At 55.3% G+C, this 135,278-nt stretch overlaps 11 protein-coding genes across 18 annotated transcripts in view; 6 read left to right on the forward strand and 5 right to left on the reverse strand.

The window, feature by feature from the left end:
* The first annotated feature begins 597 nt into the window (after positions 1 to 597).
* On the forward strand, positions 598 to 1,437 carry TOMM6 (translocase of outer mitochondrial membrane 6). Its single transcript, XM_065854448.2, has 3 exons — positions 598 to 753; positions 844 to 945; positions 1,126 to 1,437. Exons 1-2 carry the CDS (start codon positions 614 to 616, stop codon positions 938 to 940), a joined length of 237 nt encoding a protein of 78 aa, XP_065710520.2. The 5' UTR covers positions 598 to 613; the 3' UTR covers positions 941 to 945; positions 1,126 to 1,437.
* Positions 1,438 to 1,442: 5 nt separating this feature from the next.
* USP49 (ubiquitin specific peptidase 49) lies at positions 1,443 to 23,704 on the reverse strand. 3 transcript variants are annotated; one of them, XM_065854446.2, is made up of 7 exons: positions 23,632 to 23,704; positions 11,970 to 12,104; positions 9,729 to 11,139; positions 7,761 to 7,965; positions 7,430 to 7,538; positions 6,550 to 6,755; positions 1,443 to 5,805 (listed from the first exon to the last, which is right to left on the reverse strand). In XM_065854446.2, the coding sequence occupies exons 3-7, from the start codon at positions 11,109 to 11,111 to the stop codon at positions 5,615 to 5,617; spliced, it is 2,094 nt and encodes a 697-aa protein (XP_065710518.2). In that variant the 5' UTR covers positions 11,112 to 11,139; positions 11,970 to 12,104; positions 23,632 to 23,704; the 3' UTR covers positions 1,443 to 5,614. The 3 variants fall into 3 exon arrangements, with proteins under 3 accessions (XP_065710518.2, XP_071673936.1, XP_071673938.1); XM_071817835.1 differs by lacking the exon at positions 23,632 to 23,704 and adding an exon at positions 22,778 to 23,184; XM_071817837.1 differs by having other exon boundaries at positions 5,639 to 5,805; positions 6,701 to 6,755.
* Positions 23,705 to 27,011: 3,307 nt separating this feature from the next.
* Positions 27,012 to 29,465, reverse strand: MED20 (mediator complex subunit 20). 2 transcript variants are annotated; one of them, XM_065854609.2, is made up of 4 exons: positions 29,399 to 29,465; positions 29,153 to 29,307; positions 28,246 to 28,499; positions 27,012 to 27,633 (listed from the first exon to the last, which is right to left on the reverse strand). In XM_065854609.2, the coding sequence occupies exons 1-4, from the start codon at positions 29,410 to 29,412 to the stop codon at positions 27,418 to 27,420; spliced, it is 639 nt and encodes a 212-aa protein (XP_065710681.1). In that variant the 5' UTR covers positions 29,413 to 29,465; the 3' UTR covers positions 27,012 to 27,417. The 2 variants fall into 2 exon arrangements, with proteins under 2 accessions (XP_065710681.1, XP_065710683.1); XM_065854611.2 differs by lacking the exon at positions 29,399 to 29,465 and having other exon boundaries at positions 28,246 to 28,494; positions 29,153 to 29,287.
* Positions 29,466 to 29,503: 38 nt separating this feature from the next.
* Positions 29,504 to 32,411, forward strand: BYSL (bystin like). Its single transcript, XM_065854612.2, has 7 exons — positions 29,504 to 29,827; positions 30,232 to 30,394; positions 30,465 to 30,603; positions 30,874 to 31,007; positions 31,141 to 31,301; positions 31,488 to 31,590; positions 31,776 to 32,411. The coding sequence occupies exons 1-7, from the start codon at positions 29,548 to 29,550 to the stop codon at positions 32,122 to 32,124; spliced, it is 1,329 nt and encodes a 442-aa protein (XP_065710684.2). The 5' UTR covers positions 29,504 to 29,547; the 3' UTR covers positions 32,125 to 32,411.
* Positions 32,412 to 33,324: 913 nt separating this feature from the next.
* On the reverse strand, positions 33,325 to 68,393 carry CCND3 (cyclin D3). 3 transcript variants are annotated; one of them, XM_065854513.2, is made up of 5 exons: positions 68,157 to 68,393; positions 44,104 to 44,319; positions 37,968 to 38,127; positions 37,293 to 37,435; positions 33,325 to 35,076 (listed from the first exon to the last, which is right to left on the reverse strand). In XM_065854513.2, exons 1-5 carry the CDS (start codon positions 68,163 to 68,165, stop codon positions 34,915 to 34,917), a joined length of 690 nt encoding a protein of 229 aa, XP_065710585.1. In that variant the 5' UTR covers positions 68,166 to 68,393; the 3' UTR covers positions 33,325 to 34,914. The 3 variants fall into 3 exon arrangements, with proteins under 3 accessions (XP_065710585.1, XP_065710586.1, XP_065710584.1); XM_065854514.2 differs by lacking the exon at positions 68,157 to 68,393 and adding an exon at positions 66,986 to 67,154; XM_065854512.2 differs by lacking the exon at positions 68,157 to 68,393 and adding an exon at positions 45,940 to 46,220.
* TAF8 (TATA-box binding protein associated factor 8) lies at positions 68,164 to 74,342 on the forward strand. 2 transcript variants are annotated; one of them, XR_011742121.1, is made up of 9 exons: positions 68,164 to 68,223; positions 68,902 to 69,058; positions 69,701 to 69,799; positions 70,012 to 70,074; positions 70,317 to 70,441; positions 70,739 to 70,886; positions 71,578 to 71,720; positions 72,156 to 72,781; positions 74,192 to 74,342. XR_011742121.1 is itself a non-coding variant. In XM_065854511.2 (8 exons), the coding sequence occupies exons 1-8, from the start codon at positions 68,164 to 68,166 to the stop codon at positions 72,297 to 72,299; spliced, it is 939 nt and encodes a 312-aa protein (XP_065710583.1). In that variant the 3' UTR covers positions 72,300 to 73,858. The 2 variants fall into 2 exon arrangements, 1 of the variants encoding a protein (XP_065710583.1); XM_065854511.2 differs by lacking the exon at positions 74,192 to 74,342 and having other exon boundaries at positions 72,156 to 73,858.
* Positions 74,343 to 75,848: 1,506 nt separating this feature from the next.
* On the reverse strand, positions 75,849 to 78,210 carry CIMAP3 (ciliary microtubule associated protein 3). Its single transcript, XM_065854212.2, has 6 exons — positions 78,192 to 78,210; positions 77,717 to 77,859; positions 77,297 to 77,395; positions 76,708 to 76,835; positions 76,308 to 76,434; positions 75,849 to 75,917 (listed from the first exon to the last, which is right to left on the reverse strand). Exons 1-6 carry the CDS (start codon positions 78,208 to 78,210, stop codon positions 75,849 to 75,851), a joined length of 585 nt encoding a protein of 194 aa, XP_065710284.1.
* A 17,289-nt stretch (positions 78,211 to 95,499) lies between these two features.
* BTG2 (BTG anti-proliferation factor 2) lies at positions 95,500 to 99,800 on the forward strand. Its single transcript, XM_065854546.2, has 2 exons — positions 95,500 to 95,712; positions 96,722 to 99,800. The coding sequence occupies exons 1-2, from the start codon at positions 95,547 to 95,549 to the stop codon at positions 97,060 to 97,062; spliced, it is 507 nt and encodes a 168-aa protein (XP_065710618.2). The 5' UTR covers positions 95,500 to 95,546; the 3' UTR covers positions 97,063 to 99,800.
* Positions 99,801 to 106,806: 7,006 nt separating this feature from the next.
* Positions 106,807 to 110,058, reverse strand: FMOD (fibromodulin). The gene is made up of 2 exons (XM_065854707.2): positions 109,068 to 110,058; positions 106,807 to 107,544 (listed from the first exon to the last, which is right to left on the reverse strand). The coding sequence occupies exons 1-2, from the start codon at positions 110,056 to 110,058 to the stop codon at positions 107,393 to 107,395; spliced, it is 1,143 nt and encodes a 380-aa protein (XP_065710779.1). The 3' UTR covers positions 106,807 to 107,392.
* A 4,919-nt stretch (positions 110,059 to 114,977) lies between these two features.
* LOC136110958 (uncharacterized) lies at positions 114,978 to 117,979 on the forward strand. The gene is made up of 2 exons (XM_065854708.2): positions 114,978 to 115,089; positions 115,171 to 117,979. The coding sequence occupies exons 1-2, from the start codon at positions 114,978 to 114,980 to the stop codon at positions 116,151 to 116,153; spliced, it is 1,095 nt and encodes a 364-aa protein (XP_065710780.2). The 3' UTR covers positions 116,154 to 117,979.
* Positions 117,980 to 134,831: 16,852 nt separating this feature from the next.
* The window catches only part of PRELP (proline and arginine rich end leucine rich repeat protein), a 9,731-nt gene continuing 9,284 nt past the window's right edge, over positions 134,832 to 135,278 (forward strand). The window contains exon 1 of one of the 2 annotated variants that reach the window (XM_065854605.2): positions 134,832 to 134,959. The gene's annotated coding sequence lies outside the window, so the exon portion shown is untranslated. The remainder of the gene's footprint in view (positions 134,960 to 135,278) is intronic. The other variant, XM_065854606.2, reaches the window with a different exon arrangement.

The following is a 135,278-nucleotide window of genomic DNA, read 5'->3' on the forward strand; positions in this document are numbered from 1 at the left end:
ATCCACGAACCAGAGCGCAAGCGCGGGAAAGAGCCGAAGGGAAAGGGAGAACGTGGGAACGAGAAGAGAGCGAAGGTTCGGGCACAAGGCGGGAGGGGCAAAGGGAGCAGCAGATGTTTTGCAAAGCCCGCCCGGTGCTCACGGCTGCGCGCTGGCCGGGGTGCGCCCGTCCCGCTCCGGGTCCAGCACCTGCGCCCCAAAACGCTCGGTCAGGCGGGAGGGACCCCCCGCCGGCTCAGCCATTCCCGCTTTCCACGCGTTTTTCCCCATTCTGGTCGCTGCCGTTGTCGCCGCTGGGCAAACCGGCTCCAGGAGCCCCGACCTCAACCGGGGGGGCACTCAAAGGTGCGGGGCTCGCCTGCCGGTGTGGCGGGCGCTGCGCGGCTGCTCCCGAGCAGCAGTGCCCGCTACAAATGGACCCCGCCGCCCCGCAACCGTGCCCGGGGCTGCACTGGCCGCTGCCACTCCCGCCTTGCACGGGGAAACACACGCTCGGTGCCCGCGGTTGCACGGGGCCCGCGCACCGGCATACGCTTCGCCGCCCCCCTCCCCCCCCGCGCGCCGGAAGTGACGCCATCAGGCAGCGCCGGAGCGGGCCAGGCGAGGCGGCGGCATGGCGGCGGCGGCGGCGCCGGGGGCGGCGGTGGCGGGAGGGCCGGGGACGCCGGGGACACCGAGCGCCGCTCCGCTGGGGCTGCGCGGGTGGCTGCGGAGCGCGTACCGCTTCGCGACCGACCGCAACGACTTCCGCAGGTGGGTGTCGCCGGCGGGCGCGGGGGGCAGGAGCGGAGCCGGGGGGGTAGGATCGGGCCCCGGAGCCAGCGCTGCCGGTTTCTCTCTCAGGAATCTGCTGGTCAACCTGGGGCTTTTCGCCGCCGGAGTCTGGGTCGCCCGGAACCTGACGGACATCGACCTGATGGCCCCGCAGCCCGGCCCGTAGCGGCGGTGAGTCCGGGGAACGGGGCGGGGGTCACCTGCAGGATAACGGGGACCGGACCCTGCGCCCGCTCGGCTCTTGAGCCCGACCCAGGCTGGTCCGTACCGGGAGTCGCGAAGCTGTTCAATCGCTGCACGGCACTAATCCGGACTAGAAACAGCCCTAACTCCGCTTCATCTCCGATCCAGGAAAGCAGCGGAGCCGGCAGGGGAGGAGCTGGCCCCGCACACGAGCGCAGGACGCGCCCCGCCGTTCACGCCGCGGTGCGCTCGGGGTGCCCGTTCTGCCCCTGCAGAGCTGCTGCTGGCGCTCCGGAGCTCCTGCGTGAAGCTACAACAAGGGGGGAAAAGACACTGAGTGCGAGAGGGAGAGTCCATTTCCAGTTTGTTCCACAAGGCACAACGAGAATGTTCCTCAAGGACGTGAAGCCAGCGTGTGTGGAATTTGCTTCCGTACCCCCCAAGGTGTTTAATAAATATTAATGTAGAATAACGACATAACCCACTGGAGTTTCATTTTTTTTTAATAAGAAACTTCAGCTTACAAAAACAAGGTGTAAAAAGAGTAAAGATTTACAAAAAAATCATAAAAACATGTTTTGTATTTCACACCCAAAAGACAAAGGGACGAGTGCAGTCCCGGTCTGTGAGCAGGACCCATCGGCTAATTATTCCAAGGACAAATGAACCTGTGAGAAGCCGTAGGTAACTCAGCACCAGGAGTTTTCCTGGGTGGTGTCTGGAGGAGATAAACCCAGGACGGGTGCTGCAGGGGTGAGCGGGGCAGGAAGAAGCTGTTTGGTGTTGCATAGCATTGGAGCGCCCTGGGCTGGGACCGGTTTGCCGTTCCCAGCCGTGAAGCGGGTGCTGAAGCTACGGAGGGGACGGGGGAAGCGCCACGTGAGGCCGAGGGAGCTGCGCCCGTGATTTAATCCGGTGTGAACCCGCATGGCAGCTCCTGGGAGATCCTGTTTATAAAGCAGGATTAATTTCCCAGCCCTGGCAGTGGGACCACAGCGCAGGCTCAGGTTCTTTGGATGTGTTTGTGCGGGTTTTCGGTTTAAAACGCTCTGCGCTCTGTGACCAGGAGCTGCCCCACGCCTGCCCTGAGCCAAACATCCCGCTACCCAGGAAAACGCTGTTTTCAAAGCGGGGTTTTTAACATCCTGTAGAGAAATGAAGCTCTTTTGAAGTACGGATAATCTGAGTTATACAGAAACAGTTCTGCAGGACAAGGGGATTAATTAGAACATTAAAATCATTTTATAGTTAATCTTAGTTTTGATTTAGAGCACACTAATCTCCTCCCAGGGCCCGGGTTCAGGCAGGGGGCAGTTCATGCAGTTAAGTACGTAAGGCTGCCATAGGTGACTTACTGGATGTTGTCTTAACAAACCTTGATTAAAATAAAAGCTGCTGAACCTGTGATTAGGAGCAGCGCGGCTGCCCCAAGCTGTGAGACAGCTGGACAGATTGCCAGAAACATTCGGTAATTAATTGGATTCTCTCGTCACTCGCTGCTGCCCGGGAGCGTCCTTGAAGCACCGGCGGCCTCGCTGGGAGCACAGCGCGGCATCGGCTTAAATCGTTAGTGACGCAGGTACCAGGAACGTGAGGCAGGAACCACGGGCTGCTCTGACTTAAAGACCCCATAGAGTCACCCACCCAAAGCTCCGCCTGGCTCCTCTCCCCAGCACGCGGCGCAGCATTTCACGTCGGAGGAAAACCGCTCGTCTTCTCCCCACAGCTCCCTCCCAGCACCCCTCTCCTAGAGCAGGATTAACTTTGTAAAGTGCCGAAGATGAGCTCTAATTCTGCCCTGCTCAAGTCAGGAGTGACGCGTCCAGGGCGGCAGCAATGGGGGTCCTGGCAGCAACGGGGGTCCTGGCAGCAATGGGGTCCCAGCCATTACAGGAGGGCCAAGGTTTGCTTCACTGCGTGGGCTCCGCTCTCCTGCAAGGGGGGTTTTCCCTATGGATGCGCGGAGGGCACTTCCAATCGGAGTTTCTGGTGAGCAGGACACTCTAAACCAGTGTTGGCCACCGCGGGAGTGCGGGGCGATGCCTGTCGAAAGGAGCCTGCAGCAGACAAACATAAACCCAGCAGCATAAAACATGCTATAGGCTATCGCTTCCAAACAAAAGCTCAGTGTTACAGAAACCTCACAGTGCTGGCAAAAGCAAGTTTATTCACTTGGAAGTATAACTCACTCCTTCCCTATCAGGGCCATCACTGTTCTGCCCGCAGTGTCTGCCCGTCCCAGCACAACCAGGCGAACGCCACACGGAGAGGCCGCTCGCGGCAAAATTGCCCCCAGCAAATGCTACAAAATCTGCTCGGGCGCTTGGGTACGGCGACCGGAACCTTCCCAGCTCCCAGAGCCGCGTTACAGCTGCCGCTACTGCCTGAACTCAGATACTAATGCAGAACGCTCCATCAAAAGATGAGCGTTTGTGGCAAAGAGTCTCGGCTCACTGCGCTAACAACCACTGCTGGGTTAACGACCGACACTGCGTTAACAACCGACGACACTGCGTTAACAACCGGCACTGCGTTACCGTTTGCCTTTCTGTCACATTTTTATATAAACAGGGCCGGTGTGGCTCAGGGACTGGGACAGCGAACGCGCACAGTGAACCCCGACTGTCATTTAGAAGAATTTAATCCTCTTAAAGGGCGGGCAGGACGGATGCACAGGGAACACGCCGGGTTTCCCTTCCACCTCTGAATTAACAAGGCAACGTTGAGCGCTGTTTTTCCTTTCATTTTCTTTTTGAGACTATAGATAGTCTTCACAGAGCATGTATTTGCCCTAAAAATGTATCTGATAATCACAAGCGCTTGATTTTGATTCTTCCAGGAGTGTCAACTTCTACCTGTGCTGAGCCCAACTCGGCTTCCCCACCATCAGCAGCCACGTTACTGTAACTGGATCTCAATCTGGCCTACTGCATTTTTATTAATTGTATTTACTGGTAGCACAAACAAATCCCCTACCTAGTAAACCCACAGATAAACAGACATTCATCAGAAATCCTTCTGGACCCTGCCACATATAGAGAACCAAACCCAGAACTTCTCAATCAGTTCCCACAGGACTGTTTCAAACTCTTGTCTCCAAAAAAATAACAGCATGTGACCTCAAAGTTTTACTTAACCATCAAAAAGGTGGGTTTTGTTGGCTCGAAAAGCAGCAGGTTGCTCAGACATGCAAGACACGGGGACCTGAAGGACGGAGGAGAGCGGGTGCGACACCGTGTTCCTTGTTTGCCGTGCTCACCTCTGCGTGGCCGCAGCCATCACCAGCAGCCAAGGGAAGGAGATCCATTCCCCCATAGGAGAGGAGATTCAGGGTTGTGGCAGTGGCAGTGGAAAGAGAGGAATGAATGGTATTTGGGACACCAATTGCTTGAGGAGCCTCATGTTGCAGATTACTTCACCTTTAACCACTCTAAGAACCCAACAAACCATGACTGAAAAGGTCAAGTCTCTGCAGTTTCCTCGAATTTGATTGAAACATGAAACAGCCAGCCCCAAATTATAAAAACACCTGAGGTGCAACTGCAGGGTGAGCAGTGACTATGAACGGTCACCTAAGGCCCTGCGTTTCACACACAATTCTCAAACCAAGATGATGATGGATACAGACATTTTTTCCAGCCTTCCAAACTCAACATGGAATTTGAGGTTTAATTACATTCCTTCCCTTTACGTCCCAGCAGAAATAAAGGCTTTGGAGGTTGAACCACGGGCTGGTTTGCGGCGCGAGACGCCCCCACGTCCCCTCCCACTGCCAGGGCTGCACAGGCTGGGCTCAGGCTCCGCTTTAACCCGCTCACCAAAGTCGTGCCGCTTTGGTTTTGCTGCCGCTGTAAACTGGTATGACACACAGGAACGCTCCCATTTTATTACAGGCCTTTGTTTCTTTGCTTTTAAACACACTTTCTCCAGAGCAGAACTGGTTTTAAAATCACATTCTGAGTGAATTTAGCTGCCAATTCAGTTCAGCCCAGAGAATAAACCACCCAGTGTGCACGCAGCCTCGGTAACAGTGCGAAACCTGCTGACAACGCTCCCCAGCCTCGGGTTTGCCCTCCAACGATGGCAAAGCAATTGGGATAGCAGAGCTGGCTGGGGCCTGGGGGAACATTTTCTCTGCTAGAAGAACATTGAGCACTTCTCCAGCAGAACGGCTCTGCAGGCAGCCACCCCCATCTACCCAACAACCGTCCAAATCAACACCTGGGTGACTGCGTGACTCCAACCCTGGAAATCCGCACGGCAATGAGAGGGGAGGGTACTGTACCTGCTCCTTCTGGAGTGATACCAGCATTACTGGGACCGGTGGTGTTTGAAGCCAGTTGAATGCTTCTGTTTCCTGGCTGTGCTCGCTTGTTACACACCTTACGCCATTCCCTTTTGATATGAGATGAATAATACAGCATCGAACTTTCTCATTGGATTTTGGAAGCATAATTTAACAAGAAGATGCTTTGAAACCAAGATTGTAACGACAACCTTACGTGTCAGAATTGCACAGCTCGGTAACGCTTTTCCAGACCCTGGGCGGCAACCAGGACCCGATCCCTTCCCGCAGCCTTGTTCCTACGGCGAGGAAAGATGCGAACGCCAACAGTTCTTAAAAAAGCTGAGACTTGATGGAGCTGCAGAGCTCCCATCACGGGAACGTCAGCCTCCTGTCCTTATCGCTATGTTTGGACGGCACCTGAGCTTGAAGTTGTTTTTCTGAGATTCTTGCTTTGTCCTGCACTGTTCTTTGAGTGTAAAAAAGGATGTAAGCCTGGGTTTTGCACACCTCCTCCACGCTACATACATTCAGTTTGGAGTCATTGCAGTGGACCCAAAAACCTGGGGATCAAAGGAGAGAGAGGACACGAGTGAGGGAGGCGTTGTTCCTTCCCAGGGCATTTTGGAACTGTTCATAGGAAACATCCACAGAGAAAACGGGAGACAGGCATTGCTGTCTTTCCCCTACAGATGCTTTGGAACGGAGGTTCTAATCTGGAAAACATTTTGATAGTTTCTGTGCTGTTAACTGGGTTTGGAAAGACCAAATCATAATTTAACCAATTGTAAATTACAGCCCCAAGACTCAATTAGGAAAATAAAACTTCCCTGGGGACGGCCAATTTGTACGTCTCTCTCTGCACGTCAGAAGGCAGAGTCAATACCAATTCAGCTGCAGAAAGAGACTGCTGGAAAATCACCGAAGCCTGCGGATGTTATTCATGAATAGTCCCTGTCCAGTTTCAAAACACGTTCTGTTTATCTCATCATCCCAAGGATACTGAGAAAAGACGCCCAGCTGGAGCAGCTCCACGGGGTTACAGCGCATGGGAAAAGCATTCATGCTGTTAACAGCGAGCGCTAAAAGGGACCCGCGAAGCAATGAGCAGCAAGCCGTGCTTTATGGGGAAAAAGAAGAGAGAAAAAGAAAACATGCTACTAGCAACACGTTCTGGGAAACAAACTACCGTACGTCAGGAAACCTGGTTCCAAACACCTTGGATGATAAAGCTTTACAACGCACTACGTCTATGGCACAGCACACGAGTTTCTTGCATTTGTTTCCTCGTCACAAGGCACACGCACCTCCCTCCGTGTTGTAGCAATACGCTGTGTAGTGTCCTGAGCCAAACCCTTTCCCGTGATGCATCACCACAGCGGAGAGGTCATAGACAAAGGTCTCTTTGTCAAGAGAGGAGAGAGAGTCCCTGCAGCAGTAAGGTTCCATGTTTAATACCTGGTCAAAGAGGACATGGACCCCAATCTTCTCACGGTGATTGCGCTCAGACCACCTGCAAACACACGGGCACCGTCAAAGACGCCTCCGGCCGGCGGTTCAGGCCGGGGGAGCCGCACACACAAGCGGGCAGCAGGGAGCTTTTCACCTGTTTTCACTCTAATATCGGCATTTTTTGCATACACCTGACGCCCATTTGTTATTCGTTAGGATACTGCTGAGATTTGCAACAGCCAGAGACAGACATGCACCTACTGCGACAGTCTAACTGCACTTTAAATACTCAGTTACATACATACAAACCCCACACACCTCGATTGCCTGTGCCGACCATTTTAGAAGCTTTCCATAACATTTTGAACTTTGCTGCGTTTAGTTCAACAGGTAAATACAGAATATTGGGATTTAACTATCACAGGCTCCCAACTTCAACAACTCTCACTCATCAGTTCACCCACCTCACAGCCAGTGTTTCAAATCGTCTGCAAACCCAGACAAACACCATTAATGCAATGCAAGGAAATCAGCATTAACATCCACAAAACATTATATTGTGTGTATAATAGAAAACATGCTCCAAACAAGCTACTGATTGCAATGTGAGCAGTGCTGACAGGGTATCACACATGTGGTTTGGGTAAAATGTCTCTACAGGTGCATTTCCCGGAAAGGGCGAGAAGTGGGGCGCCCACACGAGCCCGTTCTGCCCACGGAGCGCGCCCCACTCACCTGAAGCGTTTAAGGTGCAGCCGGAGGACCTGAGGTAGCCTGTAGATCATTAACTGCTTTTTAGCTTCGCTCAAAACAAGAGGTTTCGGAGAAGACTTTCGCCGTTTGCCTACCAAACACACAAAATCAAGGCAAAGATGGTGAGGGCGTCACTCATTTTCAGAAGGGGAAAAGAGCGCATTGTGAGCTCTTTTTCCAGCGGTGGCGGGACGGCCCACACGCGCTCAGGGTGGGCACGCGAGGAAGCGCTTCTCATTAATCCCTTCACAGAGCAGCAACCTCTAGGATCAAAACGCACAGGTTTAAAACACAGCAGCAGCGCGCGACTCACTGTTGCACTGGTCGCACGCGTATATCCTCCCCTCCAGGGCTTCCGTCTCGGTGAACTTGGCCAGCATTTCGGTCAGCATGCACTCCGTCTGGTTCACAGGGACCAGCCCCTTCTCCATCGAGTGATAGCGCTCGGGGAACTCCAGGGAAAGGTCCCAAAAGGGCTCAACCGTGTTGGATTTGTAGTTGCATGTTATACAGGTGACCTGGGGATGAAATGCGTAGGCACAGGTGAAGTTATGAACGCAAACACCTGCAGACGGGCGTTTATGCCCACAATAAACAGCCGGTTTGTGCCCGAAGGGCAGCGCAGTTTCAGGTGCACAGAGGTGATCTGTGAGGCCGGAGAAACGCTGCTCATTCCAGTCTGCAGAACATCATTTGAACCACTTCCCCAAGTCATTTTTTTGAATAGAGCCACTGTTTCCCTTCACTGCCTCAGATAAACACCATCGCAGATAAAAACACCATTACAGATACACCACCAATTCACTGTTGGTAACAAGCACCCTGGATCTGTTTGCTACTACAAAAAGTACACGTTCGCATTTATCATGCAATCTTCCTTCCACATTTTCTCTACTTTCCTTGCATATTTCAAAGTGTATAATTCCCTTAATGTTTTATCTGCTAACTATATAAAAATTATTCTTGAATGGAGCACGAAAGGACAAATTTCAGATGTGCTTGTTTCCTTACGTCATCCCAGAGTATTAAGTAAGAACAGCAGGAAAGTTTTCAATTGAACTCGGAGGCAGAAAGTGAGAACATGAGGTAACAAAACCAGAAAGTGAATCGGCTCAAACGCTGTCACTGCGAGAACCATTCGCCAGAAACCAACTCCCAACCTGTGGCTTCATCCGCTGAAGGCACCAGGAGCTTCAAGATGGATTTGTAGATGGGGAAGGAATCCTGCGCATAGAGGGGCTTGAAATTAAATCCAGCACGAGTTACATAAGTAGAATAAAAAGCTTGGCAAGTTATTTATAGTGTATCATAGTAGCAGATCTGTGAGCATCTTCAGGCTGTTACCACAGACCTACCGCTGAATTCAGAACACGCGCCACGTCCGGAGTCAAGAGCCGACCCAACAAAGAGCTTTTAGTTAAGACGCCCACAAGAAGTTCACACACTGCAGAGGTGATTGAAATGAACCACGACTTCAAACATCCTTTCCCTGAAAAGCCAAAAGCTTTAACTTGGAAAATACACCTTTTAACCTTTAACGTGCACGTAAGTTCTTAGGAGCGGTAAGCTCGGTAAGATTGGCACTGAGAGGGACGATATAAATAGTGATGAGAACACACACACACGTGTGATACAGCGCGTGGGCTGGTCCTGCCAGCCCTCGGTGTCGAGTGGTGCACGCGTTTCATTTCTCCTGGAAAGCAAATGTAATTGAGGGCTTTCAAAATGCTCTGGGCTGCCAGGGTCTGCCGCGTGGGAACAGCGAGTTTAGCCAGGGGAGCTGCACAGAACACCGCAGCGCGCAGCACCACGGGCGCTTTCATCTCCTACAGAAACCTCTGTAAAGCACGGTCAGTATTTCAAGATGACTTTCACATGCCTGCAAAAAGAAAAATGATCACAGAGAGCTGATTCTTTATAGCACGAGACGACTGCTCCCTCTGCCCTTCATCACGTTCTTTCTAGCCACAGAAACAAAACGAGGCAGGGACAAAACAAATTACAAAGAGACTTTAAAACACAGCAAAAGCTTAAAACTAAGGGCACAGAACTACTGTACTTGTGCAGATTTCATTCTGAAGTGGCAGAAGCCAACTGCATTTACAATACATGTGACAAGTGTCAAAAACGTGACAACCTGCACAGCAACCCAACAGATTTCTTTCTCAGGAGACGCTCCCAAGCAACTTCTCTCCCTATCTGGCGGCTCCTCAAGAATTGGCGCCTTTGCTCCCTGGTGCGAGCGGCTCCAGTTGATTTCCTTGCAAAAGCAGGTGCCTACCTGACTAAGCAACTGCCCGTGAAAAATGGTGTTCACCACCTTCAGGACCTGCTTGGTGAGCTTCCTCTGCGAGAACGGGATGAGGATCCTGCGCTTGGTTCCTTCCGACTCCAGCTCCTGCTGCACTTTGTCCAGCAGCTCGCAGAGGAACTCCTGCGCGTCCTGCTGGTCGTAGCCGCGGAAGGCGGGGATGAGGCTCCACACGGAGTGCAGCATGGCGAACGGCGACACCAGCGCCCACTTCCCCGACCACATCACTCTGAACAGGGTGTGCAGCTCGTGGCAGAGGGAGATGTGCTTTGAACTCGGTTCCTTGGGCTGTATGAGCTCTAAACTCCGGCTTATGGAGGAGCCGCCGTTTAAGGCAGCCGGCAGGCCCTGCGCGCCACAGGGTCCCACTTTGTCAGTCCTCCCCGGCTCATTAGCGGCCGACCCGTTTGCCAATTTGCCAGGCATCCGAGACTTCCCATTCACAGTTTTGGCTAAGAGTTCTTCTGTTTCACAGAGATCAAGTGTCAGAAAACATTCTCTAAATTTCTGGAGGTGACTTAGCACTTGCAGAATAGAATTCATATAACACGTGTTTCCCAGGTTCCTTAGACCCGTCACCCCGGGAGTCATCAGAGGCTTACGCCGGATGGAATAAAACTGTTTGAACCTGCTGCTCTGCACCTGCCTTGAGGTAGGAGAAGCGGCCGCCACCTCCCTGAATTTCCTTGGAATCAAGTTGTCCCTGTGCGCGTGAGACAGCAGCCGGGCGCTCTTGCGCGGAGGAGTGTTCGCCAGCTCCTCCAGGAGCTGCCTCTTCATCTCCTGCCGCCGCTGCCGAGCCGCCTCCTTCTTTTTCTCCAGCTCCTCCATTTGCTGCTTTTGTTTCAGTTTCAGCTGGCCCCTAGAGCTCTTATCGAACCAGGTCCGCAGCGCCTTGGCAAGCAGGGCCTGGCGCCGGTGCCAGAGCGCGGTGAGCATCTGAGACTGTCCCTGAGGGCTCCGTGGGTGGCGGCACACGTCCTCTCCCAAAGCCATCGATCGCAACGTCCTGCCGCTCCGTGTCGACGGATCATGTTTTTGACTTCTAATCGCCGACAGAGAACTTCTCAGCAACTTCAAGTCGCCCTCCGGGTTATCGTTCAAGACGTAATCTTCACAAAGGTAACAAAAGACATAGAGATCGTTGACCTCCATGGCCAGCGGGTGCCTGGTCTCTTCGAAGTGTTTGAGGGCATGCTCCTCGATGTACGTCCCGCACGCCACGTGGGAGCACTTGAGACAAGCCCAGAGGGACTCGGTGGTGCGGCAGTCCACGCAGTGCCACTTCTGCGGGTTCAGGATCGAGTGGTCCTGGGCGAGTCGTAGCCGCCTAACATGTTTGCATCTATCCATGTCTCACAGGAGTCTGCGCTGCTTCGACCTTGGAGGGCAACAAAAAGAAAGGAAAAGGTCTTAGAGCCACTATATGCACTCAAAATTATCCCTCTTCTACCAGCTGTAAAGACATAAAAATACAGATGTCACGTCTTGTCAATCCAACCGCAGTTTGCATTATTTCTGCATAGTTTTTTAAAAGCAGTTTTTAGTAGCAGCAAAAGATATTGGGTTGACAAGGTCTACAGAACAGAAGTGTCTGTGTCTGCTCAGGATGGCCCAGGCGGCTGCCACCTCAGCCAACCAGAGCGGCCTCCCCGGGGAAAACGGTTCATTCCGTCCACACACGTTTGATCTTTGGCTGCCCTTGTGAAACTGATACATACGAAATGCGTTTGGAATCGGAATGCGTGCCATCGGAACCAGGCTGAGGTTACCAACTTCCCGCAGAAACCACAAAAATATCAGATAATTGTCATAACCAGGGCACTTGCAAGTCTGCAGGCTTCACGTTCTATCCTCAAATTCCCTGATTGCCCACAGCATCCCGCACATTCCCAGGTTTTTAAAAAGAAAATCAACAGGGAAAAACAATGAAATGTGTAAGACCATGTTATAATAAATCTAAAGGAACATCTGTACATGTGCATGTTTGCGTGAGCGCACAAGCAGTGAAAACAACTGATTTACTAAATCACTATAGTGTGAGTGGAGATGAATCAAATCGGGGTAGTAGAAGGAGCAAAAACCTTTCACTCTGTGCCCTGTGCCCAGATGTTGTATAAAAGACCCAAAGAGTGCGTCCGAAGCGCGGTTTGTTCTGCCCGGTCCCCGCGGGAAGGACCGGGGGCAGGATGGGGCCGCTCGGCTACTCACGGGGTCCCGGCTGAACATCCTCCCCTCCGCGGAGCCGCCTCCGGGGCGCCCGCCCGCCCCATGTCCGCCGCCGCGCCTCTGCCGGGGTTAATTACTGCTGAGGTCTTCGCGGTGAGGCAGCTCAGCTCCGAAGCCCTGGAGAGAGAATATTCTTGTGATGCACACACACAAAGTGAGAAGGCTGGCGGAGTCGCTTTCCAACACGATTAATCCCCTCGGTGCAGGCGCCGCTGCGGAGAACACGTTTACTACAGAAAGCAGAATTTTCTGGAAGTCAAAGCACGAACGCAGCTCGGACACAAATACAGAGATGGTAAGAAACGGCACATGGAAGAGGCAGTCTGGAGTTTCCATTTTCACACTTTCATTTTCTGATAATCTATATATCTGACGACGTAGCCTCTCCACAAGTCTTGAGTAGTGGGTGCCCCAGCATACGGCAAGGAAAAGATGTGAGTTAAAAGAAGCGGGCGCAAACACGCAGCTCCTGAGATCGCGCCCATTCTGGCTGCTTCCATAACTCGGTGAAAGGAGCAGGGAGGAGATGGGGAAAGAGAAGGAAATCTATCCTGAATTAAATTTGGTTTCTAGATGATTTTGCAAACAATAAAAATGAAGCAATGAACAGTTGTCAAATGTGAGCCGCAACAAAATCAGAACTACAGAGGAAAGAAAAACAGCAAAAACCTGCATTTTGCCCAAGGCAGGAAAGATTTAAAAAACATATCCATTGTAATAATCCAAGACTAAATTCCCTGGTTTACACATCTAGGACTACAGCACTTGAATGCAACAGAACGTGGTGACGGGAGGGACAGCGACAGCACGCACAAGCGGTCACAGATGTCACATTCTGCACACAGAATGTTGAGACCAAAAGTCCGTTTACAAGGGGCAGAGTCCAACACCCCGAAGGCCCCGAAGCTGCAGGGCAGACACCAACCAGCTGCAGAAAACCCACCTGAGCACGTCAAGAAAACATCGTTATAGTGGTCCCCAAATTACGCTAATTTACTTTAATGACTCTCTTTTTCCAGTGACACTGCTGCTAAAGATGGGATCCGTTAAAGAAAAAAATATCAAAGCTCTTCTGCTATTGAACTCAACTTGAAAGCACAAGTGGCCACTCCAGACCCATCTCCACAGACTGATTCTAAATCACCGTTTTCGTTATTGATTTAAAGCAGCCCAGAACGTGCCCAGTGCTGCGCTCGTCCCCTCACAAACCCCGCCAAGGCACTTTGGGAAATCCCGCACTAAACAAAGGACACACTTGGCCTCCTCCTTCCGAGCTGGAAACGTCCCGTCCCACCTTCCTCGCTGACCTTTTTTCCCTCTTTCTTCTTAATTTTTCTGCTCAGGTCTTGCCAGAGAACTGTGGAATAATCCCGTCTCGCCTTGGTGAGGCCGAGTGGCACAGATTCCGGCTCCAAAGAGTATAGACACTATGGTAACATTGACAGCCTTCATTTACATAAAAGAATACTAATTATGTTGTATCATCAACATCTGTGATTCTGCTCACTGCCATATGCGACAGTGCTGGGAATTTAACCCTTGCGTCTCACCAGCGCATCCCAGATTCGTACCGCCTAACAAAAACCAGGCCTTATAAACACCATTTCCTAGAGACCCATTAAACAGGGGCCGAGCGCAGTCGCTCGCCAGCCCTGCGAGGGCTCAGGACACGAGATTGTCAAAGAGCACCGAACTGATCCTTCATTTCCAAGGCAGAAAGGAACGCCGCTGACACGTTGCTGCTTTCAGCTGGGTAACAGGCTGTGCGGAAATCAATCACCGGCAGAGCCGGCGCGGTACCGAATCATGTTTAACAATGAAGCGGCCTGTCAGGATATAAATTACAAGCCTTTTGTCAACTGCTTTTGCTTTTCCTGCGCGGGCCGGCAAGATTTCCTGTTTGAGAAAAGACAGAGAATTTAACGGCGTTGGTCAGTTAACAAAGCAGCTTTGTTACACCTTAATTCAGCAATTCTCAGCACAAAAGCACCTTTGATACTGCGTGTGATATTCCCCACCTGTTTCTCTTTAGGCATCTCTGGATACTCTAAGCCCTGATCCCACGTATATTCGGCTGCTCTGCGAGTTAGAAATAAACGGTGTTTATTTAACCCAAAGCACTGCAATGGAACGGGCTGCGTGGTACCGTGGAACACGAGCGCCAGGGGGTGTCTGCAGGTCCGGCCTCGCCGGCCCACGCGCAAAGAGACCCTTAAATAAGTCACTGAGAGGCACGCACACGACTAACAACACAATGTGCTCCTCTTTTCCATAGGCAAACAAGCGGCTCATCATAACCCACCAGCGAGAACACAAAGAACACACCGACAGGAGAAATTACAGAGCTGTGATCAAAGGGAAACACAGAGATGAGTCAGGACCTGTAAAGAGTTGCACAAGGGGAAGAAAACCAAACCAACCCTGCAAAGATGCCAGGGTGGAAGTATTTAAGATACTGCAAGTGAACAGTAATTCATGTGGTTGATGTGACAGCGCAGGACCACGAGCAACACGAGCGCTTAATGATAGAGAATTAACACCTCACATGTTAAGGTCTTGGAAATGAACAAACAGCTCTTTGCAAGTACAGTACATCAGGTTTATTGCTTGGCTGTGCAGTTTTTCCCACCGAGGTAGATCTCATTTTAAGAGATCTCTGTATAGTTGTCCTTTCTCACCTACTTAGATCCGTCCTTTTCCAGATAAGGGCTGGGGGAACAACTTCATTGCTCAGTATGGAGAAGGATGGGGCTGCACTGCAATGCCACTAAAGGTGAGTTAAAGCTGAAATAAAAGCATAGGAATACAAGGCAAATAAGGACACTGGATTCGCTGGTTCTTCTTGGACTCCCAGTGATGTTCAAGAGACAATTTGAAAAACTCTTCCCTTGCAAATCACTTGCGGTGTTTGAATAGCGGCTCAGACCCTGCTTGCTTTTCTTGCATGCCTCGTAATCCTGGAGAAACTTATGGCAAGATCCTGTAATAGCTTCAAGAACCAAAGGCAGCAGAAACAATTTGGCTCTTGACCCTAAAAGAGTGTTAAAATAAACCACATGACTTTATTATGTCTCTTTGCACCATTGTTACACATTTGGAAACTGATTAAAGACATCTGCACAGATCCCTTGACACTAGGTACTTGCTTTTTCTAAATAAATGTGCACAGAGCAAGGAAAAAGAAGCGTAGGGCTCAGGGAAGGTGCTGGGGGTATTCTTGTGGTCAAAACTACACATCCTACACCAATATGTTTCATTTGACCAAATGGGTTTAGGAACCTTGGGTGCCAAACCACAAGTGCCTTCCCCTCTCGCCCCCAATAAACAACTTTCTAGGGGCAAACCTAGAGCAGAATTTCTGGCCTGCAGCAAATACTCAAAAATGCCAATGAGGAGATATTGGAGAGTATATATATATATGTTAAAATTGCACAGAACTACTCAAAAACTTGATTCCTCTGGTTATTTTAACCCACCCATCCAGAAACCACCCAAAAAGCTCTTTGTCCTCTTCTCTCCCAGAGCCGCCTGCTCGCCTGGGCAGGAACAGTTTCCCCCTGGACCCCTCCAGTTCAAACCCGCTGCTTTCAGACCTTCCAATCGCATCTGCAAAGAGCGACCACAGCCCCGGAGAATTCTTCAGCTATTCTGGAAGCAGATTTGCTCGAAATCTGTCAGCTTTCTATCCCACGACTGCCGGGTTCTCTCTACCCAGGGTGACGCGCTACCGAGTGAGTTACAGGCAAATTAACACAGCTGACAAAGGAAAACAAAGGAAAACACATGAGGAAGAGTTACAGATGGTACAGATGACTCAAGACTCAGCGATTCTCTGAAAAGACAAGCAAAGCGACGAATTAAATAGAACTGTGAAGAAAACCCTGTTTCCCGCACAGGCTTCCTCAGTGGAAGTAAACGCAACTTCTGCGGGACTTTGTTCCCTGAATCCTCTCAGGAAGCTGAAATAAGCAGATACTGCTCCGTATCCCATTTTAGAGGACACCCCAAAACAAACGAGCAATAAAGATGCATGTCCTGCAGTTCCCTGAACACGTGGGCAGTTACTCCCTAGCAGCCCTGGATGTTAAAAAGCATTATTAAAATGCTATATACCCCTTAGCTCCCGGCTTCCTAGAAGTTAATGTTTCTTCATTTATTGCGCTACATAAAGTCCCCTCCCTCCCCTTTCTTTTCATAGGTTTCCCGGGTTTGATTTTCGGTTTGGCGTTTGGAAGCGTCAATAAGTTGGGCACCATGATATGGACACGTATGGAGGAGGCACCGCTCTCCATCAAACCCATTCGCAGCGTTTCCCCCGCTCCGGGAGGGTCCAGGCAGCAACGCACACCCCCGAGCCCGGAGCAATCAGAGCCGCTACATACGACCGGAGTTATCAAACACGGCCAAACGTCTGGCATTACAGCGCTCTGCGAGTGGACGCTAACTGCCTGATACAAAGTCGTAATTTCACTTTATGGGTCAAGCGACCAGCTTTATAGAATCCACGAATTCCCAACGAATTCTATTTCCATAATTGTGACAACATGATTTCATACATTTTTCATGTAATCTCCATAACTGCGACATGCCACAGCGTTTTGAACTGTTCTACACGTTTGCCCCCGAACAACACTCGGCCGGCACAGGCAGTAACAGCTTCAGCAGACACAGAATTAACGGCACTGACCCCCAGTCCCGAGCTACAGCAACTCTGGCTATTTGGAAATGCAGTTTTTTATACCCCACCAGCCCCAAACTGCCGGGGTTTGTACCCAAACTGGTGTCTTTTTGTTTCCTTTCACACTTAGCCCTGCCCAGCTGGGCAAGGAGTAGAGCTTAGCGAGGCTGCTGGAGCGGACAGAGGGGGCGCTGATGTGCGCAGGGGCCCAGACCCGCAGGGCGAACAGGGCAGCTTGACAATAATTAACACGGTACCAGTCAAACAAAACCAGCCACGTTATGTTTCAACGTGGCCTGACAAAGCAGCAATAGAGGGGATAAACAGCCATTTTCTTATGGTCCCACTTTCCCTACCTTACTATTCCTTTTAGTCTTGGCCTACAGGGCAGCCCAAACGCTGCGTTTGTCAGAGCACAAAAAGCGTGATTTCTTCTGACCGCGCTCTGTAAGCGTCATTTCTCACATCCAGCGCATATCACATTCATCACATTGTCACGCGAACAATACAGAGTTGACGCTCCCAGCAACAGTTCAGACATTAGATATTAAAAATACTAAAACTCCACCTTTGACAGGGCAAATTATACACAATTTCCACCCATTTTCACAACAACATCGACAAAATTAAACATAACTTTCCACTGCTGGCAAAGCCATTAGCAAGGTCAGGACCCGTCAGGTTTTGATCTACGGTACCTTGCTCCGTCCCCCCAGCATTTGCAAAACTTGATGGTTTTTATATCAAAAGACACGTAACTTTAATAAAGCCAAAGCAAGGGCAGAGCCCCGCAGCACAGGTACGAGGTGAAGTTCTCCGGCTCCGGCACCGCGGAGAATCCTGGCGGCTGCAGCAGAGCACTGAACAGCCCTGGCATTCAGCAGCCTCTTCACCATCTCTTTGTGATCGACACAAAGACGGATTATCCCAGGCACTGAATACTTGCTAAGTTATGGGTCGTCCTCTGCTGTTCTTCCTCCCCCGTTTTAATTCATATTCATCCTGGCAAAATCTTAGACAGACTATTAACTAATCTAAAACAACATCGCAGCTGATACAACACATAAAGCGATCAGTCAGACGAACATGTCAGTGCCATCTACTGAAGCAATAAAGAACAAGACAACCCAGCAGACTGGGGCTTATTATCTTCCCAGCCGTCATGAATAGGCGAAGAGTATTAAATATAAAGTGCAACATTCCACAGCCACGTTGGGCTGCGCTTTGGGCAGGGAAGGTGCCTTCGAGAGGTTTGAGGAGCAGGGATCACCAGCTGAAACAACGATGGGTTCCCACACGCCTCTCCATCATTTCCTTCCCTTCCCTTGCCAATCAACCCCTACCCAGCCTTTTAAAACCCCAAGGGAGCGAAACACAGCAGCAGCTACAACATTTTCTATGGGTTTTAATAAACGCAAACCCACCTCTTCCCAGGTGTGCAGGAGACCTGAAGTGGCTCTAGCGAAACTAAGGACCTCAACCCTTTCCTGTCCAGCTGGCAGGCGAGGCTTGAAGCCTCTATTTCTGGTACATATGGAATAATTCACTTGCTATATGCACCTTTTCATTTTTCTCCCCGGTTCCTGATGGAATTGTTCCCAATTTGCACACTGGGAATCCTGTCTGGGCTGAAATCCTTCTCTCTAAATCACGGGCAATATCTGAGTTGTGCCTTTGTCCTCACCACAACACGCCGACGCAACAGAGCGATGCAGGAAGCGAGAACCCGGTTTGCAGAATATCAGGTTGTTAATCTTCTTTAAGAATGGAAGATCAACCGCGGCCCGATTCTATAGCATCTGTTATTTTAATAAACTATCCTCCTAAGAGGTTAGAGTTCATCACAGCAATTTGCCTCGAGATGAAACGACAACAGGACAAGGAAACGAAAGACGGGGTGGATTTGGTTTTGATGCCGCGATCCAGTGCCTCAAAAGCTGTTCCGAAAACCTTCCTATTCAATAACAAACAGGATCTTATCTGTGTTATTCATTTCCCCGCTGCCAAACCGCCCTGGAAAGGGCAGGAGAAGAGCAGCGCAAACGTCCACGCGGGACTTTTGAGTCTGCTTTGAGAAACACTCGCTGTGTTCACCAGCCCGAATATGGCATTTTCTGCAAATAAATCAGCTCTTGTGAGACGGATCTTCAGCCTTGCTCTCATTCAGGTGAATTAACTATTCTTAGTTAAATAGATTTGCTTCTAGTCTTAGTCTGATGACAGATTAACTCATGACTGGTAGGATTATGGACTTACCTCTGGAACTAAATCACTTTTGAATCTGAGTTACAGCTATTAGTTCTTTAAAGCTTAGCTGAACGGCTTTTAGTACCTCCTTTGTGTTTTTGAAAGAATGATTAAACATCATTAAACCCAAGCTAAGGGCCCTTTCTCACAACTGCACTGAATAAACAGCTGATTCGACTTGTGCAGAACAGCAGAGTTTTACACGGATTTTTTGGAGAATAATTAATACTATTCTAAGTCTAGAACACTCAAAATTCAAACATGTTTGTCACGTCTGTGTGGGTTTTAAGCACATCAAAAACTGAAAGGCACCAGTAAGGAAAGCGAGGAGCCGTCTTTGCCCGTACTTCTGTATCTTTGCAGAGGATGGAGATATTTAACCATCACTTTCCCCATTTAATTAGAAGTCCAACAAACCACCTTAATTCATTGCTCTTGCTTTCTACACTTCCACGAGAGGAAGCACGGATGGGACAGCGAGGAGAGAAAAAGCCACCGATCTACATCCCCAGACAAGGGGGTTTAATTTTAAGTAACACACAACCCAAGTTTGGGTGAATTTATCGTTAAGGGTCCCTGTGGCTCACACCGAACCAGCTGCCATCTCTGAATTAGAACACATCGGTTTTCATCGGTTGGTAATGACTGAGAACCCCCACGCATCCCAAAGCAGATTGTCCTGCCCAGTCCCAGCAATGCATCTATAGATACACACACAGGTATATGGACGTACAGTCTGTTTAAATCAATATTTAGATCTCTCCCTCCACCCAGAAGAGCCACCAACTATTGCCGAGCATAAAACCCTCCCAGTGAACGCAAATGCAAGGCCAAATTAGCCAAAAAAGATGTTTGCTCCTCGTTTGACTGAGTTCACAAACCTGCGTGGGCGGGACGGGAGGAACTGGTGCGGAACCGTTTTCGCTGAAGTTCAGTGGATGAAAAGGGTGTTGGTTCTGATAGCCTGCAGTTCGGTATTTACGCAGATAATGCTCGCGCTAGAAGGCAGCCACGAATCTCTTACCATTTTCTTAACTCACACGGCTCTTGTTATTCAGCTGGAACGCATTTAATATACAACATAACGTGGAATTCTAAACTAGCTAAAATTAGCGGGTGGAGTTATATACAGCACGAGGCAAGAGACAAATGGGTCCCATCACATTAAAATAAAGGATTTAATATAAAACAGTTTTGCTGTTTGGAGAAAGCCGTCTGGCGCAAACGCACTGAGCAGAGCGAGGCTCAGCGACACGGACCCCCGGGACAGGGGAACAAACGGGGCAGAGACGCGAGCCGGCGCTCGCTGCCCGCTCAGGACACGGCGCGTTTCTGCCTCCAAGCTGCTTATCTCTTCATCCGCACCCCCACCGGGCTCCCTCGCACCGCCCGCGGCCCAGAACCGCGGCACTGTCTGCAGAGCCCGTTCAGGGCATGAGACGGGGCAGAGCGCAGTTACGGGACGGTATTTCTTCATCAGATCCAAGCCGCCCACTGCAAAGTGAATGGGGAAGCATGGCTGCAGGGCAGCGGTTCTCAATCAAGCGGACGGATTTGCCTTTCAGAGGGAAAACGGGAAGGGAGCTGTGGTCACCATCTCTTAATCAGCTCAGCTGATGCGCTATAGAAGGTCTCAATGGGGGAACACAGCTGTGGCCCATAACTCTTGGCTTGATCTTCCATGCTCTGACTGAAAAGCCTGAAAAGAACATAAGTGAACGAAAGCTTTTCTCCACTAAATTGATCCTTTCAAATTGATCCTTCACCCAGAGAGGCCAAAACAAGACGTTTCTTTTTCAGGGTGCTTGTTTAGAGGTTGAGTGCAAAAGTTTTCGTGATACACACAACAAACTGAGGTATAATATGAGAGATCACACCATTATTTTCTTTTAAAGATAGAGATGGAGCACGTTATTTAGTAACTCCTGCCTTCTGTAGGGATCCCTACATCCAAGTACGCGGGTTTTGCTTTGGCTGAAGCACCCTCTCGCATTCCAGTCAGCAAAACGACAAAACGTCGAGAAAGCACCTCCTTCGAATGTTGTTCTACAATAGCACATTTGTCACGACTGACGCGTCACACGACGCATTTCAGCCGCACTCGCACTAACTCTGAGCTGTCACAGCCGCGGGTTCCAGTTCTCGGCCTTCATCTGAAAAAGCGGCTGAATGACAGAGCCAGAGCAGCGAGACCAGCGAGGAGCACAGGGCGGGAGGAGCGGGGATGCACTGCAAAGAGCTGCTGCTGCTTCTGTATTTTTCTTCTACTTTCCCGGTGAAGTCCTCAAGAGGACAGGCCTGGCAGTGCATCACGTTATGATCACCTAATTAAACGAACTTCTCTAGTGAGCCTTATTTAAAAAAGCACCCTGCGATGCCTGACGCGGACGGAGCCGCAAACAAGCGAGCGCCGCGCGAAGGATCACGATCAGTCGCAAGAAACCCGCTGCAGCGAGAACCAGCACCCGGGCTCTCAGACGCAGCGGCCACACACCAAGCTGAACGTGACCTTTAGGTTTTCGATCACTGCTATTCTGACGATTCAACGCACAAAAGGGATGCTTTGCCGTTCCCTTCGAGTTTACAAACCCGAGTCCTAACCGGAGCAAGCGCCGCTTTGTTTCGCAAGCCGCAGCACATGAGACTTATTGACATTTCTCCATCCTTCAGGCCTCCCGCGTGCCTCGTCAGCCACAGCGCTCTGCAGCACACGCAGGAACCGCGGCCACAGATTCCTCACTAACGATCTTTGGACACACAACAGCTAAATAAATCCCCAGTCTTGCCATACTAGCTGCAACGCTCTCTAAACCATTGCATATGTGACTATTGTTAAGCCCTGCTCGCGAATAAGCAAAATTCTTTGTAACAAACAGAACTTGCACAAGACCAAGAACTATTCCAGACCCGAAAAGCTGCCAATTTCAAAACACCCTTTTCACTTGAAGTCAGCTCATATTAACAGGAAAAATGATCAGGGGAAAAACAAACAAGCGTTTACCATTTGCGGTCTCGTGTTTGAAAGCACACGTAGCTCAGAGACATCAAATGCTGCTCATGTTTGGCACATAATTTTCGAATATTTGCACCTAGAATATTTTCAAAGCAATTAAAAACACCGAGTGCTTTGCTGCCCAGCCTCCCCAGCCTTTTTTTTTAACCATGCCAACTCATCTGATGATTGTAAAACAAGATCAAGCCCCAAGTGCTGGTGCCCAGGGCAGAGCAGCAGAAATTCAGCGCTTGCCCCAGCGCCGCAACTCCAGCCGCTCCGTTACACCAACACTTGTTTAATCCCAGGGCGAGTTTAATCCCCAGCGTTCACACACACACACACAGTTTTATACCCGCAGTTCCACCCTCCTGCAGCTCCTTCTCCCCTCCCCGTTTCCACATCCCAGCCGTGCATCTTCTCTCCACGAGCACCTCAGATCTCCACCTTCCTCCCCCTTCCCGACACCTTATTTTTGCTTCCACTCCCACCTATCATCCCTTCTAATCTCATCCCTATTTTTCGCCTTGCCTTTGCAGGAGAACGACCGACACCGCTCAAGAGAAGCTCCCACTGAAGTCAACTGGAGTTTTGCCCGGGGTAAGGAACCGGTTGCTCCCATCGCATCTTTCCCCGCGCTCCCCGGGTCCCAGCGAGCGGCTCCTCCGCAGCAGCAGGACATTAAAGAACCAAATATTGCAACATTCCACACGAGATGAGCTCAGCGCCTTCAAGAGCTCACAGCATCTTTCCCTCATTAAAACTACAAGTGTAGCTCTGAAAAGTAAAGACACTTCTCCCCCCTCCCACTTGTATTTTGCAAACCAAGCGGGTGCTTCCATCGCCGCGTCACCGTGTCCCCGCGGGCTGTACCTGCACATCAGGAGCTGTTCTGACACACGGATCACGCTTCTTTTTCCTACGTACAACCGCACGCAAGGCGATTAGCGGGCGCGTTTCCTAAAATCAGCAGCGTTGCTAAAACTGGCTCGTTATTTGCTTTGGTTATTCGAGCATTCGCGGGAGGAGGGTACAAACTGCTGCCGCCCCCTCTGCCTTAAATTCTGGTTAAAACGTGATTTTCAGGGATGCTTTGCTCCCTGGGCAGGCACCAGCGATCGAGACACCCAACCCCAAGCTCCCCGATTAACTTCAGCCTTTCAGCGCTGCGGCGGGCGGGGGGACACAAACCCCACGGCTTTTCCTTGTTCCACGCAAACATAAATCAGCACCGACTTTCCCCATTTTTGTCCCGTCTCCACCCCCCGTCCGAGCGCAGCACGGGGGTTTACGGGCAGTTTCTGGGCGCTCTCCCCGCCGCGGGACGCGGCCCCCGCGCTGTTCCCGCCCCGGCCGGCGGGGGCGGCCGAGCCCGCGGGAGGGACCGGTACCGGGGCAGAGGGACGAGGAGGATGGGGGGGGCGCTCCCGCGGCCCCCGCGCCTCAACAAAGGGAAAGTTGCGGAGCCGCCGAGGCCGGCGCGGGGCTCCCGCCCGCAGACAAAGGCGGCGGCCGCCCGGCCCGGGGGGGGATCGGGGTTCGCCTCAGGTCCCCCCCGGGCCCCCCAACCGCACTGAGGGGAGGGGGGGCCCCTTTGGGAGGACGGGAGCAAGGACCCCTGAGCACCCTCCTCACAGCGGGGTGTCCCTCCCTCAGCCTCTCGCCCTTTCCCGCCTCCCCTCGGGGGGGTCGCGGTGTCTCCCCCCCGCCCCGGCCCCTTTATTTACCGCCATCATCAGCACGCGCGAGCTGTCACCAGCGCCAGACACCCCAACGGCCGCCGGACACGCCCCTCTCCCCGCCCATTGGCCGCCCGCCGCGCCCCGCCCCGCTCCGCCATTGGCTGCACCGCACGCCACACAGCGCTCTCTCCCGCCCCCTCGCCCGGCTCCGCGTTCAGCGCCGGCGCTTACGCCGATTCCGTAGAGCGGAGCCGGGCGCTAACGGCGCGGCGGGCGCACCGGCGGACACCGTTTGCGCAGCATAAGCCGCGGCGGGGAGAGTTCTGACGGAGCTTACAGGCTCTGCGTAGCCGCTAGGGGGAGCTCTTCAATGGCTTACGGTGGAGTAGCCGGCGGGCCGCGCCGAGGGGCGGGGACTGCGCGGGCCACGCCCCGCACGGTGACGTACCGGGCTTTGTGAATCCCGGGCTGAAGTTCGGTTGAGTCACGAGAGGGTAAATAAGGATGTTTAGGAGACAAAGAGACGCTTAAAGGGGCGGCGCGGAACGTGACGCGTCCCCGAGGGGCCCTGAGGTGGCTGCGTGGCGTGGGAGGTGCCCCACAGGGCCCCTGAGGTGACAGGGGGGGGACCCCACGGGGACTCTGAGATAAAAGAGGGGACCCTGAGGTGAGCACAGGTCAGTGGTGACACAGACACTGACCCACGGAGCACCGGTCAGCAGTGACACAGACACCAGTGAGACGGAGCACCGGTCAGCGGTGTCACAGACACTGACCCACGGAGCACCGGTCAGCGGTGTCACAGACACCAGTGACACGGAGTACAGGTCAGCGGTGTCACAGACACTGACCCACGGAGCACCGGTCAGCGGTGTCACAGACACTGACCCACGGAGCACAGGTCAGCGGTGACACAGACACCAGTGACACGGAGTACAGGTCAGTGGTGACACAGACACTGACCCATGGAGCACCGGTCAGCGGTGTCACAGACACTGACCCATGGAACACCGGTCAGCGGTGTCACAGACACTGACCCATGGAGCACCGGTCAGCGGTGACATAGAGCACAATTCCTCTGCACAGGAACAAAGTTCCCCTCCCGTCCTGTCAAGTTTTCCGGCAGAGCGACAGGTGGCTTCTACCGTGGCAAGAGGACACTCCACAGCCTTGTGGTCTCCTTTGTGAGCTCCTTCACCAGCCTTCCCACAAATGCCATTTCCTGTGAGATCTGCTGTCCTTCCTCTACAGCCTCCCTTTCTGCCCAGCGCCCGCTGTGTTTAGAACCCCTACCTGCACAGAAATCCAGTCGCACACCTCTCAGCTCCACCACCGCTCCCCACTGGAATGAGCCCTCAAGTCTGTAAAGTCTGCTAAGAATTAAAACTGAAGATTAATGAGGCCCTTATGTCCTTGCTCCCTTTGTAAAGCTCAGCAGGGTGCAGCAGTAAGCACCTCCTCGTAAAAAACAGCACAGCACAAAACAGGACAAAAGCCCACGGTATCCCCAGGGTGGCAGCAAGACTTGGACTCAGGCACTGAAGTGCTGGTGGCCCTGGAAACGTCACCCAGGCTCTACTTAAAGCCAGGAGGGGAAAAGCTGTAATGACAAAAGAGCGAGACCCACATCCCCAAGATCCCCAGTCCCCTCTAGGTCAGACTCCAACTCACAGAACGCAACACCACTGCAGTGATTCTGAGGGGTACAGGAGCAGCAAAAAGGATCTGGAGTGGCACAGGACTACAGCCCGGCCACCTCTCCCTCTAGATCTTGCATTCTCTGAGAAAACACTGGGCAGCAACAGGAGAACAACCTTCCAGACCGTGCCTTGACAGGCAAAATTAGGGTGCTTTTCAATTACGCTGGTTCAATCCATTAACGTAACACAATTTAAAGCCCCCTGAAGACTTGTTAAGATGCAGACTAGCACGTTCCAGGCCATGTTAACCTGCCACATAGACGCTGGGGGCAGAATGAGGATTACTGCAGCTAGTAGCACTGAAAAACAGTCATTTTGTGCATCGAGAAAGTAAAAAAGCCTCGGTGTAAAAGCAGCTCCTCACGCGGGGCAGCTGATCCCGTTGTTCACAGAACGCAGCTACAGCAACAGACGTTTTTGCCAAGACAAAAAAAAGGCTGAATCCCACCCATCCTCACACGCGTGGAAACGCGCTGACGTCAATGGCTGTAACGGGTAATTGAAGGCAGAACGCAGCTCGAGGGGTCCCGTTTTACTGCTCTAGGAACAGCACAATGTATTAATAAGAGCGCTGAAGTCCCCAGAGATTCCAGCACACACTTCATGTTTTTAAGACCGGAGTTTTGCCATCTCTGGTTACAGAACGCATCTTTCGGGAATTAATAAACCATTAGCAGCGTTCAGCATGACTAATCTGGTCATGAAAAGGTATTTTTTTTTAACCTGAAGACTTAAAATGGGCAACAGGACAGAAACAACTACCCCTACAAAGGCTACAGTTTGTTTTGCTAAGTTTCCCAGCCGCATTTAACTATGTGGAACAACAGCAGGTCAGATTCTCACTGAGTTTTCATCACTGAAGATTAACAGTCCCACTGAAGTCAGCACACGTCATGAACTTGAGCTAAGAGTTGCAGAAATTCTGTATATTCAGCATGCTGGAATTTCTACCACACTTTTGGCACATTATGCCATTTATTATGGCTCATTAACCAGATCCTTCTGGACCCAGTGCTGTTTACATTTATTAAATGCCCAGACTAAAAGCTACAGGCGCTCTAACAGTTAATTAGCGGAATGAGGGTGTTTGTGTGTAATTCCCAGACTGAGCAGGGGGTGGAGCAGGGAGGAGAATGAAAAGAACAACAGTTGCAAGCCAGATAGATACAGAACACATAAAACCAAGGGGATAGATAGCGCAAAAGGGATCTCATTGCCCTGTTTTTCCTGCTGTCAAAAGAAATCAGTGCTAAACGAAAATAAAAATGTTCAAGTGATATTGTATCGTTAAGTCTTATGATAAATGTTTGGCTCTTACTCCCCAAATCATTCCTTACTCCATTCAATCCGGTGAAGTCACCAGGATTTCTCATTACCCACCAGTCAAACATGAGATAAACGCCTGGTGCTCTCTTCAATGCGCGAGAGGGCTCCTGCCCTGTTTATTTATCACGAGGCTTCATCAGCACCAGCTGAGAGGTAGCAGGTTTTAATGCTCCCATCAGATACAAAAGTTGAAGACAAGCTAAGAACACAGCCATAACAGGAATGCCGGAATTCCTGCAGATTTTGCCACAGGAATATGAGGTTGCTTCAGGGGTATAGAGCTCTTAAACCAAATCGAAGATGCTGAAGAATCGTCTTCATTCAACAGAAAACTTCAGAAGCTGTAAATAAACAATATGAAACGGCACAACGCTTCCTGTGCAGAAAGAGTCCATCTCCTCACAAAATACAGCTTTTTATTTTAATGAAAAATAACAAGATATTTTGATGTGGATATCTACAATAATAATAATTAAAAAAAATCTCTCCTGTAGCTGTTTGCAACCAGGAAACTCTGCCCTCGCACACATTTGGCTGCAATTCGTCCTTTCCCCTCCTGCTAACGAACAGCAACCCCCTGCACGAAGAGCCATACAAAGAACCATCAGAACCACGGGCCCGGTCCCAGACACGCTCCAAACCACGAAGGAGAACAAGAAATACGCACAGAACTTTGCTTTGAGACGGGAAAGAGACTGAAAACAACAAAAACCACAACCTGGGGCTGCCTCCAGCGCGGCTGTTTGAGGGACTCCCGGTCCCCAGGGGCAGAAGGACGTGGTGGCTCCAGCTCCAGGACGCCCCTTCACCTGATCCCAGCCACGGGCACCTGCTGCTGCTTGCGGATCTTGTTGAAGAGCTCCATGTACTGGACCATGGTGTCCGCGGGGCCGTAGACGCTGTCGTGCTTGGTGCCGAACACAGAGGGGACGCCGGGAGCGTGGCTGCCCATGAAGCTCTGCATGAACTCCATGAGCAGGTTCCAGCAGTCGTTGGCGATCACGCAGGGGCCGTACTCCACCTGCAGCAAAACCACGGCCTCAGCCTCGCAGGAGGCAACGCGCTTTCCTCTCTAGAGAGACGATCCCTTCCACAAAAGCATCCGAGAACGTTTTGCATGTAACAAGGACAAATACAGAGAGGACATGCAAGCCACCCCTTCAAAAGGAAAGGGAAGGTGAACCACATCCTGTGAGGGGACTGTTTTGATTAAATCCCCAGTAATGAAGCTCTCGGGACACCGGTTCAAACATCACACTAACAGTACCCCTGCCAAACCCAAACTTCATTCCCATGTGCTGGTAGCTCCGACCATTCGTGTGGCTGTGACATCTCCCAGCTGGAAAAAGCCTTGGGATTAAAAGACTTGAAGCATTTTACTAAACATGAATCTGGCCCCAAACCAGGAGTAAGTTCAAATGCAAACCCTGGAAAATCTACTAAACTCAAAGTACTAAAGCACCTGCCTAAACTCAACCTCATCGTGAAAAGGAGATAAGTACCCTGGGACATCTGGGACAAACAACCAACAACACACCGAGATGCAGAAGGGACTCAGGATTTCTCATCTAGCCTCCAACGTGGGATTTCCCATCTGCACTCGTATTCCGTACCCTCCACGGCCGATCCTCACCTCCACAGAGATCCCGCGGGCACTGGGCCCCATGGTGACCGTGCCCACCTTCACCAAGAAGTCGCAGTACTGGTAGCGGGTGCCCCGGCTCTCGATCTTGTTGGCCTTGGCGTTCTGGAAAAATCCTTTCAGCTTCACCATCAGGATGTCAAAGTTGGCGTCCGCGATGAGGCAGGGACCGTTCTCAAAGAGGGCGAAGCAGCTCAGGGGGTATTCGGAGTTGTGCATCACGTACATCAGCTTCCCCGTCTGCCCTGAAACGAGAGCAGCGGTGTTTGGGCTCCCGAGTGACAGTGACGGCCCCTCAGAGACGGGCATGGCAGGGATGGATGGAGGGACTCACACCCGCCCTCTTGGGACCAAAATGCAGCCTGCAAAATGGCATTTTAAGAAGTTTCACAGAAAAATCCACAGACAGCAAAGAAACCAAGGGCATGGCCTGAAACACAAGTGTGGTGGAGCAGCTGAGGGAGCTGGGGGTTCAGCTGGAGAACAGGAGCTGAGGGGAGACCTTCTGATCTCTGAACTGCCTGGAAGGAGCTTGGAGCCAGGGGGGTCGGGCTCTGCTCCCCAGGAACAAGCGCCAGGAGGAGAGGAAACGGCCTCAAGTTGCGCCAGGGTAGGTTGAGGTTGGATTTAGGAACAATTTCTTCCCCAAAGGGCTGTGGGGCATTGGAACAGGCTGCCCAGGGCAGTGCTGGAGTCACCATCCCTGGAGGGCTGGACAGACAGACATGAGGTTCTCAGGACATGGGGCAGGGACAGGGGTGGGTTATGGTTGGAATCCATGAGCTTGAGGGTTTTTCCAATCAAAATATTCTGTGAATCCCCACAGGAAGGCTCCTCCAAGGGCTGGGCAAGGCGGGAAATGAGGGAGCCGGGGCGTCCCGGTGGTGCCGGTACCGACCTTGGCTGCCGATGGTGGAGGCGGCGGTGTGGTAGGTCTCGCAGTCCACGCAGAACGTCCCCTGCTTCTCGGCCCCCAGCAGCTCCAGCTTCCGCGTCAGCAGCTCCACCGTCTGCTGGACGCTCTTCCCCTCGGCCACCGGCACCTGCGCCACGCTGCAACCGGAGAGGAGCCGCTCACGGACCCGCCGGGGGCGCCGGGACCTCCCGCCCCGCTCCCCCGGCCCATCCCATCCCGCCCCGGTACCAGGTGACCCCCATGCTGCGCCGCCCGCCGCGCCGGGACGGAAGTACCGCCGCCCGCCGGAAGGGGCGTGGCCTCCGCGTCGCCGGAAGGGGCGTGGCCGAGGCGCACGCGTGTCTGCCCCGTGTCCCGGTCCCGGTCCCGGCCCCGCGATGCCCAAGGCCCGGCGGGCGCGGGGCTCCGGTCCCGGCTCCGGCCCCGGGCCGGTGCTGCCGCTGGCCGAGCAGATCCTGCAGGACGCGGCCCCGCGGCCGTCGGCGCGGGGGAAGCGGCGCGGCGGCCCCGAGGAGGCGGATGGCGGCGGGGAGGGCTACGTGGAGCCACGGCTGTCCCGGCGCATCCTGGAGCAGGCGCGGCGGCAGCAGGAGGAGCTGGAGGCCGAGCACGGGCCCGGCGAGCCCGCGGGCCCCAGGCAGCGCAGCACGGCGCTGGGTGAGTCCCGGTTCCCCCGGCCCTCCCGGTCCCCCCCCGGGTTCTTCCCTGGTTCCCCTGGTCCCCTCCTGTTTTTCCCTGGTCCTGCTCCGATTCTCCTTGGGTTCCCCCCATGTCCTCTCCTGGTTCCCCCCTAGTTCTGTCCCGGTCCTCGCCCAGTCCTCTCTCGATCCCCACCGCTGGTCCTCTCTGGTTCCTTCCCTGGTTTCCCCCTGGTCCCCTCCCGGTTCCCCCCAGGTTCTTCCCCAGTCCTCGCCCGATTCCCCCCGCAGTTCCCCTCCCGGTTCTCCCTGGTTGTCCCCTCCGGTTCCTCACCCAGTCCTCCCCCGGTTCTCCCCGGTTGTTCCCCCCGTTTTCCCCCCACGTCACGGTGTGAGGCCCCGGGCTCATCCAGCTCCCCCCAGGCCCGGCGCTGGGCGGCTCGGACTCGGAGGACGATGAGTGGCCCTCGCTGGAGAAGGCGGCGCTGGTGGCGGGACGGAGCGGGGAGTACGGCGGGGAGGTGGCCGTGGACCCCGAGGACGAGGCGGCCATCGAGATGTTCATGAACAAGAACCCGCCGCTGAGGTGAGGGGAAGGGGCCGGGACGGGGCTGCCGCTCCCCAGGGGGTCTCTGACTGTCCCCTCGCGGGCCCAGGCGCACGCTGGCCGACATCATCATGGAGAAGATCACGGAGAAGCAGACGGAGGTGGAGACGGCGCTGTCGGAGCTCTCGGGCTGCCCCATGGCCCAGCTGGATCCCCGTGTCCTGGAGGTCTACAGGGGCGTCAGGGAGGTGAGCCCAAAGCCGCTGCTGTCCCATCCTCGCTGTGTGCAGCATCTTCTGCGGTGTTTGTCTCAGTCACTGGAGAATTTCTGAGTGACGACCTCCTGAGCACGGTGCTGGGGCTGAGCCCGCGATGGTTCTTTCTTAGGACTTGGGGTGGCCCTTTCTTACCGGAGATGCCAAGGGAGGGGACAATTTCTTATGGTCCTGAGACACATCCTGCAGCCCTCCATGTCAGTGCCTCTGTGTCACTGCCTGGCCTGTATCCCTGTCTTTAAGGTGCTGTCCAAATACAGGAGCGGGAAACTCCCCAAGGCGTTTAAAATCATTCCTGCCCTATCCAACTGGGAGCAGATCCTCTACATCACGGAGCCGGAGACGTGGACAGCAGCTGCCATGTACCAAGCCACCAGGTACGATCATCCCTGGGAGCTGCTGGTGCTGGACCTTTTAGATTTTCTTTCTGTAACTGGACCCAGATTCACAGAACACCAGCCCGTCCCCAGCCCTGTCCCCACAGCTCACTTTGTGCTTTGCTTTTCCCAGGATATTTTCATCCAACCTGAAAGAGAGGATGGCCCAGCGGTTCTACAACCTGGTGCTGCTGCCGCGGGTCAGGGACGACATCGCCGAGTACAAGCGCCTCAATTTCCACCTCTACATGGCTCTGAAGAAGGCGCTGTTCAAGCCGGCAGCCTGGTTCAAAGGTGGGGACTCCCTGCGAACCGGGACCGGGCTCGGTCTTGTCTGGTGATCTCAGGGTGTTTGGGGCTGGTTGCATGGCGGGAGATGCTGCGGCCCCAGCGCCAGCAGCTGCTGTTCCCCGTGTGCGGTGTGTCCGGGGATCGCAGGGTTTTGCGGTTAACGCGGGCGCTGCCTCTTTCCGCTCGCAGGGATCCTCATCCCCCTGTGCGAGTCGGGGACCTGCACGCTGCGGGAGGCCATCATCATCGGCAGCATCCTCACCAAGTGCTCCATCCCCGTCCTGCACTCCAGGTAATGCGCTGGGGGCTGCGGGGAACACAGGCTCTTTGGGGACACCAGAGCTGTCCCTCTGCGGCATCTCAGGGCTTGGGGATTCACTCACCTCCCTGCGGGGTTGAGATTCAAGGTTCAGGGACAGGTTTGTCACTGTTTGGGGTGGCTCCTGCCCTCACCCCACTGCTCCCTCCGTCCCGCAGCGCGGCCATGCTGAAGATCGCCGAGATGCAGTACAGTGGCGCCAACAGCATCTTCCTCCGGCTGCTCATCGACAAGAAGTACGCGCTGCCCTTCCGCGTGGTGGACGCCCTCGTCTTCCACTTCCTGGCCTTCCGCACGGACCAGCGGGAGCTGCCCGTGCTGTGGCACCAGAGCTTCCTGGCCTTCGCCCAGCGCTACAAGGAGGACCTGTCCTCGGAGCAGAAGGAGGCTTTGCTGGAGCTGCTCAAGTTCCACAGCCACCCGCAGATCTCGCCGGAGATCCGGAGGGAGCTGGTGAACTCCAAGACGCGGGATGTGGAGGGGGAGCAGCCGGCGGCCATGGAGTGAGTGGGGAGAGCCAGGCAAAGCGCAGCCTGAGCTGCTCTCGGGACGCTTCTCTGTGTGGTTGGGAGCTCCGTGTGAGCGGAGCGCAGGGAGCAGCGCGGGAGCGTTGGAGCCGGGGTCCTGCTGCTCCCGGTGGGCGCCGGGTTCCGCTGTGCCTGCGGAGCTGGACTGTGCTCCCTGCTGCTCGTCACAGGCAGGGCAGCCCTGTCCCACCCGGGACCCTGGTGCCACCAGCACCCGCGAGGGTTTGGTCTGTTCCTGTATTGGAAAATAAAACCCAAAGCCATGTCTATCGGTCACATCCCTGTGCGGTCCTGCCCTGTCCCTGCCCTGTCCCCAGCAGGTGGCAGAGCAAAGCCACCAGCCCCAGGGTTCTGCAGAGCTGCAGGTGGAACCGCCAGTGCTGCAATTGCAAAGGGATCCGTGCGCACCTGTCCCCAGACTGCAAAGGGACCCCCGCACACCCCCTCTGCCCTCTCTGGATTTCCCCAAAACACTGAGCTGAGCTGACCTTGCAGAGCTGCTGACAGCAATGCTGCGACACTGAGGTTTGTGTGTCGCGATTCCCTGGTCTCGCCACTGAACGGGCACAAAGTCCTGGTGGTGCTGCCTGTGTGGAAAAGCCCCTGCGGCAGCGGGTTGTGCTGGGACAGCTGCGCCCGTCACTTCTCCCGGGAGCCGCCACCTTCTCCCGTGACAGCGGTGAGAGCAGAAGCCACATGAAGCGGAGCCACACGCAAAGCCCGGCCGCCCTGGGCTGGTCACACACCGCAGCGCCTTTCCCTTGGCTTTGTGATTTCTATCTCCTTTCTTTAAAAAGAAGCCAGAAGCCGATGGGCGCCAGCGATAGCCCGGGCTCGCACGCACCCCGCGCGCTGTCGGCGAGAGGGAGGGCGGCTCGAAGCTGCTGGGGGGTGAAGTCGCTGCCACCTTGCCCACAGGAAGGTGGTTTGGGTTCCGTGTTCATCACCACCATCCATGAGCTGCCCCGGGGAAGCGCAGCGAGTCCCGTGGGTGCTGCAGTGTCAGCGGGGCCGGAGCTGGTGCTGTCCTGCCCGCTCCCTTCACCCCGTGCTGGGGCTGGGGCCTCGGGGAGCAGCCCAGGGGCTGCCGGGCCCCCGCACAATTCGGGGCAGATCAGCGGCTCCGCGAGGGCAGCGCAGCCCCAGCGGATCACGCAGGGAAACCCTCGAGGCGTTCGCACTTGTTTAAAATACTTTATTGCAACATCATATGGTCCTCTGATTCTCCCAGCAGCGGGCCTCTTGCGTGTGAACACCAAACCACTTTACTCTTAAATTAAAACCCATTTATATATATATAAAAAAATTTTGTACAGACAGGCTCTGCGCCCCCAGCCCCCGGTAGCGGGAGGCAGAGGCAGCAGCAGATGCTCTTCTGGAGAAACCAGGCTGGTGGAAGAACAGCAGCCCCATCCTGTTCCACCTGATAAGACTTTTGTTTCTAGTGGCATCCAAAAAGGAAGATTCCTACCTCCCGTTCCACGTCCCCGCGGGACAACAGCCGCGGATCCGGAGCTCACGGAGCAGCATCCGCCTCCCCTCCCGCACGGTCTCTCTGGCTTCTCCTTGTTAATACAATCCTACTATTTAATGGTTTTCCTCTTAGAAAAGCAGCATTATTTTTTTTTTAAACACTTTTTTATAAAACCTAACAGACAGGATCAACAACAATACAAAAATTGCAATATTTGCTTTTCAACTCAAGTGCGCAGCAAATTTTCGGCCGGATGAGGACACAACTTGGAGCCACCCCGAGCGCAGCCCCCGAGCGCGATCCGAGGTCCCTGCCTTGGAGGAGTTGAAGACGCATTTCAGACCATAGCAGCACATTCAAAGGGATTTCTTAAAACCTAGTCTGATGTCTAAGCTACCTACAAAAACACAACCAGCTTCCAAATGAGAGTCTCCCCTTGCCCAGGGAGGCGGGGAAGGGGACAAGGGCGAAGGCACAAGTTGGGAAGGAGAGGAGAGCGGCGTCCAGGCCCCACAGCAAGAACGGCCGCGTTCTCCCCCTTCCCCGTTTCCCAGCAGTTAACAATAAATTAAGCAGCCTCAGTGGGGCAGCGGGAAGCCAAGGGGATCGCGCCCAAACCTCACCTGGGAGCTGCTCCCCGAGGCCGGGACTTTGCCGTCCGTGCAGACGGGGAGCACGTCCCCAAGCAAGCCGAAAACCCACAAATCCCAAATCTAACGGCAACAACAAACAAGGCACACGTTTCCCCCTCCAAGCAGAAGCAGCCGCACCACCCGCCCGGGAGCCGCAGCAAATGGGCACAAAGCGACGGGGACCATGGGGGCAGCAAGCACCCGCTCCCTCTGCCCGGACACCAGTTCTGTCTCGGAGCCACGTGGGTTGGGGGGTTACAGGGATTTTGGTCATGGAGGCCGGGGAAGGGGCTCGTTAGCCATGACTGGTGGCCCTCGCGGGCTGGGAGTCGTCACGGTGAACACCCCTGCGGAGACAGCGAGCAGCGGCCGCGCTCCGAGGAACACGAACCGAGCAACGTTTTACAACTGCGATTTGGGTCCTGCTCCCCCTTCCCCAGCTGCCCCTGCGTGTGGCCACCGCGGAAACCGTCGCTTCACCCCGGCCGCCCGCAGAAGCCGACGAGCAGCGTGGAGCTCACTGACCCGGCCGGCCCATCCTGCTCCGCACCGCCAGCGAGCGGAACGGACCCTCAGCGGGCGCCGAGGGGCGGGCAGGGGGTGCAGCGACGTTGGGGTGCCCGGGGCCGGCGGGGCCGGGCGGCTCTCGGGAAGGGGGGGCCGGTCACAGGTTGACGTCCGTGACGTCTGTGGGGGTGCTGGTGGGCTGGCTGGCCGGGTAAGCAGCAGTCTTGGCAGCGTTGTATTCCTGTTGGCTTTGGGACGCCTGCTTCAGGCTCTCGGCTAAGGCCGCCTCGATCTTCTCCTGACAGGCCTTCAGGCAGTCCTGCGGGACACGAGAGGGACAGGATGCTCACTTCTCTGCTGCGCAGAGGTGGGAGCCTTATCAATAGCTCAGAGCAGCTGCTGGGCTATGTCTGTGGCTGCTGGAGCATCTAAACCCAGCAGACAGAGCCGCCTTTCTCCAACAAGGGGCACCTCCAGCGTGGCTGTGCTCTGGTTGTCTTCTCCCCACCTCCCCACGTTCTCAAGGAGCAGCGGTTGTGCCCATCGGAGCTTCCCAAAGCAGCCGGGCTCCGCCTGGACGCAGCGCGTGGCTCCAGCACCGTGGCACAGCCGACGAGCTCCGTGGGGCTGGGTCCAGCCCAAACCCCCCAGCCCCATGAGCGATGGTTTCACCAGAGCGATGCTGCAGCCACAGAGCTTCTCTCAGGGCTTCTCCCCTCCTGCTGTCCATGGGGAGCCCCCGTGACTCCCTGGGGTGCAGGGAGTCCCGTGCTGGGACTGCGAGCAGCGCACATCTCTTGTAATACAAGCAAACCCGCTATTTGCCCCCCACACGAGCTGTAACCAGAGGGGGAAACTCCTCCACTTGGACACCAGAGCACCACGATGCACCAAGAGCCACGGAGGCATCGCCAATGGGTTCATCCCAGCCCTGCACCCGTGGGGCTCAAACCGAGGGGCCAGAGGTGACATTTTGTGCCCCAGGGCCGAGCCGGAGGCCGCGGGGCCGCGCGTGCTGGCTGGATATTGTCACACCCCGAAATCTCTTACCAGGAATCTGCCGCCAGTTCTTAGAAACTGTCAGAGGATGTGGGGAGCGAAAATAGCAAACGCCCCAACGCCCACCTCCCCTTCCCCGCGCCGCTTCCCGTCAGCGCGGCCGCCCCGGGCAGCTCGCTGCGGGGCCTCACGCGCTCTCGGTCGGCAATTTCGGCAGAGGGGCTGAGAGGCGGCAGCCAGGATCCTGCCCCGCTGGACAAGCCTCGGGGGCTGCCCACGCAGATGGGCTTGGCCCAGCCTGCGAGCCCCCTGCTCTGCCGCCATGCCCGGGGCTCTGGGTGGCACCCGGGGGTCTGGTCCTGCCCCACATGGGATAAGGATGGTCCAGAGCGGCCCCCAGCCTCACCCCAAGCGCTGTCACTGCCACAGGCCAGCTCAGCGCGATGGCACAGCTCCTGCCGGCCACAGACGTGCGCCATCGTCCCCTCCGTCCCCACCAACCTGCAGAGCCAAAGGGGAATGGCAAGGCCAGGTTCGGGGAGCAGCATCATCCCCCAGGAGCCCTGAAACGCTGTGGACACGTCCCCAGGGCTCCCTGTGTGCTGGGAGCTGCCGCGGTCCTGTCTGCAGCACCTCAGCCGGGCGGGCCAGATGCTCCCTCGGGCTGGGGAGGGGGAGCGGAGGCTGGGGGCTCCATTTCGCTCCCTCTGGTGCCCTCCTGCTTCCCACCTGTTCCTGCACCAGCCCCAGCCCAGCGCAGGTTTCAGCGCCGGCCCCATTCACCGCAGCAGCTTGAGAGCAGCTGGCTGCACTGATTCACTCTTTAAAAAGGATCTGGTAAACAAACAATTAAAAAAATGCAAGCCGCACAACTAGATCAGGACACAAATAGATCAGGACGCCCTCCTGGCCGGACAAACCCCCGTCACGGCACCGGCACCTTTCCCAATTCCCAGTGCGGCTGTCAGGGGACTGTAACCAACCCGCCCGGCTGCCGGCTGCACGCTCGGCCACAAGAGAAGATCAAAAGGGGCCCCTGGCAGCAGCAAAGCTCCCGATCGCTGCACTGCAGCAGGAGCGAGCTGGGAACAGGGAGCCCAACAGCGACACTGTGCCCGTGTCCTGGAACGCTCGCTGCCCCCGGCCTCCTGCCCGCCCCAGGCTGGGCACCGGCAACCAGACACCGGCGCAGGTCGAGCAGATGCCGAGCCCGGGTTCTCCCGCTGCCCCATCCCACCGCGTCAACCCGATCCCCCGGCCACCTGCCCGCGGGGAACAGCCGCTCCCCTTTGTGCTGCCGCTCTAAGGCTGCTGCGCTTGTCACGCTCGGCACAGGAGCCAGGAGCCAACCGCGGCCACGGGACTGACAAACCACGTTTGGAGATGCTCCCTCATCTCCAGGTGTTCCTCAAGGCAAAGTCAGTGTCACTACAAACAGCCAAACTGCCTCTCCCTCTAAGAACGAGCAGCAGAAAGAGGAAAGGTTTCCAGCAGATCCAGCAGCAAAACCGCTTTGTGTCCCCTGTGAGCACTCACCACCTCCGTGCCCGTGATGCTGGCCAGCAGCTCGGTGACGGCCTCGCCGCTGAAATCGTTCACAGAGATCGTCAGGCCGTGGATCGCTGCCCCGATGCTGCCCGTCGCGATCATGGAGGGGGGGTACATGGCAAAAGTGTGGTCTAGAGCCAGGGAGGGGACACAAGAAGCGGCCGTTAGCAGGGATGCACATGGTGAGTTCTTGTGAGTGATTGCCCTGGAAAACTCGAGCGGGGCAGACAGAGCAGTTTCTGGCTCAGCACAGGGAAACGGGGGTGAAGGAACAGAGATGGGGTGAGCACCAGAGCAGCTGCATGGAGCTGCTTCTCTGGGTCCATCCCACCAAAACAAATCCTGAAGATGAGGCTGCTCTTGTGACACAGAGTGAGGCCGATAACAGCTCAGATTCAGCCCAGCCCTCCCCCTGGTGCCTTCCTGCAGCAACAGGGGCGGCTCGGCAGCTTTGCTCTTCCCTGGCATCTGTCACGTATCCACTAAGCGCCCCCAGCACCATTATCCCACTTTGTCAGGGGCAGAAAACATGTCAGTGAGCAGCCAAATGCTCTGATTTGAAGGCAGGCAGGTGCTCAGCGTCCCAGAAAGCCGGGGGGTTGCAGAGCAGCCCCCGCTTACCACCGCCAGCACCCCAGGGGCTCCGGCCGAGCAGACACCCACCCGTGGCACACAGCGCGATGAAGGTCTGCGCGTGTTTCTTCACCAGCTCCATCTTGTCCTTTGGCAGCGGGAGGTGATGGAGGATGTGAGCCAAGAAATCATTTGCTATCACCGAGACCAGGTCCCACTTTAGCTGTTCCAGGACGAGAACCTCCCAGTCCTGCAGAGTCAGACAGACAAACAGACAGAACATTATTCAGCGGGGCTCGACCAGGCAAAAACACTCATCAGATTCAAGGGCAGGTAAGGCCAGCACTTGGGGAAGGGACAGCAGAACAGCACAATCCATGAGACAGTGGAGAAAAGGGGGAACGTCCCTGCCCTGCGACTATGGCCCAAATCCAGCCTTGAGCTGCTGCAAAGCTGGGAATAAAGATGAGGAGAGGAAACGATAAATCTGGTTTCTTCTTCCCAAGGTGCAGTGGGATCAGCCTTTGACACTCTCTGCGTTGCAAGGTGGCTGCAGCAGCTCGCAGGGGACAATCCAGCACGAGGACACCCCATTCCCGCATTGCTGCTCCGCTCCTGTCCTGTGGACACACACCCAACACCTGCTGGTGCTGCCCAGCGATGCACCGGTGGCTCCGTCCCGTGTTGTGCTGCTCTCCGAGCACCTCGCAGGGATTGCTGTGATGCTTCCCATGATCCGGTCTCTGCACAAGCTGCAGACGGGAGCAGATGGTGGGACGGTCGGGTGCCCCATGGGGGCTCCTCTTGTTTGCTCAGCCCCTCGGGCTCCGCCAGCTCTGGGCGTCAGTCCTGACACCGCCAAGGCCACCGAAGCGCAGAGCACTTGGCAGAGCCACCACCCGGCAAGCCCGACTGGCTCCAGGTGCCACCCAGCACCGTGGAGGGAAGGGGACCCCACAATTCGAGCCTTAGCACAGAATTTGGGACGCCTGTGCTCAGTTCCCCGCTGGGATTTGTATCAGACATCTCCATTTCAGGGCCCAGTCCTACTCAGCAGAACATCTATTCTGTCCCCAAGCAGTCTAGGATTACAAGCCCAGCGCTGCCCGCAGCCGTGCCAAAGGCTGCCCGAACAGATGGCTTTGAAGAAGTGAGATTTTTCGTAAGGGCACCTCTTCATTTTCTCTCGTTTGTTTTTTTTCTTTAAACCCACTTTCCCCTTACACAACACCACCAGTTTGGGTTGCTCAAATGAGCAGCGTTGCTCAACCTGCTCCAAACCCCCCGCGAGGCCAAACGCACCATGTTTTTAAGCCAAATTTGCAGAATAAAAGCAAGAAGAAACCTAGCACCCGAGCACGGAGGGGACAGCAGCCCAGCATCACCCAGCTCTTGCTCCCTGGTTTGTCCCCAGAGCTGTGGCAGCTCCTGGGAGCCACCAGAGCGCGTGTGGCAGCGAGCCCGGCCCTGCCGGGACACACTTTGTCCTCGGAAGATCCAGGGTGCAGATCAGCTCAGCTGCGAGACCTCACCTGGAACACGCCGGCTCCTGCCACACCAGGGCTGCTCGGGGACAACAGCCCGTCCCTTTGCAATGCACAAAAGCAGCTCTTTTCCAGGCAGTACACGGGTTCATCGCCTTCTTAAAAACCTCGTTGTTCCAAAGGCCTGGTCCCGGCCCCAGCCGGCGCTGGGGTGCCAGCTGAAGGCGCCAGGCGCCAAGGACTGTCACCGGCTCACAGGATTTAGCTCAGGGAAGCCGCTCTCCTGCCAACCCACCCTGCTCCTGCCTCTCCTGCTCACCCTGGGGACTCCCGCTCGCAGGGCAGCATGTCAGAATCTCTGAATCACTTATCTGTGGAAGAAGCAGAACAAAAGGCTGCAAGAGATAGGCGAGCAGGTTCGCAACGGCACCACTCAGTATAGCAAACATCCTTTTCCTGGCATTTTGTTTTGCACCTAATTAAATCAGCCTCTGCCTGGCTAATGAAAGAGAGGAAGAAAATGGAAAATGTCCCTTTGTTTCTCCAGCCTGGGGAGCCCACCCTCCTGGGGAAGGGCTGTGAGCTGCCAGCGCTGCCCACCGAGCATCCCACTGCTGGGAATGCAGCGGCTCCTCCTGCAAGATCACCGGGGCAGAGCTCCCCACGCTCAGCCAGCACCCGTGGGGCAGACACTGCACAGCACAGAGCTCCCCACGCTCAGCCAGCATCTGTGGGGCAGACACTGTCCAGGACAGAGCTCCCCACGCTCAGCCAGCATCCGTGGGGCAGACACTGCCCAGGACAGAGCTCCCCACGCTCAGCCAGCATCTGTGGGGCAGACACTGTCCAGGACAGAGCTCCCCACGCTCAGCCAGCATCCGTGGGGCAGACACTGTCCAGGACAGAGCTCCCCACGCTCAGCCAGCATCCGTGGGGCAGACACTGCCCAGGACAGAGCTCCCCACGCTCAGCCAGCACCCGTGGGGCGGACACTGCCCAGGACAGAGCTCCCCACGCTCAGCCAGCACCCGTGGGGCGGACACTGCCCAGGACAGAGCTCCCCACGCTCAGCCAGCACCTGTGGGGCGGACACTGCCCAGGACAGAGCTTCCCTCCACAGGCTGGCTCCCCTCCATCCCACCACAAAGAACAGAAGGGAAGGAAAGCAGTGAGCATTTCCCACTGCCTGCCCTGACACGGTGGTCTCGGAGCTCAGCCTCACTGCACTGAAACAGCCCCGGCTGCCGCCTCTGCCCCTCTCACCGAGACAGACCCATGGCACAAGCAGAGATGGTTTTACTCCATTTACAGCTCTGCAAATGCAGCTGAGGATGTGACAGGCGCGCCACGTTCTCCCCTTTTCATGCAGCGACAGTCACTCTGCACATGGAGCTCTACCCTCAGCACACCCACACAGGCAGGAGTCAGTGGTGCTGGAGCAGCGCCCAGCTCCACGCTGCAGCAGCCCCGGCTGCAGGAGAAGGTTGCGCTCGATTTTGTCCCTCCCTTTGGTAAGGTCCCATTTCACACGATCGCAGGCTCAACGAGGCACTGGTGAAGCGGGAGCAGGCTGCGCTGAGCTGACTCAGAAAGCGGGTGGAAAGAGCTGCTGCTGGTGGCCGCCCACCGTCCAAGCCGCCGAGACACAGCTACAGAAATGAGCACCACGAAAGTCCAGCTGCAAACAGGAAATCTGGGGCAAACGTTTGTTTGTCGCCTGACCAGAGCTCAAGTCTGGATGTCAAGGGTAAAGGTGCCAACTTCAGACGCAGAAACGGTCACGTCTATCTGACCCGTGCAATGAGCAGTGAAACACAAGCATGTCTGCTGGGAGCTCAATGCTCTGCCACAAGTGAACATCCCTTCCTACTCAGCTGTTACCTCCTGCCCTTATTTTTGCTCTTTGTGGCCTCCTGGCACTGCTGCTCCGTTATCTGCCCAGTGGCTCGATCCTGCTGAAGGTCTTCGCTAGGAAATACCTGGTGGTTTGCAACACTGACCTTTGCTCAAAGACCTCAGAGGCAAGACAGCGTATTAGGGGCAAAGCAGGAGGACGAAGGTGACCTACAACTGCTCTCCCCAACCTTCAAGCAGCTGAACAGCCTCTTGTGCAGGCCAGAAAAGCCTTTATTAAAAAAAAAAAAGGCAGGTTAGATAACACCCTTGACGGAAATCCAACTTCCTCCAAATGGACAAGTCCCTCGTTGCATCATTTCCTTCTACCTAGAATAACTTCATCAAGATTTGGTTTCAAATGTGTCCCTTCCAAACCGCCGGGCTGGTGCCAAGCATCCCTTCAAGAGAAGGAAGCAGAGCACCGGGAAGGGAGCCGCTTCCTCACAGGGCCGCGGGACGCGCGGGACGCTGCGACGGCACCGATCCAGGATGCACCATCGTCCAAACCTGGATGGAGAAGCTCCCCTTCCCCTCCCCACCCTCTTCCACTGCAGGATTGTGAAAGAGAAGTAACATCACCACGATTAGCACAGAGGAAGAAAACAGCAGCTCGCCCTGGTTTTGTAATCAGGGCATTAACGCTCATCAGGTCCCAAAGCAAGGTGTTACCTCCAATCCCTTTTTACAGTGGGGAGTGATGGGAGCTGGAGCAGGGTCTGCTCCCGACAGGGTTAAATATCCCCCGAAAGCCTTGTGGGGCAGGGAAAGCCGACCCTGGATCTGGGGCGCAGAGCATCAGACACTCGCAAACGCCTCAGCACCTCTGCTGAAGGGCTGGGGCTGGTTTGCGATTCCTTCTGCTCACACTGATTACCAGCAATAAACCCCATGTTACTGAGCCCTCATGGGCATCCTCTTGGGAAGAGAAAAAGGATGCCACGCTGTCTTGGGCTATCCCAAGAAAGGACTTTTGACCCCCAAAATGAAGCCGTTCTTGTCCACCTCAACTGCACATTGACTCTGGAGCACAAGGATGAAGGAGCTCGGTGCCCAGTGCCAAGCTGTGCCGCCCGTTGTGTGTGTCCTGGGATCCTGGTGGGGAAAAAGGTGCCGGAAAGGAGAAGGAGAACTCCGGTACCAAAACCTGCACCAGCAGGAGCGAGCAACAGGCGGCAGACAGCGCTTCCCTTCTTCCTCCCCACCCCGATACTGCCCGGAGAGAGAAAGGAAGATGAATATTGTGGCACCGCTTGGCCACAGCTTCCTGCTGACAGACCTCTGGGGGAAAGAAATAAAAGAGACTCTGAGCGAGGAGGCGTTAGTGTTTGAGTGTGAGAGGGAAGGGAAAGCTCCAGGGATGATGCACGTGCTCTGCCCGCTCATCTCCTAACTGTTCTCCTTGGGACAGCCTGCTACAAAGGTCCACATTCAGCTGAAAAAATCCAACCCTCACCAAGAATAAATACAGTTGGGACCATGAGAGATATGCACAAGGTGCCCACCAAGTCTAATTCCTTGTAGCCCAAGGTCCACGCTGCAGAAATCACTAGGATTTGCTGGGATGCTCTGCCCTCGTCTGCAGGGGTGATGGCAGTGGGACTCCATTTAAACCCTGAACTGGAGAGGGAGATGGAGGTGAAGCGTGGCTCTAAGTTTGCCTTCCTGCAACCCATATTCCTGTTGGACAGAGAGCTCACCCATCGCTCCGAAGGGACACAAACCTAACCCTGGCCCACAACAGCATTTTGATCAGCTTCACATCCTGAGAACATGGAGAGCAGAGGCCTCGCTGGGACACGCAGCCCGTTTGCCTCCAAGGAGGCTGCTGGGCACCTCCTGCTCAGCTTGTTCCCTCTGCAACTGGGGCAACTTTTGCCAGCCCAGCAGAAAAGTGAACACAAACCAGCTCCCATTCCCCTCTCCAGGGCGAAGCTGTGCTGGCAAAGCAGGAGAAAGCCCTTGCACACTGAGGTTTTGTGGCAGACCCCGCAGCATCACCACAGCTCAGCATCCAGAGGAGCAATGAGCAGTCGTGTTTCCTCTGTGCACTCCCATTCCTCACCACTATTCATGGTACAATCCACGTGCTTTTTCTGTGAGCGCTACTTAAGGCAACAACCACCCACAAGTGAGTCTGGGGAGCGAGGGATGGAGCTGAGGGGGTTTTCCCCAACCTTCATGGGCACTTGGAAAAACCACGTTCATACAAGAGTTCCCCAGTTACCAGAACTCCCTTCCGATTCACATCTGAAAGTTTTGTGGGTTCACTCCCCACCCTGGGGACAAATCACACTCAGATCATCTCACCCACCCCAGCCTGAAAAAAAAAATAGGTATTTAATAAGGCGATGAGTAACCCTGAGAAATTCTCATAGACAAACCGTCTCCAGGGGTGTTTGTCACTCGAAGCGAGGTGGCTGTTTCCTCCCAGCACAGAAGGCCCCCCAGAAAAGGGGTTCTCCAATTTCCTCCCCCGTTGGCAAAGCTGAACTCTGAGGTTTGGATCTTTGCTCTGAACTTTTATCAGACCAGAAAACGCTTTGCCTTTCAGAGCCTACACAGCTTCTGCCTGAGTGTGCGACGGGGGAGGCCAAGCAGCCCTGCTCTAACCAGAGGGCGCAGAGCAGGACCTGGGCAGCAGAAGGTCCTGCTCGTTCCCTCCCCTTGGCACTGCACCCACCGGGACACGGAGCGGAGAAGGGTGGTTGGGGAACGCAGAGGAAGGTGAAGAAATGGGAAAAAGAGAACAGGAGGAGACACAGAGGCCAGTGTGCTGCCAAGCAGCAGGATGCAGGAGATAAAGGGAGCTGGGGAGGAGGCGGAGGGCTGGAGATAGGGGTGGTTACCAGGAGCTGCTGCGGCGTGATGGAGTTGTCTGTGTAGATGCAGAGCTTCTCCACGGTCAGGGGCATGGTTTCACGCAGTTTGGATGCCAGGAGCATGCAGACCGCTCCCAGCAGCTGCAGGTGGCTTTTCCGCATGGAGACCGACGACAGGTAGCGATCCACATAATTCATGGCCAAGGGGAAGACCTCTTCTTCGCACTTCTGCTCCTCGCACACCTGACAAAACCCAATTACAAAAATAAATAAAATAAAAAGGAAGTTTTAATCAGCGCAGGACTCCCCAGATCCTGCCTGCACCGCAGCTTCAAAGCTCTTGGTTGTGATGGTGTTTCAGACGTGTCTGCAGGGCCCTGGAGGCACCTTGGTGCTAAGGAATAAATGAGCTATGGGTGCGAAGCTGATGACTTCGGGGCATTACAGCAGCAACAAGGCTGACCAATGCCCTAAGACTTCATCTTCCTGTGGAAAGAAGCAGAACTTATATGTTACTAGAAAAAGCGCACAAATAAGGTAATTGCATTATTTGGCCCCTTCTTTAAGGTCTCCGGGCAGCTGTACAGCAGAGCTGCCATCTTCTGCTCTGTGGGGACTGGGGACCCACACAGAAAATGAGGAATTTTAGCAGATCTCCAGCTGGAGCCCAAACAGTGCAGGATCCAGAGTTTCTTCTGGCAATTCCACCTTAAGTGGTGCAGAGACACGAGAAGAATCAACAGCAGAGCCCAGATCAGTGGTTGAGTCTGACAGTTCTCCTCCTTCAGCCACGAACAGAATCCAGGAGCTCCGAATTTCAGCCCTCTACTCTTATCTCTTAACCAATATCAAAACATATTTAACTTCCTTCTTTCAACACAACCATAAAAATATTGAGGTTTCTCCTCACACAGCAGCAGCCGCCTCCCCCTGCACAAGCTGCCCTGGGGACACCCACACGGTCCTGACAACTGCCAAGTGTCACCCGCTTCTCCACAGCCCCCAGAGCTGCACGGGAACAGGCTCCAGAGCAGCATTTATCTAACTGCACTTCTCAGGAAGGGAATTGCAGAAACAGAACAATAATAGCGGCAGGGGGGGAAAAGGCAAAACGTTCATTATTTCTTTTGACAGAAGCAGACAGCTTCTTGCAACAGTGGCCGGGGTGCAGAGCAGGCAGGCTTGATCCCAGCGTCATCTGTCCTTTGCAAAATCTGTTCATTCTTTCTCTATGGAGACTGTTCACCCTGACGGTCTCACGAAGAGACCCATGAGGTTTCCCCCGCACTGAACTGCATCCCGCAGAGAGCTGCATTCATTTTTCATTTAGGGAAGTAAATGGTAGTGATGTTATTCTCCCCCTTTAATCGGGCGTTTCCAGCCCCATTCAGGACACGCACGTCTCCAGGCGGCCGCCGCACAGCTGAGCTCTTCGCCCAGGCCGGGGGAGCGGGGCGCAGACCGGGGGTCCCTCTGTAGCGGGGCAGCACAGCCCCGGGGCGGGGTGAGCACAGGCTGTGGGTTTGGGGTTCTCGGCTCCTCCTGCATGGGACACTCGCATCTCCCAGCACAGACACTGCATGGTGCACAGCGCCTTCCTCACCCGCCTCCAACCCTCCATGTGCAGCGCCGTTCCTCCCCACCGGCGTAACCCCCACACCGGACACCTGACCGCCGGCGCACACCGAGCCCTGGGGCTTCGGGACTCCCCTGTCCCCTGGACTGTCCCTTGCAGCCCTGCACACAGTCCGCCCGCCCCTGCCCCGCGCTTCTCCCGCCGCAGCAGCAGCAGCGCGCACGTTTGCAAGCGCGGAAAAGCGGCGGTGGCCGGGCAGGGAGCTGCGGCAGCGGGGAGCCCCGTACCTCCAGCATCCAGAAAGCCAGCATCTTCCGCATGTAGGGCTTGATCTCCCGCTGCACGCAGTGGAAGTAGGAGACGTTAGGGCTGTAACGCTCCTCCTGGCTCAGCAGGTTCTGCAGCACCCGCCGGTCCCCCAGCAGCTGCGGGTCGCGCCCGGCGCGGGGCACACGGGGGACGGCTTCCACGCACAGCAGCTCCATCGCCGCGGAGCAGGGCGGGCAGCGCGGGCGGGCAGCGCGGGCGGGCAGCGCGGGCGGGCAGCGCGGGCGGGCAGCGCGGGCGAACGCACAGACGGGCACCGGACACCCCGCCGGCTCCGCTGCAGCCGCCGCGGGACGCCGGGAACTGGCCGCGCTCCCAGGGGGCGGGGCCGCCGCCCACCCCGGGGCGCCCCACCGAGCCCGGGCGGCCGAAGCGCGCCGAGTGGGCGGGGCCACCGCCGCCGACCGGCCAATCCGCGGGCCGACCGGCAGCGACGCGCCGAAAGCGGGCGGTGGCCACGCCTCCCAGGGGCGGGGCGAAGGGCGCGCCGGCGGGCTGGCAGCACGTGGGGCTGCTGCCATGTTGGAGGCACGGGTTTGGGGGGCCGGGACCCGGGACCCGTCACCCCCGGGTCTTGTCCTGTCCCTCCGCTGCGGCACCGGCGACCGCACGGGATCCGCCCGTGTGTGCAGGGGCCGCGCCCCGGTGCCCAGGCGGTGCGGAGCTCTCTGCAGGCCAGCCAGGCTGCGGAGGGACAGTCCCGGAGTTTGCAGGGAGGCTCCTGTCAACCCAACATTTGCAAATTTTTGAGAGTAACATTTTCAGTATTTACTCCTATACATTTTTGTGTGTGTGTCTGACCAAATTCCTTCAAGGCTGTGAAAATAATCGGCTGTGTACGTACTTGGAGCTGGTCCGTACTAAGCCTGTTGTCTTCCAGAAGTAACTGTGGTGTTACTACTGGTGCAGCTCCATGGGAGATAGCAACCTCAGTGTCTGCCGAGATAAGGGCTTGTCAGGCTTGGCTGGTTTCTCAGAATAATTAACAATTGCTCGGAAATACCTTTGCAAATTGTACACTGAATGGCTACTTACTCTAGGAATTTTAAAAGTCTTTCGAGTAAGTTTGCGCTGTGACTTCCAGAGCACAGGATTTGCTCGGAGTTAGTACCCAAGTTTGCTTCTAGTTGACCCAGCAGTAATTGCTTTCTGGTATGGGAAACTGAAGACAAGGGGCTGTAATTCTGGCCACGCTGGCACTGGCTACAAAAACTGCAATGTCTTGACTTTGCACATGCCAATGGGAAGGGTCAGAAAACAGAATAAAATATACAACATATTCTCTAGCTGGAAGGGGGAATGGATTGCCTTCAAACTTGCAAATGAGAAGCTCCTCGCTGAGTTGAAAGAGCTCAGGAGGTCCAGTTTTAGCAAAAGTTGCCCATGCCTGTTGCAAAGGCACCCTGCCACCTGGGCTGACCCGCTTGGTGACGGTGCCACAATGTGGCGTTTGCAGCAGCAGCTGGAACCAAATGATTATAATCACCATGTGAGAGCTGGGAGATACTTTCCAGACCACCAACATCTCTTTCTCTGCTTGATTCCACCATTGCCTGCCCGTCCTGCCCCCTGCACCCTCTGAAATGAAGCACCACAGCTGTACACACCGTATTGCACAGGGCAGTGTGTTCCAGCTTGCAGTGCAGGACTGCGGGGCTGAGAGCACAGGGCAGGGAGTTGATGGAGATGAACCCAGATTGCGCTCACAGCAGTAACCCGTATCTGCAGGCCTAGGGAGGAAGGCGCTTGTGTTCAAAGGGGACGGAGCAATGGAATTTGTAGAAATTGAGGACTTTTGGGATGTGGTATCATACAGAGGGGACTCAGCTGGAACATCTCTGACCAGTCCTGCTGGAGTTCACCTCCGTCCATGCACTCGTGTGTATTTAATGGCCAATGAACAGAGAACCGAAGAAGTGGAGCGATTGGCCACGGTAGCTACTGCCCACACACAAGTCACTTCTATGTGTGCCATTTTGACAAATTTAGTACTTTTTTATATTTTCAGTCATCTAAAAAGAGCCTCTTAATGAAGAACAAACATATGAAGTTAATAAGTGTAAGTAAAACAAGACTGAAGTCTTTGTTCTCCCTGCTTGGGATGTTTCTGTGTGTGTTGAAAATGAAAACCATCCTTGTGATCAGAGATTTAGAGGTGCAAAATACCACTCCTGACAGCGAACCCAAAGCTCACCTACATAACAGGCACTTAACGCGCTGGAATCCCATCTGTACACTTGTACAGCTTCCATCCTCTGCAAGGTACATGATACACTGCAATTCGTTCATGATGCCATCAGCGTTGATTCCTTGTGCTGAACGCCCTGTGAGCACCACACGGCACAGTGACGCAGAACCGGAGAAAAGGAAGGGGGAGAGAATGGCATCAATCCCACCCCTGCCTTAAAATGCCAAAGAATTTCTGTAGGTGAGAAGAGATTCCCAAATCCCTCTCCCAACTAACTCACTTCCACCTTACAAATAAATCTTCCGGTGGTGTGGGCAAGAAATATTTGAAGAATCTATGGGAGATTTTTCTGTGGACCAGTCAGCTGGTTTTAATCCGGGATGACCCCCCCCTCTCATTGTGAGCAGCATCCCCCATTTGTGCAGGGGAAGAGAAGGGCCCCATGTCCCACATTTTTAGTAAAAATAGACAGCAGCTATTTTCTTTAGTCAGGCAAAGGGAAACCACAGCACCGGGGTCTCGGTCCTTCTGGTTTCTGGGCTGTGCCTTTTGAAATTGAAAGTTTCGGGCCCTTTCCCAGCCTTGCCGGTCGCCCTCCGGTCCTCCCGTGTCCCAGTGTCTGCCGGTGGTTCTGACACAGCCCGCTCGGCTGGGGGACGTTGCATAAGAGCGCGGCCCTTCCAGATGATGACTTGGCAAAACCGATGCCTCTGCAAGCCACATTATCAGGCTGGAAAGGCAAATTACAGGCTGCAGGCATCCTAAAAAGCCTATTGTGTGGGTGTGCGGAGGGAAAAGGAGAAAATTCCAGGAAAACCAAATGTTGGTCACTGCTGTCCATAGATAGTCAGCTTCCTGGTTTGGCAAGAGGGAGCACAGCAATATTATAAAAGGAAATTCCTTCAGAGTAAAAATTAAAAAAGCCTGATGGCCTCCAGACTTCCAGGATCTCCAACCAGCAATGTTATTCTTTGCTGAATCATAAAGGGCGCTCATTTTTTTGGTATGTTGGTGATGAATTGAGAAAGAGTGACCAGCAGCTGGGGCTTTTAAAGGGGCGGCGCGGCTGCAGGTCAGGCTGTGGGGGCAGCCGCTGTCAGGCCTGGCCTTGGGTCCGGACTAAAGCTGCTCCACAGGGGCAGGTCTGTCTGCTCTTCTCCGCAGAAAGTTTTCACGTGTGTGGCTCCGCAGCAGCGGGTTTGGCCCCACAGGCTGTCAACAAACGTGGTCAGTACCTTTTCTACACTGGTTTCTATGTCTCACACTTCACATCTCCCTTCTGCCCAATTTTTGATGTAGCAAGAGCTAAGCCATCTTCTGCCTTGGTCATACTGCAACTACGGCATCACCGGTGACATCAAAATGAAACTGCTTAACACACACGAAGGACTTGAAAACCAAATCCAATGAGCTAATACTATATCATTTGCTGTAGGAAATCCCCCAAATTAATTGAAAAACAGGTACCATTTTGTGAGAAAGAGCGAAGGTGGTATTTCACTGGTGTGAGGATTTCAGAGCACTCCAAACGCCCTGATCTGCTCTATTTCACATGGTTTTTCCCGCTCCTCAGCCATTCTGCTGGCCAGGAGAGCCCAGGATTTCCTGGGCTCAGTCCCAGGCTTAAACACAAGACCAGCCCCTGTAGCTGGCTCTCATTCCTTTCTCATATCATGTTCATTTGTAACTTAGAAAAAATGCTTTCGCTGAATTGAAGGGAAGTTTGGTGGAGTACAAGTTCAACATTTGACCCCGGGGATGTGTTTCCTAATATCTTTCCCATTACTGGCAAGCACTGCCTTCCCTTTCCTCTGAGTTGGTCAGACTTTTGAGCACAACTAATTAGTTCGGAGTGATATCATCTGAATGCTGGATCTCAGCAATGCTTAAATAGACCCAGTAATGATACACATGAGAGTTCCAAAGAAGCAAGCTTGCTGCTTCGAAGGTCCAAATGTAACTTATCATTGACTTAAATCCCCTTATTAGAGCAGCTTTGGGTACAATTTGGACCGATTGTGTATTTAAACACAAGTGTGACTGTTGATACTGTTTGGGTTTACGCTGTATCCATCACTTCTGTATCTCAGCATGCCCGTTCCTGGGATATTTATCAATCTGATCATATGCGTTCCTTAACCGGGATTATTAAAGGAGGGAAAGGGTTGGATGTAGGGAAGCCCTTTGCTTAGGTGGCTTCCAGAACAGAAGAAAGAAGTGCTTGGGAAGAGGTATAAACGGATGGAAAGAGATGCATTTGTAAACAAGCATTTAACAAGCAATTCACTACATCTTTTGGCAAATCCTTAGGAGAAAATTTCCAAAGCTTTGCAGCGCCTCCATTTCGGAGCAGCCGCGCCAGATGTGACTCCGGTGGCATCAGCACAGTTTGCCTCAGCTGACGATTTAGGCCAGAGATTTAAATGTAGTTTCACCTGACTTTTTTTATGAAGAGCATTAGAACAAGTTTGTCTTCATCTGTCTCTTTAGCAGCTGTTTTCTGCCTTAGTTCCCTTTTCCTAACGAAATCTAAAATTAAGTCACATTTTCATTGACTCAGACTCGTACCATAGTGAGCCATCCCCAGGTGAATGTTCAGTTTTGCTCCCAAATCAGGCATCTTAGAAACCAGGCAAATTCAGCTGGTAAAGATAGAAAGACAGACCATAGGGAAAAAAAATGCAAAGCTGAAACCAATCAATTTCAGAAAGCAAACTGGGCTTGGAAAGCCCCCAGTTGTGATAAATTTAGCTCATTTTAGGGGATTATCTGTGGTCGCCAATTATGCAAATTGTTAAAAAATACTGCCCTGAAATTTTACATATGAAGTACAACTTCTTTACAACACCCTTCCCTTGTCCATCCTTCCTGCCCTGATCTCGTTGCCTACGTCTCGCACACCCTGTTTGGGAGATGAGACACCTTTGGGTTTTTCTAAGAAGCTTTGCTTGCGTGCTGTTTGGTGTTTGATGTGGCCGGCCCGGTGCCTGGCGCCTGTTTGCCAACGCAAACTGCCGGTCGGCAACTCGGGGCCAGCTCGAGGCTTCCCAGCCACTCGGGCAGCAAGGGAGGTTGTGCTGGGGAAAGGATCCGGCGCAGCCATGGGAAGGGAGAAGGGAAAGCCCTTGGAAACAGCTCTGGCTCAGGCAGGAATCTCATGGTGTCAGTCGAGTGTGCGCTGGAGCTGGTTCCGAGGGAGGACTGTGCTCTGAAGTACACTTGGCCCTCTAAACTGCAAAGGAGGAAAATTTCAAGGACCTACAAGCCGCAGTGATTAAGTACGGGCTAAAGGGAATGTCACAGCCTTGTGTTAATAAATGGAAATAAAACATAATCCACACAGAAGCGCAGCCGTCGTTCAGAAAACCTGCAGCTTCAAGAAGTCTCCTTCTCAGAACACCTCTCCCTGAAGGCACAAATGTCACTGTATTTCTTGTGACTGTCACAACCCAGTACCTCTGTATATCCCAACAGATGCAGAGAGATCAAATTCACCGAGATTTAGTATCTGTAATAAAATACGGATGTGTTTCTCCCAGCAGTTCTGGTAGTTGTATATTATCTACATATGCTTCTGCATTCACGTCATCAGTAATTACTGACATTAACAACACGGTAATGAGATACACTCTGTGGACACATACACATCACTGGGCAGGCAGCATTCCCCTGTATTTAGGCAGATCTTGGGTGCAGCGATTCCAGCAGTCGCCTGGTTCATTAACCAGGTCTTCCAGCACTAACCTACTGCCTTGCACTTGTTTGGAGCCTGCAGCACGGGAGTTGCTGCTCCTGCCTCTCCCAGCATCGCTGCAGTGAAGAAGATGCCTCCTGAGACATCACAAGGTGAAATTAATAATGGTTTTAAAGGGCAGCATCCTATACTGGTATTGCATCCTATACTGGTATTGCATCCTATACTGGTATTGCATCCTATACTGGTATTGCTACTGAACAGCCAGGCTTCAGCCACCACAACTAGACCTGCCACCGAAAGCAATTCTTCAGTTTACAGCCCTGCCCTGTACGTGTGAGCAGAAATATTGTCATTGTCACTTGGCTACAAGAGCCTGAGCAGAAGGGAATCAGATCTACTGTCGTGCAACACCCGAGTCAGCCTCCTACCAGGATATGGTCTGTAGCAATTGAAATACAAACTTCCTTCCCACTGCAAACTGCCAAACAAAGAGTTTCCTGCGCTCAGGCATGAGTGCCGCTGAGTTTAGTTTTGTAGCAGGCAGACCATGTCCCCAATCCAAGCGCTAATGTCTGGGCAGGAGCAGCCTGCGGGTGTCGGGTGGAAGACCCGAAATCCTGCTGGATGTGTTCTGCTCTGGGCGGCTGCTGGCACAGCGATGAATCCAGTGTCTGGTCCACGCTGAAGAACCCTCTGTTCCTACTGGTATTTTGAAACTGCACAGCATTAGCAGCTGCGGGAGAAAAGACAAGGGGATGGCAGCGTTTAGTAGACCTGCAGAGAAATGCAGGAGCATCCCTGCTTACGGATGAAGAAAATGAGGCACTGGAATGACTTGCTCCTCACTCCCTGGCAGGTGAAAGCCAGGCCTAGACAGGGAGCCTGCAAATCCCAAGTCCCAGCGTGGTGTCTGTTCCACAGCCCAGCAAACAAGGAGACCTTGCAACTGCTGTTGGCTCCTCTTCACCTGCGTGCTGGGGAAGGATCCTGCTGCTCGGCCACCTTGCCCGTCCCCGTCGGGCTCCGAGCCACGGGAAGTGCGGAACTGCTGAACAGCCCATCGTGGAGCCACCGATTATCTGCACAGTGAGGAGCGTGGGGCTTACCAGACCTCCTACAACAGCCATTACCATGAAAACGCCTCAGTGAAAGCCTGTGAGGAGTATGTGGCAAACTCATGAGGAACATGGGGACAAGGACACAGGGGTTGTCACAGCCCGGCGGGCGCAGCAGTGTCAGCTTTGCTGTTCCTTGACCTGGAATGCCCTGCCTTTGTTCTGCAAGCGTGACTTTGGAACAGATCTCTAGAGTCTCTGTTTTGGACCAGCCTGGTCCCCTGGCCAAGCTGGACTTGCTGATGTGACCCTAGGGAGAGGAAAAGGACAGCTCCAGCTACACCTCCAGCAGACCAGGGCAGAACTGAAGGGGTGGAGAGCTGCAAACAGCAAGTGGAGGAAACGTGCGGAGAACCAGGCAAAGCGAGGAAGATGAGCCGCATTGTTCTGCTCATTCTGTGACGAATGCGTGAGGCTCAGCTGGCAAGGTGACAGCAGGAGACGGCTGGTCAGAGCCAGCCAAGGAACTTTCATTTCCCAGGCTGAGCTCTGAGCAGCGCACATGATGGAAAGTAGAGTGACTTGTTTCTCCTCCCACCTGAGCTCCAGGGGCTTCTTGCATTCAGAAAAAGCAAACGTCAAATTGGCACGAGATTTTGACTTCTCAGCCCAGGCAGACAGAAACTGGGAAGATGCATGCATGCGCAGAGAGCCAGGAGGAGAAAGAAAAGGGAGCACAAGGCGAGAAAAATGAAAAGCTAGATCAAGGGCTGAGTTTTCAAAGGCATTCAGCAGCCAGCAAATCTTTTTGTTCTCAAGGCAGTGGTGGAAGCAGCAGGGTCTGGATTATTCTGAGCATTTTTAGAAGCCTGTCCCCTCCCCTTCCACACCTCTGATGAAGGTTTCACAGAGACCAGATCTGTTTGATTCAAAGGTATGATCCTGTGGTCACAGATGTAATGCACAGGTCTGGGTGTCCAAACAGAAGCTGTGAGAGACTCATCATCCCCCTTGACGCAGCCACCTGGGAACAGGCGCCAGGCCCCGTGTTCTCCAAAGTGACCCAGCCTCTCTGCACCGTGTCAGCACCACTGTCTCACAGCTCACAGGCCTTGTAGTGCAAAATGTGAGTGTAAAAAACACAGGGAGTACCTGAGCCAGCTTTTCAGTGATGGCCTGAACACCTGGGAAAGAGTCGAATGCACAGCAGCTCATTCCTGCAAATGGTGACTGATGCGTTCAGGGCCTGTCCTGAGCTCAGAGGCTGGGGAGCACGGTCAGTCTGCACCTGGCTCCAGGACTTACCAAAAGACACCAGGTCAGCTGGGATCTCGCCTTTTCCTTGCCAGAGAAGAACAAAATCTTAACAGCTACAGAGGAGGAAAGAACAGGAAGCCCTAGAGGGATGTAAAGAAGTTGGAGGTGACGGGAGGTGACAGTCAGACCCCAGCGCAACTTCAGTCTCTTGTACGACATCAATGCATCACTTGCTCTTTTGTCCGGAGCCCCTTTCCTGCGGTCACTCCGGGGCAGAGGAGCTGTGGGCACGTTTGCAGTTGCCGCTGTGCTGCCTGGGTCGAGATGCAGTGCTGGGTGACCGGGGAGCCACGGTCCCCTCCGCACGCGGGGCTGGCGGGACCCCCTCCTGCCCCGGCGAGGATCAGGCGATGTGCTCCCGCATAAAGCACAGCTGAAGACGGAAGGGCTTAATGTTCGAACAAAAGCTGTGACCAGCATCAGTGGAGCCAGGAGCAGATTCTACTTGGAAAAAAAACCCTTTCTGCTGGCAACCGCAGTGAAAGGACTGAGATCTGTGTCTTCTTAGCAAACTGCTGGGCCTGGGAGTGCTTGAAAGGTTTCCTAGAGACAACAGTGCAGTGCATGGAAATGTTCTCCGTTTGCAACAGCACTTCTACCTCGTTCTTCTCAGTGCCCCAACCTAAGCACGACCTTTGGGGGTTTGACAGCTAACAACAAGTCCTGGCTCCTGCCACTTCCTTTTGAGCCTACAATGCCAACTTCTTGCGATTCCTAAGCAAGATTACAAGCCAGAAAGAACTTGGATATTCTCTGGATATCAAGACTACCTTGTATTCTAAAATGCATGAGAGGAGATGCTAAACCACACGCTTCAGAGTCAACACCAATAACGGTTCTTGCAAATGATCCCTGGGCTGCTTGTGCGAGTGGTTCTGCCTCCCTGAATCACTAACAGCGGCCCCTTGGAGAGGAGACCGAGTAATCCTTGGGTTTCATCAGCGCAGCCATTGCTCTTTCCGAGTATCTCTAAGAGTCTCCCAGAGGGAATGAGGTGCATTGTTCCCATCTCCCAGATAGTGTGATGTACAATAAAAACATAATAAATGTTCACAGTGAAAAACAAGACCTGGCTGGCTGCAAAGCTGCCTTACGGAGCGGGCAAGTGCGGACAGGAGCGCCGTGCCCGGAGAGACCCGGGTCAGCTTTGCTCAGCACCGGGTGGGCTCCGCCTGATCTGTCCACACAAAACCTTCACTCGTTTCACCACGGAAAGAATATTGTGGTGGCAAAACCATCTGAGTGTAACTATATTTAAATTAGTATATGTGTAAAATAAACCATGTTAATGACCATATTTGTATAAAAGCATCTACTGCTCTGACTCTGCTGGCAAATAAACCTCCTCCCCCGGCTCGGGAGCTGTTTACGCTGGCGAAGCACAGAGCAGACCTGCATCTTCTGAGCCCCCGTGGTTACCGGGGCAGGCAGCAGGCAGATACGCTGTGTAAATGATAGCTGTAATATGGGAAATGCTCGTTACCATGTGAAACACAGAAACCGAGACTACTGCAATTAATTAAAATAGGAAATCAGAGCTGGGTCACTAGAGCCTAACCACAGAAGAGTAGGGGAAAAAACAAACCATTTGGGGGAAAAATAATATTCTCAAGGCCTCGCAGAGATAAGTATCAGAGGCTACACCCCAGCTGACCCCTCGCCACCCGGGCACTGAACGCGCGGCTCCCGGGCTGGCAGGGTGGAGCTGCCACATCTGGACGGGGCTCTGGCCCCCGCCCGCCGCAGCAGCTGGAAACGGCTCGAGAGACAGAGAAGCCTCAGCAAAACAAGAAACTCTAGAGGATGTTTTTCTCCAAAGAGGCTGGGAAAGTATTTGATTTTTTTTTCTACCTGAAAATAAGCATCTAGGTATGTTATATTCTGCCCAGCTCATCTCTCTGTGTTTCCCTCAAGGCCATGCCATGCTGCCCGTCCTTTCTGGGGTGGAAGCAGCAGCATTTGGCTGCGGTACCATGAAGGGGAATTTTTACTGAGGTTACTGGACATAAACACACCCTGTGGTGCTGTCTGTCTGTCCCGGCCCCAGCGCTGCAGCCCAGACTGACCACAGCGGGTCTCCCTGCGCTGCGGCGCGGACCGGAGCTGGGCAGGAAACATTCTTCCCATCCCACAAAAATCTTCCTGTTCTGCACCAGGATGAACCCAAGGCCTCTCAGCGCTTCTCGCATTGTTTTCTAAAGAAACAAGATGTATGCAATCCTGCTACGTGCGGCTGTCCTCCCGTTCCCATAAATTCTTAATCCTTTGGGCAGTTTTGACCAAGTCTGACTTGACCAGGTAAAGGTACCACCAGTGTTATGTTCCCACAGGTCTCAGATGAGGAGGCAGCTCAGGAGAAGAGAGACCCACATCACGCTACCACTGTGAAACCGATCCAGTCCTTCAGACACCAGATAACACAAAGAAAAACCATTTTCCTTGCATTTTCTTCCAGCTGTGTGCACTGGGGGACAGCGAGCATCCCTCCACCCTGCCTCTTCACCACACTTTGCAGGACACTGCCTTTAATTATTTCTCTCTTCGCTGCCACCCCACAGGTCTTTACCAGATCTTTGCACATGGTGTCTCAATGCCTAATCACGCATCCCAGCTTTTGCATTATCTGGGTCCCAAAGGCCACCCTGCGACACACATCCATGCCAGCAAGGTCAGAGATAAGCAAAAGGTCCCTTTGTGCTCCTGTCTCCCTGCCCGGGTTTCTTAGAATCTAGCTGCCCTCAGAAAGAAAAAGACAAACAACCACACGGGTACAGCGACTGATAGCGCTCCTGTGCGCCCTGGCACTGTCTTTCAATGCCCAGGCAAGAGGGAGAGGTTGCCCCAAGGTGTTGGCAGGCTCATATCCCTACGCACAGGGACGACTGATGGCAGCAAGGTGGGGAAAGAGCTGATTGCCTTGTAGAGGTAGCTGTGCAATCAAACCTGCAGGCCGAGCAGGCGATCGGCTTGCACAGGAAGATACGAACAGACACAAGAGAATCCACTCGTGGCCTGCAAGAGGTAGGGATGATGCTGCGGGCTGGCAGGGAGGTCTGTGAGCAAAAGGAGCTTTTAAACAGCGCAGGATCCCTGCAGGTGCCAAGAGCTATGACAACACCAAGCTTGGACCTACCTCCATAGCCCAGGCTGATGCTGGTGATGGGTTAAAGGGCTGGGACACTCAGCTGGTGTCAAGAGGAAAATCCCTCACTGGTCATCAGCTCTGAGCTGGGGGGGGCTGGAACTGATTGCTGATAACTCCTGCTTTTAACCAGGGGGAGGCTAGAAGGTGCATTGATGGTGAAGTAATATCATCCATACTGAATCACATCTCCCTAGGCCTGTGTATTTTGAAGTGTGCTTAACTTTATTTCCATCACAGCTGCTGTGAGTTTTGCTCCCAGCTTAGGCCAATAACAACAGCTTTGGAAAATCCCATCACCGCAGTTTAACAGCGGTGAATTAGTTACTACCTGCGAAGTGCTTGGACAGCGTAGATTCCTCAAGCAGGCAGCACAACTGCTGCTGCTTCTGGGTGAAGAAATCACATGGAACACGCATTTAACTTCACAGATGTTCCTGCCAGTGGTGTTGCTGGAGCCCTTCTCCTCTCAGCGAGCAGTTAACAGCAGTTTGTGCTCATCCCTATAGGGGTGAGGTTCTGCATGACCCTCAGCAAACGGACTCCACAAGCTGTGCCTCAGTCTCCCCTTCCGCAGTACTTTGACCCTAATGGAGACATTCACAGAACACAATTTTTTTAATAATTTGTGCATTTTGTGGCTTTTTTTTTTCTTTTTTAAATTCTTGACTGGGCATATAAATACCAGCTGCCCAAGGCTATAGTGCAGCAAGTCAAAGGCGTATGTCTTTGATTTATGAGGCCTCCATTCAGTTCAGTTTGCCTCCCTCTGTAGTTCCCATGGGAAAAGTTGCTCTTCACTTCCTATCCAAGATCTCTTGTACGTAGGGCTGGGAGCTGTTGGACAACCACCTCCTCCTGCCCTTGCTACAACTTTCTCAGCAAAGTGAGCTGGTCATGCTGCTTCTCCCCTCTGCTGTGCTGAATTCGTTGAAGAAACAAAGGTACCAGGTTTATAGGAAATACAGGCACTATGGTTTCGCTTGGTAAGGTGGTGACTTGGTTAAAAATCTTGATTATTCAACTCTTTTTTTTATCTCCACATGGAAAACCTTTTGTTGAGACTCGCCAGGCTGTGCCAGGGCAGCTCCCTGCTCCTACAGCCGTGTTCTGTGCATCGCTGTTCGGCTGCTGGCTGGGTATGAAGCGGTGCCAAGTGTCTGCATGAATTGTTTTGGGACAGAGATTATGATCTGAAAGAGGGGAGACACATTCATCTTGGTGTCAGCTATTACTGGGAACACATCAACCAGGGACACCAGCAACTACCAACGGGCCCTGGAAAGCCCTGCTCGGGTCAGGAGATTTACTCAGCTCTGTATACCCGTTTGGTGCCCATGGAAACAGATCTTTTTTCAGGCATACACTGCTTGAGATTACAGTTGATCCTAGTTAGTAATAAACTGTATACAAGGGACTGTGCATTTGTACTTCTGAACCTGACAGGGTTCTCCTATGAGATGGGAGTAGGAGATGCTGCAAGACAAAGACCAGACTCCTATATTTTACAGTTAGAAGCATCAAAATCCCGGATGATTCCTTCCCTGGTGCGCTCAGGGGCGCGCTCAGCCCCCGCACAGCCTGTGACTGGTGCTGGCAGGGCTGCAGGGCACTGTCCCTGTGTGCCAGCAGCTGGGACAGTGAAACAAAAGGCTTAAAAACGGGCTGATGTTTGCCACCAGTTATACCCCTGAGACCCCACTGATTTCAACGGGCCCCCACGTGCAACACGAAGCAGCTCTCAGCCCATTCAGCCCCACAATATGCAAAGTTACTTTTACCACCATTACTTGACAAATATGTTAAAAGCATGCATAAGTGTTTATTTACTTCCTGCACAGTAAAAGTTAAGAAGGAGAAAATAGATGCTCAGCAACGATCTCTGCTCACCTGCAGAGATTGATGGTTGGATGCACAGCTGAAAGCTACACTGCAGCCCTAAAGACAGACCCATTTCCACTCCCCATCTCTTGTCATTTTTGCACCTGCAGCTCTGGCTCAGCAAGGCCCTTGCCAGCACAGCTTAGGGCCCAAGGAAGATGCATCTGGTTGCACACGTGGATGACGCTTTGCGCTAAACCTTCAAGCCACTGCTTTGGAGCAGAGACAGCGTTTTGAGAGCAGCGATGAAGCTGGCAGTCCCCAGCCAAAGGACTCTGCTTTATTAGGCCCACCCTACGCCCTGTGTTTAACCCTTCAGCTCTGCAAGCTGGCAGTTTCAACGAGCTTTAACAGAGGCACCAGCGTAGAAAAACAACTGCAAGCAAGGCAGAAAACAAATGTGGCACAAGACCTTTGAAGAGAGACAGTTGCCTGAACATTACACAGCACCTCGGCAGCAGTTTCCCTGCACACTCTGTCACAGCTACAGTCGCAGCAGCTTTTCGCAGCTCTGGTGCTGTCAGTGCCGCTCTCACACTCCATTAGCTGTTCGTGTGTCAGCTGCACAGGCAGAACTGAGAGTCTCCTCTGCTGAATCCTATGATTGCTCTGATGGAATCTGTGATTCGGGGCATCACAAGCAATACTGGGATCGCAGCCTTCCCTGCCTGGACGGAGCCGTGTCACCCAGGGCAGGCCACCCGTGTCTGTGCGTGCCAGGGCTGGACAGCCAGCACGGGCTCTGTCCTCAGCGAGAGAACAGAAAAGTGCTGAGATAGTTTCCGGATAAAGATGAGAATTGTTATAACCCCAGCTGAAGAATTTAGGGAAATCTCTGCAAAAATCTAAGACTTTCTGGGGTATTTCCAATGGAGAGGCTGACCCGGGCTCTGATTGTCAATGAAATAAAATACCTCAGACAAAAAAGGGTAGACCTCCCTTCTTTATTTACTTATTTTCTGGTTCAGGCTAGAAATCTAAACAGGGCTGGTTTGAAAGGTACTTTCCATCAGCCTCGAGTCCGTCTGTGCTTGCCTGGGCCCAGCTCCTCCAGAAAACACGAGCATGGAAGAGTGCAAGTCCCTGAGCGCTTGAGTTTGGGACACACATTTCAAGTGAAAAGCCTCAGCCACATACAGAAAGCAATTACAAATTGTGCAAACAGCTCCTGGGTTAGAGCAAGAGGATTCGTGCACATCTGCATGAAGCAAGGCACCCGCTCCACTCCGTGTGTGCCGACAAAGTGCCAGAGACACCGCTGCGGTGGCCGCAGGTACAATAGCAGGGGAGGATGGAGCCGCCTGCACAGGGATGCTGCTCCTCACCTCCTGATGGTGATATACATATATAGGTGGTGGTAGGCTACAAACCCACAACAGAGCTGATTTGTGGCCCCTCTGATTCTGGAGTTGATGCACAGTGCAGGTCTCAGCAGGGCTGGGCTGTGGGCTGACATCAAGAATAAACCAGGACCCTTGATCTCACCGAACCGCGGGGCTGTTCCCCAGCCCAAACCTCCCATGTGCCCAAGCTGCGGTTCTTGCATTGCCAGCACACTGCTTACCACGAATAAATGCAAGGGCACGAGGCAGGACAAGCCAGAACTCCTGCACCAGCCTCCCTGCACCAGCTCTGACTTCTGCTCTCAAATAGGAAGTCGATAAAAACCTCACTTGGTTGCAGAAAGAAAATCAGATTTCAAAACCACTGTGAAAAGGGCTCCAAAGTCTCGCAGCAGTCCTGGCATTAACCCTTTGCAGCAGGCAGGGCTCTGCCCAGCGCACTGGGCTGCCACCACATACCCTGCCCACACCTACATTATTTTGGGGCTTTTTGTTGTCCCTCTGAGCTGTTGCTTACATTCTCTTGCAATGTTGCTTTTATCTTGGGACCTATCATATGTCAAATCTGCTTTAATCGATAACCAGGTTGGGGGTGGAGGGAGGAAAGGGGGGGTCAGGAAAAACTGTTGTCTCAGTTAAGGTGCTCACCCGCTGCAAGAGATGAGCGGAAGGGGAAAAAGAAACCCAGTGCTGGGTGGATGGCAAAACCCATCACCCTCTCAGCAAAACACCTGGATCCCAGTGGGAGGACCAGCTCCTCAATGAGGAGCCCATTTTTAGGCTCCAGTTTGGGGTTCCAGCCCCAGAATCCCAGTTCTGAGGGACTCCTCACAGAAGAGCCAAGTTGCTCCTCTCTCTGGATTTGTCTCCCCTCTCAACACACATCATGCTCCTGCATTTCCCCAAATTCTTCAGCTGGGAAGAAGACACTTGACCCACAAACTATCCTGGACTGCATTCCCTGGGCAAAGTGTTCCTTAGGGTGCATGTGCCCCTTGGGAAGCCTCCTGCGGTGCAATGGACCCACACGAGCCCTCTGCCAGCCTTCGCCAACATCCCTGTGGTGCTTCCACTCTGCCCAGATGCAGGTTGCAGAAAACCTCTGCAAAAGGGCCCAACCAACCCACGTTCCCCCCAGGCAGGACCCGAGCGACTCATTTCTCCTGTGCCCTCCCCGTGGGCTGCGGATTCCCCAGTGTGGGGCTGGGGCCCAGCAGGTGCTCTGCCTTTCTCACCCCTCTCATCTCCTTTCTCCTAGAGCAGTCTGTGATTAAATCAAGCCTGTTTAACCGCCACAGCCAGATGTGGGGACCCTCTTCACTTGTTATAGCAGAAAAAAAGACAAAACAAAGCAATTTGCATGTGGTGACAGTTGTCTGCACGTGAAACGTGGCCCGTAGCCCTCCGTATACCCTGAAGCCACAGGATCTTTGCTTGGGCCGTGGGAACTCGGTTTATCAGACCCTCAAAGACCCAGTCTTAAATATTTACCCCAAAATAGACCCTGCTATCAGTGAGGGTGAGGAAACTCGTGCTCTACCAGACTCCACGTTCCCAGCTTCTCTGCCACACAAGCTCAGCAGATACCCCCTCTCCATTGCCCCTCAGTAGGTGTCCTACTGCCACCACCCACGGGAGATCAGTTGTTGGGGTGACACCAGCATCCTCTTGGCTTGGAGTTCCTCACAAACAAACCCAAGTGACACACAGTTATGCTCTGAGGAAAAATTTGTCCAGGGAACACAGTCCAGCATCAGCAGTTTCCAGCCACAAACATTTTCTTCACTATTTTTCTTTTGTCTCTTGAGAATTGCATTTCCTAGGACAGAGCACACCCTGGGATTTCCCAGCCCACCATCTCTGGGTGACACCCTCAGGGGACCAAGGCTACAAGTCCTTGGGGAGCTACACAGCAGAGGGTCAGTGAGCAGAGCCAGGAACTCTGCGAGTTCAACAGGGGTTATGGAGAGAGCTTCAGACAGAGAGGAAGAGCCACAGACCTGAGGGAGGGAGATGAACCCATCCCCATGGCCAGAGCAGGGGGGTAAGCAGCCAGAATAAGCACCAGAGCCTATCGGTGCCTCCCAGCTGGTGTGGGTCCCCGGAGCCAGGCTGTGGGTCTCAGCTCATTGAGGACAGGGCTGTCATCTATGGGAAGCTTTATCAGTGACTGTTTCTTCTTTTTTTCTGTCTTGCTCCAAACTCTCCATTTCCAAAAAGGGTGGGAGATGTCACAGAATCAGCGACACATCCTGAACAGCTGCTGCCACCCTCTATCTCTGCCTCACCCATGTCTCTCACTGCTGCTCCTGAAGCCCCCAGAGAAGCAAACGGCTCGGCCTGGCTGGGCAGTGACCCCGCACCGGGAGGCTGGAGGGATCCAGTCTGGGGTTCCTGGCAGGTCTGACTGATTTGAGACTTGCACAGACCAACAGCCTTTGGGTCAGGCTCCTGTGGAAAGAGCCATTTGGAGAAAAAAAATGAAGTTTTCCCAGCTTAGCCTTATTCCATGACATGATCTGGACCCAGCTGAAGCATGAGGGCTCTTCAGAACCCATCCAAACCACTTCCCTGTCCTTTGGAGATAAGAGCTCAAAACAAAGGAGCTGAAGGCCAGCTTGGCTAGGCAGCAGTGCACAACCACAGCTCAGAGGAATTTTCCAAACTTTCATGGTGTTCTACTCTGAAGCAGAGCCAGGTCAGCCCGCTCACAGCGCAGCCCATGCAGGAATTCCTCAGGCTGGCCCTGGATGCTCCATGCCAGGAAAAGCGTGGGCAGCTCCATCCCGGAGAGCAGACTGTCCCACCGCCCCAGCCCCATCCCGGGCCTCTGCATGGAGGGGCAGGATTCCTTCCCCCACCCCTGCCCTGAAAAGACACCACCCGCTGTGTGGTTTCCTGAAACGATAGCGATATTTGGCAAAGCCAGCAGCAAGAAACTCAGATGTGGTAAGTGGCCTCTTCGGAGCCGAGAGCTGCCGGTGCTCCGGGGTACGGCTGTCACCCCGCAGGGCCACCGGCAACACTGCACCCTCTGCAAGATATCAAAGGCACATGCGATGCAGCTCTGGCTCGGAGCAGAGATGGCTGCAGCTGGCAAGCTGTTAGCCACGGGGGAAGTGCACAAAGAACACAGGAGACACTGTCCTGGCCAAGCTTTGATGCTGGTATGTGCTTTGTCCACCTTGCTGTGCAGTGCTTCCTCTACTCCCCAAGGTCTGATGCTCTGCAGATGACATTTAAAAGTCAGGCCAATACTCGAGGTGGGGAACAGGCTCACAGCCCAAGGCAAAATATGCTAAGTGTGGACACAGGGGTCAGCAAGCAGAGATAATTCTGCTTCTGTTGCAATTACACACTGCATTTGCCACTTCTTGGGCAAGGATGAGTGAGAAGGATTGAAAATTTAAGGAAGTTTAGGGTCATGAATCCATGATAGGGACAAGGCAGAGGCAATGAGTCTCCTCCCAGAGTCCCTCCAGCTGATTTAAGGGTCCCCAGCAGCCAGATCATCATCATCCTTTAATGAGACAGAAGTGAGACTGGGCCAGACGAGCCCTGGCTTTGCTGAGTCTGCCGTTGGCTCTCCCTGACACCGCTGGGGATGTTCTGATTTACAGCATCCCTGATACCAAGAGACTGCATCAGTGGCTGTTACATCCAGCATTTGGCAAGTCCAAAGCAGCTGCAGTTTGCCCAAAGCAAGGATGGGAAGTCAGAATGACAGCTTGCAGATAAGATTGGACAGAGAACTTGTTGTCCTCTCCAGCGCAGGAGGGGAGGGGAGGACCATCTGCATTGTCTGGAGGAATCTGCACCAGAGAACACCTCCTAAACCTGGCAGTGTTCCTCTCCTCAGCAAACCCTACCATCTGCCATTCCGCAGAAAATAAAATTCACATCTAATCGGTTGCACAAAAGCAGACTTCACCCATCTCCTCATCATCTTTGGACCCCAGAGCTTCAGGCAGGGACAGAATGGCAGAGCAGAACCCTGAGTCACTGATGAGCTGACCAGAGATCTGCAATAGTTCTTGGCAGAGGCAGCTCTGGCCGGCCCAGAGGTGTGGGTTCACATGCTTGGGGGATTAGACATGGCACTGACTCAGACACAGCTATGAGCTGGTACAGTGGGAAGGAACGGTTTTTACATCAGCTAAATAGCATTGGAACAAGAGGCCCAGCAAATATCAATCACCCAGGACCTGCTTTAAGCAATGAAGATGCTCTGACACTCCAGTTTGGCCAAACAGAGCCCCCAGGACCCTCTGTGCTGCTGTAGGCTCATCCTTACAGAGCACAGCTTGCAAAAGGAGACAGTGGGAGGGAGCTGAGCCAGGGACCAGGGTCACTGCCCCACAGCACAGCCCCACAGGGGACAGTGGCACCTGGCTCTGAGCTGCCTATCAGCACCTCATCTCTGTCCCTAACTCAGCAGCCTGCAGCTCAGCTACAGCATTATCTTCTGGACAGCCAGTCTTGGTATGTTTGGGAGTGTGCTGCACCCTTGAGGAGCCTGATGACATTTCCCATGAAGAAATGCATCTTATTTCCTCTTTTAACTGTACTGACCTGCCCTTCCAGCACCTGCATCCTTTTATGAGCCGTTAGATCAAAGAGCCCTCCACCTCCAGACACCTTCTCCCCTTGTGCTTATTTATAGGTTTGACTAAACAGCTTCAAGCTTTACTGAGAGAAACTCCACGGCTGAACATCCAGCTCACACAATCAGATGCTCTTAGCGTTCTGGAAGCTTTTCTCCACCCCTGTGCACATTCCACTGCTGTTTTAGAGAGGAGGATAATAACACTAGCAAACAAACAATACTTCTCAAAATAGTAAATAAAACAGTAAAAAAGCAATAGCAGCAACACAACTATAAGCTCTCTGCATTTGAGTTTTCATTTCCACAAGGCAAAAGCAGATGTCATTAGAAGAAAAAAAAGACACCACACAAAGTAAATGTTTGGCAAACTGCACAACAAAACCCCTCAGGTCTGGTCAGCCCAGGAATTTGGGGGCTGGCAGGAGCCTTTCAGCAACAAATGGGTGCAGGGAGGACTTTGGTGGCACCCTCACAGCCCTGGGCTGTAAGAATCACATAAGAAATCCCGGTGCCACCGTGCCCTCTGGTGGCTGCGCTGCTGCTGGTTGGGACAGACGGACCACGCGGGTGGCAGCGGCTGGAGGAACCCGCAGCTGCTTGGGCTTTCCCTGGCCGAAGGGTCCAGCGTCATCAGTTCCCACTATTCTTCAATATGAATTCCAAATGTACAGCTTCTCATCTAGGATTGTACGTATCAGAATAACCATTCAGCTGTATCTCAACAAGGTTAATAGCCTTTTTGTCTGGGGTCACACAACTGTTTAGTGTCAGCAGACCTGGGAATCCCAGCTGCTGCCTCTTCCTTCAAATAATCTGCATGCAATCCAGAGGAAAAACACATGAACTTTTTTCCTTCTCAGTTTGGCACCAATGTGAAAATGTTTTTTTGTTTTTGCTAAAAAATGAGAAACAAGAGGAAATGTTCCAACCTTTGGGAAAACGCAACATGCCCAGGAAGGCACACAGACTATTGCCATCCTGCTTTTTTCCATTTTGCTGCCAGATGACCAATTTCACAGCACGCCTAGGGAAACTGGCACATTAAACTGGCAAATTCTCCCAGTGGCAATGTCATTTCCACTTCACATGGGCTCCAAAATGCAGATCCCACCCTCCACCTATGCACACCAGCTGCCAGCTGGGTTCTGCTTCCAAATTCCATCCCCTTCAAACTGGATCCCTGGCAACATCCTCCAGTGTGGCACTGAAGTGCTGTGGGTTTGCTGCTCCCCTTCTGTCTCCTGCAGACATTTCTGGCTCAGCTCAAGCCTGTCTTAGTAGCAGCACTGCACCCACATTTTCAGTGCAGACCTGTCTGCGTTCACTCCCCAAACAACTGGGGTCAGACACTTCTCAGTAGTTACCCAGCAGATTGCAACCTTCCAGCACTAAGTGCTCACATTTCCCCTCTTTTAGCTTCATCTATGCCAGCAGCTACGTGCAGACCTCCAGAAGCTCCTCAGCTGGAAGCTACAAGGGCTCAGCATCTATCCTAACACACCGGGGGCTGAGAGCCCATCCCAGCCCCGCTGCACAGCCCTGGGGACATGACATCCCCACCCAGGGATGGCAAAGCGGCTGCATCAGTTTGGCAGAACAACACCCTGGGAATCACACCAACAAACCGCAGCAAGGTCCCCAGTCAACACCGACCCCACACAGCCATTTCAAGGTACTTCTAATGTCGTCAGCACAATTATCCTCCCCCAGCGGTTTTGCTTGAGCAGGTAAGGCATCTACACCACTTTTCAGTCTCTGAAGCTATGTTGCCTCCTACCTTTGATGATCAAGAAATTTGCTTCTGCAGGCACGTTTGCTTTGAACAATCCAGCCTCCACCTTCCTCTGCCTCCTTGCTTTCCCTATCTCTTAACGGATTTTGCTGCTGTTGTTGTTGAAAAGCAGCAGCGTGTGGAAGCTGTGTTACCATCCAAACCAAATGAGATCAGGACCTTTAATTTCCAGCGTGGCAGCTGTTGTTTACATCACATTTTTTCCCCCTCTCACACACAGTAATTGGTTCTCACAGCCTCCGTGCTCTCCCACACATGTACTTAAACAGGAAACGAGGGGTGGGAGTTGTAGCGTGGGGGTTTCCTGTTCTGTCTTTCTGAAACACTGAACTGACACCAAAGCTTTGATCAAAAGATCTAAGCACACGAGCTGGTACACCAAGGTTCAGCTAAGAGTACACATTGCTTACAACAGGAAAACCATAAGTCCTCCCATGGTTACAGGGTTCCTGGCACACCGCTGGCACTTCTCAAGCTTTTTCGGTAATACCCTAATGGGAACGTGGGCTGTTCCAGTGCCACTGCAATGCCACTCCATGGGGTTTTGCTTTCCCTGTTACCTGGTAGAGGCAGGATGAGGGGTGTGCCCCTGAGAAGGGAAAACCACAAGCTGCAGAGTCACAGAATGTCCTGAGTTGGAAGGGACCCACAAGTATCATGGAGTCCAACTGCTGTCCCTGCAATGACAACCCCACAGTTCACCCCGTGTGTCTGAGGACGTTGTCCAGTCTCTTCTTGAACACTGTCAGGTGGGGCCATGACATCTCCCTGGGAGCCTGTTCAGTGTCCAGCACCTCTGGGTGAAGAACCTTTTCCTCATGCCCAACCGAACCCCCGGCACATCTTCTGCCATCCCTTGGGTTCTGTCACTGGTCACCAGAGAGAAGAGCTCAGCAGACGGCAGAGGCTCTTCAGCACCTCAGAACACAGCAGACTGATCTCACACCCCTGGGCCCGCTGACTCACGGCCCCCGGCGGGGCCACGGAGCTGCAGTCGGTGCTCGGACCCCCAGACGAGACCGGCACCTGCCCCCCAGGGACCCCCGGCGGGCCGGGCGGCGGGACCGACCCGCGCCTGTGTCCCCTTCCCGCCCAAACTACGAATCCCACAATGCCCCGCGCGCCCACCCTCAGCGCGTACGCGCCGCCGCCGCACCTGGCGCATGCGCACAACTCCTTATGGCTCCAAGATGGCCGACACAGCGTCCGCTGGCTCCGGCACGGTAACGGCGGCTCCTCGGCGGGACGCGGGGCTGTGGTGGAGGGGAGTCTCCCGCGGGGGCCGGGCGGAACGGCGGCGGCCTATTCCTCTCACGGCGCTAAGGCGCCTGCGGCCTGCCCGTGGGGCTTTAAGGCGGTGGCTGATGAGAGGGAGGCGCTGATTGGCTGAGTGGCCGGGGGGAGGCGGGGCCCAGCAGCGGGGCTTGATTGGCTCAAGTTCTTGCGCCCTGATTGGCTGGAGGAGGGCGCAGCGGGTCGGGGGTGCCCGTGAGGAGGATTTTTTAAAGGGGCCGCGCTCCAGACGGCGTTCTATGTGTGTGTGTATGTATATGGCTGTATGTGTACGTATGTATGTGCGTGTGTGTTTCTATGCATGTATGTGTGTGTATGTATGCATATATCTGTGTATATACGTTTGTGTGTGTATATATGTGTGTGTAGATGTATATGTACAGACCTGTGTGCGTATATGTATGTACACGTGTATATAGGTGTGTGCATGCAGTGGGGGACAGGCAGGGCCGGCCCCTGCCCTCTGGGAGCAGGCAGCACGCAGGCAGCCCTGCCTGCAGCCCATCCCAGGGCAGCACGGGCAGGATCCAGGAGCCGATCTGGGGTCCCGCTCTCCCGGGGCTCTGGGGCGGCCCCGTGTCCCTGAGCCCCGGGCTCTGTGTCCGCAGCGCTCGGGCAGCAAACACGCCAGCACACCTGCCGATAACTACTACCTGGCTCGGAGGAGGACGCTGCAGGTGGTGGTCAGCTCGCTGCTCACCGAGGCCGGCTTCGAGAGCGCCGAGAAGGCGGCGGTGGAGACGCTGACGGAGATGTTGCAGAGCTGTGAGTGTCCGCAGCACCACTCCGGGCCCCCGGAGCTTCTTGTTTCTCTGTTTTCAAATTGGCCTTCACTCTTTCTTTTTTCCCATTTCTCTGGTCCTGTGTTAGTGATGTTGGTAAAAGCAGAGGCTGGAGCACAGCCCTGGAGTCACAGACTTTGATGACCGTGAGAGGTTTTGTCCAAACTCATAAGTACTTATTTATTTTATTGAGTACTCATTAGGTATCCAATCAGCTCCACATATTGAGATGCTGCCAGAATAAATAGAGAAATAAAGTTCCAGACGTTGGGGTAGTTAACGCTGTAGCAGTTCCTGCTCTGCTGGGTGATGTGCCCAGGGTCTCAGGTCACTTATTCTTCTGAACTCAAGAGGTGATTACGTTTTGTGTTTTTCATGCCAGCGATGCAGATTTGCCTTTTGCATTTGTGGAAAGCATCCGATACTTTGATCTTTAGTGTCTCCATACTTGGCACGTGCTTTAATTTTAAATACTCAGGTTGTAAGACACTGGATTCCAGGAGCTATTTTTAATTCCTTGCTAAATTTACTAAAAATTCAGGTCTCTGAAGCCAGGGTTGGGCCGATAGGTGTGTGGTCACTGGCTGAATCCAATATGTGGTGGTGGCTTTTTCTTCCCCCCCAGATATTTCAGAAATTGGGAGAAGTGCGAAGTCCTACTGCGAACACACGGCCAGAACGCAGCCGACGCTCTCTGATATCGTGGTTACTCTGGTGGAAATGGGTGAGTAGTTGATGGTCCCACTAATTCCAGCTGCCTGCCTTGGTAGGAAAATCTGTCCCTGACATTTCTGGTGTTTGTGTGACGCCTTCTGTTCTGATTTTCTTTCTCATGTAATTTGGAGCCCTCGGAAGAATTCTGGAGAAGTGTAAGAGAAGATATTTTTGACAGGATAAATTCCTGGTGTGATTTCCATTTCCTCTTTTGTATTTCAGGGTTCAACGTTGAAACGCTCCCTGCGTATGCCAAGCGCTCCCAGAGAATGGTCATCACTGCCCGTATGTGAGAAATTCTGTCTCTTCTTATGCAGGAAATGTATGTAATGGCTGTGTAATTGGTGGAGGAAGGTCCCCTCTGCTTCAGCTTCCTCATTGCACATGAGAATCCTCCAGATGGTTTTGCTCTTCCCGTGTAGGAGAGACGGGTCAAGTAATGCTTGCTGCCTTTTGGGAGCACGTTATGCTGAACCCTTGGCAGAACAAAGCTGCCTGATCTGTGTGTGCATTTTTTGTGACTGCAGCTCCTGTGACAAACCAGCCCGTGACTCCCAAAGCCCTGACAGCCGGGCAGAACAAGCCGCATCCCCCTCACATTCCTGGGCACTTCCCGGAGTTTCCGGATCCTCACACCTACATCAAGACCCCAGTGAGTGAAAAGAGACTTTTGTGCTGTTCGGGGTCTGTCTGAAGTCAGTGACACCAGGAGTGTCGATGTTTTTACTGCAGCGCTGATACCATTTATCCAAAACAGTATTTCTCCTGGCTGAAGATGTTGCTTGTTTTGTGTGGGTTGTCCTTGCTGTAGATTTCTGTAGCTCTCTGAAAATCTGTGCGTGTTTAAGGTCAATGCTCACCAGTAGCATCTGCATCCTCGTAGCGTTTGGAACTCCGGCTGTTGGCCGTGCATCCACTGATGGTGGTGTTGTTTTCCTCCCTGCTCCAGACGTACCGGGAGCCGGTGTCTGATTATCAAGTCCTACGGGAAAAGGCAGCATCTCAGCGGCGCGACGTGGAAAGAGCTCTCACTCGGTTCATGGCTAAGACAGGAGAAACGCAGAGTCTCTTCAAAGATGACGTTAGCACGTTCCCACGTGAGTTATCCAGGATGCTTTGTGCTGTAAATGGCAGCTGCCTGACTGAACAGACAGTCCAAGGACTGACCACATTGTGTCTGCCCTTCTGAGGCACTGGAAGGCTGGAAAATGAATAATTTTCTATTTAAAATGGGGATGAAAACCAAAGGGTCACTTTGTTCTGCTGGTGGAGAAGACGTTGGCTGACAGGTGCTAAGTTCAGAGCTCATCCCAATCCTGTCGCTGACCCTCTGTAACTTTTAAACAAGTGATTTCTTGTCTCTGACACTTTTGTGGTGGGCAGTGGAGATTTTCCTGTTTCTCTGCAAAGCGGTGATGAGAATTCCCACCTCCCCAAGGCTCGCTGGCAGCACAGGTGTCAGGGGGAGTAAGGGATGATGCTTCAGCCTGTCAGATAATTGAACTTTTATGGAGGTCAGGAAGGACATTTAGTGTTAGTTTAATGCTGTGTGCTTGGCTGGAAGCATAATGAGGCTTCAGCAAATAGGAAACCAGAGACTGCCGTCTTTTAGGGACAGCATGTTTCATTCCTGATCCTTGGGAGCAGGAGGAAAAGAGTGTTGGTATTTAAAACCAGAACCAGTGAAAGCATTTGGTCTCTGAGTAACTGGTTGGCTTTGTGCTTTGGATGTCTGGGTTGAGGAGCCTTGTCCCAGCGTGCTGACCATGTCCCTGTCCCTCGCCCCAGTGATTGCCGCCCGGCCCTTCACCGTGCCCTACCTGACGGCTCTGCTCCCCTCCGAGCTGGAGATGCAGCAAATGGAAGAAACGGATTCATCTGAGCAGGACGACCAGACAGACACCGAGAACCTGCCCCTGCACATGAGCACGGTACGTCCAGCACGAGAGATTAGGGGCTCTTGGGCCCGGCTTTCTGACACCTCTGCAGCCTGGTTCTTTGCCCGTCTTCCTCGCAGCTGGGCAGAGTGGGTGGAAAATGGCAGAGGGGTTGTGTTCTACCAGGTGTAAATGACTAAACGTCGTGACGGTTCTTTCACTTTCTGCAGCAAAATGAGGTTGGATCACGAGCTTTCAGTACAACCTTCATTTCGTGTTAGGGGAGAGAGGATTTTCCTGGGATGCACTGTTCCCAAAGGGAATCTTGTGTCAGGAATCAGGAGTCCTCACCTTTAACGCAGCTCCTCATGTGCTGCTGTTTCTCTTGGCAGCTGGTTATCTGTTTTGCCCGCTGGTTGTGTGGTTTGAACTTCTAAGCTTGTTTAACGTAACTTTGGTTGTTTATGTTGGGTTATTTTTATGTGGCAGGATGATTCAGGACCCGAGAAGGAGAACGCTTCAGTATTGCAGCAGAACACGTCCCTGTCGGGCAGTCGGAACGGGGAGGAAAACGTGATAGACAATCCCTACCTCCGGCCGGTGAAAAAGCCCAAGATCCGCAGGAAGAAATGAGCTGCAGGCAGCAGAGGGAGAGGAAACGGGGCTTCACCTCCGCTGCTGGGGCCGAGGGCACCGGCGACACAGGAGCGGCGATCCCGCTGGAGCAGGGGCAGAGGGGTGATCTCTGCGTGGTGAACCGCGCTCCCCTCCCGCTTCGCAACGCTCCCTCTTTCCCCTCTGCTCTCCTGCTGACTCTCAACGGTCAATGGTCAATTGCCTCAAAAGCGGCGAAGGGCTCCGGGTTGCAGACGGGAATTGTCTCGTTCACGGTGGTTTGTTCTCGCTGCCGGCAGGATTTGCTCTCTGAAGAGACGGGGACACAAAGATTCTGGCTGCTCGGTGCTTCCCAGCGGGCCCTGCAGCACACAAAGGCATCAGTCGTTTGTGGCTGGAAAAGCAGCTTCTGCAATCAACCTCGCCTCAGAATCTCAGGAGCGTGTGTTAACTGAGACAGAAAAACCCCAGAGAGGTTTCTTTCTTTGGATTCTTGGCAGGTAAAAGCAAACAGACTTTTCTTTTATAAACTGAAAGTGTCTGATGTGTTGGTAGGAGAGTGAAGTGTAAATACAGAGCTGAGATGGCATTTTATTCTCACTTTCCTGACTGCAGCTGCACTTCTAACTTAAAAGCGCTAAGTGTGGTGTTTACCCTGTTCTGCCTTGAGATAATTTTTAGCAGTATGAATGGCAAGATTCAGCCGCTGCCTCAGGCTGGTTTTCAGTTCTATTGTTGGTTTCAACACAGCACAGCTCCTTTGGGAGTTCACGCCTTCGCCAGCTGTTGGGGAAGATGCTGTGCTGAAAAACTTGGAATATGGAATAAAACTGTTGTTGATTGCAGTCTGCAAGGCCGTGCTATCGATCGCACCTTTTCATTTTGTCCATTCCCAAAGACGGGCTTCTAGCAACAGAAGTTGCTCTTTTTTCCCCGCTCTTTATTTCCCCAGAGCAGAAGACTTTTATTTCAGCAGTGAAAACAATTGGTGATGGGAGTATTGTAATTGTTGGCTGGTTTTGGAGAGCTTTGCTTTAGTTTTCATTCAGCCTTTGCTTAGGCAAAATATGGGTTCAGTTTCTTTGACAAAAGACTCCTGGATGATCTTGAGATGAGAATGTGGAGCTGGGAAGGCAGCAGAGGCTGCTGGGCAGGGCCTGGTGCTCCAGAGCAGCAGCTGAACACGTCCTGCAGAGCCGGGCGATCAGCGCTAGGTGCGTACATGGTCACCCCTGTTCAGTCCGAGCGTCCTCCCGGGCCAGGGAGGGAAGGTAAAAAGCAGCAATTGTTTCTGTGAGAATGGAGGTTGTTGCTGCCAAACAGCTTGAGATGAGATCTCTAGTGTAAGAAGTCCTGCACGTGCCACTGTCCCTTCTGCTGGTGCCTTGGTTGTACAGAAGAACAGATGTACAGAGACGTTGTGTATGTATGTAAATATAAAAGTTTATATCTTTTTGTACTTGGATTAAGTGTTGTTCATAATGAGAAAATCCCTCACTAGGTAGGGGAAAACTGTAGAATGAAAATAGACATTTTTATGTTCATAATAAAAGAAATCTTATCTCCTACAAGCAAAACTGGCTGAGTCCTTGAAGTTTCAGGAGTAGAAAAACGCCTGAGCGTGTTTTCAGTGGGGTCTACAAGCAGCAGGAGATCTTGTCCTTCCCTCTGCTTCTCCTGCTTTCTGCACAGCAACACCTGATAGCTGAGAAAGTTGGGAACTTTCCAAGAAGACCTTTGGTTTATTAGAAACGTGTTCAGTGAGGACAAAGTGCCGTTTGAAATACCGTCAGTTTTGTGAAAGGTTTCTCCAGTCACAGGCGGAACGTGTGGTTGAGAACTGCAGGATCATAGGGACTGCTTGCTTGCTTTTACATCTTCTCTTACACGTGTATTTTTCTCCTGATTAGAAAACCAAGAGAGATGGAGGTGAATTATGCAGTATCAGCCATGAATACAAAGATGGAGCCTTAACCAGCCATAAAGCCCAGGTCTTAGTGTCGTGGTTGAGACGGACAAACAACATGGACCAGGTTCTTCCAGGATGAAAGTAGTAGATGCCATTTATTGCCACAAGTGCATTTTTATACAGTTTTACCAATTCGTGTGTCTCTTCACTATTGGTTACAAGTTACAGCAGTAAGATCTCATTGGCTAATTTTGCTATCATTGGTGTTACTCTTCTACTCCCTTCTCTCTCATGGGTACATCCTTAACATCTCCGGATACTCCTTTACTCACGGATAGGCCTTCATATCTTCAAGGCTAATTTCTGTTCCCATGCCCTCCATCAGGGAATCCATGGACCCACCGTAGTCCCCCACATCTTAGGAGAGTCCAGTTTGCAGTGAGTCGTACCCCTCCTTCCAACGTGCCTGGAACAGACAGCTCCTGAGCAGCTGTTGTCGTGCGTATGTGAGAGCACTCGAAGGCAAAAAGTGAAAATTAGAAGAATGCGTTTTGGTTTTATAGCTGAAATTGGGCTGCAGGTGGAATTTGGTACGGAAGCAGAGCTGGAAAATTTGACAGCTTTCATTGTGACTGGTGGTTCCACCGAGGTTGGATGTTGCCTGCTCTTAGTTTCCCCTGAGACTGAATCAAGCTTGTGATCAGACAGATTGAACCTGTGCGTGAAGATTTGTAAACATTTATAGAAATCCCCAGAGTCCGAGTTGTACATTACAGAAACGACTAATGACGAATGCCAGCACCTTTCTGTTTCAGACTAGAGTTATTTTTGTGGCCAGATTCTTAATTAGCAGCATGTTGCTTGCTCCTTGCTTGAGAATATCTTCCTCGTGTCAGCAGGGAAAAGCTCGTAATGCAAATGTAGGTTTTGCAGGCCCGGTGCTCCAAGCTGTCCCGGCGCGGCCGCGCTGCGGGACGTTTGCTGTGTGCTGCTCTAATATGGCTGCTGGCTGGGCACAAACCCGTTAGACTCTCTCTGAACACACCGAGGGCAGCGTGGTACCGGTGGCTGTGCCTCGTGGTACCGGTGGCTGTGCCGCGTGGTACCGGTGGCTGTGCCGTGTGGTACCGGTGGATGTGCCTCGTGGTACCGGTGGCTGTGCCGTGTGCACCGCCGTGTTTCTCAGCGCTGCTCGGGCTGAGGGTGAAGCCCTGGGCCCAGCCTGGAGCGCGCTGGAGACGAGGGGATGGTGGTGAGGAGAAGATGGTGGATTTGCTCCCAGTGCTGAGGAGACAGGGCAGCAGCCAAGCCACCTTCTATCTGTGTTAATTGGACTCCTGGTTGTTGTCAGCAAAGGTTGGATTTGGGGTGGAAAAGCCCCCTGCAGGGAGGGAGACAGTGATGCGTTTCCATGGCGACCCAGAGACAATGGCGGCCAGGCCCACCAGGCCCAAGGGGCTGAGGGAGCCAGGCTCAGGGTGCTGTGTGTGGGACCTGGCAGCACCCAAACACCCACAGGGGCAGCAGACACCTGGCACGATAGCAGGGAAGCACAAACAGTGGCAAGAAATGGGTCTTTTTGCAATGGTTTTATTTGGAGAGGCTGAGCGGTGCAGGTGCCTCCAGGGCTGGCCGGAGGGGCAGGCGGCCCCGGCTCCTCAGCTGAAGAACAGGCTCAGGTAGGCCGCTCGGTCCCGCTGTCTCCTCCATTCTCTGTCTAAGCTCAGCTAAAATACAACTGCCCGTTAGATATTAGCAGTGACAGCGGCTTCAGGAAAGCGCAGGAAGGTGTGGGACGGTGTCGAGAACCTTAACCTATGTTTTAAATCGGAAAGGTTTTCTTTTCAGCAGAGCTACACAGTGAAGGCTGTGTCCTGGTTCTCTCGCTTTGTGGATGGAAACTTCCAGAGCAAATTTCTTATTAGAAGGTTTTTTTTGGAAGGACTGTAACTTTTTGTAGACTGACATTTTTTGATAGAAAATCGCTTTGTATCTTGTACCCAGCAGGCTGGTGAGGAATGGATGACAAAGCATAGCGCAAATGCATTGAAGTAATCCCACAATTTCATTTGTCAGAAGCACTGAGCCGGCGATAACACCCCTTGCCCTGTCCTTACCTTCTGTACCTCCGTTTTCAGCATCCTCGTTGCCGGCATTGGCACTAAAGACCAGTCTGGAGACCCAAACTTCATTGGCCAAGTGAGTTTCTTGTGTAGTTGCTTTTCTGCTACATAAGTTCCAGGTCTAAAGAAAACAGGCACAAAATATCTAATTTCTGGAGCTGGTGTATGATGTTTGTTACACTGGAATTTACAGCCCTTCCTTGATCCATGGAGGAGAAGCATGTTGTGGTATTCTGGTCGTCCTACTAAGTCAAAGACTAAAGCAGTGGAGCTTTTTGAAGATAAAAAAGCATTACCAGGAGCTCAGTTACCTACATCCCATTTGTGTCTTAGTATTTCTCTCTGCCAGTACTCCTGCTTATTATTAAAAGTGTAAGAAGATGAATTCCATTACCCAGGGATAAGTTCTTTATCTGAAGGCTTGTCTGGAAATCGCGGTGTCTTAGCAGAAAATGGAGCATAGGCAGGCTGGCACCTTTTGTTCCCGAATGGCTGGTACATTGCTGGGCCGGGACTCACAGGCTGCAAAAGATAACATTTCTGTATGGAAAATGTCCTGCAGACCATTCCTACATGCTCTGATCAGCCAGCGGGGCAGGACAGCCCCGCTGCTCAGTGCCTGTTTGGGCTACCCCGATAGCCTAAAAAAGTCAATGATGCACTCCCTGTTGCTTGCCCAGTGTGTCCTGTGTTGTTGCTCCTAATATGCTGTTGTTCTAGAGAAATTAGGTCAGAGAACAGAGTGTTTGTTCAGGTGGTATATGTAGGTTTACATACGTGTGTATGTGATACAAAGGAATGTGTATATACAAATGCATGTGTTGATGCTACCGGAGCTGGTATGATTGGTTTCTACATTCAACACCTCCCACTAGACTCATATAAGGAGATCTATAGCTACCCTATAGATGAAGCTGGAGGTGGGAACAGCCTCCAAGCCCTTGCGAAGCTGCAGCTCTGCCCTTCGAGGTGTGCTGTCTTACCTGGGGCTGCGGCATGAAGCGCTGGGCCGTTCTCGCTCCGATCACGTAGCCTTTGTTGCTCAGTGGTCTGTTTCCCAAAGAGTATCTGAGGCTGCTTTGCTGCGATTCAAAACCAAAGTGTCTCACTGACATTTTTAAGGCATCATTTGCATCAGGGGAAGGGCAGAAGTACATGAGCAGCAGGTGTAATTCTATTAATTCCTCTAATTTCTCACTGATGCAGAGCGCTAGGGCAGCTGGAGCTTTGAGGGCCGGTACTTTTGGAAGGGGAGCTTATTTTTCTAGGCATATGTGGAGACCTTGTACAACGGATTTGCAGGCGTGGAGGATGCTGTGTCTGCCTGGCCGTGGTCCTATCGCTCCTGTACCGTGTGCGTCGTGTGAAGGGAAAGCTCTGAGCACAAACCCTGAAGGATTTACCTCTTGGCTGAGGTAGCAGCCTGGCCCCAGCGAAGGGTTCCCCCCCGCGGCTGTCAGCTGGATCCCCAGCCTGTCCGAGGCCTGGTGGGCAGGGAAGATTTTCCGTTCTTGGCATGACCCGAACGAGATCCGCTTTTGTGCATCTGTGAGACCGGGAGATGGAGATTCCACCAGTGTGAGAAACCCACGTGGAGGCGACCGCTTGCTGCTTTTTTTACCACCTTAAGTGTCTGCTGCTCTCTGCCTGTGGCCAACCACCCCTTATCTCCCAGACGGGAATTTCCCTGAGCCTGGATGTTCGTGAGGGGTCTTGCCCTCTGGGTGTCTGTTCCCTCCTGCCGCAGGGCTCGTTTTCCCCGTCGGGGCACAGAGCAGCGCAGTGGCTGTGGGAAGGCTGCCGGGCAGCCCCGCGCCAGCGGGAGCTGTGGGAAAGGAAAGCGCTGGTGCCCATGGCCGCGCACCTGGCCGGGCTCACCTCTGGGCTCCCAGACCATGCTGCCCTGCCACGGGTCACTGTGCGTGTTCTCCAGTTGCTATAGACACGGAGCAGAGGGTGCTGGAGGGAACGCTGGTGGTGGTGACACCTCGAGGGTCCGGGGAAAAGAGGAGGATTAGTGAAGCCCTGGATTGTGCTGTGCTGGGTCCTACCCCGAGGAGCTGCTGTTTGCACCCCCTGGGTCAGCAGGGACAGGTCTCTGGGGGTGCAAGCTACAGGTTGTGCTGTCAGGACCCTTCTGTGTGATCTCCCGTGTGACACAGCCTGCTCTGCCTGTTGTCTGCTCTCTTTTTCCCTGTCCCGCTGCCATGACGCAGCTGCAAGAAACCCCTGGAAAATGCTGTGTTGGAATTCAGTCCAGCTTGTGGATTCAGGCCCTTCCCTGAGAACAAGTGTAAGTGCCATGAGAGAGTGAGGGAGCATCAAATATTAAGAGTGAGGTGAGCTGAAGCAGTGAGGATTGTTGCTTTTGGAACACACTTTATTTAATAGATCTTATTCCATGTAATTAGATCAGAGGGGTCTGTTTGCTGTAATAGGATCTTCGTGGCCAGCTCCAGCTGGGATCAAACACGAGACCGTCCTGGCAGCTCTGCACCAAGGTTTCACCATTAATGCAGTTGTAGGAGTTGCTCCTGTTGGTTGGACTTGCATAGATGCTGTTTTAACTAGGGAGAGCAACTCTCTCTCTCTCTGGCTTTACAAGGATCTTGTAGTCAGCGGCTGGGTGCTATCAGCAATTAAAATATCCAACAGTAGGTGTCAATGTTGCTTGCTCTTCCCAGCCCTGTCGATGCAGTGAGCGCTTTTCCAGCTCTCCTATCAAGAGCTTTGGTAATATTGCTGCTCTCTCAATGGTTTAACAGCTTTTAATGGCTGAGCTGTCCTGGGGGGCTGCTGAGCTGCTTGGGAAATGGTCCCATTCTCTTCAAGAGTCTGACTGAGAATTAAGGAAACAGGGCTGCAGAGCCAGTGGCCACACATGTGAATATCTGGCTCCGCATCCAGCTGGGTATGTGTACGCTGACGTTACTGCCGCTATAACCCGATGCCTGTAAATGGAGTCCTGAAAAAGGATCTGTGCTACCTCCAAGTCACGTAACACTCAGACGTGTCCTTCACCGTGCGCACACGGAGCTGCTGGTGGCCGGTGTAATAATATCTGTGCAAAGAGGAGACAGCTGGGGCCTGCGGGTCTGGCGTCTGCTCCGCTGCCCGGCTGAGAGCTTGGAGAGTGATTTGGGAGCTGTCCTGCTCCAAATCCCTTTTGTTCTCCTAACCAGGTTGTTTGGTGCAGCTGAAAGGCTCGTGTTGCTGCCGGGAGAACCGTCCTGCGTGCAGCCCCGGCCGCGGGGCCGGCACCGCGACCTGCAGCGCAGCGCGGGACGCGCAGGGGGTGTCTGCCATCTGTTCCTGCCCAGACTCACAGCAAGAAATGAGGAGCTTTAAAGCTCCTCAGATTTCCTCCTCCAGAAGACAATCACATCCTGTAGGTCTTGGGCTGGGACCTGGTGCAGACCGGCGTTCAGGGCACTTCGCCTGTACGGGGCAGCCAGGAGAGATTCAGATCTCTCTGATTCTTACAACACTGGCGCATTTGTTTAAAGATCTCTGGTTTAAAGCCTGTTTTCCCCAGTACTAACTCCTTGTTGCAAAGGCTGGATCTGTTCTGCTTCACACGTCTTCCATTTGATTTCCCTTCCCTCCACAGCTCATTGAGTGGAACTAAAGAACTGCTGATTTTCAGATACCAACCATTCCCTGCCCCCCGGGGGAAATTCTTGCCTTCTGCATGTACATTCCCAGAAATATCACCCGTGACTCACGCTGATTACGAAATGCTGCAGCCATTTCCCTGGCTGCTTCTACAGAGCGTCATCGTTTATTCACCTTCTGTCCCCAGGTATATTTTATAAGGATTTAGCAGAGCTCTTTTCATGAGGAATTTGATGCAGTACTACAATCACCCATTGCATATTCTTCCCTTACAGCACATCTTTCATCTTTCCTTATTCTCTGTTGGCACTGAGCTGCTATAATTAGGTGCTGTAAACAAATCTCAAGCTTCTCTGATGTTGTGAAACACTCAAACTTGATTTCTGGCCATCCTGTTCCTCAAATAAACCTTGACTCTGCACTGCAGGCATCTTACGAATATTCCCTGGCGATCAGGACCGAGGCGGTGCGCTCACCCAGTGAAAATGGTGCCCTCGGTGCCGAGGAATGGGCTGCAGATCCTTCCGCCTGCCCTTGTATCCAAGTGTTAGTCCCAAGAATTATTTCCCGGTCTGTTGGCAAGTGAGAACAGGGGCATGTGTGCATAGCATGCAGATTCACAGACCGCTGCCTTGCACATGAACATCTGTGCCCAAGCGCAGGTGTGTGCAGGTGGGCAAAACGTACTGCAGCAAGGCTGTATGTGCATGAACAAACACGCACAGGGCTGTCATTTCAGCTAATAAGGAAATATCGTGTGAAGAGTGCTTTGTTTCAGCTGCTCTGGGTTTTCCTTTCTTTATTTTTATGCACCTTTTGTCACATGCACATTTTTATAGTCTGATCTTTTGAAAATTGGATTTATTAAGTATATAGTCTTCAAAACCCCACTTAAGATTGGTAATGCACATTCGAGTCTAAACTATTATAATCTATTATTTAGAGAAATATCAGCAGCAGGCATGCAGATCTTGAACTCCTTACAGAGAGGACCCCAGCGGCAGGCTCAGGCTGCTCCCTGCAACGTGACCGGTTTTCCCCATCCATCTCACCCCGACAATCCCCATTATCTGTGAGGCAAGAACCAGCTGCCCTGGATTGCAGCTGAGGGCGCTGGGTGCTGGTCCATCCCGCAGCGCTGCGCACCGAGCCGGGCGCTGCCGTGAGCCCAGCGCCCTGCGTCCGCGTCCTGCGTCCACGGGGTCCAGATGTGAGCGATAACTTAGAGCAAGGCCATGGGAACTTCCGTTGGGCTTGTCCTTTTTCCTCGGAACCCTTCAGAGGAGGCTCTGCCCCCACAACAGCATCCCAGCTCATCTAATTACTGACTAAGCTCCTTTCCTGGTTAGCTGACATCTGCCCATTGCCAATTAATCCTTGTTCGCAAGCTCAGTAACCTGAGCCATCTGTATAGGTAAGAGAGATAAGCTTCCCATTAAACATTTACAGGATATAATGAGTGTATTGAAGCAACTGTTGCTGAGACAACTCAGGCGAGCGTCTGCGCGCAGGGAGGAGCTGACCCCGCGCCTCCAACCGCCTCGCTGCCACTGAACAGGAAAATACAGGGCTCTAAACACGTACGTGGACCGTCACACGCCCCCGAAAGGGTACGTGGTCCTCTCACTTAAGTCCGTGAACGTTCTCGCTAGCATGGTAAAGGTTTTTAAAATAATTCAGTAGCATTTGGGACCCTAGAAGTTCTAGCAACCAAATAGCCTTTAAATTAAACATTCACCACTGAAACAGCGGCTCGAGATGCCCTTTGACCTCAAACACTTAAAATAGCTCAGGAGTCGGTGTGACCCCCCTGGTTCAGCTCTCCTGAACGTGCCCTGGAGTCTCGGCAGAGACCTTATCTGTGTCCCCAAGCTTCATCAGTTACTGTCCTTGTTTTTAAAGAGCAGTTTTGTTTCGAAATCTTGCTGGAATGGGGTTTTATCTCACAGAGCATCTTGTTGTTTCCCCATTCAAGGTTTCCGTCTCGGGGCCAGCACAGAGAACAAGATCCCATTCCCTTAACAGCAATCAGTGCCACCAGAGGGGTGAAGCCTTGCCTAAAAACCTTTGTGAGCAGTGAGGGTGCCGGCAGGGAGGGTGTACGCAGGGTGTACCCGGCGGGGACGTGCACATCGTGGTTCTGAGCCCGGGTCCAGCGGGCAGCGGGGGCACCTCTGTGCTGGCTGGCGAGCTGCTGCTTGTGTAAAGTTCATTTAGAGCGGCTTGGGAGAGCTGCAGCTTCTCCTCCTTCCCCCTGCTCGGCCCTGTCTAACGCCAGACCGAATTTCACAAGCCCCAGTCTCTGTTGGCTGGTGTCACTCGAAGCAGAATTCATCAAATCATTCTGAATATTGCCGACATGAGAGAAGAGCCAGGTAGGCTGAGGACTGTGGTGAACTTGAAAGCAGTAAAAGTGAAGTTCATCAAAGAAAGTCCCGGTGACTCACTGCACTCAGGGCCCCGCTGCAGGGAGGGGAGCATAGGGCTCTGCGCTGCTTTGCGTGGGAGCGGGGAAGTCGGAGGAGGGCATTGTCCTGGTTAATCTTGTGTTCGCATCTCTCAGCATGGGGAGGGACTTTCCTGGGGCTGCTTTGGGGCAGAGGGAGCCTGGAGAGGCTGCCAGGGGCGTTGGGGTGGAGGAGGGAGCGGAACAGAAGCATCTGGGTGATAGTCTCTTGCAACAGCAATCATTTCTCCTTGTCGATCACACGCAGTAAGAGGGGGTGTGGAGGGGCTTCACTTCAGTTTCCTGACTATTTTACCCACAGGGAAATGAATTCACCCTCTCCCACCCGCGGCTGGGACAGAGCCACCCCTGCATGGACCCATGGTGCTCCTGTGCCTCTCTGCCTTCCCCGATCCTTCCAAGCATCCATGTACGCGCCTCTCACCAGCAGCCCCTTGTTGCCATGCCAGCCTCTATAAAAACTTTCAGATCCGCCGGTGCCCACCGCAGCACCACAACCCCCGCTGCGGAGGCGGGTGCCCGGTTTTGTCGCCGAGGTGTGCACCGGGCCGGTTTGCCTTGTTTGGAAGCGCGCTCTGCTCGTCGCGCCCGCTCTGCCGCGCAGGGCTCGGGGTGGCGCGGCCGTCTCCGACGTCACATGTTTTTGAGAAGCTCTCGCCAGCTTCCTGCTGGGGAGCCGGTGCTGCTGACGTCTGCGGAGCCGGCCACGTCAGGCACGGCCGCCCAGGGAAGCGCGGGCCTTTTTTGGGTGCAGACGAGAGCGGAGTCTATTGGCCCGAGCGGAGCAGAGGGCTGAGATTCGGGAACAGCTGGGCTCTGTCAGTAATTTAGCACTAAGAGCTTCAACAATACCCAGGATAAACACACTCCAGGACTGGCAGACCTCCCTCTTTTTTCTTAGCTCAGCACAATATTTTCCTTTCTCTTTTAAAAATGTGATTTCACTGCTGATAATTAATTGGAGTGGAATGCTCTTCCACAGTTATATTTAGATTTTCTCCTCCGACAGCACTCCCCCATTCCAGCTTCTCCAGTGCAGCTCTGTTACCCTGCTTTTTGAACCTGAAATTATCATTTGCCTTCCATAAAGCTTAGCAGCGTCGTGTCCCGAGGCAGCACCTGAGCTGGGGCACTTTTGGGGGTTCAGAAAGGCTGTGTTTGTGGAGCAGGAGAACTGGGGTGGTCAGGCAGAACCCCTCCCACCTCCAGCTTCAGTCTGGGGGCTTTCGGGTGCCAAACCAGCCCTGGAGCAGAGCACGCTTCAAGTGCCACGTTATTCGAAGTGGGTTATATGTACACGTACGCGTTTGGAAATCTGTGCAGTTTACAATAAGTCTTTAAGATAGGATTAAGTCAAATCCCCACCTGACTGCGCCTCAGCTGCTGGGAGAAGCCTGAGCGAGACGCAGCATCGTCGCGGGGCTTGTTCCCAGCACTCATCCTGCCCGCTGGGCCTTCCTGCAGCTCAGCGCTGGATGCTGCTCCGTTCGCCCGTCCTGCGGGTGGCTGTGAGATAAGCCAGCTCTGCTCTGCGCCTACGTGGCGCAGTCTAAAATAAACAACAAAAGCCGGCTACCAAGGTGACAGAGCTGTGAGGAGGAGATAGTTAATCCGAGAACAGCTCTCCAGCCTTGCATAAACAGCCCCAAATGAAGCACAATTACAGTGCTGCCGCTGTGGGATACGCTGCTCAGCTGGAAAGTCCCTTTTCCCGTCCCAGCCCCGTCCCGGGGCCCCCAGCGCTCCCCGCTCTGGGGGTTGCGGTACCTGGGGCCACACCAGCTCTCAGCCTGATGGGAGCTGCGCTGCCCACCTGCCCAGCGCGGTCACAGCGCAGGGTGCACAGGGACACCACCAACACTCCTGTTTTCCTCGTGTTGGCCAAGACGCGGTCAGGATCTTCTCTATCCCGCGTGTGATGCCTTTCTTTGCATAGTTAGAGCTGCATAAAGTGTAATTAGGCAGCCCCGTATAATTAAGACAATTATGTAAGGTAAGCACCCCACAGAGTAATTGTGGCCAATTTTTTGCATACCCAGGGGCACTTACAGGGCCCAAGGTGGCCCTTCAGATGATTGACCTGCTCACATGTCTCTAAAGCAGTCATCTGAGGTGTGTCTGAGGTGGCACCTTTGAAGTGGACGTTATTGTTCAGCTCGCTGAGAAAACAGCTGGCTGGGGACCTGCTCTGGTTGAACTCCCTCTGCAGGAAAGGAGTTTCGTATGGTGTTTCGGTTCTGAACCAGACTGGAGCCGAGACTCTGGCTGTGGGGGACCCCTTCTTGCTCTGGAGCAGGGGGTGTCCTCAGCACAGGGGACTCAGCAGAGCTGCCCACAGGGCACCTGGTTGCTCTTGGGGTGGACCAGATCCTCGTCTCGCTTGCCAGCAGCACATACGTGCACATCTGGGGTGTTTTCTAATGCATATGTTCCAGTCTGCATGGTTTTCCTCTTAGCAATAATCTTTTCTTTTTTAATTAAAAGCTCATCCCTTGCAGGAGGGGAAGAAAAGCTTCAAACATGAGAAGACTTGTGATGGGATCTCAAGCATTGGCAACTTGGAGCTGGAATTTCTAATGGTGGAACAGCGCAGATTGAGTACAATGTGGCCTTGCTAGAAAGAGGGAAAGCGGCCATTTATGGCAGACAGATGTGTACAATTGCCAAGCGAGGGCCCTCCCGGGCTCTGGAGCAGGCAGGGTGCAGGCTGTGAGTTATTATTAGCTGCTTTGCATGGTGAAAGGGGCCTTCAGTTGCCTGGGCTCTGCAAAAGCTGCTTTGCTCAGGAGTGCTCTTGAGAATGAGGGAGGGAAGGCAGGAATTCGAGACCCTTTTAATGTCTGTTTACTCTTCCAGGCTCTGCAGGTTTCCAGGGCATGTATATGAGGCAAATCCGAAATGGTGATGATGGGGAGAGCTGCGGGCGCGGGAGGAGCGGGAGCCCTGCAGCCCTGGCAGCGGGACGATGCTCACCGGGGATGTTCTGCTGCTCCACGGGGCCATTTCCCACTGAGCGTCCATGATCTGGGTTCAGAGCAGCCCCTCTGAGGGGGCTGTAAGAAAACAGTCCTGGACCTTGTGTTTCCATACGGCTTGTTGCGACAGGGAGACTGGAAGGCGATTTTCTCCTCATCCTCTTTGTAGCAGGGGGTGCCTCAGAGCTACGTTTCCAGGCCCTTCCACTCATCAGAAACGCACCTTTTCATGTTCGGAAGTCCCCAGGTGCTGTTATAATGGGCGGTGAGGCTCCATGTGCATCAGGAAACTGAGGCACGTAGTGGGACAAAGTGAGTTGCTTTTGCAAAGCCGGAGCAGGCGGGTGGCAGCAGCGGAATCAGCCCCACCATGAGCGACACCGCGGGCTGGGCTCCGCTGGTACCGGAGCTGCTGGGGACGCTGCCAACAAACAACGTGTGACCTGGTCGGCAGGAATCTGAGCTTTGGGGGGACATCTCAGTTAGTTCGTCACAAACCGCTGGCCTGCCCCAGGTGTGCCATTCTGTTTTCCTGTGACTCAGTTTACCTTCTGGGAAGTAGAGGAAAAGAAATAGCGCCCTACTTTGTGGGCTGATGTCGGGGGACAGCTGTATTAAAGCCAAGTGAGTCTCGCAGGCGGTGGCACCCCCAGTGCAGGGGGCAGATGCTGAGCCCGCGGTGCTGGGTGGTGCTGGCTGTGCAGGGAGGCAGCGGGACGTGTCCTGCTCTAACAGAGGGACCCCCATCCGTCCCTGCCTGGCACTCTGTCCCCTGGCCCGTGCTGCTGTCCCGCTGCTTTCCCAGCTGTGTGGAAGCTTTCCCGACAGAGCCCCGTGTATCATTCACTCAGCACGGCCTCAGCCAGGGCTGGGCACGGGAAGGGGAAAGTGGGTTATTGTTGTCCTTGTTTTTCCAAACCTTTTGTTTCCTGAGGAATGTGGCTGCAAAGCCCCGCTGCCAAAGCCTCTCTCCAGCGTCCTGCTCCGAGGGTAGCTCTTCCTCGGGGGGGAATTACACCAGCGAGTGAGCTTCACATTGTTTCTTTTACAACCACATAGCTGTTGCCCTTGCGACACAGCTCAGCCCCGTCTCCATCATCCCACACGCCGTGGCATCGCAGATGCTCCGTGTTTGCTCTGCACAGCCTTTGGCTCTGTCACCTCGTGGGGAACAGCGGCCGTGCGCTGGGTTTCCAGTCGCTGTTCTTGGTGTCTCAGACACCGTATTTGTTTCTGGTGCTGAGAGATCCCAGACAGCTCCGCTGACCTCGCTGTGGGACACGGGGACATAGCTGGCTGGGGTGGGAGTGGGACCGTCCCTGCCATTACTGGGGCAGGGCTGGGGTATAACTGGGCGCCCAAAAGCATCAATTAGAGTGTGAGCTGGTGATGAGCGTGTGCAGGACCATCACTCGGGGCAGTTCCGGGGAACGCTGGTCATTGGGGTGGACTGAAGCTGCCTGGGCCGGGGTGGCTGGTCCCTCAGCATCATCTGTGCTCTAGCACAGTCCTTGGGGCCAGGTCTGGAGCCATCACATCCCTGGGAGACCCCAGAGCAGCCTCCTGGAGACTGTTTCCAGGATATTGAAGTTATGTTTAGCTTAAGCAGGTGTAAATGTGCCTGCTTCATTCCCAGCCTAACTTCTGCATGAAGCTCCTGGGTTTTCGTAAAGCCGAGACCAAAGTCCTGAGCAGAAATTGAGCAATAGATCAAGGCCTTGGACAGGCACCAAGGTCTGACCTGAAAATGGCTCAGGAATCCAGCCCTCACCTCCTCCCCTCAAATGTACACAGATAAAATCATGACTCGTAATTCCTCTAAATATGAGTGGAAAGATGCCCCCAGAGACCCTGCTGGAGCTTTCGCTGTTGCTGAAATGCAGAAATATGAAGAGAGAGCTTATGTGCTGCTTCTGTGAGGGATAAATGTGGCTCTAACCTGAAATTTGGGATCCGAACCGAGATGAACTCTGTATGCAATCCAAAGCCCTGCCTAAACCCAGATTTTTGAGTAAATGACCCCTACTTTAATAACCGCCCAACTCCCTCCCTGGGCGCACACGCCCTGGCAGCGCAGGGTGAGCTGCAGGTATCCGCTCAGCTCCGGCCGCCCTGGCTTTCTTACACACCAAAACTTTCTGCGGGATTTCTGCAGCACACAGAGTGAAGGAAACCACGTCTGTTCCTCTGCAAGGCAGCGAGCAAAGCGCGGTGCTGATCCCGGCCCTGCCCGGCGCTGATGCTCTGCAGGCGCTGCCTGCGAAGGGTTTGTGTTGTGGTGGGGAGAGCGCGCCGGGCGCAGGCGAAATTGTGGATAGCGAGGTTTGCAAAGCCCCGCAGGTGGGTGTGTGTGGTACACCCGGTGCCAGCCCCCCCTGCCCAGGTGCAGCACCCACCAAAACCCAATCAGCTGCCTTTGCCAGGGAGGGCGAGGAGCGCTGGGATCCTGGGAACAGCCCGGAGCAGCCCTGCCGAGTCCACCTGCTGCCCAGGAGGGATCAACCTGCTGCTTGGGAAAGGGCACCACCCAGATCTGAGCCCTTGCAGGGTGTTGCCCTGCTTTATCTGGGCCGTCGTCGTGCGCTAATTGATGTTTGCAGGGCTCGGGAGGTTTGCTGGGCTCTGGGAAGCACTGGGTTCTTTCAGATTTGTGGGTGTAGCCTGAGAAGAACCCCAAGGACCTTCTCCCAGTGTCCCTTCCCTCCCATGCTGGAGCCTGGACCATCCACATGCTGCAGCTCTCACTGGCTGTGAGACAAAAGTCCCCCCATAGATGTGCAGTCTGGGCATATAGACTGGGCAGAGCTTTGCCTGTATAGCAGCTATAGGTTGTGTCTGACATGATCCATGCTGTGAAGTTGAGCTGTGGACCAAGAAGGGGCTGGTGGGGAGAGAGAGGAGGGGAAGGCAGATCCATAGAGCCGATCCATCGCCTGGGATGGTGAGGAGATTCTGGAGATCACCCCAACCAGGTCAGCTTGCCACAAACCAGAGCCGGCCAAGATCTGGAAGACCTAAAGCTACTTCTCTTCTCTTTTGTGAAGCAGCATCTGCTACACTGAGTCTTTGAAGTCTCTGTGGGACTGGCTTGATCTCTTCAGCCTTGTGGAAAATACAGAATTACCCAGAAAGATTTTGTTTTCTGTTCAACACTGTACATCCTATAAAACCCCCACGCGAAGAACGCCGTGGTGGCACCTCAGGTCTCTGATGCCGCAATAGAAATTGCTTTAATCCATAAGTGTCCCCTGCTCTTCTCCTCTCAAGTGTGGGTAAATCAACTGCTCTTCACAGGCTTTCGGAAAACACATTTGAGCCCGCAGAGACCCCAGGCAGGGCCGAGATGTCGAGCGGCTCCGAGCAGGGTCACTCGATTCACTTTCCAGCTGCTACAGCAACAGTGCCTTTGGTGCCCTCGCCTTTGTTTTTTGCCGATGATCGGGGTTGCTATGGTGCAGCAACACACGTTACCCTGCATTAATGCTTTATAAGCAATAAAGGCAGATTTCGGCGGTGTGCTGCTTGGCAGCTCGTCCAGCATTGCTCCCCGGCTGAGCTGGACTTTGGCAGACGCGTCACATTCTCACCACCTAAAAAATCCCAGCTTGTGCTTTCGGCCAGAGGGTTGTGGTTTGGTTTTTTTAAACTTCTCATTTCTAAGAAAAGAAAAGTCCCTTTTTCGTAGCATGGCTGCACGTCAGTGACGGGTGAAACCCCCATATATAACCCTCCAGCCTCGCGTAGAACAAATGGTGTGAGATGGACCCGAGCTGGCCAGGTGAAGTTGGCCCCTTGCCCCGCGGCCCCAGCAGCCCAGGGCAGGGCCCGGCTCTGCCTCGGCTTTGTGGCTCCCAGCGACACACAGCATCTCTTGGGCTCTATTTCCTGCCGTGCTGCTTGTCTGTCTGTCTGTCTGTCTGTCTGTCTCTCCCACGTTAGACCATAACTCCTCACTTCATGTGGTTGCTCGTGTGTGTCTTTGCGGTGCTTGTGTGTTGTCGGTGGGTTTGCCACCACAGTGGTGGGTTTACCTGTTCCCAGTTGTGGGGAGGGAAATCAAGTTTTGACCAGAGCCCGTATTTAGTCTGGGACTTTGCGGAGGGGCAAAGAGCAGCACCCGGGTAGGCAGACGCACCCCAGGGTGCTGCGATGCGGGTGAATTACCGAGGGGCAATCTGCGCACGTCGGTGTCTCACATGTGTTGTTGACCTTGTGCTGGAGGAAGATGTGACTGCCAAGCGCTGGCGAAGGGCAGGAGGGGAGGAGCAGGACAGCACTGCTGCTCCTTGCTCCATTTCTGAGATTGAGACAGGGCTCGGGACTCTTATCTCATTAACTAACAAGCCTGTTGGAGGCTTTGCAGCTGACGAGGTTCTCTGGACCTGAGTGTGCGAACACCTCCATCCCCACCTGCTCCGTGCCCACTGCTGTGGCGAGCGCTCCGCTGGGCCTTTTCTCTGGTCCCCATCTACCCTCTCGAGCTTTGCTCGACAGGAACAGAGGTGGCATCCTGCAGAGAGGATGTGGAAAAAAACAATAACCAAATGCAAAGAAAGAACAGGAAACCATCTCTGAAATCAGCATGAGGTCATCTGCACACCTTCCCCACCGAGGCGGCTTCAGGAGGAGCTGTAGGCTGAGGCTTTGTCTCTGGCCGATAACACTGAGCGTTGAACAAATGTCCTGTTGCACAAGACGCTGGGCAGCATGGGTTCAGCAAGGAGCTCGTAGGGCCAAGGAGAAAACCCCAGAGTGCACTGAAGGCAGCTGGAGCCAGCGAGTGCTCAGCACCATTGGAAAACTAGGTCCAAAGTCCTAGGGAGCTTGAATAAAAAGCAATTCTTTCTGCTAGTGGCTCCCTTGAGTACAGCGATGTTTGCTTCCTAAAATACTTATGAACAGATGTGACATTCGCAGTGGGTCAGATGGGTTGTTTTCCATGAGGAAACATGGCATGAAGTAAGGACAGTGGATCAGAGGGAGGTTGTTCTGCAAAAGACGGCTCCTGGGGACCGTGCGGTCCCTCGCTGGAGCCCTGGGCTTGGGCTGCGGACACCACCGTGTTGAATGCTGTGGGGAAGAGCATCCAGCTCTCGGTCCGCACACAAAGCTGCTCAGAAGCTGAGGGGAACACTCAAAGCTCGCTGGTAGTCTATGAACAGAACTGCCCGGACATGCCCAAAATGCGTCCGGACATGTCCCCAGATCCCAAGGCACAAGCTGGGGAGTCAGGTTACAGGCGACACAGCCCGAACAAAGGACTGAGCTGACAAAAGGCATTCAGGCACCAAAACAAGTGGCGAGGTGCTCAGCGAAGCCCAGCGCCGTGAGGTCATGCAGGATGATAAGCTGCTCGGAGCTGGAAGGGGCGACGTGCGGGTCCCAACCGAGGCCCGGGCCACCCGGGCCCATACGTGCTGCGAAACATGGTCCGACATAGCAGCTCCCAGGTTAACAGGCTTTGTTTTCTGTCCCCGTCCTCCCTCTCCCCCCTCAGCTGCATTTCACACGGTTCACTCACAGCCTTATTTCACAACTGCGTGTTTTGAAAGGACTTATTAGCTCTAAGTGTAGGCTGGGCTTAAGACTCTTGCTTTATTGTTTACCCTGCCTGCTAGGCCTGTTTCTGGGGTCAGACCCGGGTTACCTATTACAGCTGTGATTAAACATATAGCCCAGCTTACCCCTGGGTTTTTTTCCCCTTAAATTCCCAGCGATTGCGCTGAGCTGGTGTCAGCACCAGGTGGCTGCTGGCCCTGCCCTCACCATCGTCTGTGCCTTCTCCGGCAGAGACAGATAATGAGATTTGAACTGGCCCAATACGTCTCGTATTTTTACAGGTCAGAACTGTTCCCAGAGACTTGGGTCCTTTTTTTCTCTTCTTATAAAGAAAGCCAGCCCTTGGCTTCCCAAATCCACGGAAAAACCCTTAAAATCCTTCTCAACCTCTAGGGTAATGGGGAGGGAGCATCCGGGAGAAGTGACAGCTCGTTTAGCGATCTGTGGGGCGCGTCTGATGGGGGGATTTGAATGTTAATTCTGTGTAACTACGTTAGTGGTGGTAAGGGGGGGTGTGAATTCACACCGGGGCTGTTTCCACGGGCAGCTCACTGCTGGTATTCGAGGGCAGCCCGAAATCGGGTTGTGTGTCTCATGCTTTCTGAACTTCAGCCCAGCAGACTGAAAAAGATGTCGTCACCCCCCAAAAACGTAAGGAGTCCGAGCGCAGCGTGGGAACAGCCGCCTTTAGGTGTATGTAAAACACCCAATGCTGACTCTTGAGAAGGCCCCGTGAGCAGCTTGGGCTGTCCGTGCGGAGCTTTAACCCTTGATTGGAAGCCAAATGTTCCCCTTTCATTGTAAAATTTCCAGCTCAACTGGTTTAGAACCTCATTTGGATAAACAGGGCCGGGTGTTTGAAGGCCTATCTGAGCTCCTGGTTCCTGTCAAACCAGTTACAAACTTAGTCTGGCCAATTGCTATGGGGAGGTTTATTGGGTTCTGGTTTTTTGTTTTGCTTTGTTTTTTTTAAATTGCAATCTAAATGCTCTCAGCCATTTCCAGCTAAACACAGGGCGGAAACTGATCGAGCCAGAGCAGAATTAAAACCAGCTCTAACTTCTCTTTTTTAAATGAATTTTATTTTCTAATTGTTTGTTTACTCTGTAACTCCTCAAAGCAATTTGCAAACATGTAGTAAGTCTTATGCCCTGTCTTTAAGGCTGCAGTCTTGTAACAGGGCCAGAAACTATGGGCACGTAACCCGCTTAGAGGTCCTTGAGCTCCACAGGAAATCTCTTATTGGGAGGGCTTAACGAAGACAATCTGATTTTGGAGACCGGGGCCTGTGTCAGACCATATGAACCCACACAAGACAAAGGCCCTAAGCCGTGCGAACCCGGCCTGGAGAGAGACGATGATTAAGAATAAATGGAGGATCTGAATTTGGAGAATGGTGCCACCACTTACTTCATCCCCTCGCGGGGCCGGGGGAACCTGCTCGCCGGGGCTGGGTCATCGGCAGCGCTTGCTGAGCACTGTTAGCCCTAATGGCAACCCGGCCGCACTGGCCATTGGTGCTATTCTGGGCAGGCTGGAGGGCAGGACGGCTCTTGCTCCAACCCGGTGACTCAAGACTGGGTGATCCCATCCAATGTGATCTGTTGGTGGGGAAATGAGCCCTTTTCCCTGCTCTCTGCTGACACCGCAAGCTCTGCTCGAGCCTCCTGTGCTTTACAACAGTACAAAACCAGTTTATTTTTGCTTTGGCTTCTCCTGAGGTGTTTGTATGCAGGTGTCTTCTACCAGGATGGTTTTGCTTGCTTCCTAATTTTGTGCATCCTCATCCCGGGGCCTCCGGCTGCTGCCACAGGACAAATAACCCCCCCGCATTGTGCTGTGCTCTGCGTTTCACATGCACCCGTGTGCTCTTTCATGTGTGTTGCTGATTTAACAACAACAAAAAACCAGTCCTTAGACTTTAATCCTTGGGTTTATTTCAAAGCTTACAAAGGAAAATCTGGTTTATAGCGAGAGATTTGCTTGATTCCTTGTGCTCTGTGGATGAATGGGGTGGCAGATGGAGGGGGGAGGACTCGGGGACCCCTTGGCTCTATCTCCTTGCTGGGCTGACCCTGCTCTGTGCCTGCTGCCCAAAGCTCTTGCTTTTAAGCTGCACAGAACACAAAATGGGGTCAGCACAGACCTCTGCTTGGGCAGGATCTCTTACAGCCACCTCTTCTAGGATTCCAAAAGCTATTTTCTTACTCTTTGCTCTGGCTTGTAGGTTACACATTGCTACAAAGCCACCATCTCACGCTTCAGAAGGAGTGAAAATGGGCTGCAAATATCCTATCACACCTTCGAGTCACGGGAAATAATTGGAATTTTGAGACCTGCTGTATAAAGAGGAGCTGGAAAGCCTCCCCCCGACTGGCTGCACAAGATCCCCTCTTTGGAGGGGCAGGCAGGGAGGTGCCCTCGCTACCCCTTCCCAGGGCAGTGCCCAAATGGGCCAGGGCCCTGCGGGGTGGATAAGAGCTGTGATAAGGGGGAGCTGTGATAAGGGGGAGCTGTGATAAGGGGGAGCTGTGATAAGGGGGAGCCGCGCTGGAGGGCAGCGCCGCGGTGACCTCGCTGTGCCAGCGCCAGCAGCGGCGCGGTGGGAACCGGCGATGGCTCAGCCTCCGCGGGGCTGCACCCCGGGCAGAGCCAAACCCCAGTGATCTCATTCCCAGCCTCCGTTTTCTCCAGCTGCACCCACTGGTTGTGGAGATGCTGAATGAGGCCCCGGCCAGAGGAGGAGAAGGCGTTTTCGCTGGGGATCGCATCAGAGCTGCGGCTTCAGATCCTCCCCCGGTGCACGCCAAGGGAGGCATCTGGGGCTGCGAGACAATGGCTTGAAACAATCCCGGTTCTCTGCCAAAGAATATTCATTCAGAAATCCCAGCCTGGTTCGATACTAACTCTCTCATGGTTGATCAAAGCAAAAGCAAGAAAAGAGCTTGGCCTCCTCCTGTTGCTTTAGCTCGGGGCCAGTTTCAGCAGAAGCTGGGCGAGTGCCTTTGTCCCAGGCAGCGTGGCTGGCGGCCGGGCCGGCTGGTGCAGCTCCCGGTTTGGTGTGGCTTTGAGGTGCTGCTCGCATCTCGCTGAGCATCAGGGCTGCACCGCTTCTCCTCTCCCCTCCTGCGCGGCTGGACGGAGGCAACCGAGGACGCTTGGTTCTGCTCCATGCTTGCCTTGGCTTGCTCTCCCTGTTCTGTGATCAGACACGTCCTCTGCGCTGCAGCCACCTCCTCCTGGATCCTGCTCGTCCTCCAGCCCGGCTCTTGGCTGGGGGGAGGCACCGGGTCCCGGGGTGTCTGCCCTCACTCCTCACACACTGAGACAAGTGGTTATTGTCGTGTTCCCTCTCATGTCCTTCAGCTGTCCGGGACGGCGCAGGCCATGGCAAGTTCTCCTGGCATGCTTCAGGGGCTCTGGGAAGGATTTGGCCTTGTCCAGGGAACAAAGATCTGTGAATGTGTCTCAGGGAACGCAATTTGGTGATGGAAACCTGCCTGTACACCCTGGGGGGATGAGGGGGACCTGACCCCATCTTGTACTGAAGCCAGGAGGGTAGGAAGGGCGAGATGCTGGGCATGGGTCACTGTCACAGCACTGGGGGACTGGTCTTTGTCATTCCAGGCCAGCAGAAAGGCTGCTCCACCAATGCCGATCCAGTGACCGGTGCCCATACTGGGCTGATGCCCTGGCAGAAGTGCACGGGACCCCAGGGCCACCAGCTGTTGGGGACACCCCCTGCTCCAGCTCCCGTTAGCTGCACTGTTTGTTCTTCAGTCCGTTGTGGTTTCGGTGACTTGGCAATGGCTTGGAGGGGACGAGCCTTCGCTTCACCCTCCCGAGGCGTCACGTCTGTTACTGGAAGTGGCCCGTGGACTCACCCGCTGGCGGGGAGGGGTTGGAAACCTGACCCTGGTGCTCTGGGGTTCCCTGCAGCGGCCGGGGCGCTGGGCTGCGGGGAGCAGTGGGTCCGGGCTGGCTTCCCACACACCAACAGCACCCGCAGACCATTTGTGGGGACCGGGAGTAGCCGGGGGACCCCGATGCCGGCTTCCGCGGGCCGGCAAAGGGCACCTGGGCTGATCCAGGATTGGGAGGGGGTTTCCACTGCTCAGGAACCTCGGGGAGCCCTTTCCCTGCCCTCTTGCCCCCACGACCCACGTCCCGAGGGTCACCTCGAGCACCCCCTGCCAGAGACCCCCGGTCCCCCCGTGACTCCCGGAGCCCACGGGTGCCGCAGCCCCGGGGCTGAGCGGGGCCTCTGCCCTGGAGCAGGGGGGTGCCGAGAGCTCGCGGGGGGGGCGAGCCCGGGCCCTTTCCTCCTCCTCCTCCTCCTTCTTCTCCTCCTCCTCCTCCTCCTCCCAGGTCAGCCCCAAAAATAACCCTCCGGTAACCGCCCCCCCGCCGCTATTGTCACCGCGGCGGCGACGTCAGTCCTTCCAGTGCGCTGAGGTCAGGCGCTATTTGCATACGGTGCCCTCTCCACCAATGGGAGCCGCCGCGCCGATGACGCCTCCCCGGGCTGCCCTATAAAAGGGCGGCGCGGAGCCGCTGGCGCAGACCGATCGGAGCCGATCGCCACCGCCCGGCAGCGCCGGTGCCTGGGAGCGCGACATGAGCCAGAGCCAGAGCCACAGCCAGCGCCGCGGGCCCCGCGCCGACATGGTGCCCGAGATCGCCGCCGCCGTGGGCTTCGTGTCCAACCTGTTGCGGACGCGGGGCTGCGTCAGCGAGCAGCAGCTGCAGGTCTTCAGCGGAGCGCTGCGGGAGGCGCTGGCAGGTGAGGCGCGGGCCGGGGAGCGATCGGCTGGACGGGGAGCAACGGCCGGGCCGAGAGCAGCCCACTCGTGTCTGTTGTCTTGTTATCCCCCTTGGGGCCGGGCACCCACTGGTGTCCTTCACGATGGCTCATGTGTTGCTCCCAGGACCTGGTGCTCTTCCCTGGGTGGCCATCTGTGTCCTCTTAGATTGGGCACCCATCTGTGCCCTTCCCTGACACCCAGCAGTGTCATCCTCGATGCTGGATACCTATTAGTGCTTTTGCCCGGGTGCCCACCCATGTCCCTCGGGACTGGCAGGCATCTGTGTGTCTCCCTGGACACCCACCTTTGTCCTGGGGGTGTCCTGTGCAAACACCTGCCTCAGCCCCAAAAGTGAGCAGATCCCCTGCCCAGTTTGAGGGCTTTGTGCAGCCCGTCTGCTTGAAATCCTCCTCACTGGGGCTTGATGCGTGTGATCCAGAGCTTGTCTGAGTGCTGAGACCCTGGCAACAGCTGTGTGGCCGTGGGGTCCGGAACTCCCCTCCCTGTGAGCGTGTGTGGGGCTCTGCACTAACTGGGTGATTCAGGGGTCTCCTCCCAGTTTATCAGCCCTAAGGAGGGATGGTTTGTCTGCCGCTGTGCTGAGATAAGGGGCAGCGACGTGCCCCTGAATTTAGAGAGTGACCTGGATGTTACTCCCTGCCTGCGGTGTTCTGTTGTTGGTGATACGGTATCTACCCCGGCCGCCCCGGTGCCTGGGGTGAGAAGGTGTTGGGCTCCAGCTGCAGCCCCCGTGGCACCGTCCTGCCTGGGCTTTCTAGGACCCGAAGAGCTGCGCTCCTGCACCCTGGAGCAAGCGGCGGCTGAATAGCTGAGCGCTTGGCTCTGGAGCCTCCGTCTGATGGAGGCAGCCTAAGGAGGACGCGGTTCCCTTCGCCTACAGCGAGGTGTGGGACCCCTCGGGACTACAGGACGCAGACCTCCTCCCAGCTGCTGCTCACCGCTCTTCCCTTCTCGCTTCCCTTGCAGAGCACTACAAACATCACTGGTTTCCTGAGAAACCGTTCAAAGGCTCTGGGTATCGCTGCATCCGGATCAATCACAAAATGGACCCCATTATCTGCAAGGCAGCTAGCCAGATCGGACTCAGCCTCCCGCAGCTCTACCAGCTCCTGCCCAGCGAGCTCACGCTCTGGGTGGACCCCTACGAGGTCTCGTACCGGATTGGGGAGGACGGCTCCATCTGTGTCTTATACGAAGCGACTGCGACGAAACCTGTGAGCTCCTATGGGATGCTGACCTGTAAGAACCAGATGATGTTGGGTCGCACCAGTCCTTCCAAAAACTACATCATGACTGTCTCCAGCTAAATACTCCTCTTGTCCTTACACTGCCAAGACACAGGCTACTGTATACCTCACCTGAGGATCTATTTTTAAGATGAAGAGCTATTTATATTTTTTAAAAAAATCCAAGAAAACCCAGAATTAAAATATTGGGCACTGCTTTGAACAGAAGCGGTGTTCTAGGTGCCTTTTTTAAAGCTGTAGCTTATGAGTTTTTATTATGAAGCTGATATCTACCTAATTATTGTTGGATGGCAATTTTGGGCTGGCTTGCTCACTTGGGCAGCTTGGAATGGAGGATGAGAGGGAAGAGCCAGGCTGGGAAGTGTGGCTTGACGGTGGGAGATGTGTGGGTCACCTTGCCATCCTGGTACCCAGCAGTATTGCTGTACCCCTAGTATTGCCGTACTGCTGGAGAGGGGATGAGGGAGTTGCTGTCTTTAACTTCACTTCTCAGCTGGTCTGATCTCTCTGGGGCCTGGACATAGTGTTGGGGGAACCTCCCCTCAGGGCTGGGTGATGCTGGGGACCCTGGGATCCCTCTCCTTTGCTCTCGCATCTCTTCTGGACCCACTCACTCCATGAGTGTTGCAGATCTGCTCTGCCCCACTCCCAGCACGAAGCGAGGGGCAGCGTGACCATCTTCAACCCCTCAATTGTTCCTTTATCGGTGTCCGTGGAGTGGAGCAAGGCAGAGATGCTCTGGGGGACATCCCCAGGATGAATACTGCAGCTGCTGTGGCGCACTGGTTTGTTGCTGGTGCGCTCCAGACCCCCAAACCAGCACCGAGCGGCTGGGGCTGACGAAGCCTTTCTGCGAGTGTGGCTCAGACGCCAGCCCACGTCCCGCAGCCCACGTCCCGCTCCTGTGTGGCCCCTGTGCCCCAGCAGTCGGCCTCCTGCAGAAGTTGCCTCATCCAGTGCTGCCGACTCGCCCCATCGCTTCTCCGGAAGAGATGAAGCAACTTCTCCTGTGCCGCAGAGGTTGTTGTGTGAGAATCCCCTTTGCCCTGCCTCTGAAAATCAGGAATACCGGGGGTGTCCTCCCCTGTGTGGGATGCTCACGTGCTTTGGTGTCCCAATGTTGCTTTTCAAGTCCCAGCACTTCCCTCTGTTCCCCCCGTGATGAGCGTGGGGCTGTTTCTGGGAGGGTACCCACTGGTACCTTGGGAAGGGGCATCGTTTGGTCCTGATCTCTTGGTACGTAAGCTTTGCACAATTAATTCCTGGTCCTGTGCTTTGTCTCTTCAGGTAGAACTCCTCTTGTAGCCCTGATGGTACTTGTGTTTGGGGGACTCTGCCCCAGTGCTTTTCAGGATTTGGCCCTTAAACTGCTCTGGCAGCTACAGATAGGGTGGGAGCGGAAAGTGCTGCCCTGAGAACTCCACCTGCCTGCTGGGAATGAGCCTTTACCAGGATGGTTTATGTCCATTGCCTTTTTATTCCCCAGCTGGTGTTCTCCAGCGATCCCGAGAGAAGTGGCTGGCGAAGGAGGACGTTGACAGTGGTTTGTAATGAACCTTGCCCAGGTTTCAGTGCTCTTTCCACCCTTCCTCTTTCCCGACCGGGCAGCTGTCTGGCATAACCAGAGTTGTTCTTGCCCAGCCTTTGATGAGTCAAGTTCTCAGACATTTGTGCAATATATTTCCAAATCTTGGGTGCTCTGAGAGAGGAAGGAAGCCTCCCATCTGCCGCAGTTCTTAGCTTGTTCTTTCAAAATGTCTATCTATATAAAAAAGCACAGCTTCCCAACTCTGACTATTAATGTGGAAAAGTTTGGATTTATTGTTTTTTAAGCTTCAAATCATGAATCCAGAACTGGAAAACCAGCCTCAATTCTCAGATCCTTTAAAAATGTCAAGCGGTGAGTTATTTGTCCTCGAACAGTAACAGACTGTGCCTCCCAAGCTGCGTCGTTTCCCTCCGAACTTGTGCTGTCAGCAAAGCAGCAGCTGAACTCAAGCACTGGGGCTTTTCCCTGGGTGAACTTGTGCAATAGGTGACCTCACCACGAGGGGGGTGCTTGGGAGCTTCCCAAAGCGGCTTCCCTTTTCCAGGAAAAGGGATCTCGGTGCTTTTTGGAGTCTTGACTTAAGCTGCTTGCGTGGAAAGCCCATGGTGAGAACTGCCCGGGCCAGGCAGCCTCGGCTCGGGGCTGTGGAGCTTCCTAAGGCTGGCACTGCCTTGGCTTGGAGTTTGTCACCATCAGAGCCGTCTGAAGATCCACCGCCCCCTTTGCTCTCTTCCCTCCCTCTTATCAGCAAAGTTGTTCAGGAACAACAGCCCACACCAAAGGAATCACTAAATTGCTTTTAACGTGCCCCCACCTCCAGACCCAAAATAACCAAGTCTCATTCTTTCTGTCCCTGGTGTGGAGGAGTCTGATGTTAAAGGTCTGTTTTTAGCTTCAAAACCAACCGAACTGGGGTATAATCCATTTCTCTCTTGTAGCTGGTTACATGTAAAGCTGTGAATACGTGTGCTCTGTTGCCTTCTGCCTCTCCGAAGCTCGCCTGCGGAGCTGAGCGGTGTGTGTTTTGAGGCAGTGTATTTGAGGGGTTTCTTGTCATTTTTTAAACAAGCTGGACTGTTGAACGGGACCTGCTTTTTGTATTTGGTGAAAATGGTAGGAAGTTTGTAAGCTACACTTGGAGGAGGGAGTGGATGGTTACTAATTGTATAGTAGTTTTTATATACAGAATGTACAGATCCTTTGACAGACGTATGCTTTTGTTACTTTAATAAAAATGTAGCAGTACAAAGGAGCTTTGTTTTCTTGCTGGGACCTGTTGAGTGCTGGGATCGCAGCTCATCCCGCACCAGCGCTGTGGGCTGGGTTGGAGTGGGGGCTGTTCACATCCAGCTGTGTCACGGGGAGGCTCAGGAAACGCTGCTCGGTCAATGTGCTGACCCTGAACCTGCCCCAAACCTGGGGAATTGGGCCTGGGAGTTGGTCTCTGGGGGTCCCGGCCACTGGGTCTGGCTGGGGCAGATGGGACAGGAGGGTGTTACGTACCCAGCTGCCAGAGCTCTCGCCCAACCACAGGAATGGCACAAAGGAAACCTTGGAAAGATGGCAATCTGGGGCAGGTCCTGGTTAAGCTCCCCATTCCCACCGCCCGTCCGGGGGTGACGGAGCCGTGGGGAGGGCGGGTGAGGGATCACGGGACGTGGACACGCGGTGTGTGCGGGATGCTCGGGGCCTGTCACGATACCGGCAGCCGGGCTGATTCACCGCGGATCCTGTTCTGGTGATGTGGCAGGAGCCGTAACCCGCACCCTGTGATTACCCCCTGTGCACGCACTCCCGGCTGACCTGGGCTACACCAGCTCCTGCCGGTTTCCATCTGAAACTCCGTTTTCATGGAGTTCAGGAGGGTCTTTGTGAACTTACCAACCCGCACCGCCCCGGAGCGGTGATGCCAAGGGTGGTGCAGATCTGGTCCCATGGCCCTGCCTCCCCTGCTTTTACCATAACACGCCACGGCCCGGAGGAGAACAATTTGTGGGCTGATGTTGGTGCTCTGTCAGTGCCGCTCCTCTTTTGAACTCATCCCTTCATTAGTTTCCATAAACACACCCAAATTGCTGCTGCTTGTGAAACAGGGCAGGAACGGAGCGTCCCATTGGGTTGCTGATTAGCTGAGGAGTCACCCAGGTTCAAAGGCTGGGGCGGGCGGATGATGGTGCCCTTCCTCCCGCTGGCCTGGCCGCGCCGGCCTGCTCTGCTCCCACCCATGTGCCGTGGCCCGTTTTGGGGCTGGCACGGTCCATGCTGTGACCTGTGGCTGCTGTTTGGGCCAAGATCATCTGAAATTGGAGTTGCCTGCAGCCAGGATGAGAACAGCTCTTGCGCCTCGGAGCGTTCAGTGAGGAGTCAACGCTACCCACACCACGAGCAGGTCCCACCGGCAGCCTCTGAATAGCTGACTCATCTGCTATTTTTATTTTTCTTGTCGTTTTTCATCTGGTAGGACCGTGATACCTGCTCTACGAGCTGGGTTAGCGTGGGGGGGCATTTATCTGGCCTCCCCATAGCTCTTCACGGGCGGTTTTGGGGGCTGGTCTGTTCGGAAAACGCAGATTGTGCAAAGCCCGAACCAGCCACGGGGAACGTCCTGACGCAGCAGCCGCGACTGCGAGGGTGTTTGGGTTGACTCATGGCAAAACATTGGTTCGCTTTTTCCTGTGTTTGTGTTCTTCTCTTTCCTGAGGTCCCTTTAGCAGAAATCAGGTGTTTCTAACGTGTCAGAAAAGCAACATCAGCATTTAGGATGTGAAACTGCTTGTTGGGGTTATTTCTGCCCTTCCCACAGAAGCCAAATCTCATCCCCGCCCAGCCCTGGTATTATCATCAGACCTCCCTCAAAATGCTTTCATCCCCCCCAGCTGGGAATAGAGCTTTGGCAAACGGGCTGGGGACGGCAGCGACGCAGCAGCCACAGCTCTGGGCTCTCCCGTTTGCAGCCGGAGCAGCGACAGAAGCGAAACGGGTGCTGCTGAACCTCCTCCCCGCGCCGGCACGTTCACACCGGGCTCGGCCCCCGCCAGGTGCTTCCTGCCCTCAGTGTTTGCTGGCGGGGCCATGGGAACCCACCGGCTATTTTGGCTCTCGCTGGGTGCGGCCGCGCTCGCCCGTATCTGGGGAGACGCGGGCGGCAGCGCCCGGCCCTGGGAAAAGGGGGAGGCGCGGGCCCCGGGGTGCTCTGTCCCCTGCGGGGCTCCGGAGCCCTCGTCATCTTCCCAGGATCCACCGGAGAAGCTGCCATCACGTGGCCCAGCAACGGGAAGGTGGTTTGTGGGGTTCGGAGGGGCTGGTGCTGCGCCAAGCCCGTGGTGCTTGGGGCTGCAGGCTCCGGCGTGGCTGCTGCTTGCCCCGGCAATCCCTGCATCGCCGCTCTTGGCACCGGCAGGCTCTGGTGTTTGCTGGTGCGGAGGAGCCCCCACACGAGCTCTGCGTGTGGCTCCGCATCGTGGGGCTGAGCCGAGCCCTCCCCAGCCCACGGGCACCGGGTCTGCGCTCTGCGTTGGCACGTGGGCTCCTGGTGCTTTCTGTCCCTTGGCCACCTTCTGGGGACCACGTTCCCTGCCTGCCCTTCGCCTTACGGACCTTCCTCTCCCTCCTCTGCCCTCCTCCAGCGCGCTGGCCTCCCTTCACACCCGCACAGCCAGATGCTGAGCTCTCCGCAGCCGTCACACGTCTTGTCTCAGCTTGTCCGAGCACCCCAGCCACCTCGCCCCCAAACAGCGCGGAGGGGAACACACCGCTCTGCCTTTCCAATCCTCGCTAAAAACTGAACCACCCGGTGGAAGAAAATAACCCAGACGATGCTTCTTTTCTCCGAAAAGGCCACGGGCAGATGCGAGCGTGTGTGCCGCAGCCGCCGCGCGCCCACTCGCCTCCCCCGCGCAGCGCAGGAGCCGTCTCGGCGCTCGCAGTGCTTGGAGGGGCTCCAGCAGCAGATGGGGCGGGCTGCGGCGCTGCTTCGTGTGAGCTCGAGAAAGCAATCCCCCCCAAACAACCACAAAAGCTGCCGGCAGGCTCAGCCCCAGCTCCGCTCCCCGCCTGCCCGCGTCCTCCCTGCCAGCGCTCGGGCAGGAGCGCACGGAGCGGGGCCTGTGCAGACCTTGTGTTTAGTAACAATTACAGTGGGGAGGGAGAGGGGAAGGAGAGCCATCCCCGTCCTCATCCCCATCCCCATCCCAATCCCCATCTCCATCCCTATCCCGTTCCCCATCCCCATCCCCATCTCCATCCCTATCCCATTCCCCATCCCTCTCTCCATCTCCATCACCATCCCCGTCCCCATCCCCATCTCCATCTCCATCCCCATCCCCATCTCCATCCCCATCCTCATCCCCGTCCCCGTCCCCATCCCCATTCCCATCCCCATCCCCATCTCCATCTCCATCTCCATCCCCATCCCCATCCCGGCCCCTCCGCAGCAGCATCTCCAATGCTCCATTTAAGACCTGGTGGGGATAAAAGGGGCTTGTTGGCAGCAGCGAGCAACTGGTGTGCGGGGACAACTGTTGCCATCTGTCTGGTGGGGGCTGCGGCAGGGCCAGGGCTCAGCCGGGGTTTTGTTTCTCCTTTCACGCACCACTAAACTTTGCACCTTTTGTTTCCCAGCGCAGGGCTGAGCGCCGGGGAGAAGAGGCCTCTGCGCCGCATGGGTCAGGGCAAAGCTCGCTCGGCTTGCTGCCGGTGGTTGCATACGATTCTTATTATATATTATAATAGTAATTAACGTTATTTGAGGAGACTGTCGGTGTTGAGCAACCAGTGCTGAACCCCCTCGGTCCTCCCCCCGCTGTGCCGCACCCTGCGAGCTCGCTGGGCAGAACAAGGTGCCCCGACACGTCCTGCGCCGCAGCTGCCGACGGTGACGGGTGCGTCCCTCGGGACCGAGGCTGCGTGGTGCCCTGCCATCCCTGATGGGCGCCGTGCCCGTCCCCAAGGGATGCTGTGTCTCTGCCACTAAGGGATGCCGTGCCTCTGTCCCCAGGGGACACCATATCCTTGTCCCCGGTTGATGCTGTGCCCCTACCCCTGATGGATCATGGTGGCGGTGGCGGTGCGCGGGGCACGGGGGTGGTGGGAGCAGCCAGCAGCTGCGGTCGCTGCCCCGGGGCGGTTTGTGTTTCCCCGGAGCCGTGTCTGTGTCTGGGACGGGAGCAGAGCCCGGGGAAGGTTCCAGCTGGGCGTGCGAGTCTCACCAGCTGCTGGGGTTTTGGTCGGGGCTTTGAGCCCCTTTTGCTTTGCTTGTCATCTGCGTCCCACTAGGCCGCATCCCCGGGACAGCCTGGAGCCGGGACCAGCCCTGCGTGTCCGGGGAAGCACGTTTCCCAGCTCCGGGGAGCACTGGGGAGGGAGGAGGGCTCGTGGGGCTGCCCCTCTGTCACCTCTGCACCAGTGGCACTGACCAGCAGTGTCTCGTGGGTCACGTCTGAGCTTTGCCCTTGGCTATGACAACTATGGAGCAGCCCCTGCCAGCCCCATGTCCCAGCCACTGGTGACAAGGCAGAAGGAGAAGGATTTAAGGGTGATGCTGGGGCCCCAGGGCACACCAGCTCATGTCAGGACATGTTAGAGCATCGCTCGGGCTGGTACCTGCCCCGTCCCCTCTGCAAGGGCCAGTGTCCCTGTGCCTGGCACAGCCGTACCTGGTGTCACTGCTGTGGGGACACAACACCCGTGAGAATGCAACACCCGTGTGAACGCAACACCTGCTCCTCTGGGGAACTGCTGGGAAATGTGTTACTGGGAACCGGCTGGAGGCAACAACATCCCTGAACCCTGCGCGTCCCCAGCGTCCCCAGCTGCCAGACGCAGGGCGAGGCCCATTTTCCATCTGACAATGCGCTTTTACCAGGGAGTTTATTTCTATTATCGCACCGGATAAAACAGCAAAGGGCAAGGACGGGGCTGGAGCGGAGCAGCTGCCCTTGCTGGCTTGTTCGCCGCTTTGTTGTGAGTTAAAAGACTGGATCGGGGCTGAGACACAAGCCCTGGTGCTCCCCTAAAGCGCGAGGGCTCGCCGCCCCCCGTGCCAGCCCCGGCAGCCTTAGGGCTGGGGTCCCCGCTGCCTTTGGGAACAGAGACAAAGCCCGTCTTGATATTTATGGCACGTGCAGCGGGAGCGTGCGGGGCTGCGGGACAGATGGCGAGTGGAACAAAAGGGCAGGCAGGAGTGGGGGCTGAGCAGATTGGGAATTCCCTGCCTGTCCCTCTCCCCTGTGCCCAAGCGCTGCTGGGAGCAGGGCTGCCTTTCCCCAGTGGTCCCCTGCGGGGGGGGCTGACCCCCGCCAGCTGCTCTGGCCCCTCCTGGAGCTGGGTGGGGAAACCCAAAATCCTGACACCCCCAAACCCAAGCAGTAAAATCCCATCTCTGTTTTACTCCTGACGTGGAGCTGCGAGAGCAGGACCCCCCGTCCCCCCAGCCTCAGTCTGGGAGAGGGGCCCCCAGCTCATCCCCGAGCGGTGCTGGGGGGGGACGGGGGTCCCGTGCCGGGTCCCTCCCCGGCGTCTTTTCCTGCTGCCTCTGCAGTTTTCTTATCTCTTCCCAGCCAAGTCGCAGCTGCCGCCGGCCGGATCCAAGCAGCTTATTAATAATCAACTTCTATTGCTCGTCACGTCGCGAGCACGTCTGCAGATGGGCAGGCGTGGTGGCGGCGGCCGTGACCCGGCCACCGGCGCTTTTGTCCTCGCAACTTCTCAATAAAGGTTTTAGGTTAAGTCCGAGAAGAATTGAGCAAAGGGAAGCGCTGGAGGACGTGGCGCCGGGTCGCACTTCCCGGCCGTGACTCACGCCGGCTCTGCCAATGCTCACACGCTGGGTTTGCAGCGCGGGGATGGCGCCGTGTCCTGAGCTGGCGTCCCTCGAGCCGGGGGGGCTCTGCCTGTCCCAGACCCCCCCAGCCACATCGGGATCAAACCCATCGCCCGCTGCTTTCTTGTGTACTTCTCCAAAGGAAAATATTTGGAGGCGTTGTTATTAAACACAAATCCTGCGCTTCCTGGGGAAACATCCTCCTACAAGGATGTTTGCAAACAGCTCCGAGTTGAGGGCTGCTGCAAAGGGCAACAAAAACGGAGTGTGGAGGGGAAGAGGGTTTGGGGGAAGGGGCTGGGAAAAGTGGAGATGGAATGGGGGGTTTTTCAGGGGAGCTCTGGAGAAATCCTGCCTGTCCACATGGGGCTGGGGAAGGGTTTTTCCTTTGGTTTGGGGTTTTCCCTCCTTGATGCTTCTCCGGGGATCTGGACAAAGCCCCGCACGCCCCCCTCCCCCGGATTCCGACCCCGAACCTGCCCCGGAGGAGGAGGAGGAGGAGGAGGAGGAGGAGGAGGAAGGGGAGGGAGAGGAGGAGGGGGACCGAGCCCCCATCCCTTCCATCCCAGCACAACAACAGGGCGCTGATTGGGCTCCTGTGAGCTTTCCCAGGACCAATGGGGTCTCCCCTTTTTTTGGGGAGGGGGAAGAAGCGGGGGGTGGGCTGCACTGAGCCTGTGCCCCCTCCGCCCCTGCGGGGCCAGTGCTGCAGCTGCTGTCAATCAGCGATCCCCCGGTGTCAATCAGCGATCCCAGCCGCCCCGCGGGATAACGCAGCTGCTGCAAGCAGCGTTCGGTGGCTGCTTGTCCTGGGTTTTGCTGCCACCAGCCCCTGCTGCCAGGTCCCCCCAGGGCCATGGGCTGGGACATCCCAACAAGACTCCCTGGACCACCAGACTCTTGGGCTCCCGCAGGCTGGTGGTGATTTGGGGGGGGGGTGCAGATGCTCTGAGGCAAAAACCTGACCTGGGAGTGATGATGAGGAGGAGGAGGAAGAGGAGGAGGGTGGGCTGTGGAGCCCATGGGGGTTTTCTTGCCTCTCCTCCTGCTGCAAGAGCCTTGGCCAGAGCTGTGAAAATCCTGCCTGTGTGAATTTGCTTTTTTAAGAATCCTCCAGCTCCGCTGTTAAAAATAAGCAGGGCTGAGGAGTGGAGAGCATGAAAGCATCTGGAAAAGCAGCACCGGCAGCACCGCCATCCCTTCCCTCTCTCAACTGACACTTTGCGTGTGGATTTTCTCCTTCTGTAAAACATCCTTGCGTGGACCCCGCCTGGGAGGAGCAGGAGCAGCAGCTCCTCGGCGGCCGCACGTGTGGTGTCTGGTACAGCCACTAGACGGCAAATCCAGCCCGGGTTATGGAGCAAGATCTGGCCTGCAAGACAGGGGGTTCGGGCGCTCAGCCCCTGGTCTCCGCATCTGGGACCCCTCAGACACATTTTGTGCAGTTACAGAAAGGGCTTTATTTGTCGGTATGATCTCTACAGTTCATGCGTCAGTGATAGTACAGGTTTTTTTGGGTTTTGTTGCTATAGTGTCAGCATGCAGTGTAAATGCGGAGGGTCTGGATGACCTCTTCAGCTCTGCAGGTCATCTCCAAAGCTCAGCTGCCACTTTGGTTCTCAAACTAAACCGTCCAAGGAACCAAGGTGGGTGGTTTTTTGGCAAATCCAATCGTGCTGTGGCTGCAGGTGTCATTGTGTTGTATTTTTGGGGTTTTTAAATGGAGAGCCGGGTTGCTGGGGCAGGGGGAGCTCAGAGCCAGGCTGGGGGGGATGGAGCTGGTGTGCAGGGGCTCCATCCCTCAACCAGGGGGATGAGCTCTCCCCATCCCTGCTGCACCCCACTCAAACCAGGGGAGAGCGTTTGGGGACAAACAGCTCCTTCCCACCCGTGTGGGCGGGTGCTGGAGAACCCTTATTGCACTATTGCAGAAGCCAAGTCAAACCGTCGAAGCTGCGTTGAAACGGGCGTGAGGGTCCCCCAGGAACGGGGGAGCCAAGTCCTGAGGGCGGGGGGCCGGCTCAGATCTCGATGACGGTGGCACGGCGCAGGCACAGCGGCGCGTCGGGGGGCACCGCGTTCCGCTTGATCTCGTTGCCGTCGAGCCGCAGCACCTGGAGCCGCGAGTAGTTCATGACGTCCACCACGGTGCAGAAGCTGCTGATGGAGAACTCTGCGGGGGGAGAGGAGACGGAGCTGAGTGCCGGCTGATCTTTGGGGACCCATGTGAGAAATGTCAAGGGGGGGCTGCTTTGGTGATGGGTCTGTGGGTACCGATCTCTGAGAGCTGCTTGATGTTAAGGTGGGCCGGAAAAAATATCAATGCACCTCCAAATGGCGAATTATTCCTGCAAATTTGGACTCGACACCCTCTGCTTTTAAGCTAAAAGGGCAACTGGTCCAAGCAGGGAAACTCCAGCCCTGCCCGGGCTGGGTTTGGAGGGAGGAAACGGAGCGAGTTCCACATATTTCATGCGGGATTTGGGAGAGAAGCGACCGACTAGAGGGCAGCAGAGCTCCAGGCGGGGATGCTGCTGGGGAGGCAGCGGCTGTGGGGGACCCCGGGGCGGGGGTTTGGGGGCTGCGACCCCCGCGGTGTGCGGGGACACCGGGGACATCGGAGCGCTGGAGGGGCGGGACCCGGGGCTGGTGCCCCATGCGGGGGTTGTGCCCCCCAAGGCGGTTGGTGCTGCAGCCCCCGGCTCCTGGAAAGGTCAACAGCAAACCCAGAGGCTGGAGCGAGATGTGCGGCGGAGCCCGGGTGGCTCCGCGGTGGTTTGGTGGCATTTGTCGGCAGACGCGAACAGCCACACATTTGGAAAGCAAACATTTGGGAATCTGTTCTTGTTTTTGTGTTGCTGCCGGCTCCCCGGTGCGGGGTTGTGTTTCCTCTGCCAGAGCTGATGGCTGCACTGCCATGTCCCCATCCCCATCCCGCTCAGGGGCTCCAGCCCCGCCGGGCAGGGTCCTGCCCTGGGGCCCTGGCAGGTGAGCGGACCCAGCCTGGATTTTTCCAGCACATTGCCTGCTTGTTTCTTTTTTCTTTCTTTTTTCTTTTTATTTTTTTTTCCCCCTAGCTTATATTTATAAATAGCAGCCCCAGAACAATCTGTTCCTTTTATTTATTTGTGTATTAAGCGGAGTGAATTTTGGTCCTGGCAGAAGATGCTGTGGCGACGGCTCTAATAACAGAGCTGCCGTCTGTCCCAGCCCCAGCGAGGGGACGGGGCTGTGCTGTCCCAGGCTCTGCAGGGCGCAGGGAACGTCCCTGTCCCCTGCGGTAGCGCTGGGCAGGGTCACATGTGTTCCCATGTGCGGTGATCATGGGGGCCCCCAAATCTGCCACCCCCCAACCCGTGTGCAGTCCCAGACTAGGGCCATGGTCCCTTCCCCGGGTTGTGGATCAGCTTCTACCCACAGCTGGTTCCTGGCCTCTCTAACCAGAAGATGCCCAGTAAAACCAGCACATGGGTCACACAGGAGCATCCAGAGCAGGCAGCCCCTTGGCTCCAGGTGTGTTGGGACAAAACAGACCCCATTCCTGCCTTGCTCAGTGTCCCAAATCCCAGCTTCCTGCTCATGACCCTGGGTAGTGTCCCCCAGGGAGGCACAGGGTCTGCATCCCCATCTCCCCATCCCTCTACTGCACCACCGTCCCCTGCACCGCCACAATGCGGTTGACGCGTTTCTGCTCACCGTTGATCTGGTTCCCTTGAAGGTAGAGGTTCTCCAGGTTGGTGCTGACCCGGGGGATCTTCTGGAGCCTGTTGTAAGAGAGGTCCAGCTCGAGGATGCTGCTGCTGTTGAAAGTGTTGGTAGAGAGACCTTGATTTGTCAGGCTGTTGTGGGACATCCGCACATAGAGCAGCTTGGGAGACACCTTGAAATAGTCATCGGGGATGGTGTTGATGTAGTTGTACTCTAGATAGAGCTGTTCCAAAGCCATTGGGAGCCCATCAGGGACTTTCCTGAGGTGGTTATAACTCAGATCAGCAAGGATCAAGGACTTGAGCCCTTTGAGAGATGCTCCCATCTCAAAAATGTAGTTGTGGCTGAGGTACAGGGCTGTGAGGTTCTCCAGTCCCTCCAGGGCGTTGGAGGGGACCTTGGAGATGTGATTGTAAGACAAGTGGAGCTCTCTGAGGGACCGGGGCAAGGGGCTGGGCATCTTGGTGAGGTTGTTGTTGTTCAGGTACAACCTCTCCAGGTTTTTGAGTTTGGCGAAGACCCTCTTGCCCATCCTCTCACTGGTGATCTGGTTGTTGTGCAGTGCGAGCCATTCCAGCTCCGTGGCGTTGTCGAAAGCCCCCTCTTGGATGGTGGTGATCTGGTTGTTCTGGAAGTAGACGTATTTCATCCGGGAAGGCACGAAGGGCAGGTACCTCAGGTTCCGGGTGTCACAGTACATGGCTGACGAGAAGTTAGGGGGACAATCACACTCGTGGGGACATTGCCAGGAAATGGCTTGCTGAGGTTCAGGGCCGGGCTCTGCCTCTGTCTCTGGGGCTGGGACGTAAGAATAGACGTAAGGGGGGTTCTCGTCTTCGTAGTAGGGCATGTAGTTGTAGGAGGACACCCGGGACTGCCGCATGTAGTACTGCAACCACGCCATGTCTTCTTCTTCATTGTACTGGCCCATGGAGGCTCCGCAGAGCCCAGCGATGACCAGGACGGTGGCCCAACGCATGGTGCTGGTGCTGGAGGGACCTGGGTGGGGGAGGAACGGGGAGGAACCATCAGCAGCGTCAGGTGTGGGGTGAGGAGAACGGCACCCCCGCCTGGAGATGGTGCCACTCGGCAGCAGAGCTGGAGAACCAGGGGACCTGGATGAACCTTACCCCAAAAAATGGGGCTGCAAGCATGTCCCCTGTTTGCAGGTACCTGATCTTCCCCCTTTTCACCTCAGCCCTGCTAGAAACCTGCATCCCAGTGGATATTTGCTTGCAAAATCTGAACTTACGGGTGTTTCTGTTATAACTGAGTAGAGGATGGAGATATAGGGCACGTGTTCCATGGTGGTGTCAGGTCGCTCAGCCCTGGGATTCACCGAGCAGGGCAGAGCGGGAGCTGTGAGCACAGGTTGATGGAGCTCGGGGTGTTTTGCTGGAGCTGTATTTGTGTGACAGCTGCTGCCCACGCGATTCGCTGTGGGTTCCATCCAGGCCCCTTCCTGCACAGAAGCGCAGGGTGCTCAGCCTGCTCAGGACTCATGTAAATCCTGGCTAACAAGTTCCGGCTGATTTTTGAAATTAAACCACTTTCAAGCTTAGATTCACCGAGCCCAACCCCAACACGAAAAGGGGCAACACCCGTGTAGACAAGGTTCTTAGGGACATGGTTTAGTGACAGTGTTGGGTTAATGGTTGGACTTTCAGATCTGGAGGGTGTCTTCCAACCAAAATGATTCTAGGAATCCTCGTCTTGGGGCTAAACGAGCACACAGAGCGGCCTGGAGCGAGGCAGCTTGAAATTCCTCCAGGAAATACGTGGGGCTGAGCTGTTCGGAGGGGGAGCGGAGCCGCTCCTGCCTGCTGGCTCCTCCGCATGTGCTACATACGTGGCTGGGCAGGCAGAGCTGTGGGGCTGGGGTGCATCCCTGCCAGCTCCGCTCCCGCCGCCCAGCCGGTGTCCCCCTCACCGCGGGGTCACCCCGTGGCACGGCCCGTGTCCCCCGCAGCCGCAAGGGGACCGTTCTGCAGCGGACAAAGAGGGCACAGTTTGCTGGCAGCCTGGCAGCTGCTGGCACTCAGGAAAGCGGGACTGAAGGGCTGCCACGGCTCCCTCGCCCCCTCCTCTCCCTCCCTGCCCTCCGCAGGCTCCTGCAGCGCGGGGCAGGTGGGACGTGATGCTCGGGGATGCTGGTGCCATGGGGAGCTGGGCAGGAGCAGTTTGTTCTCCTCCTGCCTCCTGCTCTGGGGCTGAAATACCAGAGCCCCCCGAGCCCCCCAGCCATGCAGAGCCGCTTGGCAGCCTCTGCCCAGGGGCAGCACAGATCCACAGGGTCCCTCCACCTTCCCTAGTGCCCCCCTTCACCAAAGCGGTAACCCCAGAGCTTGTCCTCAGCTGCCCCCTACTTCATTGGAAGGTTGCTTCTCCCCTCCCCAGTGGGGTTCAGTGCGGGTTTTGGGGGGATCTGAGCTGAGTGCGCCAACCGCAAGACCCGTGTCACCTCCTGGTGTGCATGCTCCCGTGCCAGAGGCTGCCGGGATAATGGGGTCACCCTGGCGGGGAGCAGGTTTTGGAGCCGAGGGGCTCAAGGGTCTGTGGCCAGGCATGAAACCAGCTCCGCTTCCCCTGCAGATGCGATGGGCAGAGGGTGCCAGGCGCTGCCCGTGCCTGGGGCTGATGGATTTGGGTGTCCAGGTCCCGCCAAGGGGACGAGGAGCTGCCGGGGGCACAGGGGACGTGGGCAGCGGGCGCTCCCGCCGCGGTGGCTGGGGAGCGCTGGCGCTCACCCTGTGCCACCCGTGTCGCTGGCATGTGCTCCGCGTGGAGCCGCCCGCCGAGGCCAGGGCACGGAAATCAGCCTTAAAAAAACCAATCATTATAAATACAGAGACGGACTTACCGAGGTGAGCGTCTCCTTCCCAAAGCCGCGCTGCTCTTCTGCGGGATCTCCCGTGTGCCAAGCAGCATGTGAGTGCGTCTCTGGGTCTGCAGAGCCTGGTGTCCGCCCCAGATCCCAGATCAAATATTGTGCTTGCAGGTCACGGGCTCCGCAGGTTTTTTTGGGGAGTGACCTACCAGCAGCAGCCGGTTTGCAGGAGAGACTGAAAAGACCCTAATGCTGCCTGGCGTTATAAATAACCTGCTTTTTCTTTCCTCCCTCTCTCTCTCTCTCTCTCTCTCCCGTCTTTTCTCATAGGAGTGTTGGCACTTTTCAGGCTCTCTCTGTTTAACGAGTTAGTGGAATCGGGGATGTTGTTTTTAAAAGGGCTGTTGTTAGGTCTCCTGTGTTTCTCATCAGGAAGCGATGAGGAGGCCTCTGGCCAGATTAAAAAATATCAGGTTTTGAGGTGCTGAGGATGCGATTCTTAGGGAGAAGTGAGAAAGTATCTTTAACTTTTGCAGTACCAGGGGAGGAGATGTTGGTGCCCGCTCCGACTGCAGCCCGGGCTGTTCCCCAGGAAGCCTCAGTTTATGCAGTCCTGCTATTAAATATTTCGGATAAACATTTCCACGAACGATAAGGCTGCAGCATCCAAGGTAAATAAGTTGCCTACCAAAGGGCCACTGTGACAGCGGGAGTTTGTCTTCAGCGTGGCAGCAGAGCCATGCCAAGCTGGCATTTCTGCAGACTGTGCAGAGTTGGGTGTCCCCTGGGGGTGTCCCCCCCAGGGCTGAGCTGGGGGGACAGGGAGTGTGTGCTGAGGGTGACCCGTGCTTGGGCAGGGACAGCAGAGCTCCCAGTTGTCCCTGCTGCATCACCTCCCATTGCCGGTGCCCTGGGGGGTCCTGCAAAGTGGGGAGCAGCGGGCGCTGTCACAGCCCCCGGTCCCCGTGCTGGCCCTCTGTGCACTTCACCTCTGGGACGGCTCTCCCTGGGCTGTCGCAGCATTTCTGCCCAAAAGGAATGGGAAGGAGGAGCCCTGAGCGCCCCATCCACCCCGTGCCCGCTGCAGCAGCACGGCCAGGTCCTCCCGCAGCCTGGAGCTGCTCCGAGAGGCTCAGCAGGTGCTGGACTCCGGACGCGCTTTTCCTTTCCTTCCCATCAAATCTCCATCTGAAACCTCCTCTTCCCCTGGGCAGCCTTGCAAAGATGCTTATCGCCCGAGGTCCTCATTGTAAGGAGGAGGAATGTGGGGCCGAGGGACACGCTGTGCAGTGGGGACGGTGCCAGCGAGCCGCTGTGCTTGGGCAGGAGCAGCGTGCCTGGAAAGCACAGCTCGCAGCACTGAGAGCGTTCAGAGAAAGCCGTGCCTTCCAGGGGGAAAACAGCATGGGGGGCTAGCGCTGCCTAAAAGGAGGGAAAACTCTAGTAAACTGGGGCGGGGGCTTTCGTTTGGCTGGTAGCAGCGCTTTTCCACACCCGGCATTGCTGTGGTAGCTTGCAGTGGCGCCGGGCAGCTGGAGAAGGATCTGAGCATGGGCAGGGAGATGGTTTGGGACTCGGGGTGAGGTAGGAATGACCCCACTCAGGGGGTTTGTTCCTGAAGCCAGGGAGCTCCGTTCCACGGAGAACGGCGGGGAGGGCAGTGGCAGCCACTGACATCTGCTGCTCGCATGGTGTCAACCAGCGTCACATCTGGCAGCTCGAGGTGTCCCGGTGGCCAACAGCTCGGAGGCTTTCGCGGGGCTTGGCTGTTGTTCTGGAAAAGCAGATTGTCCCCAGCTAGGTTAGATGAGGAGCCTGGCCTCGCCGTCTTCTGACCCTTTTGGGGGAGGCTGTTTGCACACCCCTGGGGGCTGGTGGTCCCCCCGGGGATGCTGAGGAGCCGTCCCCATCCAAAGTGGCTCCAAATGGTGCCGTTCCCCACGGCCACATCCCCCTTCCCCAGCCTAAACCAGAAGATACCGCCACGCGTGAGCTCGGTTTGTGTGCTCCCCACCGTCACCAGGACTTTCTGTCAAATCCCACCCTCACCAGCTCGGGATTATCTCACAGAAGTGAACGTTTACCATCTAAAGAAGCACATATATCTTTTTTTCTCCATCCAACCTTGAAATGTCACGCTCCGGGCATCCAGCGCCTCGCAGGGCTCTCCTGGTCCGTCTGTCTGGCAGGAGGTGGGTGTTGATAAGACCTCAGCGCTACTGCTCATGGCAGGCGAAACCAGCTCCTCTCAGTTCCCAAGTGACTTCCATGAATCTTTTCCAACATCTCCTCCTACGGACACCTCTTCCCCATCGCTGACACTTCAAAGCAAGCCCTGAACTGGTGAAAGGAGCCGGGAACGCGCCGTCCTGCTTGCTGGAAGCCAGTGGTCCCTGCGTAATCTCATCCGGAGCAGTTCCTCCAACGGTCACAGTCTGCATCCCATCAGAGCCAGGCAGATCCCGGTGTTGGTTTGCTTTGGTTTCCTAAACCAAACTGATGTGAGCAGTGTCTATTTTGGTTGGGTTTGTTCCAGTTGTTTTGATCAAATGCTCTGGAGCTTTGTATCTGAAACCACTGAACCTGGCCCGAGTTTGCCTTTAATTTGCAAATCCCGCGCTCAGGGCCGGGAGCGCTGCCGTCCCCGCGGACACACGCGCGTTTGTCAGGATGCTTCTGGCACAGGGACCGAATGCCTCACAACATAACAAAGACACAGAGCTCTCTGATGCTCCTGCGAAGGCCAAATCTCCATCTGCCTAGATGAATGGAGAACTATTAAACCTACTGCGGGCATCCCAAAGGCACAGCTACTTCTGAGCAGCTTATCTTTTGACTCATGTAAATGTTATTTCTGCCTCTTCCACATTTTCAAGAAGTTTCAGCTCTGTTTCTTATCAACCCTCCTGATGAGGCTCGTGCTGCAAACACCTGAGCAGAAAAGCGCTGGAACCGTCTCCCAGAGGTCTCTGGCTCCCAGGTTTGCAGGTTCTTTCTGGGCGTTTGCAACCTAAACCTCTTCATCGCTAGTCCTGGCTCTTTCCAGCTGTTGTGAAGTGCAGGGGCTCCTGATGCGGGCACTGGCAGCGAGTGTCCGTCCCCTGGTGCCTCCCATTGCTCCGGTGGAGGGAACACGCTCAACATCTGGCCAGTGTCTGCAGCTTCCTCTCCAAAAACGCAAAGGTCAGTGCAGAAGGGCTGGGCGAGCCCTCCCTTGACCTCCCTCCTCACCCCGGCCTCCCTTTTCCCTTTTTTCTTTTCTAGCGCTGCATTCTTCAGCCCAAACAACATTCTTGAATGGAGATTTGAGGCAATGCGGAGGGAGGCGGACACTGGGAGATGGTGCGATTGCCAAGGAGCCCCGGGGCTCTGCTGGAAACGCTGGCTGGGAGCTGCTGGGGCGATGCTCTCATCGCGGTTCCTGGGTGACAGCACCGTCCGATGCCACCGAGGTCACCCAAATTGCACAGGAGGTCCTTCAGAGCTGCCCTTGCGAGCTGCAGGGGCTCAGCCCAGGCTTTCCCTGGCTGGTAGGGGGTGACATTAGGGATCCTCCTGCTCTTCTCCCTCCCACAGGACACCCAGGGCTGGGAAATTGTTGGCCATGCAGCCCCGCTCAGTCGCTCACATCCCGTGCCCCAGCCTCATCTTCTCCGTGCCGTGGGGCTCTGAAAAAGCGCCTGCACCAGGGAGGTGTCTTGGCACCAAAAATAAGGTTTTGCCAGCTCCCGGCCCCCATTCGTGTCCCGTTGCTGCTGCTCTGTCCCCTGGCCTGGACATGTGCACCCAGTGCCACCCCCAAGCGACGCAGCCCCATCCCCTTGTCCTCGGTCCCATTGTGGTCTGGCAGCGAGCGGGGCCGGACTGTGCGGGAGAAACAAGCAGCTTCTATAATATTTGGCTGCAGATCTCTTCGGGGGGGCTTAGGGGAGGGAGAGCGACCCCCAAATTGCCCCTTCCCCTCCGCAGCGCTGCCTCTGCACGGCTGCCTGCGCTGGGAAATGCTGGTTTGGCTGGGGAGGCCTCTGCGCCGTCCCACCGTAATTACAGGCTGCCTTGGGGCTCTGGAGCCTCATGTAATAACTCCCTGGTCTCTCGGGGTCTGCGGGTTATTATGGGGTGGACTCAACCCTCCCAACACCCAGACCCAGGAATGTCCCCACAGCCCGTCCCAGCCCCACGGACGTGGCTCTGGGTCCCCAGTGGTCTCAGCGTGTGTCCTTTCATCCCCCTCCCTGCAGAGCTGAGACGCCGGATTCCTTAACTCTGCGTCTCCAGGCTCCGGTCTCTCCCCCTGCAGCGTGGCTGGTGCCCTGGGCTGTGCTGGGAGAGGATGTCTCAGCACAAAGAGGGTCAGAGCTTATTACAACCGCTGTAAAATGTGCTTGAAAAGGTTAAATGCTTAATTTGGAACAGAGCTGGAAACTATGAAGCGTTTCCTCATCCAGTCGCTCCCTCGCCTGTCCCTGGACTTTTGCTGTACGCGGCTGACATCTCCATGGCTGACGGGGGCTGGCTACCAGCACGCAGAGAAATGCCTTTGGGAGCCTCTGGGTTTTGCAGAGGAGAAGTTTGCACAAGATTAACCAAGTGCAAACCCACTTGGGAGGACAGCGAGGGAGCAGCAAGGACCGCGCAGTCCCACCGGGTGTCACGGGCGCTGCTCCTGCCGCTGTGACTCACGGCCTGTGCCCGGGATCGTGGTGCAGATGTTTGCCCACAGCTGCCTGGGTGTCACTCAGTTCTGCTCGTGGGCGTCGCGTGGAGTCGGGACCAAACCCGACAGGATGCTGACATCTTCCCAGCCCTGTTTGCAGGACCTGATCTGCTGCAGTCTGGCACGGGACCTGCCCTGGCTCCCCAGGGTGACGGGTGCTCGAACCTGGAGCCCTGCGCTCAGCATCACGGGGCAGAGCAGCCGGGATGTGGCAGCAGATCCCAGCCCCTTGCCGGACCTGAGGAGGGGACAGGGCCACAGGAAGCACCAGGACGTTTGCTGGTGGTGGCAATGGCTCCGTGCTGGGAGGCTGAGCACGGTGTCCCGCCAGGACCCGCTGCCTCTCCCCCGCTCGGCATCACGGCGGCTGTGCCGGCTGCCAGCGCTGGCTGCAGCGGCCCAAGGAGCAGAAGGAAAAAATGCAGCGTTTCCTTGCTCAGAGCCTTCAATTCATGTTTTCAAAGGCCCTTTGAACACTTGGCTCCTCTCTGAAGCCTCCCAGCTCTCCTGAACAAACAGCAGGAGGGAGCAGGTTCATTCCAGCCCCTTGGTGGAGGCTCCTGGATGGGGAAAATCTCACGTCATGTTTCCTACAAGAGGGGAGCCTCGGAGCCCTCTTGCAAAGTGCTGAGCCCAAGGGCCACATCTCTGCCTGTCCCCAAACCTGTCCCAGGTCTCTTCTCTGCAGCTTTCAAGGCTCATTGCAGATCCTCTTCCTCCTCCTCCTCCTCCTCCTCCTCCTCCAAGGTGAGCTCGATACCCAAACCTCCTGCAAACAGGGTTGCAGACACACCAGGAGCCAAATATAAACCCATGCGGAGATTAATAAATTATAACTGTCAGTCTGAGGCGCATCAGGCGGTAAACAAGGAGAGGGTCCCGGCTCAGCGCCTGGGAAGGTCACGGCACCAAACTCCCCTCCCAAGTGGTGCGCGGGCTGTTTTTCCCTCTAAAGCATCTGAAATATGAAATATGAAAAAAAAGAAAAGGCGCAACATCAGCTGCCTGGGAATCCCATCAGCGTCCCCGCCTGCTCCCGCCCCCCGCGCTGGCAAACCGCGCCACCCGTCCCGCTGCCCGCGGCCTCTGCACCCTGGCATCGATTCGGCCGGAGCAGAGCAACCCTCTGCCCTCTGCCCTGGCTCCCAGCGCCACGCTCGCGCCTCTGCCGAGCTGCAAACGCTCCTCCACATCACAGGCAGCCATGGTTTTCTGTTCTTCTTTAAAGGAGAAAAAATAAAAGCTTTGGAGATAAACAGGAGCAAGAAGCAGGGTGTGGGTGTTCCCTGCTTTCGCTGCTGTGCAGCTGAATTGAGTTGTCTGGGGGAAAATTGGGGTCCTGGAAGCGCCTTTGCAATTTAGGGAGGTAAAAAGAGCATCTAGAAGGGAGTGGTGGTGGAGGGACAGGACCGGCCCCTCGGGTTTGGGGTGGTGATGCTCCTCTCCGTCAAGTCCCCGGGCTCTGGGGCGCATCCCTTGTGCCCTGTACCCATTTCCCCACAAAGGGTGGGCGCTGGGATGCGGATGATCCCCCGGGCACGGTGCAGTGGCTGGGGCTGCTGGGGTCTGTGGGCAGCTGGGGGTCCATGAGTTACTGGGGTCCATGGGCAGCTGGGGGTCCGTGAGCAGCTGGGGGTCCATGGTTTGCTGGGGTCCATGGGCAGCTGGGGGTCCGTGGGCTGCTGGGGGTCCGTGAGCAGCCAGGGGTCTGTGGGCTGCTGGGGGTCCGTGAGCAGCTGGGGGTCTGTGGGCTGCTGGGGGTCCGTGAGCAGCTGGGGGTCCGTGGGCTGCTGGAGTCCATGAGCAGCCAGGGGTCTGTGGGCAGCCAGGGGTCCGTGGGCAGCCAGGGGTCCGTGGGCAGCCGGGAGTCCATGGGCAGCCAGGGGTCCGTGGGCATCCAGGGGTCCGTGGGCAGCTGGGAGTCCGTGGGCAGCCGGGGGTCCGTGGGCAGCCGGGGGTCCGTGGGCAGCTGGGAGTCCGTGGGCAGCCAGGGGTCCGTGGGCAGCCGGGGGTCCGTGGGCAGCTGGGGGTCCGTGGGCAGCTGGGAGTCCGTGGGCAGCCAGGGGTCCGTGGGCAGCCAGGGGTCCGTGGGCAGCCAGGGGTCCGTGGGCAGCTGGGAGTCCGTGGGCAGCCAGGGGTCCGTGGGCAGCCGGGGGTCCGTGGGCAGCCGCAGCAGAGCCGGGGTGGGCTGGGTGCTGTGGAGCTCGTGCGGCTGCTGTCAGCCCGTGAGCAATAATTAGCGCTGATCAAAGTGGCTTTTTCCCGACAGCCCTGAACACGGGTGCCTGGAAATCTCAGCGAGTGTTCGGCGGCTGCCAGGGAGAAAACAAGACTGGTTCCTTCTTGCGGGCGGTTCCTTGCACAGGCAGATGTCTGCTGGGTTGAGCTGCTCCCAGGACACACCAGCACCAGTGGGGTGATTTTTGGGGAAACTGCTGCTGGGCTGAGCCCAACGGCCCCAGGTGCTGCAGGAGCATGCAGTGGGAATGGGGAAAAGGGGACAACTGGTGCCTCTGGGATGGAGGAGAAGGGCTGAAGCCTGGGTCTCGTTTTGGGGGTGCTCCCACCATGTGCCCCCGTCACTGTCTGCACGGAGCTGTCCTCTGCTGTCACAGACACTGCATGGCTCGTGTCAGGGACACAGCACAGCCCTGGGCTGTGACAACACTGGAGCCGTTCCCAGCTGGCTGCAGCTCAGCCCCAAGCACCATGTTTGCTGCCCACCCTGAGCAAGGCGAGGAGAGGAACGGGGGTGCCCAAAAACACGGGGCTGGGGGGCAGATGGGCTGGTGGTCCCCAAGAGCAACCTCAGGGCAAACGGCCCTGGCTATCAGGATTTCCTCCCTTACTTCGTCATTTCTTGGAGGCGGCCGCAGCTCCCGCTCTCCCGCCACCAGCCAGCTCGGGAGGCTCCCGGCCGGCCCCGCGCTGCAGGGAGGGGTTGGCTGCCGCAGCTTCTCCCTTGTTCCCTGCGAGCCCCAGATGCTGATGTGGAAGCGCTGGGTCTCTTTGGCTCCCCGGGTCCTCCATGGCCGCAGCAGCGAGGAGCAGCCAGGCAGCCGCCCCATAGAGCTGCTATGGGCTCCTCCAGCCTCCAGCACACACGTTTCCGCTGCCGTCTGCCCGTGCTGGAGCGGGAACGTGCGGCTCCAGGGATTGATGGGCTGTAAGGAACAGGGCAGCTCTCGCCGTCCCGTCCCTGTCCCCGTCCCCCAGCGCAGCCGAGCGCTGAGCCGGCTCCGTTCCAGCTGCTGCTCTGGAACATCCCGGCTCCAAGCAATTTTACAACAAGCCTTCACTTCCAGGGAGTCTGACCTTTTCATTAATAAATCAGCTGTGTTATTGAACGTATGAATAATACATGATCACACCCAGCCCTGCGCTAAGCTCCGTGTGTAAAATTTAATTAATCGCCTCACGTCCCACCCCCGAGGGCCGGTGATGGATGGGTACGCTCGGCTGGGCCGCCAGCGGTACCCACGGCTCCGGGCATCCCGGCCCGGCAGCCGCATCCCACTCACACCAGGGGGGTTTCCCTCGAGCGCTTCTTTTGGATGCTTCTTTTTCAGATCGTTTTAAAGGGGAAAATTCCCCTTTGCTATGGAGCTGTTGGAGGAAACCCCGGCAGCATCCTCGCACCAAGAATTTCCTCTGGGAAATAACATCAGCTTTTTCTTTCCTCGACCTTTTCCTGCTGTGGCTGTTAATAATGTGAAATCCTAAGTAAATGTCTCCATTCAGGTGTGTTTAACAGGAAACCATGAGCAAACACCGTCACCAGCGGTGCCATCTCCAGGAGACCCCCCAGGTATTTCACTGGGCATCAGCCCCACAGGTGCCTGTGGTCCCATCAGGGTCCTTCCTGCAGCCACCGCACGGGAGGGCTGGGAACGGGTTTACTTGTCGTGAAATGGCACAAATTCTGTGACCGGGTGCACAGCGCCAGGGTCGGGGTCACTCTGACTCGGGGGTTGTGCTGTTTGCTCCCAGGCTTTGCTCCTCTCGCTCCCCCAGTTAACAAGGCAAGTGCTGGGATACAGAGGGGGGCCCTGCAGCAGCTGCCTTGGCTCTGGACCCTGAATTAATGGGCTGGGGGTCTTGCAAGGAAAACCGCAGCAGCCCGGGGTTAATTAGCGAGCAGCGTAAGGAGGTCTGGCAGTGATTACACGCAGCCTTGGCCAGGAAGCAGCTGCAGACCCACGTGGCTGGTGCATGGGGGGCTGAGCCCCCTGCGCCCCCCGCAGAGCAGCGGGCCCTGCTCGCCGCCTCCCCCCAGCCGCACACGCGGCTTTTCAGCGAATGTGCCGGAAAATAAACACATCTCCCCATAGCTGCACATGCACAAATGTTACCCTTGGCTGCACGCGGGGGGCTGGACGCCCTGGGACTGAAGGGGCTTTTGTTGGGGAAACGGCTGAGGAAAAGAGTAATTTCAAAACTCCTAGGGTTCTCTTCCTGCCTCCTTCTCCCAACCTGTCCTCGGCTGGCAAAGATGAGCCTGGGGGATTCACAGCTCTGCACCACAGCTCAGGAATCATCCCCCTTCACTGGGGTGGCTGCTGGAGCCCCCAGCACCGCAACCCCCTCCCCAGCTTCCCTGGCTCCCCGCAGGCTGCGCGTCCCGGGCTTCCCCCGCTGCCCTCCCAATTAAACGCTTCCAGCAAGGTTGTCTTGAAGCGTCGGCAGCTCCGGGGACCGCTGGCAGGCTGCCTCCGAGGAGCGGGTTCAAAGGCTCGAGCCGCTCTGTGATAGTGGAGCTGCTGGAGCTGCGGGGCGGCCAGCGGGACCGGGCATGGGCACGGCCCAGGGCGCCGCTGTCCCTGATTCTTTAAGAGACACCGGGTCAGGGTCACCAAACCTCGCAGCCCTGGGCGCGTTGGCTCCAGCCCTGGGTGCGGCTCTGCAGACCAGCAGGACAGCGCTGGAGCCAGCCCGGCATGGAAACGGCGCTTGTTTGCAGCCGTAGCTACGGCTGTTTTCTTCAATAGCCAACAGCTACGTAAGGGGGAGTTTGATTTTGCACGTCAGGACGGTGGCTGATGGAAAGAACCCGGGCGGTAGCCTGGTGGGTGTGTGAGCAACGCGGGAGCGATGGGGGACACTCGGCCTGAGTTTGGGAGCTCTGACCTGGTGTGTGATGCTCCTGGTTGCTCAGGGAGGAGGCAGCAGAGGCGCAGGTTGTGGAGCTGCTGCTCAGGATGGTCCCTCCTGGGCCCTGGGGACCATTTGCAGCCGTGGAGCAGAGGCCGGTGCCAGCACCAGCGCGGCGGACGGTCCAAGGAGCCACCGCGCTGTGTGACCCGTCACCCGCCCGGCCGCGGTGGGACAGCTCTGGCGCCGTCCCAGGGACGTGGGGCTGACGATGCCGTGGGGATGGAGCGGCCTCCAGATGTGCATTTCATTCCGATTTAATCAGATATTTACTGTGAGCCCATAAAGCCGTGAACTGCTCTTGGCCGCGTTTCCAGGACGGTTCCCCAGCCTCTCCCCCTGCAGAGCCACCACCTCCCGCCACCAAGCCCTTCCCTGGCTGTTTAATTGCCTCACTTAATCAATGCAAATGAATTACGAGCCATGAATGGTCTCTGATCCCTGTGCAAATCCCTATAAAACATGCAGCTGGAAAAACTCTTCCCCAGCCTTTGGCCGGTTTTCCGCGCGTTTGCTGCGGCACATGCTGCTCCCCTCCTGGAGGTGGCTGTACCTGCCGGCTGGTGTCTGTCTGTCCCCAGGACACCAGCAATGCTCCCACGATGTGCCCTGCACGGGGGCTGGCACAGACCCCGGGGAGCATCAGGGGGCACAACCCATGTGCCGCATTGCCTAGAAAATCATCAGGGCTTTTCCTTCCACGCTGTCCTCATAACATCACGGCTCTGCACTCATCCTGCTCCCCACTGATGTCCTTGGCTTTCCCTGAGCCCCATGGGCTGTTCCCTGCACTCCTCGCTGGGCGTATTTTTAATAACCATTTCCACATATTGCCTCTGTCCCGCACACACCCCCTGCTCACCTTCGGCAGGTTGGCTTGAATTTCCAGCCCTGCATAAACCCCACTGAACCCTGGTGTCACGTTTGCAAGAGCCAAACCTTCCAGTGTTTATTGCACGGTTCCTCGTCGCAAACATCAAGGTTGGTGGTGAAGCACCAGTGATTTCCTTGGAGGACAACAGCTGGATGTGTTGATGTGGTCATGCATCCATCCACCCCTCCACCCACCCACCCCCAAGCCGCCTCTGCTGCCCCACAGCGAAGGTTTTGGGGTGAGGAGGGAGCTGGGTGCACACGCGGGTGATGCAGAGCTGGGGATGCGCCTGTTGGGTGCTGGGGCGGGCGAGGGGACGAGGGCCGGGGAAGCGGTGCGGCCGCCGGCGGTGCTGGCAGGGCCCGGGCTGCTGGCGAGACGCAGCTGGATGGTTCTGCTTTTTTCCAGGCCCGTCTCTCAGTTTCTCTTTATTTTATGTGTTTTTATTTCCTATTAAAAGCGCGCTGTCTCATTTCCTCCATGAAAAACAGGGCTCTTTCAGCGAGATGAATTCCTGCAGCTCCAGCAAAGCCCTGGTTCTGCATCGAAAAGTAAACAGGCTGTGCAGGACGCAGCCACCTTCTCCCCAGCCCTCGCTGCCCCGCGGTCCCCGGTGCCGGGGCTGGCGTTGGCTCGGGGCAGAGATGCTGAATCCCCTTGAGGACAGACAGACGGACAGTGCCTGCTGCAGGCTGCGCTGCTGCCCTGTGTCTCCCTGTCCCTCCCAGGAACCTTGTTTTGGGCAGGATTTGATGTCAGCTAAAAGAGGAGGCACCAGTGACACTTTCACAAGCTTCCGTGTCCCCTTTGCTGTGTTGGGAAGATGCTGGGGGCTGCGGGAAAGGGCCTGGAGCCCCCTCGGACCCCGACATCTGCGTTACACCCCAGGAGGGACAGATCCTGGGCGGCTTTGGGAGCAGCTCCTGGAGCATCTGCCTCAGCTGGAAGCAGCGGTGCAGATGCCTTTGGGATGAAAACACTTCCTCCGCTGCTCCACCTCCACCTGACATTTGGGAGAGCGGAGCTGCGGCTCCCTGGAGCTTTCCCGGTCTCTTAACCGGAGCCAGGGCACACGCGGTTCACGGGGCGGGAAGCCGTGGGGCAGTGCTGCAGAGGAGCCGGCCACGCGTGCACCGAGTCCGTGTGTCCTCAGCGCTTGCTCCCGGTGGCTCTGACGGGTCCCACGGGCCGTGTCACCCACGGGAGAGGTCTCTGGTTAATCTTGGTGGTGCTGCAGTTTAGCATCACGCTTGCCAGCAGAAGGCAGACTTTGCGGATGGTGCTGTTGTAACAGGAGGATGCTGTGGGGCTGATGCTCCGCGGGGGCTGCTCTGCCCTCCGGAGCCGCCCGTACCTCAGCTCCAGCCCGTCCCGCCGCGGCAAACACGGTGATGGGCACGGCTGGAGGCTGGGGAAGGCTCCTGAGAGCTGATTTCACAGTGTTGGCAGCTTCCTCGGCCTTCCGTCCGCTTCTGTTTCAATCAAAATAAATGCGTGATATTAAAGTATCAGAGCTGAACTCCCCAGGCAGAGAGAAGAAGAAATATGTTTATTTTCCAGCCCTGAGCCATGTATTTATTATGAAACGCTGGTGCTTGCCGGGGTGGAAGGGCTGGCAGGGCTCTGCAGCCGCAGCCCGCCGGCCTCGGGCACATCGGGACGGGGCGAGCGTCCCCGGCCAGGTCCTGCCCCTGCACGGCCCCTTGGGGCGGCCACCCCAGGGCTGTCCCTCAAGAAACAAATAAAGGAAAGGAATTAACTGAGGCTGAGGTGTGTTGTTTGGACAACTTCCCGAGGTTTTCTTTGAGGGTGATGGGAACAGACTCTCTGGGGATGGGGCTGGGAGAGGGGACAGGGGACAGGGAGGGTGGCAGGGGCTGGGAAAAGCGCTGGGAGCTGCTGGCACATCAGCCTGAGCTCTGGCACTTCAGAGGAAACGTACAGCAATAGCCAGAGCTGGTGCTACCTGCAAACCCCCCACCTCCGAGCCATGTCTGGGGTCGCTCAGGTGCAGGGGGACAAGCAGCTGTAATCACTGAGTGTGAGCGATTGCAGCAGTGGGGAGTTATTAAATGCCCTGAGCTGCTGGCAGCAGCTCCATGACTTCTGGATGGAGGACTGAAAATTTGCACCTTTGGCTGGTAATTCCAGCCCGTTTTCACACCTGGGGACCTGCAGAGGCGCAGGGGGACGAGCCAGCCCAGGTCACGCTCTCCACACTGGGAGCCAAGGATGCTGCATCAGGTGGGGCTTGGGGTCTTGCACGGAGGTTTTGAGCCATGGCCGGCAGATGTTTGGAGTTCACGGGTTTGAATTTACTGTGGAATTGTTTGTGTGTTCATCTGAGGATTTTCAGGCCTCTGCAAGTCAGGGAAGATTGAAAGTGCAGGTCCGGTGCTGGCCCACGGGGACTGGCTGTGTTTACTGGGCTTTGGGAGGGAGGAAATAACACATGCACAAAATCCTCTAAGGATGCAGAACTGGGAGGATTTGGAAATACCAGAGAGGACAGAGGGGTTAGAAAAATCTGCAGGAAAACACAAAGGCCCAATTCGGAAAATGGGAAGCAAATCCATCTGCAGGGAGCTGGGGAAGGGCAGCAGCACGTCGCGGGTGCAGTTGTGATTTGTATTTTGCCACCCTTTCCCCTGCCTTATGAACCTGGGGGCTCAGCGCTTCCCCCCAGCCCCCGCGTGCTGCGGAGCCCCCGGTTCACGTGCAGAAACGCGTTGCTGGTCCGTGGGAGCCGAGGCGATGCTGGGATGGTTTAAGTTGTGTCTGGACCGTGTTCATCCCCTCTGGTGGCTCCCGGGAGCAGCCCCTGGCGTGGGGCAGCCCCAGTGTCACCCGGGGAAGCTTTACCTGCTGTGGGAGGATTAAAGGTGGATTGGGACCCTTAATAACTCTGCCATAAATTCCTGCTCCAAATGCTGTCTGAGAGCAGCGAAGCCCCGGTGTTCCCAGAGCTCCCTTGCTTATTAAACAACCTAATGAAGTGATTTGATTAAATGCAGGGAAGTTTTTCTGACTGCCCTGAAGCTTTGCAGCAACCTGGGATTATTGAAGCTGCTACTTGAGAGATGCTGGGCTTTAAGATGCGCCTGGTTAAATGTAGCTGGTTTCTGATCTTGCAGCAGTTAATCGCTGTGGTTGTTCGTCCCTTGGCTTGTGGGAGCCCCAGGCGTGTGCCCCGATGCCCAGCCAAGGCAACGGGCACAAAATCAGAGGTGCAAAAGGCTGTGCCCCTTTTTCTTGTGAGGTTTGTAGCTCAGGGGTTAAGTGGCTTTGTGGAAAATAAGATCCAGAGCCGGTGGCAGAGTTTCTCCTATAGAAACGCTGCCATTTGGGCCTGAGCTGCAACTGCAGAGCAGAGAGCGATGGATGTCCCAGGGGCAGCGAGGGAGATGAAGGGGGTGAGAACCGACTGCGAAGGCTCTGGCACCGACTGCTGCTCTGCCTGCGATGGAAACGGCACCAGGTGGGACGGGCAGCTGGGCCAGGGGCTCCTCTAATACCGGTAATTAATAGGAAAAAGAGCTGGTGAGTTTGAGAGGGAGGAGAGTCCAGGCTGCTGAGGGAGAGTGGGAAGGAGCAGCATGAGTAAGAGACATGAAAAGAGAGGAGGCAATGTGACCTCTGCAGATACACAAATTACTCAGCTCCTTCTGGCTGCATCAAAGCTTTTCTGACTCACCAGCCGGGGGATTTAACCCCCGGATCTCGGCTGCGCTGCCAGGCGGCTGGTGGGATGCAGAGGCTGCTCCGGCTCCTTGCTGGGGTGGGAATGTGGGGGGGGCACCAGGGGTGCCCTGTCCTCTTTGGGGTGAGGAAGGCTCCAGGTGCCCCTGGGGTTTGGGAGATATAGCGGGTTTGCACAGAGACCCCAGGGCTGGAGAGGTGGAGGGAGGAGGATGGAGGTGGAGGGAGGAGGATGGAGGTGGAGGGATGTGGTCCAACCCTTCCAGCCACCAGCTCCCAAATCCTGCAAATGTGCCTTGGGAGCTGCCTGGGTACAGAGGTGACCCAGCGGCTGCAGGGAGGGATCTGCCCTCAGATTCTCCATGCAGAGCCCAGAAACCCCTGTGTTTTAGCCCAGCTTTGCCTTCCACATCCCTGCCCCGTTGGTGGGCAGAGGATCAGCCCAGGAGCTGGGGACGAAGGGCTCGAGTGCAGCAACCAGACAGCCCCATCCTTGCCTCTTCTCCCTCCTCAAAGGGGTTAAACCCCCCCAGGCTCAGGGATGTTGTTCCCTTACACCCCTGGGGTGGTATAATTGGAAGCAGGTTGCTGTTGAGCAGAGCTGCTCGGCTGGAGAGTGTCCGAACTGATTCACCCCTTCTTGAACCTGGCCTTGGAAAGATGGGGAAGAGCCTGAGCTGCTGATGAGCACCCGAGCCTGTCGCCACCATCCTAAGAGCCAGTGTAGGAAACTTTCTGCTCCCTCTCACCCCATATCACCTGGAAAAACAGGAAAGAGGAGAAGGATATTCCAGCAAAGGAGAGCAAACAGCTGCAGGAGGCAACGCAAAGGCTGTGCCAGGGAATGGCTGGAAAGGGCTGGGAGCAAGCGAGGAGAGATGGGCGATAAGGGATGGAGCTGGGCTAGGTGGAAAATACTGGAGGAGCTTGATTTATTTGCCGTTTCCCTCCATCTCCTTTAATTCCAATTCGCATCACTGTTTGCGAAGAGTTTACCTTGAAGCTTGTGCAACGGCTGGACCAGCTCCACACAGGAACGGGCTCTGAGCAAAACAAACCTGGAGCCCGACCTGGGCTGCGATCGATCATCCTGACTATTGGGCCTCTGGAGTTTGTTTAAACCAAGCTGGGACTTTCACCAAGACAACTTGCATTATGAGATTTCCTGTGCTGCCAGGAGAGGCAGAAACGTCCTCGCTGAGCCTCTTCTGGTGCGTCGCCTTTTCCATTTCTGGGCCTTGGTTAATCTCTGTTTAAAAGCAGAAGAGTGAGAGCCGCGACTGGAGCTGGACAGGACCAGGGGTTTCTGTTTCACTGGAAAGGCCCCATATTCTGCTTTTTTTTTTTTTCCACTCCAAAATAATATAAAAACAAAAATAAGATGTTTCCCGTAAAACAGAACCGCTGGAAAAATCTCCTTTGGAGCTGAAGGAGTATTTTTTTTTCAATACAATCAAAATATTTCACTCCTATTTTTACCTCCAGTAAAGCCCTGAATTGGAAAGCGAGGCTGTTTTGGGGATGCGGTTTCACCCGCACTGAGAGTTTCTGCAGCGCTCGGCTCCCCGGGTGATGGGTGCTGGGAGCTGCAGGTTTTGGGGTGCTCGGCCAACTTCTGTCCCCCAAAACGGGAGCGGTGACCCCGGTGTCCCAGACGGGAGATGCTGAAGGCAAAGACTCTGGCAGCTCTGTGCTGTTAGAAAAAGGAGCTGAATTTATAGCTGTAATATTTGGAGCAGTTTCTGAGCATCTCTGGGGTTTTGACAGAGCCCTGTTTTCTGCTCACGCTGCCAAGCAATAGAGGCAAATCTGCACCGGGTGTAATATGCAGTAATATAATGAGGCCATGGAGATTGGTCCCCAGATCAGGGCTGCGCATCCATCATCCTGGGTCCCCCAGCCCCTCTGTGTTCTCTGGTTTTGCTTCCCCATCACACACACACGTGGGCTCAGGGACCTTGGGGACCGTCCCCCCCGTGCAGCTCGTGTTTGTGCGCTCGGTGCTGTCTCCATGTAAATCTCCCCACTGGGCTGGGGCTGAAATGCTTTTGGTGGTGACTGTCCCCAAGCTGGGGTTGTCCTGGGGACAGCTGAGTGAGCAAGAGGCTGTTGTCGAAGGCACGTTGTTGTTTCCACCAGAATAATGCAGTTATATCATCTTGCTAGGGAATTTTTTCCATAACGTTCCACTCTTGCACAGGAGGAGAATGTCTATGAACAGAAAAGAGCGATTACAAGGGTCTCCTCAACATGCTCCATCCAGCGGGGGCTGCTGACCAGGATGGGGCTGGTTTGATCATATTAACCCGAAATCACAGAGTCCCAATCAGTTTCTCGGGACCCCGGGGCTGTGCCGGGCGCGGGGGGAGCAGCGCTCGGGCTCCCAGGACAGCTGGTGTTGTGCGAGGAAGGCGTCCGGCTGGCTCCTGCCTTCGGAGAGGAAAAACACTGGCCCAGAAGGAGGAGGCGAGGATGGCGGCCAAACCCAAGGGAGAACCAGACACCACTCGGGTGTTTCCATTGCAAACAGCAGAGCCCAGACGGTGCAAGGGAGGCGATGGAGCCTTCGGCTCCGGGCACTGCTTCAGCGGCTGGAGGGCTCGGGGGCACCGGCCTGGGGGACACCCCGATTCCACCCCCAACGGGCTCCCAGGGGCACAGCAATTCCCAGCCAGTGGTGACAGGGGAGTGTCACCCAGGAAGGCAGGGCAGATGCCCATCGCAGCTTGGTGACTCTTTCTTTTGCATCCCCAATGGTTTTTGGTTTGTCCAAGCCTGTCCTCCTGACTCCTGCCACCCCAGTGTCCCCAGTCTCCCTATGGATGGGCAGTCCTTTGTGTATTTTTTAATGTATTCATTTAAAATCCTACTAAACCCTTGTCCTGAGCGGCATCTTGTGGTGATGGGTCCCACCAGTTAATTGTGTGTTTGGCTCGAAATGTTTGCTTTAGTGGTTTCCAGTGCGCTTCGTTGGGAGTTTCATTGAATCGCCCCCTTGTTCTTGTTTTAACCAACACTGGCAGCTCTTCCACTGCTGAGCTGACACCACGAGCCCGTCCGCCCTCCCGAGTGCTGTCGTGGCTGGATGGAGCCTTTCCAGCGCGGCTCCCCCATCCCTGCCGCTGGCATCATCCAAAGTGTGCCGTGCATGGCTGAACCCACGGGGTGTGCTGGGGGGGTCGCATCTACCTCTTGTCCTGCCTGCGTGGTGAGGAGGAGAGGGGAAAGCTGTTGTCTCTTTTGCTAAAAGCCGAGTAAAGCGTGGCTGCTGGCGGGCAGAGCACTGCAGAGCTCGAGGTGACAGCGTGGGGACACCTGCAAAAGACCAAGGAGTGAGCAAAGTGTGGCAAAACATGAGCAGGACGTGAGCGCGTGTGCCTGTCACCCTTGGGGTGGGAGGTGATGGACGTGGTGGCCTCAGCTGGTGTCCCCTCCGCAGCTGCTTTGTGCTTGGGAAACCATCAGCCAGGAAAACGCCTTCATTCAGCTCCAAAGCGGTTTGCTCCCAGCGTGATGTGCTGCTAAACCCGGCACCGATAGGAGCTGGTTCAGTGACAGGGCAAACCGCTGGAGCTAATAAGCAGCGGGGAGGGGACATCCTGGTTTTCCAAGGGCTGGCACTGGAGAGCTGGCGGTGCTGGAGCTGTGCTGGGTTTGCTAGGGGTGCAGGGCGCCTGCTTCTCACTCCCCGGTCTGCTCCCTGGGGTGTGCCTCAGTTTCCCCTTCTGCAGAGTTGGTGGGGAGGTGCTGGAGGCAGCTCGGGGGTCAGGAGGTGGGATGTGGGCTCCGAGGTGCAGCCGTGTTCCTGGGGAGGGTGCAACTAACTGCTTCCCCCAGGAGCCTCCCCGGGGAGCTTGGAACCGTCTTGTCTTTGCTTATTGAAACGTCAGCCCTCATGTTGCATGAGCAGAGAGACAGGACCTCTCACAGCAGCCCTGTCCCAGGGCGATGCTCAGCTCGGTGCTGCAGCCGGGAGCCCACGTGCCCCCCACCAACAACGAACAAGCGGCTGCTCAGCCTTGCAGGAAGAAAAAAAAAGGTTTTGGACTGCTCTCCCTTGGAGAAATGAGTCGCATGATTTAATCTCTGAGAAATGTGAGGTTTGATGAATTCTATACGCCCTCCCTGCACTTAAAGCAACCACGAGAATAGCGCAGAGGAGGGGAGGTGGGGCAGGAGGGCTGGGGGTCAGTGGTGTGGCGCAGAGCGAGCGGAGCCGGTGGCCGTGGCCACGCTGCGGCCACCCCGGCTGCGACAGGCGCGAGGTCCCTGTGTGCCGCAGTGCCCGTTCCCACGGTGGGGCCCGTCCCTGTCACAGAGCTTCCCCCCGCCCTCCGCTTTGCCCGGCACTTGGCAGGGCCTGCGGCTCCTCCGGGCGATGGGTTTGCTGGGTCTCTGCCCTTCTTGGCAGGGCTGTGGATCCTCCTTTCTCCCCTCCCCACATCCCCGCTCAGACCGTGATGGGGGCAGGACAGGAGCTGCTGGGACCATCCTGCTTTCGGCTGGCTCATGGCTCTTCCTGGCTCCTCACGCGGTGTTGTGTCGCCAGCAAAACCCGAGCAAAAGGGGGTTTACAGCTGCGGGTCAGAAGCCACCGCGGGGTTCATGTCCCCTGCTGCGTCTGTGCCCAGAGCCAGTGCCAAGGACGAGCGATTCGCGGGCATTTTCCATTCCCACACCCGCTGCGCGAGGCTCTTCTCCAGGGGAGATTTGCCTGTAGGTTTAATGACCAAGGCAGCAGCTGTGCTCAAAACAGGGATTATTTCTTGTTTTTCCTCTCTTTTCTCTCGAACACCTGGCCGGGCAGAGGTCAGCTGCCTTTTCGGCTGCGTTTCTCACTTGGGAGCGAGTGCAGCTTGTTGTTTCCAGCCTGGCCTTGCCTCTGTCCGTCTGTCTGGTGATGCTGTGTGTCCTGGTCCCTGGGGGTTTTGTTCCCTGGTTCCAGCAGTGTGAGATGCTCGGGGATGGACGGAGAGGCCAGGCTGTGCCTGAGAAGAAGGGACAGGTATTTGGGGTGAATACATCTGCAAGGAAGGGATGCAGGCCACCTCCTCCCTGTGTGCTGGGTTCCCCGTGCTGGGGTGACCAAAGTGACACAGACGCCCTCCCCAGCCAAGCAGCGAGCAGAACCCGCTCATCCTTGTGCCTTTGGAGCGTTTGGGGCTGGGGGCTGCTCTGTGCAAGGGCCATTTTGGGCACATTCCACACCCCTCGGTGGCCATGCTCATGGAGCACATCCCCAGCTGTTTCCAGATGTTTGCTGGAGATGCCAAGGTGAACACAGAGCATCGCGCTCTGCCCCTGCCCCACGTGCAGCCGGGGGGGGGACGCACATCATGCAGCATCTCAGCAACGTGCGAGCGGGATCTGTGCATTACAAAGCAACATACTTTTCCCCTTCGCTCACTTCCCCCGCAGAACTTTGCCCGCAGCCAAGTGTTTCTCCCGGGCTCATGGTGACGGTGACGTTCTCCCAGCTCTCTGGCTCTGGTGTGCAGAGGCTGCTGTGCATGGGAGAGCCGTGGTACCCCAAAGTGCAGCCCAGCACCCTCCCACCACAGTCCCAGGGAAATGGGTCCATCCCAAACCACCAACCATCATTCTGGGGGGACTTCTGGGCTCCCATTGTCCCTGCTCGGTGGCCCTCGCTGTGACACCATTGGCCACAGCCGGCTGGCGAGGCTTTGCTGCTCAACTCCTGAGATGTGGCGTTTTGCATAGAGCACACGCTGCTCAGACCGAGCGGCCGCAGGGGCAGCTCAGGTTTCCTGCTGCTTTTTTGTTTCCTCCTTTCTGAAATTAAATTTTTCAGCTCTCTGAAGGGAGTTTTGAGATCTGGCCACCAGAAAGAACCTCCGCACCGTAAAACATCTGCGTTCGCACCGCACCGAGCACAGCGGAGGCTCCGCTTGGGCTGGGGTGGCTGATGCTGGGGTAACATACAGAGTAAGCATCTCCCTCTGGCCAAACAAACACTTTAGGCTGCAATTCCTGAGGAGCCCAGGCTGTGGTGTGGGGAAGGTGACCCTGCTTTGAGGACCCTCCTGCCTCGCTTTGCTCTGCAAAATTCCCCTTTTGGAAACCCCTGGGGCTGTGACGTCCCTGGGGCTGTGACGTCCCTGGGGCTGTGACGTCCCTGGGGCTGTGACGTCCCTGGGGCTGTGACGTCCCTGGGGCTGTGACATCCCTGGGGCTGTGCCCAGGCAGCCTGAGCTGCAAATAGCTGGGGAGCCTGTGCTGGTGGAGATCAATGTGATGAAGTTCAGGGTGGGACCTTCTGCCAGGGGAAGGGGACGCTAATTTAACCTTATTTAACCACACGTGTGCACAAGCGCTGTGACGCAGTGCATGAGGGGTCTGGCTGGGATGGATGGGGAGGATGAGGGATGCAGGTTCTTGCCCCATCTAACATTTCCCAGCAGAAGACAATGAAGTCACCAGCTCTAACGGGGGCTTTTTTGCTCGTGTCCCCCTCCTCATGCCCTCTGCTGCCCCTCGCCCGTGTTTGTTCATTTGGGGGCACATCTGGGTGCCGAAACCTCCCGGTGCTAATGTGCTGGAGGGATGCAGCCCCTGGGCTCACCAGGGACCACATTCCTCTGTGTTTATCTGCTGTCCCTTGATCCAGACAGGCCGTTCTCGCAGCCCTGGCTCTGTCTCCCACTGCTTTCACGCTCAAACATTTCCTCTCCTACCTCCGCCAGACCAAAGCGGTATTTCTGTAACAAACCTCTGCAGAACAAACAGGCCGTGGTGGGGAAAGGGGACAAACAGAAGGGACGGGGGACCAGGGGTGGCTGGGATGCTGCTAAGCCACTGAAAATGGGACGTCCCCAAGACACCAAGAGCCGTGAGAGCAGGTTTGCTCCACGGCCACCCTCCACCATCCCCTTTGCCCGCAAGAGCGGGGCCGGATTTGGCTCCAGACGTAGAATAAACCCAGTGTGTGGTGCCCAGAGCGGCGCTCGAGGCTGCAGCCTGTTGTGTCTTAAAAGTTAAAAAAGGATGTCTTTGAAGGTGGATTCAAAACTTGGACACTGAAACAAATTCCTGCAGGAAGAAAATTCAACAAAGTCCCTTGGCTGAGAGCGAATCTTATCCTCACCAGACTCGCTGCAGGTTTCGGGAGCTGTGTTAGCAGCCCCGCAGGTCGGACAGCACGCTGGTTGAGGTCTAGGATGTGAGACCTTTCCACGCCTGGCATCACAGAGCGGCTTTTGTGCAAGCAATTGCCCCATTTGGTGCCTCAGTTTCCCCCTTTCACTGCCCAGCTGAGTATCTGTAGCAGGAAAAAACCCAACACTAAACATCCTCATGGATCTGGGGGTTTTTGAGTAGTTTTTAAAGCAATTGGCATGAATCTCCAAACAGTATATTCTTTCCTTATTGATTCTGATCCTTCTCCAGCTGGCAAACACACATCTCCAACTGGACCCTTTGTTTAAACGATGTGAAATACCAATGTGGTTTCTCTCCCTTCCTTTTCCTGGATTGCGCTTGAGCTACCTGCTGGTTTTCAGGCACCCGAGTGCCCCGGCGGTCGGTGAGCAGCACCACCAGCAATGCTCTGGTTTTGGGGCAAGAGGAAGGGCACCGTGTTGGGAACAGATATATTTAAGGGTTGTGGGGACCCTCCAGTGGGGTCTGGGCTGGGTTTCAAGGAGTCAAAGCAGCTCGGGTTTCCTGGCCCCTGCTGCAGATTGGCTTGGCTGGAGAGAGGACCCCCTGCCCCCCAAATCCTGCATCCCAGGGATGCCTGGGACCAGGATGCCTGTAGGAGGGGGATCCCCATGGCTACTGTGCCCCTGGGGATCCTCACTCCCCCCTGAGCTTTGTCCGAATATGGAACAGTTCCCAGGCTGCCTGGGAGCTCCTTGGAGCCAAAATGTTCCCCCTGAGCATCCGAAACCATGGGATGTTCTAGGGGTTCCTTGGCCGTGTCCCCTCTGTGCTTGGCAGTTTTCCAGCCCGGGACCTGGCTGAGGCTCCACGCAAAACCCAGTGGTCCTGTGGATGGGGGGGGTGTGTGTGTGTGTGTGTCTCTTTATTAAGTGTCATCAGGATTTAAATTAAAGCTTGTCACCCACTGGGAGTGAACGAACCCTCCATTGTCTTTCATGGCAGGAGCAGAGACCCCAGCACGGGTTGGCTGTGCAGGTGGGGGACCGGGTGGGACAGCCCCGCTGGTGACACGCGTTGAGCGCCTCACGCTCCACACCCCGCGTTGCTGCAAAGCACCATCCCGAACACCCGCTCCTGCAACCCCGGGGCCGTGGGCAAGGGAAGGGCTCATTTAAATGATTAATGAAACTTTGTTTTTGAAGCCGGGCTCGGAGCGGCCTCCGCAGCCGCGATCGCTGCGCGCCGCCCGGGGGTGCGCTTGGCTGCCAGAGAAAGACGCGATTGTTGTCATCGCGGCTCCGGCCCAGCTCTACCTCCCGCCCCCCGCGCCCCCCCGGCCCCGGCGCCCACGAACAAAACCCCGCGCCCGGCCCGGAGCTCGCGGTGGAGCCGAGAGGAGGAGGAGGAGGAGGGGGAGGAGGAGGAGCCGGAGCCGGCCGGAGAAACTTGTCCTGGGGCTGCTGAGAGCGGGCTGAGGGAGAGGTGCGCAGGTAAGCTGCGGGCAGGTGCTTTCCCCTGCTCGTGTCCCACCCAGGACGCTGCCCTGGTCCACGATGCTCCTGCCCTCTCCAGCCCCTCTCACATGCCAACAGAATCTCCTCTTTCTTTTTTCCCCCCTCTCGTTTTCCTCTTCTTCAGCAGCTGGAGTCTTTGTTCCTTCCTTTTTCTCTCTTTTTTTTTTTTTTTGCAAGAGTTGTTCCGAGCGTGGGTCTGGGAGGGGGACACTTGGGGCTGCAAAGTCACAGGAAAGTCCCGCGTGTTGCAGCTCCCACCAGGCGCTTTCCGCCGTGTTGATCGAGGACCCCCTGT

This window comes from Patagioenas fasciata, chromosome 21 (assembly GCF_037038585.1).
Source record: "Patagioenas fasciata isolate bPatFas1 chromosome 21, bPatFas1.hap1, whole genome shotgun sequence".
NCBI classification, from domain to species: Eukaryota; Metazoa; Chordata; class Aves; order Columbiformes; family Columbidae; genus Patagioenas; species Patagioenas fasciata.

What these genes read in the sequence shown, in the direction of transcription:
- TOMM6 (XM_065854448.2), top strand. Translation starts at nt 614, where the DNA reads ATGGCGGCGGCGGCGGCGCCGGGGGCGGCGGTGGCGGGAGGGCCGGGG. An exon ending in GACCGCAACGACTTCCGCAG is followed by an intron (nt 754 to 843) that starts GTGGGTGTCGCC and finishes TTTCTCTCTCAG; the next exon opens with GAATCTGCTGGTCAACCTGG.
- USP49 (XM_065854446.2), bottom strand. Translation starts at nt 11,111, where the DNA reads ATGGATAGATGCAAACATGTTAGGCGGCTACGACTCGCCCAGGACCAC. An exon ending in CGCGTGCGACCAGTGCAACA is followed by an intron (nt 7,539 to 7,760) that starts GTGAGTCGCGCG and finishes TGTGTTTGGTAG; the next exon opens with GCAAACGGCGAAAGTCTTCT. An exon ending in CTGCACCTTAAACGCTTCAG is followed by an intron (nt 6,756 to 7,429) that starts GTGAGTGGGGCG and finishes GTGTGTTTGCAG; the next exon opens with GTGGTCTGAGCGCAATCACC.
- MED20 (XM_065854609.2), bottom strand. An exon ending in CTCCACCATCGGCAGCCAAG is followed by an intron (nt 28,500 to 29,152) that starts GTCGGTACCGGC and finishes CTCTCGTTTCAG; the next exon opens with GGCAGACGGGGAAGCTGATG. An exon ending in CCCGCGGGATCTCTGTGGAG is followed by an intron (nt 27,634 to 28,245) that starts GTGAGGATCGGC and finishes GTTTTGCTGCAG; the next exon opens with GTGGAGTACGGCCCCTGCGT.
- BYSL (XM_065854612.2), top strand. Translation starts at nt 29,548, where the DNA reads ATGCCCAAGGCCCGGCGGGCGCGGGGCTCCGGTCCCGGCTCCGGCCCC. An exon ending in TCTACAGGGGCGTCAGGGAG is followed by an intron (nt 30,604 to 30,873) that starts GTGAGCCCAAAG and finishes CCTGTCTTTAAG; the next exon opens with GTGCTGTCCAAATACAGGAG. An exon ending in GCCATGTACCAAGCCACCAG is followed by an intron (nt 31,008 to 31,140) that starts GTACGATCATCC and finishes TGCTTTTCCCAG; the next exon opens with GATATTTTCATCCAACCTGA.
- CCND3 (XM_065854512.2), bottom strand. Translation starts at nt 46,137, where the DNA reads ATGGAGCTGCTGTGCGTGGAAGCCGTCCCCCGTGTGCCCCGCGCCGGG. An exon ending in TGGCTTTCTGGATGCTGGAG is followed by an intron (nt 44,320 to 45,939) that starts GTACGGGGCTCC and finishes GGGTTTTGTCAG; the next exon opens with GTGTGCGAGGAGCAGAAGTG. An exon ending in CATCGCGCTGTGTGCCACGG is followed by an intron (nt 37,436 to 37,967) that starts GTGGGTGTCTGC and finishes CCCTGGCTCTAG; the next exon opens with ACCACACTTTTGCCATGTAC.
- TAF8 (XM_065854511.2), top strand. Translation starts at nt 68,164, where the DNA reads ATGCGCACAACTCCTTATGGCTCCAAGATGGCCGACACAGCGTCCGCT. An exon ending in CGTCCGCTGGCTCCGGCACG is followed by an intron (nt 68,224 to 68,901) that starts GTAACGGCGGCT and finishes CTGTGTCCGCAG; the next exon opens with CGCTCGGGCAGCAAACACGC. An exon ending in GAGAATGGTCATCACTGCCC is followed by an intron (nt 70,075 to 70,316) that starts GTATGTGAGAAA and finishes TTGTGACTGCAG; the next exon opens with CTCCTGTGACAAACCAGCCC.
- CIMAP3 (XM_065854212.2), bottom strand. An exon ending in GATAAAGAACTTATCCCTGG is followed by an intron (nt 76,435 to 76,707) that starts GTAATGGAATTC and finishes TGTTTTCTTTAG; the next exon opens with ACCTGGAACTTATGTAGCAG. An exon ending in TGAAAACGGAGGTACAGAAG is followed by an intron (nt 75,918 to 76,307) that starts GTAAGGACAGGG and finishes GTTGTATTTTAG; the next exon opens with CTGAGCTTAGACAGAGAATG.
- BTG2 (XM_065854546.2), top strand. Translation starts at nt 95,547, where the DNA reads ATGAGCCAGAGCCAGAGCCACAGCCAGCGCCGCGGGCCCCGCGCCGAC. An exon ending in GCTGCGGGAGGCGCTGGCAG is followed by an intron (nt 95,713 to 96,721) that starts GTGAGGCGCGGG and finishes CTTCCCTTGCAG; the next exon opens with AGCACTACAAACATCACTGG.
- FMOD (XM_065854707.2), bottom strand. Translation starts at nt 110,058, where the DNA reads ATGCGTTGGGCCACCGTCCTGGTCATCGCTGGGCTCTGCGGAGCCTCC. An exon ending in TCAAGGGAACCAGATCAACG is followed by an intron (nt 107,545 to 109,067) that starts GTGAGCAGAAAC and finishes CTCCCCCCGCAG; the next exon opens with AGTTCTCCATCAGCAGCTTC.
- LOC136110958 (XM_065854708.2), top strand. Translation starts at nt 114,978, where the DNA reads ATGCGGGCACTGGCAGCGAGTGTCCGTCCCCTGGTGCCTCCCATTGCT. An exon ending in TCCTCTCCAAAAACGCAAAG is followed by an intron (nt 115,090 to 115,170) that starts GTCAGTGCAGAA and finishes TTTCTTTTCTAG; the next exon opens with CGCTGCATTCTTCAGCCCAA.